Below are 144,179 nucleotides of genomic sequence, written 5' to 3' on the forward strand. Positions count from 1 at the left end.
CAGAGCCTCCCCCACTGCCTCGACGCACTGAGCTGCTTTGTAAAGCACTAGCAGCACTCCTCTCAGTTGGACAGGAGAAGATGATGGAATTCACCAGTGTGTCGTGGTACTCCCGCAATTTACGCTCCCGGGTCAATGCAGGGATGAGGTTTTGGACGTTGTCCCGGTAGCGAGGATCGAGGAGGGTGAACACCCAATAATCAGGCATGTTGAGAATGTGGTCGATGCGGCGGTCGTTTCTCAGGCACTGCAGCATGAAATCCACCATGTGCTGCAGAGTGCCAACTGGCCCAGAAACGCTGTCCCCTGCTTGAGACATGATCTCTGCCCGCTCGTCATCACCCCACCCTCGCTGTACACACTGACCACTGGACTATTGTGTCGCTCCCTCCTCTGGACGGAGCTCTTCCTCCTCCATTGACTCCTCCTCATCCTCCTCACAAATTGGCCCCTGCGTACCCCTTTGTGAGGAACCACGTGGCGCTGACTCTCCAGAAGCTGGTGGAAAAGGTGACTCCTCATCCTCCACCTCTTCCACCACATCATCCCTTAACCCTTGCAAAGTTTGCTGAAGCAGGCAGATAAGGGGGACAGTCATGCTGACTAGTGCATCATCTGCACTTGCCATCCGCGTGGAATAATCAAAAGGACGCAAAACCAGGCAGACGTCCTTCATAGTGGCCCACTCTGTGGTTGTGAAGTCTGATCGGCGCTGACTGCGACTTCTTTGCGCCTGATGCAGCTGGTACTCCATAACTGCTTGCTGCTGCTCACACAACCGCTCCAACATATGTAACGTGGAATTCCACCGGGTAGGTAGGTCACATATGATGCGGTGTTCCGGATGGCGGAATCGGCGCTGCAGAGCAGCAATGCGGGATCTGGCCAAGCTGGAACGCCGAGTGTGAGGATGACTGGGAAGGTGGTGCTGTGGGTGGAATTACACTAGGTCTCTGGACAACAGTGGAGGAAGAGGCAACACGAGATGAAGAGGTGGTAGCTGCCGCTGTTGGTTGGCCTACGTCTTCACTGTGTTTCTGTAACTCCACCGCGTGCCTGTTCCGCACATGTTTCCACATATTTGTGGTATTGAGGTTGCTGACACTTTTACCTCTTTTTACTTTCTGATGGCACAGCTTGCATTTGACAAAACAAATGTCATCTGCTACTGTGTCAAAAAAGGACCAGGCACTGCAAGTCTTGGGAGCGCCCTTTTTGGCTTTGGAAAGAGACAGGCTCCTAACGGGTGCCAAAGTGGAGGCTACAGGCTCCGCAGTCTTCCCCCTCCCTCTCCCTCTTTGGCCCGTAAGGGGAAGCTCTTCCTCAGAGCTGCTCCCACCACCTTCCTGTTCCTCACGCCAAAAAAAAAGGGAGATTAATATTGGCCTTTGGGCTTGTGTGCCAGTCCTAAGCGTGCCATCTCTCTCTCTCTCTCTCAGATAGTGGGCCATAGAAAGCCTATTTATTATTTTTTTTTATTGGGTTTATAAATTTTCCCTGGAACAAAAAAAAAAAAGTGGGAGATAAATATTGGCCCCTGGGCTTGTGTGCCACTCCTGACTCCTGTGTGCGTCATCTCTCACTCAGTGGGCCATAGAAAGCCTTTTTTTGTTTTATGTGTTTTCTAAATTCTCCCTGAAAAAATCATTTTATTTTATTTGGTTTCTAAATTCTTCCTGAAAAAATCATTTTATTCTATTATTTTTTTTCCTAAAGTCTCCCTGAAAAAAAAAACAAAAACAAATCAGTGGGAGATTAATATTGCCCTTTCTGCTTGTGTGCCAGTCTTGACTCCTGGGTGTGCCATCTCTCTCTCTCTCTCCAATTGTGGGCCATAGAAAGCCTATTATTTTTTTAGCTTGATTTGGGTTCCAAAATCTACCTGAAAAAATCACTACATCAATCAGTGGGAGATAAATATTGGCCTCTGGGCTTGTGTGCCACTCCTGACTCCTGTGTGCGTCATCTCTCACTCAGTGGGCCATAGAAAGTCTTTTTTTGTTTTATTTGTTTTCTAAATTCTCCCTGAAAAAATCATTTTATTTTATTTGGTTTCTAAATTCTTCCTGAAAAAATCATTTTATTCTATTATTTTTTTTCCTAAAGTCTCCCTGAAAAAAAAACAAAAAACAAATCAGTGGGAGATTAATATTGCCCTTTCTGCTTGTGTGCCAGTCTTGACTCCTGGGTGTGCCATCTCTCTCTCTCTCTCCAATTGTGGGCCATAGAAAGCCTATTATTTTTTTAGCTTGATTTGGGTTCCAAAATCTACCTGAAAAAATCACTACATCAATCAGTGGGAGATAAATATTGGCCTCTGGGCTTGTGTGCCACTCCTGACTCCTGTGTGCGTCATCTCTCACTCAGTGGGCCATAGAAAGCCTTTTTTTGTTTTATTTGTTTTCTAAATTCTCCCTGAAAAAATCATTTTATTTTATTTGGTTTCTAAATTCTTCCTGAAAAAAATCATTTTATTCTATTATTTTTTTTTCCTAAAGTCTCCCTGAAAAAAAAACAAAAACAAATCAGTGGGAGATTAATATTGCCCTTTCTGCTTGTGTGCCAGTCTTGACTCCTGGGTGTGCCATCTCTCTCTCTCTCTCCAATTGTGGGCCATATAAAGCCTATTATTTTTTTAGCTTGATTTGGGTTCCAAAATCTACCTGAAAAAATCACTACATCAATCAGTGGGAGATAAATATTGGCCTCTGGGCTTGTGTGCCACTCCTGACTCCTGTGTGCATCATCTCTCACTCAGTGGGCCATAGAAAGCCTTTTTTTGTTTTATTTGTTTTCTAAATTCTCCCTGAAAAAATCATTTTATTTTATTTGGTTTCTAAATTCTTCCTGAAAAAATCATTTTATTCTATTAGTTTTTTTCCTAAAGTCTCCCTGAAAAAAAACAAAAAAAACAAATCAGTGGGAGATTAATATTGCCCTTTCTGCTTGTGTGCCAGTCTTGACTCCTGGGTGTGCCATCTCTCTCTCTCTCTCTCTCCAATTGTGGGCCATAGAAAGCCTATTATTTTTTTTAGCTTGATTTGGGTTCCAAAATCTACCTGAAAAAATCACTACATCAATCAGTGGGAGATAAATATTGGCCTCTGTGCTTGTGTGCCACTCCTGACTCCTGTGTGTGTCATCTCTCACTCAGTGGGCCATAGAAAGCCTTTTTTTGTTTTATTTGTTTTCTAAATTCTCCCTGAAAAAATCATTTTATTTTATTTGGTTTCTAAATTCTTCCTGAAAAAATCATTTTATTCTATTATTTTTTTTTCCTAAAGTCTCCCTGAAAAAAAACAAAAAAAAACAAATCAGTGGGAGATTAATATTGCCCTTTCTGCTTGTGTGCCAGTCTTGACTCCTGGGTGTGCCATCTCTCTCTCTCTCTCCAACTGTGGGCCATAGAAAGCCTATTATTTTTTTAGCTTGATTTGGGTTCCAAAATCTACCTGAAAAAATCACTACATCAATCAGTGGGAGATAAATATTGGCCTCTGGGCTTGTGTGCCACTCCTGACTCCTGTGTGCGTCATCTCTCACTCAGTGGGCCATAGAAAGCCTATTTTTGTTTTATTTGTTTTCTAAATTCTCCCTGAAAAAATCATTTTATTTTATTTGGTTTCTAAATTCTTCCTGAAAAAATCATTTTATTCTATTAGTTTTTTTCCTAAAGTCTCCCTGAAAAAAAAAAAAAATCAAATCAGTGGGAGATTAATATTGCCCTTTCTGCTTGTGTGCCAGTTTTGACTCCTGGGTGTGCCATCTCTCTCTCTCTCTCCAATTGTGGGCCATAGAAAGCCTATTATTTTTTTAGCTTGATTTGGGTTCCAAAATCTACCTGAAAAAATCACTACATCAATCAGTGGGAGATAAATATTGGCCTCTGGGCTTGTGTGCCACTCCTGACTCCTGTGTGCGTCATCTCTCACTCAGTGGGCCATAGAAAGCCTTTTTTTGTTTTATTTGTTTTCTAAATTCTCCCTGAAAAAATCATTTTATTTTATTTGGTTTCTAAATTCTTCCTGAAAAAATCATTTTATTCTATTAGTTTTTTTTCCTAAAGTCTCCCTGAAAAACAAGAAAAAAACAAATCAGTGGGAGATTAATATTGCCCTTTCTGCTTGTGTGCCAGTCTTGACTCCTGGGTGTGCCATCTCTCTCTCTCTCTCCAATTGTGGGCCATAGAAAGCCTATTATTTTTTTAGCTTGATTTGGGTTCCAAAATGTACCTGAAAAAATCACTACATCAATCAGTGGGAGATAAATATTGGCCTCTGGGCTTGTGTGCCACTCCTGACTCCTGTGTGCGTCATCTCTCACTCAGTGGGCCATAGAAAGCCTTTTTTTGTTTTATTTGTTTTCTAAATTCTCCCTGAAAAAATCATTTTATTTTATTTGGTTTCTAAATTCTTCCTGAAAAAATCATTTTATTCTATTTTTTTTTTTCCTAAAGTCTCCCTGAAAAAAACAAACAAAAACAAATCAGTGGGAGATTAATATGTACATTTGTGCTTCAGTGACAGTCCTGCGTGTGTGGCATCTCTCTCATTTGTTGCCACCAACAACAGAGTGTGTAACATTGTGCCTGATTTTCGTTGTGGTCTCACTCACCTGTAAAGGGGTAGCTAAATCATACTGAAGTTATAGCTCACCGTGTAATTTGTGTGACAGCAACAAATACCGTTAGTTTGTTTACGTTTTTAAAACAATGAGGAAGTCTGGTGGAAGAGGTCGTGGCCGGGGGCGTTCATTGTCAGCTGGTAATGAGGGTAGTGGTAGTGGTGGAGCATCAGCTGGTCGTGGGAAAAAAAATATTGCACCTAAGTCTGGAGCTGTGGAGCCAGGTTCGTCTTCTGGCTACACAAGGCCTCGAACGCTCCCTTTTCTGGGAGTAGGAAAACCGCTTATAAAGCCGGAGCAGCAAGAGCAAGTTTTGGCTTATCTTGCTGACTCAGCCTCTAGCTCTTTTGCCTCCTCTCGTGAAACTGGTAAATGTCAAAGCAGCGCGTCGTTAGTGGATGTTCACGGTCAGGGACAAGTCGCTTCCTTGTCCTCTTCAGCAAAAACAACAACAGAGAAGAATGCAGCAGGCGACACAACGGGTTACTCCATGGAGCTCTTTACACATACCGTCCCTGGCTTAGAAAGTGAAGCAGTTAACAGTCCATGCCCATTACAAGTTGAATCTGACATGGAGTGCACTGATGCACAGCCACAGCCAGACTACTATGCTGGTCCTTTGACTCAGACCACAACATTGCCCTCGCAGGGTAATGAACAAGAATCAGACCCTGATGAGACTATGTTGCCCCATCACGAACGCTATACCACCGACCGACACGGTGACACAGACGAAGTTGCACACGAGCTACAAGAAGAGGTAATAGATGACCCAGTTCTTGACCCCGATTGGCAGCCATTGGGGGAACAGGGTGCAGGCGGCAGCAGTTCTGAAGCGGAGGAGGAGGGGCCGCAGCATGCATCAACATCGCAACAGGTTCCATCTGCCGGGCCCGTATCTTGCCCAAAACGCATGGCAAAGCCAAAACCTGTTGGAGGACAGCGTGGCCATCCGGTTAAAGCTCAGTCTGCAATGCCTGAAAAGGTATCCGATGCTAGAAAGAGTGCAGTCTGGCATTTTTTTAAACAACATCCAATTGATCAGCGCAAAGTCATCTGTCAAAAATGTTCAACTACCTTAAGCAGAGGACAGAATCTGAAAAGTCTCAATACAAGTTGCATGCATAGACATTTAACCACCATGCATTTGCAAGCCTGGACTAACTACCAAACGTCCCTTAAGGTTGTAGCACCCTCGGCCAATGAAGCTAGTCAGCAACGCAACATCCCTTCCGGCAGTGTAGGGCCACCATTTTCCGCACCACCTGCAGTATCTGTGCAGGTTTCTTTGCCAGGCCAAAGCAGTCAGGGTCAGGGAATCACCAGTTTCATAGTAGGAAACACTGCATCTAGGACACCGGCGGCAACAATACCATCTCCCACCGTCTCTCAGTCTGCCATGTCCACCGGCACCCCCGCTAGTTCCACGATCTCCAGCTCTCCTGTCCAGCTCACCCTACATGAGACTATGGTTAGAAAAAGGAAGTACTTAGCCTCGCATCCGCGTACACAGGGTTTGAACGCCCACATAGCTAGACTAATCTCGTTAGAGATGATGCCCTACCGGTTAGTTGAAAGCGAAGCTTTCAAAGCCCTGATGGACTACGCTGTACCACGCTACGAGCTACCCAGTCGACACTTTTTTTCCAGAAAAGCCATCCCAGCCCTCCACCAGCATGTTAAAGAGCGCATCGTCCATGCACTCAGGCAATCTGTGAGCACAAAGGTGCACCTGACAACAGATGCATGGACCAGTAGGCATGGCCAGGGACGTTACGTGTCCATCACGGCACACTGGGTAAATGTGGTGGATGCAGGGTCCACAGGGGACAGCAAGTTTGGGACAGTTCTGCCTAGCCCACGGTCTAGGAAACAGTTGGCTGTAGCCGTTCGCACCCCCTCCTCCTCCTCTTCGTCCTCCTGCAGAATCGAGAGCTCGTCCACAGACCGCGCACAACCACTCCATCCGCAGCTGCCACTGTTGCACACCAGGTCTCCCATTATGGGGCAGCTACTGGCAAACGTCAGCAGGCTGTATTGGCTATGAAGTGTTTGGGCGACAACAGACACACCGCGGAAGTTCTGTCCGAGTTCTTGCAGAAAGAAACGCAGTCGTGGCTGGGCACTGTAGATCTTGAGGCAGGCAAGGTAGTGAGTGATAACGGAAGGAATTTCATGGCTGCCATCTCCCTTTCCCAACTGAAACACATTCCTTGCCTGGCTCACACCTTAAACCTGGTGGTGCAGTGCTTCCTGAAAAGTTATCCGGGGTTATCCGACCTGCTCCTCAAAGTGCGTGGACTTTGCTCACATATCCGCCGTTCGCCCATACACTCCAGCCGTATGCAGACCTATCAGCGTTCTTTGAACCTTCCCCAGCATCGGCTAATCATAGACGTTGCAACAAGGTGGAACTCAACACCGCACATGCTTCAGAGACTGTGCGAACAGAGGCGGGCTGTTATGTTTTTGTGGGAGGATACACATACACGGGCAGGCAGTAGGATGGCAGACATGGAGTTGTCAGGTGTGCAGTGGTCGAAGATTCAAGACATGTGTCAAGTTCTTCAGTGTTTTGAGGAATGCACACGGCTGGTTAGTGCAGACAACGCCATAATAAGCATGAGCATCCCCCTAATGCGTCTGCTGATGCAAAGTTTGACGCACATAAAGGATCAGGCGTCTGCAGCTGAGGAAGAGGAAAGCCTTGATGACAGTCAGCCATTGTCTGGCCAGGGCAGTGTACAGGACGATTTAGCGGGCGAAGAGGAGGAGGAGGACGAGGAGGATGATGGGGATGATTATATTTGTAATGAGGAAGCTTTTCCGGGGCCACTGGAAATTGGTGGCGCGGCAAGGCCGGGTTCTGGTTTTTGGAGGGACACAAGTGAAGTTGATTTGCCTGAAACTGCCCCTCAACCAAGCACAACCGGAGATTTGAGAACTGGAACTTTGGCCCACATGGCGGATTATGCCTTACGTATCCTCAAAAGGGACACACGCATAACTAAAATGATGAACGATGACGATTACTGGTTGGCCTGCCTCCTTGATCCTCGCTATAAAGGCAAATTGCAAAATATAATGCCACATGAGAACTTGGAACTAATATTAGCAACCAAACAATCAACTCTTGTTGACCGTTTGCTTCTGGCATTCCCTGCACACAGCGCCCGTGATCGTTCTCACACGAGCTGCAGGGGCCAGCAGACCAGAGGAGTTAGAGGGGCAGAAATCAGAAGTGGCGTTGGCCAGAGGGGTTTTCTGACCAGGTTGTGGAGTGATTTTGCTATGACCGCAGACAGGACAGGTACTGCAGCATCAATTCAAAGTGACAGGAGACAACATTTGTCCAGTATGGTTACAAACTATTTTTCATCCCTTATCGATGTTCTCCCTCAACCGTCATTCCCATTTGATTACTGGGCATCAAAATTAGACACCTGGCCAGAATTGGCAGAATATGCATTGCAGGAGCTTGCTTGCCCGGCAGCTAGTGTCCTATCAGAAAGAGTATTCAGTGCTGCAGGTTCAATACTAACAGAAAAAAGGACTCGTCTGGCTACCCAAAATGTAGATGATCTAACCTTCATTAAAATGAACCACAACTGGATTTCGAAATCTTTTGCCCCACCTTGCCCGGCTGACACCTAGCTTTCCTATGTAAAGGTCTTGCCTGTGGACTATTCTGAACGACTTTTCCAATCTCGTAATTTGCAGCACCTGATTGTCCAGCATCCGACATGTTAACACCTCCCTAAATGGCCAAAGTCCCCACACGGGGCCGTGGTATCGCCACTTGGCGCCAGCACCCGTGAGAGTACTGTTTGTCTGAAGAGGTGGGTGTGCCCGCTTTTGGTCGACGGCACTGCCACTAGGTCCCTCATAGTACAATAAAGTGTCTGGCGGTGGTGGTGCGCACCCAACGTCAGACACACCGTTGTAATATGAGGGGCCCTGGGCCTGTACCGCCGGCCACAAGACAGTCCCCCCCCCAGGTCAAACAGTGCTCTACGACTCGCAAAATTTTCTCTCACAGCTCCACCAATGTTTAGTCTATGCGCTGACATCCTTCAATGCCTGGCACTGTCAATACCATTGTATTGACATTTTTCTTATGTTAGGCCTTCGAAGCCTGTCTGCGGTCCCTCCTTCCACTAGGCCTCCACTGACCTGTCTACTGCTGCCCGTGTTCCCCTGGAACCAATTTTAAATTGCCTACAGCCAGCCCAATTTATTATGTTAGGGCTTCGAAGCCTGTCTGCGGTCCCTCCTTCCACTAGGCCTCCACTGACCTGTCTACTGCTGCCCGTGTTCCCCTGGAACCAATTTTAAATTGCCTACAGCCAGCCCAATTTATTATGTTAGGGCTACGAAGCCTGTCTGCGGTCCCTCCTTCCACTAGGCCTCCACTGACCTGTCTACTGCCGCCCGTGTTCCCCTGGAACCAATTTTAAACTGCCTACAGCCAGCCCAATTTATTATGTTAGGGCTTCGAAGCCTGTCTGCGGTCCCTCCTTCCACTAGGCCTCCACTGACCTGTCTACTGCTGCCCGTGTTCCCCTGGAACCAATTTTAAATTGCCTACAGCCAGCCCAATTTATTATGTTAGGGCTTCGAAGCCTGTCTGCGGTCCCTCCTTCCACTAGGCCTCCACTGACCTGTCTACTGCTGCCCGTGTTCCTCTGGAACCAATTTTAAATTGCCTACAGCCAGCCCAATTTATTATGTTAGGGCTTCGAAGCCTGTCTGCGGTCCCTCCTTCCACTAGGCCTCCACTGACCTGTCTACTGCTGCCCGTGTTCCCCAGGAACCAATTTTAAATTGCCTACAGCCAGCCCAATTTATTATGTTAGGGCTTCGAAGCCTGTCTGCGGTCCCTCCTTCCACTAGGCCTCCACTGACCTGTCTACTGCCGCCCGTGTTCCCCTGGAACCAATTTTAAATTGCCTACAGCCAGCCCAATTTATTATGTTAGGGCTTCGAAGCCTGTCTGCGGTCCCTCCTTCCACTAGGCCTCCACTGACCTGCCTACTGCTGCCCGTGTTCCCCTGGAACCAATTTTAAATTGCCTACAGCCAGCCCAATTTATTATGTTAGGGCTTCGAAGCCTGTCTGCGGTCCCTCCTTCCACTAGGCCTCCACTGACCTGTCTACTGCTGCCCGTGTTCCCCTGGAACCAATTTTAAATTGCCTACAGCCAGCCCAATTTATTATGTTAGGGCTTCGAAGCCTGTCTGCGGTCCCTCCTTCCACTAGGCCTCCACTGACCTGTCTACTGCTGCCCGTGTTCCCCTGGAACCAATTTTAAATTGCCTACAGCCAGCCCAATTTATTATGTTAGGGCTTCGAAGCCTGTCTGCGGTCCCTCCTTCCACTAGGCCTCCACTGACCTGTCTACTGCCGCCCGTGTTCCCCTGGAACCAATTTTAAATTGCCTACAGCCAGCCCAATTTATTATGTTAGGGCTTCGAAGCCTGTCTGCGGTCCCTCCTTCCACTAGGCCTCCACTGACCTGTCTACTGCTGCCCGTGTTCCCCTGGAACCAATTTTAAATTGCCTACAGCCAGCCCAATTTATTATGTTAGGGCTTCGAAGCCTGTCTGCGGTCCCTCCTTCCACTAGGCCTCCACTGACCTGTCTACTGCTGCCCGTGTTCCCCTGGAACCAATTTTAAATTGCCTACAGCCAGCCCAATTTATTATGTTAGGGCTTCGAAGCCTGTCTGCGGTCCCTCCTTCCACTAGGCCTCCACTGACCTGTCTACTGCTGCCCGTGTTCCCCTGGAACCAATTTTAAATTGCCTACAGCCAGCCCAATTTATTATGTTAGGGCTTCGAAGCCTGTCTGCGGTCCCTCCTTCCACTAGGCCTCCACTGACCTGTCTACTGCTGCCCGTGTTCCCCTGGAACCAATTTTAAATTGCCTACAGCCAGCCCAATTTATTATGTTAGGGCTTCGAAGCCTGTCTGCGGTCCCTCCTTCCACTAGGCCTCCACTGACCTGTCTACTGCTGCCCGTGTTCCCCTGGAACCAATTTTAAATTGCCTACAGCCAGCCCAATTTATTATGTTAGGGCTTCGAAGCCTGTCTGCGGTCCCTCCTTCCACTAGGCCTCCACTGACCTGTCTACTGCTGCCCGTGTTCCCCTGGAACCAATTTTAAATTGCCTACAGCCAGCCCAATTTATTATGTTAGGGCTTCGAAGCCTGTCTGCGGTCCCTCCTTCCACTAGGCCTCCACTGACCTGTCTACTGCTTCCCGTGTACCCCTTGAACCAACATCAGAAAATATAAAAATAAGTATTTTGCTTATAAAAAAGAAAATACTGGAGAGATATCAAATGCAGACATTTTAACATTAAAAACAAACACATACAACAAAAATCTGGTACAGTACTAAAAATGGCCACCAGCTACAATAACTTTCTCCTGCAAGTAGTTAACTGAAAGTTTTTTTCAATTTAAAACACAGATATGGCATCCACCGAGTGTTGTCCTGTCGCGTCTTCTTTATATTATTGCCAAGAAGATGCAAAACAATGAAAATAATAAAATCATTATTTACCAAAAAAATAGAGTAAGTCAAAACCACATTGCAAATAAACATTCATTACAAATAAAGAAGCAGGGCGCGTCCGAGGGTGAGTATATACCTAATAAGAATATAATCACCCTCGGACGCGCCCTGCTTCTTTCCGACAGCCTTCCTTCCTAAGAATCAGCCCTTCCGTGGTGTAGAGAGAGGGTTTGTTACACTCCAAGGTGTTCCCCAGGTTGCTTTTCCTGAGCTTCGATCTTCCGGCTCTCGTTTAGTAGTTGTTGGAAACTACGCTGCATTAGGCCTACAAATTGGGTATGGGGTGTAGAGAGATGGTGTGTTCCACTCCAAGGTGTTCCCCAGGTTTCCTCGCCAATGCTTCGATCTTCATGCTCTCGTTTAGTAGTTGTTGGAAACTACGCTGCATTAGGCCTACAAATTGGGTATGGGGTGTAGAGAGATGGTGTGTTCCACTCCAAGGTGTTCTCCAGGTTGCCTTTCCTGAGCTTTGATCTTCCGGCTCTCGTTTAGTAGTTCTTGGAAACTACACTGCATTAGGCCTACAAATTGGGTATGGGGTGTAGAGAGATGGTGTGTTCCACTCCAAGGTGTTCTCCAGGTTGCCTTTCCTGAGCTTCGATCTTCCAGCTCTCGTTTAGTAGTTGTTGGAAACTATGCTGCATTAGGCCTACAAATTGGGTATGGGGTGTAGAGAGATGGTGTGTTCCACTCCAAGGTGTTCCCCAGGTTTCCTCGCCAATGCTTCGATCTTCATGCTCTCGTTTAGTAGTTGTTGGAAACTACGCTGCATTAGGCCTACAAATTGGGTATGGGGTGTAGAGAGATGGTGTGTTCCACTCCAAGGTGTTCTCCAGGTTGCCTTTCCTGAGCTTCGATCTTCCGGCTCTCGTTTAGTAGTTCTTGGAAACTACACTGCATTAGGCCTACAAATTGGGTATGGGGTGTAGAGAGATGGTGTGTTCCACTCCAAGGTGTTCTCCAGGTTGCCTTTCCTGAGCTTCGATCTTCCGGCTCTCGCTTAGTAGTTGTTGGAAACTACGCTGCATTAGGCCTACAAATTGGGTATGGGGTGTAGAGAGATGGTGTGTTCCACTCCAAGGTGTTCTCCAGGTTGCCTTTCCTGAGCTTCGATCTTCCGGCTCTCGTTTAGTAGTTCTTGGAAACTACACTGCATTAGGCCTACAAATTGGGTATGGGGTGTAGAGAGATGGTGTGTTCCACTCCAAGGTGTTCTCCAGGTTGCCTTTCCTGAGCTTCGATCTTCCGGCTCTCGTTTAGTAGTTGTTGGAAACTACGCTGCATTAGGCCTACAAATTGGGTATGGGGTGTAGAGAGATGGTGTGTTCCACTCCAAGGTGTTTCCCAGGTTTCCTCGCCAATGCTTCGATCTTCATGCAATCGTTTAGTAGTTGTGGGAAACTACGCTACATTAGGCCTACAAATTGGGTATGGGGTGTAGAGAGATGGTGTGTTCCACTCCAAGGTGTTCTCCAGGTTGCCTTTCCTGAGCTTCGATCTTCCGGCTCTCGTTTAGTAGTTCTTGGAAACTACACTGCATTAGGCCTACAAATTGGGTATGGGGTGTAGAGAGATGGTGTGTTCCACTCCAAGGTGTTCTCCAGGTTGCCTTTCCTGAGCTTCGATCTTCCGGCTCTCGTTTAGTAGTTGTTGGAAACTACGCTGCATTAGGCCTACAAATTGGGTATGGGGTGTAGAGAGATGGTGTGTTCCACTCCAAGGTGTTCTCCAGGTTGCCTTTCCTGAGCTTCGATCTTCCGGCTCTCGTTTAGTAGTTCTTGGAAACTACACTGCATTAGGCCTACAAATTGGGTATGGGGTGTAGAGAGATGGTGTGTTCCACTCCAAGGTGTTCTCCAGGTTGCCTTTCCTGAGCTTCGATCTTCCGGCTCTCGTTTAGTAGTTGTTGGAAACTACGCTGCATTAGGCCTACAAATTGGGTATGGGGTGTAGAGAGATGGTGTGTTCCACTCCACGGTGTTCTCCAGGTTGCCTTTCCTGAGCTTCGATCTTCCGGCTCTCGTTTAGTAGTTGTTGGAAACTACGCTGCATTAGGCCTACAAATTGGGTATGGGGAGTAGAGAGATGGTGTGTTCCACTCCAAGGTGTTCTCCAGGTTGCCTTTCCTGAGCTTCGATCTTCCGGCTCTCGTTTAGTAGTTGTTGGAAACTACACTGCATTAGGCCTACAAATTGGGTATGGGGTGTAGAGAGATGGTGTGTTCCACTCCAAGGTGTTCTCCAGGTTGCCTTTCCTGAGCTTCGATCTTCCGGCTCTCGTTTAGTAGTTTTCGGAAACTACACTGCATTAGGCCTACAAATTGGGTATGGGGTGTAGAGAGATGGTGTGTTCCAAGGCAAACAGGATCATGGGGTGCATTAAAAGAGGTCTGGATACACATGATGAGAGCATTATACTGCCTCTGTACAAATCCCTAGTTAGACCGCACATGGAGTACTGTGTCCAGTTTTGGGCACCGGTGCTCAGGAAGGATATAATGGAACTAGAGAGAGTACAAAGGAGGGCAACAAAATTAATAAAGGGGATGGGAGAACTACAATACCCAGATAGATTAGCGAAATTAGGATTATTTAGTCTAGAAAAAAGACGACTGAGGGGACGATCTAATAACCATGTATAAGTATATAAGGGGACAATACAAATATCTCGCTGAGGATCTGTTTATACCAAGGAAGGTGACGGGCACAAGGGGGCATTCTTTGCGTCTGGAGGAGAGAAGGTTTTTCCACCAACATAGAAGAGGATTCTTTACTGTTAGGGCAGTGAGAATCTGGAATTGCTTGCCTGAGGAGGTGGTGATGGCGAACTCAGTCGAGGGGTTCAAGAGAGGCCTGGATGTCTTCCTGGAGCAGAACAATATTGTATCATACAATTATTAGGTTCTGTAGAAGGACGTAGATCTGGGTATTTATTATGATGGAATATAGGCTGAACTGGATGGACAAATGTCTTTTTTCGGCCTTACTAACTATGTTACTATGTTACTATGTTACTCCAAGGTGTTCTCCAGGTTGCCTTTCCTGAACTTCTATCTTCAGGCTCTCATTAAATTGTGGTTAAACGGAACAACTGCATTTGGCGTACTAGTTGGTTTGGGGCCTACTATCGGTGTCTGCCACTCCTTGCTGTTCTCCTGGTTTCCTGTCCTGAAATTCCGTTTTCAGGCGCTCGTTAAGTAGTTGTTAATGTTAGACTGCATTTGGCCTACTAGTTGGGTTGGGGCCTACTATCGGTGTCTGCCACTCCTTGCTGTTCTCCTCCACTGAACAAAGCTGTGCCGCCTGTTTACTACGGTTGCCAATTTTGAACTGCATTTCGACTACTTACTGATTTGGGCCTACTCTCTGTGTCAGCCTCTCATTCCAGTTGTCCTCCACTGCAATGCCCCCTGGTTATTCCTGTGTTACCAATTTTGAACTGCATTTAGCCAACTTTATTCTTTGGGCCTATATCTGTGTTTCCTCCTCATCCTGCCCATTGCCCAGCCAGTGATAGATGAGTCTGCTGGTACATTGACCCATAACGCAACATTCCCCGTGCACGCTGCACAACAACATTGTGACCCTGCTGAAAGTCAGGTTGCTCTTCCCGCATACCATACCACCTTACACGGGGACAAAGAGGAAGGTGCAGATGAAAGTGCAGGTTCCTTCATCAGGTGAGGGGAGGAATACTAGTTGGCGACGTCACTGGCACAGGGCCTCTCATAGTACGCAAAAGTGTTGCTGCCGGTGGGAGGCGCCCCCGCCGTGCAAACACACCGCTGTACTTTGAGGGGCCCTGTGCCAGTGCCAATGCCAATGAGTGGGCCCCCCCTGCTTGCTCAGGTTCACAGCACTTGCAAAGTTGAAATACTTACCTCTCCCTGCTCCACTGCCGTGACGTGGTCCAGATTTCCTGGGCCCACTAATTACTTGAACCAGCCCTACCCACCACAACTTTAGCCAAATGACCCCCAATTTCAAATGCCTTCCAATTATTATAAGGCAAATTACGCTTGACAAGCTTCATTAAGAAGAATGGATGGTTTTGACATTAAAATGGGCACTCTAGGTGTTTTCCTGGCCCCCACTCACTGCCGACTATGCTGCCCCATTGACTTGCATTGGGTTTCGTGTTTCGGTCGATCCCGACTTTACGTCATAATCGGCCGATTTCACTCGACCCGACTTTTGAGATAGTCGGGTTTCGCGAAACCCGGCTCGACTCTAAAAAGGTCAAGGTCGCTCAACTCTAATAACGACAATTTGTTTCTTATTTTTTTTTTATTCCTGCAGAACATGACCCCTTATCATTAGATTGCAGTGGCTCTTTAAGTCGTCATTGTGTGGAATGCACAATGTTTTTGCACAGAACATTATCTTTCTTCTTAGATCACGTGAGATGTAATCTTAGATGTCCAAGTGTCTGGCCTCATATTTGTCTCCCAGAAAGTGGTACACCTGACATTCCCCAGCAGACGATGCAGGTCAGACTCGTGAGAGACATTATTCTGTGCTGTATTTGTTCAAAACTTTAAATTATAGTAGACTAAACCACATCAGACATCCTTCGATTCTTTTCATTCCAGGTTACTATTGTAGTTGTGCATTCCTTTCATCTCAGCTATTTTTTTTTCAAAGCTGCTTAAACAGGTGAAGTTACTGAATAGGGCAAAAAAATCCCTTGCAACTAATTTCCTTGTAAAAAAAAAAAAAAGAAAAATTGTCTCCAAACATCTTGTTGTCCACAGTAAAAAATATATAAAAAGATGAATAACTAAACATAAAGGTCTCACAGAAAATGGGACATTTTCATGTTTGTGTATAGTTAACCTTTCATGTGTAATATGTGCTATTATGCAATTATAATACCACAATTTATTTTTTTAAAGGGGGGAAGTAATTTTTTTTTGTAAATACATTTTTATCCATCCGGATGACATAATGATTAAGGTTAATGAAGGTCGTGGCCTGGAGCACTTTATTTTGAATTTTTTTCTTACTGAAAGCCCCTTTACCTGTTACAGTGTAATAAGGATTAGCAATACTAACAGTGAGTAGACCACAAAGTACTTACGGTATATGTTGTTTATATACTTAATTCTTGTTCCAAAACCAAACAAATATTTTTTTTTTGTGCAAATTTCTGACATTTTTTAACCAGTAAAATCTTTAAAAAACGTATGCTTTTGCTATCACTGTAATTGTGCTAACCCGCAGAATCTTATTTTTAGGTCATTTTTACAGCACAATGAACACATTTTCCCACAACAACAAATGAGTATACTCTCCACCTCTTTTACCCTTTTTGCCCACTGGCAAAAGATGGCAAATGATTGCTCATGTAATAAACTCTATGCAAAGTTAGGCCTCACTCACACATCAGTGATTGTCGTACATATTCTCAGTGTTTCTCAGTACAGCAGAGCAACACATTATGTATAATGAGAAGAAAAAGTTTTAACAAAAATTTCCTCTTCCCTACATCCCTTTTTCTTGCCCCTTCCTCAGTATCTGTAAGCCAAAACCAGGAAAATGTAGAAGTGGTGTACATGTTTCTATTCACTGGCGTAACTTGCATTTGATGGGCCCTGGCACAAGATTTGAATTGCCCCCCCACCCGCCACCCCCCTGACGTCACTGATGTGAACGCAAAGGGAGCTGTCTCCTGTGATCCTCTACTTGTTGGCTATAACAAATCAATTAGTGAGTCGGAACAATGAAGCGGACTGCGTCTGATGTTGAGGACCAACATTGGTTGCTATTATGACGACACAAAAGAGGTTGGTTTATAGGCATTTACTTCAACCGATTGGGTTATGCCTGGACAGATATGCTCTAATTGGAGTATGGGAACTGTTTTCTTCATTGGATATATGAGAAAAGTGATGGCGGATGGTGCTTCAACCTATGCTAGCGAAGCAGAAGCTTTAAAAGATTTTGCACTCCATTTTACTCTTCAATATAGCCCCAGCACCCTGAGGAAGCCTGTATAGGCGAAACATGTTGGGAAGGGTATGTGTTCATTTTAGTTAGCTGTATTGAAGTGATATCTGTGCACTTTATGAAGGTTAGTCATCCTAATGATGCTGTAATAATCCATGAGCTGCAGCCATGGTATAGGTAGGACAGTGTACGCCTTGTAGTTTTAATGATTACATTTAAAAAAATGAATAGGACTCTAAAAACATATGAATCCAGTTTAAGAAGAGAAATACAGGCTCACTACTCTAATTTTAAAACTATACTACTTTTTAAGTGAATATAATAAAGTCAAGTTTTAACACATCCCTTTAATTGGGTCTATTTACCATTTGGGTAATCCGTTAATAGGAATTTTCATCCCAAAAGGGGTGTGTGCACCCATTACATGATTCATCCATATGGCCCTTATCCTGAGATATAGCCTTCTTCATTGAATATGGCCCTCATCCTGGTATATGTCCCCATCCTGGACCTCATCCTGGTATATGACTCCAATACTGGTGTATGGCCTCACTCTCACTATATGGCCCCCCGCCTGGGATATGACTCCTCACTTAGTATATGGCCCCGTTATTGTTCAATACTCAGAAAAAAACAATAAATACTTCTACTCACCTTTTCAGTACTTCTATGCGGAGCAGCATCCACTTCTGCCACCGACAGCTGACTTCGGCATGCAATGGGAGTGCATGACATCATTGCTATGCACCCCTGGTCACGTGCATGCCGACGGTAACTGCTGGCCTGTGATTGGCCAGCAGCGTGTATTGCGGTGCACGGACCTGATGGGTCTGTACGTTGCAAAACACTTCAGCTGAACCTGCATCCGAGGACACATATCCAGCTGAAGTAGAGGATGGAGTCAACAGACCTCTCACCCACCGGGCAAAGTCGCAGTGGCAGCCGCAGTTGTTACACCCCTGTTTCTATTATACTATTCCTCTGACTGCTCCACTCATGGTTTTGAATTACAAATACTGAGGTAAAAATCTTACCAAATACTCAACATGTGCACGTGGTTTTATAGAAATACGTTGGTTGCAAGTGCATGGTGTGAAATCAGGATTGATTCAGCATCTTACCCAGCAGGTGTTGGCTGTATTATACAGCAGGTACCTGCCACACTGATCACTTTTGTTTAAAGGGACACTGTCACCTGAATTTGGAGGGAACAATCTTCAGCCATAGAGGCGGGGTTTTTGATTCACCCTTTCCTTACCCGCTGGCTGCATGCTGGCTGCAATATTAGATTGAAGTTCATTCTCTGTCCTCCATAGTACACGCCTGCGCAAGGCAAGATTGCCTTGTGCAGGCATGTACTACGGAGGACAGAGAATGAATTTCAATCCAATATTGCAGCCAGCATGCAGCCAGCGGGTAAGGAAAGGGTGAATTAAAAACCCCAAAACCCCGCCTCCATGGCTGAAGATTGTTCCCTCCAAATTCAGGTGACAGTGTCCCTTTAACCACCAACTCCTTCTCGACATGGTAATTTTCTGTTTTTGCCCATTCATTTTTTCCTTACCCTCTTCTAAGAGCCATAACTTTTTCATTTCTCCACTCACATAGCTCTATAAGGGTTTTTTTGTTGCAATACGAGTTGTACTTTTGAATTACACCATTCATTTAATCATGAGATGTACTGGAAAGCAAAGAACAAAATTCTAAGCACGGCAAATTACAAAAAAGAAGCACAATTCTGAAATTGCTTGTTTTTTAATTTTACATTATAAAGTAAAACATGACCTGATAACATGGTTGCCCAGATCAGTAAATTACTGCGATACCTAACATGCATAGTTTTGTTTCTTTATTGAAGTCACCACTCCAGTATTCGTTGTAATCTTACGTTGGTGTGGTGTTTCTAACCTAAGGTCCCTGACCATACTCTCATACTTACCTGCCACCACCTTCTCTTCTATCATCGCCGCTCCCGTTGTTCTCCAGCAATTTGTGACCTGCAGGATCACTTCAGAGTTTCATGGAGCATGCCGAAGGTCACAACTCAATACAAGTCTATGAGAGCCTCATTCTAGCCCTCATAGACTTCCATAGAGAGCCTGTGACCGTTGCTTCTTAGGCCGGCGTCACACTCAGCGTATAAAAATACGGTCCGTAATTTACGGCCGTAGTACGCAGAAAAGTGCCCAAATTAGTGGTCCGTATCTCCTCCGTAGGCAGGGTGTGTCAGCGTATTTTGCGCATGGCATCCTCCGTATGTAATCCGTATGGCATCCGTACTGCGAGATTTTCTCGCAGGCTTGCAAGACCGACATACGGACATACAATGGATCCATGTTCTCAAAAAATCATAAAAACATATATACTGTCTATATATATATATAAATATATCATTGAGACACATATATATATATATATATATATATAATTGCCTAGAATACTACTTCCTGCAATTTGTGCCAACTTCCGTGGCTTTGTCCGGAGCTAATGTCCGGAGCTAATGTCCGGAGCTAATGTCCGGAGCTAATGTCCGGAGATTAATTGCCTAGAATACTACTTCCTGCAATTTGTGCCAACTTCCGTGGCTTTGTCCGGAGCTAATGTCCGGAGCTAATGTCCGGAGCTAATGTGCGGAGCTAATGTCCGGAGCTAATGTCCGGAGCTAAGTGATGTCAACAGTGTCCAGTGTCTGATTGGTTGCCGCCTGCTGCGAGCGACCAATCAGAAATGTGCCGTACTGTGACACACTCCGCCCGCCATTTTGGTGTGATTTTTGAATTTTTACCTCACAGCAAGTTTCTACTGTGTGGAGGCGGGCCCATAAAGTATATATGGATTCTAGACTCCCGATTCTTTAGAATCGGGCTGCCATTTAGTATATTAATATATACTTCAGTGCAATATAGCAGAAAGCCGGTAATTCAATTGCCGGCTTTTGCTATCTCCTTCCTAAACCCGACATGATATGAGACATAGTTTACATACAGTAAACCATCTCATATCCCCATTTTTTTGCATATTCCACACTACTAATGTTAGTAGTGTGTATGTTCAAAATTTGGGCGCTCTAGCTATTAAATTTAAGGGTTAAATGGTGGAAAAAATTGGCGTGGGCTCCCGCGCAATTTTCTCCGCCAGAGTAGTAAGCCAGTGACTGAGGGCAGATATTAATAGCCTGGAGAGGGTCCACGGTTTTTGCCCCCCCCCCCTGGCTAAAAACATCTGCCCCCAGCCACCCCAGAAAAGGCACATCTGGAAGATGCGCCTATTCTGGCACTTGGCCACTCTCTTCCCATTCCCGTGTAGCGGTGGGATATGGGGTAATGAAGGGTTAATGTCACCTTGCTATTGTAAGGTGACATTAAGCCAGATTAATAATGGAGAAGCGTCAATTCTGACACCTATCCATTATTAATCCAATAGCATCAAATGGTTAAAAAACACACACACATTATTAAAAATTATTTTAATGAAATGAACACACAGTTTGTTTGAATATTTTATTGTTCTCTCAATCCACCTGAAGACCCTCGCTCTGTAACAAAGGAAAAATAATAAACCAATAATATAAATACCTTCCGATGATCTGTAACGTCCCACGATGTAAATCCATCTGAAGGGGTTAAAATATTTTACAGGCAGGAGCTCTGCTAATGCAGCTGTGCTCGTGGCTGTAAAACCCTGGGGAATGAATGTAATGTAGGTCAATGACCTGTAGTTACCTTCATTCGCGAATGTTAAATTAAAGGGTTAATTCACAGAAAAACTGGCGTAGGCTCCCGCACAATTTTCTCCGCCAGAGTGGGAAAGCCAGTGACTCAGGGCAGATATTAGTAGCCTAGAGAGGGCCCATGGTTATTGGCCCCCCTGGCTAAAAACATCTGCCCCAGCCACCCCAGAAAAGGCGCATCTGTAAGATGCTCCTATTCTGGCACCTAGCCTCTCTTCCCATTGCACTGTAGCATTGGCATATGGGGTAATAAGGGGTTAATATCACCTTGCTACTGTAAGGTGACATTAAGATTGTTTAATAATGGAGAGGTGTCAATCCGACACCTATCCATTATTGATCCAATAGTCTGCAAGGGTTAAAAATACACACAGACATTAAGAATAAAGTATTTTAATGAAATAATGAAACACACAGGTTTAAACATCTTTATTGTACGCTCAATCCAAGCGAAGCCCTCGTTCTTCTGTTAAAAAAAAATCTAAATAAAAAAGCAACAATATCCCATACCTGTCCACCATACAATCAAGTCCCACGCAGTAATCCATATCCGGGGGCATTTACATTTTACAACCGGAAGCACTGCTAATGCGGCTGCTTCCGTCTGTAAACGACTTGGAAATGATTGAAGTGCAGGGAGCAGAGCTTTGGTGACTAGCGGTGCTGTCACCAAAGCTGCGACCCCTGGCTGCATGAAATCATATGAACTCTTCAGCGTGGGAAAATCAACTAGCAGATATGGAATACTGCGTGAGACTTGACTGTACGGCGGACAGTATGGGATATTGTTGCTTTTTTATTTTGCATTTTGTTTACAGAAGAACAAAGGCTTTGCTTGGAGTGAGCGTACAATAAAGATGTTTAAACCTGTGTGTTTCATTATTTCATTAAAAGACTTTATTCTTATTGTGTGTGTGTATTTTTATCCCTTTCAGACTATTGGATTAATAATGGATAGGTGTCGGATTGACACCTCTCCATTATTAACCAATCTTAATGTCACCTTACAGTAGCAAGGTGACATTAACCCCTTATTACCCCATATGCCAATGCTACAGGGAAATGGGAAGACAGAGGATAAGTGCCGGAATAGGAGCATCTTACAGATGCGCCTTTTCTGGGGTGACTGGGGGCAGATGTTTTTAGTCGGGGGCCAATAAGCATGGTCCCTCTCTAGGCTATTAATATCTGCCCTCAGTCACTGGCAATGATTTTACAGAACCCGACAATTGAATTATCGGCTATTCAGCTATCTAGCTCTGTATGAAATATATATATATATATATATATGTATATATATATATATATATGTCTCACTGACATTTCTATATATATATATATATATATATATACTAGATTGTGGCCCGATTCTAACGCATCGGGTATTCTAGAATATGCATGTCCCCGTAGTATATGGACAATGATGATTCCAGAATTCGCGGCAGACTGTGCCCGTCGCTGATTGGAAATTTGTTTAAACCATACACAAAATGATGAAATGAAGAAAAAAAACCCTAGACATCAAAATTGCCTTTTTTTAAGATCCCTACATTACCTAAAAAAAATCCACCAAAAAGGTATCAAAGCATTGTGTACAAAATGCCATTGATTAAAATGTAAACTCATTACACAAAAGTTAAGTGCTTAGGCCACGTGCCCACAATGAGTATTTGGTCAGTATTTTACCTCAGTATTTTTAAGCCAAAATCAGGAGAGGCACAATCAAGGAAAAAGTATAACAATAATGGATTTCTTTTCCCCATTTCTCCAGAAAATGATTTTTTATTTCCCATTTATAGCACATGGATGGTGTCATTGAAAACAACATAACGTCCTCCAAAAAATAAGCCTTCATAAGACTATGCTGACAAAAAAATAAAAAAAAGTTATGGGTTTTGGAATAAAGGAAAAGAAAAAGCAAATATGAAACATTTTCTTTTATGAAGAGATAAATTAAAAAAAACACCCTTACCATCAAACAAAAATATATAAATATATTTTAATTCCCATATATAAGAAAAAACAGCTGCACTCTGAAATGCAAAACAATGAATCTAGAAAATTGGAGCTGTATTGCTGACGTAGAAAATATGTGAACGCTATGATATGTCCATATGAAATACAGAAAAATAGAACTGCAATATTGTTGCAGAAAAAAACTGTTGCAAAAAATTAAGGTACTTAGCGCATAAATTGGCCATTTAGTGAGAGCTCAACGGCCAAAGACAAGGCGTACCTTATTGTTGGGGACCTAACCTTATATGACACATCTCCTAGGCTATAATTTATAGGGCAGGAAAAATCCAGCTAATTAAAACATCTGCAGGCTGATGGGTGTAGGAGTGCTCAGGTCAGAAGGAATTTACTGCAAATAGAAAAAACTGACCGGCACATCCAAACTAGTGTGTACAGGTGCAAGCTAGACTACCAAGTCAATAAAGCTGAGAAAAAATAGCTGAACTCTGAAATGCAAAACATTGAATCTCGAAAATTGGTGCTGCACTACTTCCATAGAAATTAGGTGAACGCTATGATATGTACATATGAAATGTAGAAAAATGGAACTGCAATATTGCTACAGAAAAAAACAGCATGCAAACGGCAGTGCTCACAGACACTTTTTGTCATGGGTTTACCACGAGAGAGAGGAGCCAGAAGACCACAGCATCTGATTTCTCCTACTGCTCCACTGATCAGAAGCACTTTACCTTAGAGGCACCAATGACACGGCAAGGAAGGACCTACCGACAATCTGCAAAGACTTTGAAGAGTTGGGGAAGAAAGTAAAGGAACTGGATGCACAGGTAGTTTTTTCTTCTATCCTTCCAGTAGACGGGCATGGCACCAGGAGATGGAACAGGATCCTTGATGCAAACAACTGGCTAAGACGATGGTGCAGACAACAAGGATTCGGATTCCTGGACCACGGTGTGAATTACTTGTACGATGGACTCCTCGCCAGAGACGGACTACACCTCAACAAACCTGGGAAACACACATTCGCCAGAAGACTCGCTACACTCATCAGGAGGGCGTTAAACTAGAAGAAGAGGGGACGGGAAGAAAAACATTAGACTTGAACAAAGAAGATCCAGGAAAACATACTCAGAAGGGAGGTAAGAACATTTCTAAAACAATCCACAGCGAGGAGATTGGAACAAAACAAAATCCTCTAAACTGCATGCTTGCAAACGCCAGAAGCCTGACAAACAAGATGGAAGAACTAGAAGCAGAAATATCTACAGGTAACTTTGACATAGTGGGAATAACCGAGACATGGTTAGATGAAAGCTATGACTGGGCAGTTAACTTACAGGGTTACAGTCTGTTTAGAAAGGATCGTAAAAATCGGAGAGGAGGAGGGGTTTGTCTCTATGTAAAGTCTTGTCTAAAGTCCAGTTTAAGGGAGGATATTAGCGAAGGAAATGAGGATGTCGAGTCCATATGGGTCGAAATTCATGGAGGGAAAAATGGTAACAAAATTCTCATTGGGGTCTGTTACAAACCCCCAAATATAACAGAAACCATGGAAAGTCTACTTCTAAAGCAGATAGATGAAGCTGCAACCCATAATGAGGTCCTGGTTATGGGGGACTTTAACTACCCGGATATTAACTGGGAAACAGAAACCTGTGAAACCCATAAAGGCAACAGGTTTCTGCTAATAACCAAGAAAAATTATCTTTCACAATTGGTGCAGAATCCAACCAGAGGAGCAGCACTTTTAGACCTAATACTATCTAATAGACCTGACAGAATAACAAATCTGCAGGTGGTCGGGCATCTAGGAAATAGCGACCACAATATTGTACAGTTTCACCTGTCTTTCACTAGGGGGACTTGTCAGGGAGTCACAAAAACACTGAACTTTAGGAAGGCAAAGTTTGACCAGCTTAGAGATGCCCTTAATCTGGTAGACTGGGACAATATCCTCAGAACTAATAATACAGATAATAAATGGGAAATGTTTAAGAACATCCTAAATAGGCAGTGTAAGCGGTTTATACCTTGTGGGAATAAAAGGACTAGAAATAGGAAAAACCCAATGTGGCTAAACAAAGAAGTAAGACAGGCAATTAACAGTAAAAAGAAAGCATTTGCACTACTAAAGCAGGATGGCACCATTGAAGCTCTAAAAAACTATAGGGAGAAAAATACTTTATCTAAAAAACTAATTAAAGCTGCCAAAAAGGAAACAGAGAAGCACATTGCTAAGGAGAGTAAAACTAATCCCAAACTGTTCTTCAACTATATCAATAGTAAAAGAATAAAAACTGAAAATGTAGGCCCCTTAAAAAATAGTGAGGAAAGAATGGTTGTAGATGACGAGGAAAAAGCTAACATATTAAACACCTTCTTCTCCACGGTATTCACGGTGGAAAATGAAATGCTAGGTGAAATCCCAAGAAACAATGAAAACCCTATATTAAGGGTCACCAATCTAACCCAAGAAGAGGTGCGAAACCGGCTAAATAAGAGTAAAATAGATAAATCTCCGGGTCCGGATGGCATACACCCACGAGTACTAAGAGAACTAAGTAATGTAATAGATAAACCATTATTTCTTATTTTTAGGGACTCTATAGCGACAGGGTCTGTTCCGCAGGATTGGCGCATAGCAAATGTGGTGCCAATATTCAAAAAGGGCTCTAAAAGTGAACCTGGAAATTATAGGCCAGTAAGTCTAACCTCTATTGTTGGTAAAATATTTGAAGGGTTTCTGAGGGATGTTATTCTGGATTATCTCAATGAGAATAACTGTTTAACTCCATATCAGCATGGGTTTATGAGAAATCGCTCCTGTCAAACCAATCTAATCAGTTTTTATGAAGAGGTAAGCTATAGGCTGGACCACGGTGAGTCATTGGACGTGGTATATCTCGATTTTTCCAAAGCGTTTGATACCGTGCCGCACAAGAGGTTGGTACACAAAATGAGAATGCTTGGTCTGGGGGAAATTGTGTGTAAATGGGTTAGTAACTGGCTTAGTGATAGAAAGCAGAGGGTGGTTATAAATGGTATAGTCTCTAACTGGGTCGCTGTGACCAGTGGGGTACCGCAGGGGTCAGTATTGGGACCTGTTCTCTTCAACATATTCATTAATGATCTGGTAGAAGGTTTACACAGTAAAATATCGATATTTGCAGATGATACAAAACTATGTAAAGCAGTTAATACAAGAGAAGATAGTATTCTGCTACAGATGGATCTGGATAAGTTGGAAACTTGGGCTGAAAGGTGGCAGATGAGGTTTAACAATGATAAATGTAAGGTTATACACATGGGAAGAAGGAATCAATGTCACCATTACACACTGAATGGGAAACCACTGGGTAAATCTGACAGGGAGAAGGACTTGGGGATCCTAGTTAATGATAAACTTACCTGGAGCAGCCAGTGCCAGGCAGCAGCTGCCAAGGCAAACAGGATCATGGGGTGCATTAAAAGAGGTCTGGATACACATGATGAGAGCATTATACTGCCTCTGTACAAATCCCTAGTTAGACCGCACATGGAGCACTGTGTCCAGTTTTGGGCACCGGTGCTCAGGAAGGATATAATGGAACTAGAGAGAGTACAAAGGAGGGCAACAAAATTAATAAAGGGGATGGGAGAACTACAATACCCAGATAGATTAGCGAAATTAGGATTATTTAGTCTAGAAAAAAGACGACTGAGGGGCGATCTAATAACCATGTATAAGTATATAAGGGAACAATACAAATATCTCGCTGAGGATCTGTTTATACCAAGGAAGGTGACGGGCACAAGGGGGCATTCTTTGCGTCTGGAGGAGAGAAGGTTTTTCCACCAACATAGAAGAGGATTCTTTACTGTTAGGGCAGTGAGAATCTGGAATTGCTTGCCTGAGGAGGTGGTGATGGCGAACTCAGTCGAGGGGTTCAAGAGAGGCCTGGATGTCTTCCTGGAGCAGAACAATATTGTATCATACAATTAGGTTCTGTAGAAGGACGTAGATCTGGGGATTTATTATGATGGAATATAGGCTGAACTGGATGGACAAATGTCTTTTTTCGGCCTTACTAACTATGTTACTATGTTACTATGTTACCTTCATATTAAACAGTGTAAATTTCTTTTAGCGGTGCAGGGGTTAATCTGCTCAGTTTAGAGCTCCTGCAAGTTTTCCTGAATTAAGGCTCTCAGCTGTACATTGTTAGCCACTCCCATCTACTATATAATCTGGGCCCTGGCTAGCACTCATTGTCAGAGTTAGCTTATGCTGCATGACTGGAGGCTGTTGGTGTCTGCTGTTGGAGAAGGTGTTTGGTGGATTTATCTGTGACTGTTGCTAGGTTTTGAGTGTGTGATAATTCCCTTTCTTGTCCTACTTTGGTTAAACCCCATCCTCCACTCCCGGTGTTTTATCTCTGTTGTTTATATGTGTACATTGGGATGATTGGTATTTTCCTTTATCCCTGTTCGTATTACCTTGTTAGTCTTGTTGGTGTATAACAGTACACAATACTCCTTTTCTTCCATGGGTGGGGGAAGGGTACAGACTGAGGGCGGATTCAGGAGCTAAAACAAGGTACGTGGCCACGGTGTCTTCACCATCTGAAGTAATCAAAGGAACAGGGTGAGCTAGGGCACCCCTAGCGTTAGGGACTGGGACGAAGTCTCTTATCCTGGGTCAACTGAGAACAGAGTCTTAACAGTTCCTACTTTGACTTGACCTTTTCCCTATCTGCTTAACTACCAGAAGTGGTCTCTTTCCCTGACACTAAGCCCTTCCCATTATGGGCTACTCCCGAACATTAACACTGTCTTATTTTAATGTCATAGCTAATTACAATCAACTATCTACAGTACCTATCTTATTGCCTATGCACTAAACTATGTCTTACCCTATGCGTACCTACATTGTCGTATTATATACAACACAATTCACATGACAAAACACATACAGAGATGCAATACATAATATACATTACAGCGTATTTTTCTGCAATGTATATTAGTTTTCATAAATCTCATCTCTTATGCTGCTATTATAATACATACAGTGGGGCAAAAAAGTATTTAGTCAGTCAGCAATAGTGCAAGTTCCACCACTTAAAAAGATGAGAGGCGTCTGTAATTTACATCATAGGTAGACCTCAACTATGGGAGACAAACTGAGGAAAAAAAATCCAGAAAATCACATTGTCTGTTTTTTTATCATTTTTTTTGCATATTATGGTGGAAAATAAGTATTTGGTCAGAAACAAACAATCAAGATTTCTGGCTCTCACAGACCTGTAACTTCTTCTTTAAGAGTCTCCTCTTTCCTCCACTCATTACCTGTAGTAATGGTACCTGTTTAAACTTGTTATCAGTATAAAAAGACACCTGTGCACACCCTCAAACAGTCTGACTACAAAATCCACTATGGTGAAGACCAAAGAGCTGTCAAAGGACACCAGAAACCAAAATTGTAGCCCTGCACCAGGCTAGGAAGACTGAATCTGCAATAGCCAACCAGCTTGGAGTGAAGAAATCGACAGTGGGAGCAATAATTAGAAAATGGAAGACATACAAGACCACTGATAATCTCCCTCGATCTTGGGCTCCACGCAAAATCCCACCCCGTGGGGTCAGAATGATCACAAGAACGGTGAGCAAAAATCCCAGAACCACGCGGGGGACCTAGTGAATGAACTGCAGAGAGCTGGGACCAATGTAACAAGGCCTACCATAAGTAACACACTACGCCACCATGGACTCAGATCCTGCAGTGCCAGACGTGTCCCACTGCTTAAGCCAGTACATGTCCGGGCCCGTCTGAAGTTTGCTAGAGAGCATTTGGATGATCCAGAGGAGTTTTGGGAGAATGTCCTATGGTCTGATGAAACCAAACTGGAACTGTTTGGTAGAAACACAACTTGTCGTGTTTGGAGGAAAAAGAATACTGAGTTGCATCCATCAAACACCATACCTACTGTAATGCATGGTGGTGGAAACATCATGCTTTGGGGCTGTTTCTCTGCAAAGGGGCCAGGACGACTGATCCGGGTACATGAAAGAATTAATGGGGCCATGTATCGTGAGATTTTGAGTGCAAACCTCCTTCCATCAGTAAGGGCATTGAAGATGAAACGTGGCTGGGTCTTTCAACATGACAATGATCCAAAGCACACCGCCAGGGCAACGAAGGAGTGGCTTCGTAAGAAGCATTTCAAGGTCCTGGAGTGGCCTAGCCAGTCTCCAGATCTCAACCCTATAGAAAACCTTTGGAGGGAGTTGAAAGTCCGTGTTGCCAAGCGAAAAGCCAAAAACATCACTGCTCTAGAGGAGATCTGCATGGAGGAATGGGCCAACATACCAACAACAGTGTGTGGCAACCTTGTGAAGACTTACAGAAAACGTTTGACCTCTGTCATTGCCAACAAAGGATATATTACAAAGTATTGAGATGAAATTTTGTTTCTGACCAAATACTTATTTTCCTCCATAATATGCAAATAAAATGTTAAAAATACAGACAATGTGATTTTCTGGATTTTTTTTTCTCAGTTTGTCTCCCATAGTTGAGGTCTACCTATGATGTAAATTACAGACGCCTCTCATCTTTTTAAGTGGTGGAACTTGCACTATTGCTGACTGACTAAATACTTTTTTGCCCCACTGTAGCATATTCCATCCTGTATGAACACATGCTAACTCTGTAAAGCCTCAAATAAGTAGATGTCTGAATATCAACATAATATACTATAGATAGGCCATAATGTGAGCATTATAATATTGCAAAATGAACATGTGTATCGTATATAGCAGTAAAAACTGGTAGCACTCCAAAATGATGAAAAGGGCATTCTCTTTATCTATCTATATGTTTCCATGGAATGCTTCAGCACAGCATCTTGGGGCTTTCATAGGCTTTCCGAAGAACAAGGTGCTTGGCCAAAATCTTGCTCCTGTAAATAAAACAAATTTGCGTTTTATCATTTTCGAGTACAGCCAAATTTTACTACTTTGCTTTGTGGATACCAAGTCTTATCTTAAGAAGCATATACCAATGCTTGAACATTTGGTGCTGCTAATATTTCTGGCTTTTTTTGTTATGTAGTTTTGGTCTGGGTCACAAACTACTTTGTTTTTTGTTAAGAGAATACTCATGCTCGTGATCATTTAACAATGAAGAAAATTATTGATGGATTTTCTATGTACATGGCATGTTTACATTTTCATCAAAGAATAATGAACTCACAGTCTGTGTACCCATAGCTCGGGACTAAATCATGATTTTTGAATCACAAAGTGACTGTTGGTAGAGCTTGTGAGACAGTTTCTAGTGCTGTATGTATGACCACACCTGATTATATGAAAGCACATGTGATGACACAGCATTTTATCATAATTAACCAGACATCTATTTTCAATAAGCCAGGAGGAATAGACTGTTATCTATTTGTTGATATTTGAATGTATGTGTTTCTTTCTGGTTGGCACACATTGTTGTTGACTTGCAAAACAAAAGCATAAAAACTATGCAAATTGATTAAAAATTCAAACAATTTGAGTCAACCTCATCACATCTTTTTCTTGACCCCTGGATGTTGGCTTGAAGGTTAACAGTTGTGAACTATAAAAAGAGGATATGCACCTCTGTAACAAAATAGATACATCCAGAAATTCAAGTGATCCACAAAACCACAGCCAGGAACACTGTACAGGAAAGTTGCCACATCATGGCTCCATCACAAGAGATTTGACATTCTACAGGATATCAGTTTAGGAGACCATGGCCCCAGCTGAAAGAATATAGATCTGCTCCACTGACCATCACTGAACCATCGATACGTTTGGGGTAATCAGGATTTGGAATCACAGGTTTCCAGAGCCCTATGGATGTTTGGAGAAGACAGAATGTGACCCTCCAGTCACCTGAACTTATACCTCAATAGATTGTCAGTTTCGTAAGCTTGTCATTACCACCTCTCTGTGTGGGCCACAGGTGGGACAGTCAGCCCTGGAAGCTCTGAAGTCAGAGCTGCTCTTATCATAATGAGTCAACGGAGGGGAAGACTATAATTTTGCACCATCTTGGATATTTTGCCTGGACTGTTCTATGTGTTTTTTGCCTGTTTTGTCGTTCAATAAAGTATTGCCACACTGTTTTAGCCTCACCCTATGTTGTCTGAGAAGTATTACACCCACAGTAAAAGGAGAGCAGGAGTTCAGTGGGACGTGCCCTGGTCCATGCGGTTTAGGCTTGCGGCCTAGGGCATCTGCTGACTCCCCTTGTATCCACACCACATATTATTGGACATCATGTATTGCAATAAGTCCAAATGACCATTTGCTATTTGCAGCTACTCACAAAGATGGCCACACACTGGACCTCATCTTCACCCATCTCGGCTCCCTATCTAACCTTTCTAACTCACCTCTCCCTCTTTCTGACCACGACCTACTTACATTATCTTCCCTTTCCTTTCCAGGTACACAATCCCCACTCCACAAACTTGCACACCCCCTCAAAAATCTTAAACACCTCGATCCACATTCACTCTCTGAAATCCTTCCCCCTCTTACCGACATAAGTTCCTTTCACAATGCAGACACTGTTGCCACTTTATATAACACTACAATAGCTATAGCTCTCAATTCGGTCACTCCTCTCACACATACCAAAGCTCGCAAAATCAACATGCAACCCTGGCACACCAGCGTGACCAAAAAGTGAGGCTTCCAGGGTTGTTGAGCGGAGATGGAAATGATCCCACTCCAATGAGCACTTCATTGCATTTAAACAGTCCCACACTACTTTCAAGGCCACACTCATTGCAGCAAAACAAATGTACTTCTCATCTCTCATATCCTCCCTGTCTCACAACCCTAAACAGCTATTTAACACTTTCAATTCTCTCCTCCATCCCCCAGCACCTCCTCCTTTTTCACTCATCTCAGCTGAAGACTTTGCCTCATTCTTCAAGCAGAAGATTGATAACATCAGAGAAAGCTCTGGCCTTCAGCTCCCACAGCCCCTTCTTCTAACTACTCAGCCACCCTCCTACATAACCAAATTTTCCATCATTACAGAGGATCAACTTTCTGCTCTACTCAAGATCACATCTCACTAGCTGTGCACTTGACCTGATCCCATCCAACCTCATCCCAAATCTCACAACAGTCTTCATCCCAACCCTAATCCATCTTTTCAACCTATCACTAACAACTGGTGTTTTCCCCTCAAGCTTTAAACATGCCTCAATCACACCCATCCTCAAAAAACCCTCTCTTGACTCATTCTCTGCATCTATCTATCTATCGCTCCATAACACTTCTCCTCTATTCCTCAAAACTACTGGAAAGGATAACAGCAAATATGACAGCAGAAATATGCCAGAAAAATAACCCACTGCTATAGATGCTTCATTATTATTATTATTATTGTTATTATTACTATGCTTCGTTGTTGCTATCAATTTGACAATCGATCTGCTTCATTCTCAGGTATGTCCGCTGGCTGCATGGCTGCACCCCCAATCCCATTACCTTCACCCAACTTTCCTGATCTTCCTCACCCTGCTATTCCTGGTATGTCTGCTGGCTACACCCCCAATCCCATCACCATCACAAAAACACCATAAGAGGAAAGACCTCCACTATTCTAAACAAAAAAATACCAGTATACAGGCAAAGATGCTTACCTGTTCAAGGCCTCCAACAATTGCACTAACCAGGGTGCAGCGGACCCAAGTTAAGATGGCAAATACACAGGTGCAATAATACCGATAATGCAGCCACCATACAATGAGGAATTGGCCGCTTGGTGCACCTGTGCAAACAAATAGTCTGTATGTGGCGTGTTCACTAGAGTTGAGCGACCTTGACCTTTTTAGAGTCGAGCCGGGTTTCGCGAAACCCGACTATCTCAAAAGTCGGGTCGAGTGAAATCGGCCGATTATGACGTAAAGTCGGGATCGACCGAAACACGAAACCCAATGCAAGTCAATGGGGCAGCATAGTCGGCAGTGAGTGGGGGCCAGGAAAACACCTAGAGTGCCCATTTTAATGTCAAAACCATCCATTCTTCTTAATGAAGCTTGTCAAGCGTAATTTACCTTATAATAATTGGAAGGCATTTGAAATTGGGGGTCATTTGGCTAAAGTTGTGTGGGGTAGGGCTGGTTCAAGTAATTAGTGGGCCCAGGAAATCTGGACCACGTCACGGCAGTGGAGCAGGGAGAGGTAAGTATTTCAACTTTGCAAGTGCTGTGATCCTGAGCAAGCAGGGGGGGCCCACTTGTTGGCATTGGCACTGGCACAGGGCCCGTCAAAGTACAGCGGTGTGTTTGCACGGCGGGGGCGCCTCCCACCGGCAGCAACACTTTTGCGTACTATGAGAGGCCCTGTGCCAGTGACGTCGCCAACTAGTATTCCTCCCCCCACCTGATGAAGGAACCTGCACTTTCATCTGCACCTTCCTCTTTGTCCCCGTGTAAGGTGGTATGGTATGCGGGAAGAGCAACCTGACTTTCAGCAGGGTCACAATGTTGTTGTGTAGCATGCACGGGGAATGTTGCGTTATGGGTCAATGTACCAGCAGACTCATCTATCACTGGCTGGGCAATGGGCACGATGAAGTGGAAACACAGATATAGGCCCAAAGAATAAAGTGGGCTAAATGCAGTTCAAAATTGGTAACACAGGAATAACCAGGGGGCATTGCAGTGGAGGACAACTGGAATGAGAGGCTGACACAGAGAGTAGGGCCAAATCAGTAAGTAGTCGAAATGCAGTTCAAAATTGGCAACCGTAGTAAACAGGCGGCACAGCTTTGTTCAGTGGAGGAGAACAGCAAGGAGTGGCAGACACCGATAGTAGGCCCCAACCCAACTAGTTGGCCAAATGCAGTCTAACATTAACAACTACTTAACGAGAGCCTGAAAATGGAATTTCAGGACAGGAAACCAGGAGAACAGCAAGGAGTGGCAGACACCGATAGTAGGCCCCAAACCAACTAGTACGCCAAATGCAGTTGTTCCATTTAACCACAATTTAATGAGAGCCTGAAGATCGAAGCTCAGGAAAGGCAACCTGGGGAACACCTTGGAGTGTAACACACCATCTCTCTCCACCCCATACCCATTTTGTAGGCCTAATGCAGTGTACTTTTCTACAACTACTAAACGAGAGTCGGAAGACCGAAGCAATGGCAAGGAAACCTGGGGAACACCTTGGAGTGTAACACACCATCTCTCTCCACCCCATACCCAATTTGTAGGCCTAATGCAGTGTAGTTTCCAAGAACTACTAAACGAGAGCCGGAAGATCGAAGCTCAGGAAAGGCAACCTGGGGAACACCTTGGAGTGTAACACACCCTCTCTCTACACCCCATACCCAATTTGAAGGCCTAATGCAGTGTAGTTTCCAAGAACTACTAAACGAGAGCCGGAAGATCGAAGCTCAGGAAAGGCAACCTGGGGAACACCTTGGAGTGGAACACACCATCTCTCTCCACCCCATACCCAATTTGTAGGCCTAATGCAGTGTAGTTTCCAAGAACTACTAAACGAGAGCCGGAAGATCGAAGCTCAGGAAAGGCAACCTGGGGAACACCTTGGAGTGTAACACACCTTCTCTCTACACCCCATACCCAATTTGAAGGCCTAATGCAGCGTAGTTTCCAAGAACTACTAAACGAGAGCCGGAAGATCGAAGCTCAGGAAAGGCAACCTGGGGAACACCTTGGAGTGTAACACAACGTCTCTCTACACCACGGAAGGGCTGATTGTTAGGAAGGAAGGCTGTTGGAAATAAGCATTGCGCGTCCGAGGGTGATTATATTCTTATTAGGTATATACTCACCCTCGGACGCGCCCTGCTTCTTTATTTGGAATGAATGTTTATTTGCAATGTGGTGTTGACTTTCTCTATTATTTTGGTAATTAATGATTTTATTATTTTCATTGTTTTGCATCTTCTCGGCAATAATATAAAGAAGACGCGACAGGACAACACTCGGTGGATGCCATATCTGTGTTTTCAATTTAAAAAACCTTTCAGTTAACTACTTGCAGGAGAAAGTAATTGTAGCTGGTGGCCATTTTTAGTACTGTACCAGATTTTAGTTGTGTGTTTGTTTTTAATGTTAAAATGTCTGCATTTGATATCTCACCAGTATTTTCTTTTTTATAAGCAAAATACTTTTTTTTTTATTTTATGATGTTGGTTCAAGGGGTACACGGGCAGCAGTAGACAGGTCAGTGGAGGCCTAGTGGAAGGAGGGACCGCAGACAGGCTTCGAAGCCCTAACATAATAAATTGGGCTGCCTGTAGGCAATTTAAAATTGGTTCCAGGGGAACACGGGCAGCAGTAGACAGGTCAGTGGAGGCCTAGAGGAAGGAGGGACCGCAGATGCGCCAATGTTTCCCCCATACCAAATTTGTAGGCCTAATGCAGTGTAGTTTCCAACAACTACTAAACGAGAGCCGGAATATCGAAGCTCAGGAAAGGCAACCTGGGGAACACCTTGGAGTGTAACACACCATCTCTCTACACCCCATACCCAATTTGAAGGCCTAATGCAGTGTAGTTTCCAAGAACTACTAAACGAGAGCCGGAAGATCGAAGCTCAGGAAAGGCAACCTGGGGAACACCTTGGAGTGTAACACACCCTCTCTCTACACCCCATACCCAATTTGAAGGCCTAATGCAGCGTAGTTTCCAACAACTACTAAACGAGAGCCGGAAGATCGAAGCTCAGGAAAGGCAACCTGGGGAACACCTTGGAGTGTAACACACCCTCTCTCTACACCCCATACCCAATTTGAAGGCCTAATGCAGTGTAGTTTCCAAGAACTACTAAACGAGAGCATGAAGATCGAAGCTCAGGAAAGGCAACCTGGGGAACACCTTGGAGTGGAACACACCATCTCTCTACACCCCATACCCAATTTGAAGGCCTAATGCAGCGTACTTTCCAACAACTACTAAACGAGAGCCGGAAGATCGAAGCTCAGGAAAGGCAACCTGGGGAACACCTTGGAGTGTAACACAACGTCTCTCTACACCACGGAAGGGCTGATTGTTAGGAAGGAAGGCTGTTGGAAATAAGCATTGCGCGTCCGAGGGTGATTATATTCTTATTAGGTATATACTCACCCTCGGACGCGCCCTGCTTCTTTATTTGGAATGAATGTTTATTTGCAATGTGGTGTTGACTTTCTCTATTATTTTGGTAATTAATGATTTTATTATTTTCATTGTTTTGCATCTTCTCGGCAATAATATAAAGAAGACGCGACAGGACAACACTCGGTGGATGCCATATCTGTGTTTTCAATTTAAAAAACCTTTCAGTTAACTACTTGCAGGAGAAAGAAATTGTAGCTGGTGGCCATTTTTAGTACTGTACCAGATTTTAGTTGTGTGTTTGTTTTTAATGTTAAAATGTCTGCATTTGATATCTCTCCAGTATTTTCTTTTTTATAAGCAAAATACTTATTTTTATATTTTCTGATGTTGGTTCCAGGGGTACACGGGCAGCAGTGGTGTGGTCAGTGGAGGCCTAGTGGAAGGAGTGACCGCAGACAGGCATCGAAGGCCTAAAATAATAACACATGGCTGTAGGCAATTTTAAATTGGTTCCAGGGGTACACGGGCAGCAGTGGTGTGGTCAGTGGAAGCCTAGTGGAAGGAGTGACCACAGACAGGCATCGAAGGCCTAACATAACAAAAATGTCAATACAATGGTATTGTCAGTGGCAGGCATTGAAGGATGTCAGCGCATAGACTAAACATTGGTGGAGCTGTGAGATAATTTTGCAAGTGGTAGAGCACTGTTTGAGCTGGGGTGGGGGGAAACTGTCTTGTGGCCGGCGGTACAGGCCCAGGGCCCCTCATATTACAACGGTGTGTCTGACGTTGGGTGCGCACCACCACCGCCAGAGACACTTTATTGTACTAGGAGGGACCCAGTGGCATTGCCGTCGACCAAAAGCGGGCTCACCCACCTCTTCAGACAAACTGCACTCTCACGGGTGCTGTCGCCAAGTGTCGATACCACGGCCCCGTGTGGGGAGTTTGGCCATTTAGTGAGGTGTAAACATGTCGTATGCTGGACAATCAGGTGCTGAAAATTACGAGATTGGAAAAGGCATTCAGAATAGTCCACAGGCAAGACCTTTTCATAGGAAAGCTAGGTGTCAGCCGGGCAAGGTGGGGCAAAAGATTTTGAAATCCAGTTGTGGTTCATTTTAATGAAGGTTAGATCATCTACATTTTGGGTAGCCAGACGAGTCCTTTTTTCTGTTAGTATTGAACCTGCAGCACTGAATACTCTTTCTGATAGGACACTAGCTGCCGGGCAAGCAAGCTCCTGCAATGCATATTCTGCCAATTCTGGCCAGGTGTCTAATTTTGATGCCCAGTAATCAAATGGGAATGACGGTTGAGGGAGAACATCGATAAGGGATGAAAAATAGTTTGTAACCATACTGGACAAATGTTGTCTCCTGTCACTTTGAATTGATGCTGCAGTACCTGTCCTGTCTGCGGTCATAGCAAAATCACTCCACAACCTGGTCAGAAAACCCCTCTGGCCAACGCCACTTCTGATTTCTGCCCCTCTAACTCCTCTGGTCTGCTGGCCCCTGCAGCTCGTGTGAGAACGATCACGGGCGCTGTGTGCAGGGAATGCCAGAAGCAAACGGTCAACAAGAGTTGATTGTTTGGTTGCTAATATTAGTTCCAAGTTCTCATGTGGCATTATATTTTGCAATTTGCCTTTATAGCGAGGATCAAGGAGGCAGGCCAACCAGTAATCGTCATCATTCATCATTTTAGTTATGCGTGTGTCCCTTTTGAGGATACGTAAGGCATAATCCGCCATGTGGGCCAAAGTTCCAGTTCTCAAATCTGCGGTTGTGCTTGGTTGAGGGGCAGTTTCAGGCAAATCAACGTCACTTGTGTCCCTCAAAAAACCAGAACCCGGCCTTGCCGCGCCACCAATTTCCAGTGGCCCCGGAAAAGCTTCCTCATTAAAAATATAATCATCCCCATCATCCTCCTCGTCCTCCTCCTCCTCTTCGCCCGCTACCTCGTCCTGTCCTGGCCAGACAATGGCTGACTGTCATCAAGGCTTTCCTCTTCCTCAGCTGCAGACGCCTGATCCTTTATGTGCGTCAAACTTTGCATCAGCAGACGCATTAGGGGGATGCTCATGCTTATTATGGCGTTGTCTGCACTAACCAGCCGTGTGCATTCCTCAAAACACTGAAGGACTTGACACATGTCTTGAATCTTCGACCACTGCACACCTGACAACTCCATGTCTGCCATCCTACTGCCTGCCCGTGTATGTGTATCCTCCCACAAAAACATAACAGCCCGCCTCTGTTCACACAGTCTCTGAAGCATGTGCAGTGTTGAGTTCCACCTTGTTGCAACGTCTATGATTAGGCGATGCTGGGGAAGGTTCAAAGAACGCTGATAGGTCTGCATACGGCTGGAGTGTACGGGCGAACGGCGGATATGTGAGCAAAGTCCACGCACTTTGAGGAGCAGGTCGGATAACCCCGGATAACTTTTCAGGAAGCACTGCACCACCAGGTTTAAGGTGTGAGCCAGGCAAGGAATGTGTTTCAGTTGGGAACGGGAGATGGCAGCCATGAAATTCCTTCCGTTATCACTCACTACCTTGCCTGCCTCAAGATCTACAGTGCCCAGCCACGACTGCGTTTCTTTCTGCAAGAACTCGGACAGAACTTCCGCGGTGTGTCTGTTGTCGCCCAAACACTTCATAGCCAATACAGCCTGCTGACGTTTGCCAGTAGCTGCCCCATAATGGGAGACCTGGTGTGCAACAGTGGCAGCTGCGGATGGAGTGGTTGTGCGACTGCGGTCTGTGGACGAGCTCTCGCTTCTGCAGGAGGACGAAGAGGAGGAGGAGGGGGTGCGAACGGCTACAGCCAATTGTTTCCTAGACCGTGGGCTAGGCAGAACTGTCCCAAACTTGCTGTCCCCTGTGGACCCTGCATCCACCACATTTACCCAGTGTGCCGTGATGGACACGTAACGTCCCTGGCCATGCCTACTGGTCCATGCATCTGTTGTCAGGTGCACCTTTGTGCTCACAGATTGCCTGAGTGCATGGACGATGCGCTCTTTAACATGCTGGTGGAGGGCTGGGATGGCTTTTCTGGAAAAAAAGTGTCGACTGGGTAGCTCGTAGCGTGGTACAGCGTAGTCCATCAGGGCTTTGAAAGCTTCGCTTTCAACTAACCGGTAGGGCATCATCTCTAACGAGATTAGTCTAGCTATGTGTGCGTTCAAACCCTGTGTACGCGGATGTGAGGCTAAGTACTTCCTTTTTCTAACCATAGTCTCATGTAGGGTGAGCTGGACTGGAGAGCTGGAGATCGTGGAACTAGCGGGGGTGCCGGTGGACATGGCAGACTGAGAGACGGTGGGAGATGGTATTGTTGCCACCGGTGCCCTAGATGCAGTGTTTCCTACTACGAAACTGGTGATTCCCTGACCCTGACGGCTTTGGCCTGGCAAAGAAACCTGCACAGATACTGCAGGTGGTGCGGAAAATGGTGGCCCTACACTGCCGGAAGGGATGTTGCGTTGCTGACTAGCTTCATTGGCCGAGGGTGCTACAACCTTAAGGGACGTTTGGTAGTTAGTCCAGGCTTGCAAATGCATGGTGGTTAAATGTCTATGCATGCAACTTGTATTGAGACTTTTCAGATTCTGTCCTCTGCTTAAGGTAGTTGAACATTTTTGACAGATGACTTTGCGCTGATCAATTGGATGTTGTTTAAAAAAATGCCAGACTGCACTCTTTCTAGCATCGGATACCTTTTCAGGCATTGCAGACTGAGCTTTAACCGGATGGCCACGCTGTCCTCCAACAGGTTTTAGCTTTGCCACGCGTTTTGGGCAAGATACGGGCCCGGCAGATGGAACCTGTTGCGATGTTGATGCCTGCTGCGGCCCCTCCTCCTCCGCTTCAGAACTGCTGCCGCCTGCACCCTGTTCCCCCAATGGCTGCCAATCGGGGTCAAGAACTGGGTCATCTATTACCTCTTCTTGTAGCTCGTGTGCAACTTCGTCTGTGTCACCGTGTCGGTCGGTGGTATAGCGTTCGTGATGGGGCAACATAGTCTCATCAGGGTCTGATTCTTGATCAGCACCCTGCGAGGGCAATGTTGTGGTCTGAGTCAAAGGACCAGGATAGTAGTCTGGCTGTGGCTGTGCATCAGTGCACTCCATGTCAGATTCAACTTGTAATGGGCATGGACTGTTAACTGCTTCACTTTCTAAGCTGCATTCTTCTCTGTTGTTGTTTTTGCTGAAGAGGACAAGGAAGCGACTTGTCCCTGACCGTGAACATCCACTAACGACGCGCTGCTTTGACATTTACCAGTTTCACGAGAGGAGGCAAAAGAGCTAGAGGCTGAGTCAGCAAGATAAGCCAAAACTTGCTCTTGCTGCTCCGGCTTTAAAAGCGGTTTTCCTACTCCCAGAAAAGGGAGCGTTCGAGGCCTTGTGTAGCCAGACGACGAACCTGGCTCCACAGCTCCAGACTTAGGTGCAATATTTTTTTTCCCACGACCAGCTGATGCTCCACCACTACCACTACCCTCATTACCAGCTGACAATGAACGCCCCCGGCCACGACCTCTTCCACCAGACTTCCTCATTGTTTTAAAAACGTTACCAAACGAACGGTATTTGTTGCTGTCACACAACTTACACGGTGAGCTATAACTTCAGTATGATTTAGCTACCCCTTTACAGGTGGGTGAGACCACAACGAAAATCAGCCACAATGTTACACACTCTGTTGTTGTTGGCAACAAATGAGATGGCACACACGCAGGACTGTCACTGAAGCGCAAATGTAAATATTAATCTCCCACTGATTTGTGTTTGTTTTTTTTAAAAGGGAGACTTCAGAAAAAAAAAAATTAAAAAAAAATTATTTTTTACAGAAGAATTTATAAAACAAATAAAATGAAATGATTGTTTCAGGGAGAATTTAGGAAAAAAAAAAAAAAAAAAGGCTTTGTAGGGCCCACTGAGTGAGAGAGGACGCACACAGGAGTCAGGAGTGGCACACAAGCCCAGAGGCCAATATTAATCTCCCACTGATTGATTTAGTGATTTTTTTTGGTAGATTTTGGAACCCAAATCAAGCAAAAAAATTAATAGGCTTTCTATGGCCCACAATTGGGGAGAGAGAGAGAGATGGCACACCCAGGAGTCAAGACTGGCACACAAGCAGAAGGGGCAATATGAATCTCCCACAGATTTTTTTTTTTTTTTTTCAGGGAGACTTGAGAGAAAAAAAAATACAAAAAAGATGATTTTTTTCAGGAATAATTTAGAAACCAAAGAAAATAAAATGATTGTTTCAGGGAGAATTTAGAAAACAAATAAAACAAAAAATAGGCTTTCTAGGGCCCACTGAGTGACAGATGACGCACACAGGAGTCAGGAGTGGCACACAAGCCCAGAGGCCAATATTAATCTCCCACTGATTGATTTAGTGATTTTTTTTGGTAGATTTTGGAACCCAAATCAAGCAAAAAAATTAATAGGCTTTCTATGGCCCACAATTGGGGAGAGAGAGAGAGATGGCACACCCAGGAGTCAAGACTGGCACACAAGCAGAAGGGGCAATATGAATCTCCCACAGATTTTTTTTTTTTTCAGGGAGACTTGAGAGAAAAAAAAATACAAAAAAAATGATTTTTTTCAGGAATAATTTAGAAACCAAAGAAAATAAAATGATTGTTTCAGGGAGAATTTAGAAAACAAATAAAACAAAAAATAGGCTTTCTAGGGCCCACTGAGTGACAGATGACGCACACAGGAGTCAGGAGTGGCACACAAGCCCAGAGGCCAATATTAATCTCCCACTGATTGATTTAGTGATTTTTTTTGGTAGATTTTGGAACCCAAATCAAGCAAAAAAATTAATAGGCTTTCTATGGCCCACAATTGGGGAGAGAGAGAGAGATGGCACACCCAGGAGTCAAGACTGGCACACAAGCAGAAGGGGCAATATGAATCTCCCACAGATTTTTTTTTTTTTTTTTCAGGGAGACTTGAGAGAAAAAAAAATACAAAAAAAATGATTTTTTTCAGGAATAATTTAGAAACCAAAGAAAATAAAATGATTGTTTCAGGGAGAATTTAGAAAACAAATAAAACAAAAAATAGGCTTTCTAGGGCCCACTGAGTGACAGATGACGCACACAGGAGTCAGGAGTGACACACAAGCCCAGAGGCCAATATTAATCTCCCACTGATTGATTTAGTGAATTTTTTTGGTAGATTTTGGAACCCAAATCAAGCAAAAAAATTAATAGGCTTTCTATGGCCCACAATTGGGGAGAGAGAGAGAGATGGCACACCCAGGAGTCAAGACTGGCACACAAGCAGAAGGGGCAATATGAATCTCCCACAGATTTTTTTTTTTTTTTTTTTTTCAGGGAGACTTGAGAGAAAAAAAAATACAAAAAAAATGATTTTTTTCAGGAATAATTTAGAAACCAAAGAAAATAAGATGATTGTTTCAGGGAGAATTTAGAAAACAAATAAAACAAAAAATAGGCTTTCTAGGGCCCACTGAGTGACAGATGACGCACACAGGAGTCAGGAGTGGCACACAAGCCCAGAGGCCAATATTAATCTCCCACTGATTGATTTAGTGAATTTTTTTGGTAGATTTTGGAACCCAAATCAAGCAAAAAAATTAATAGGCTTTCTATGGCCCACAATTGGGGAGAGAGAGAGAGATGGCACACCCAGGAGTCAAGACTGGCACACAAGCAGAAGGGGCAATATGAATCTCCCACAGATTTTTTTTTTTTTTTCAGGGAGACTTGAGAGAAACAAAAATACAAAAAAAATGATTTTTTTCAGGAATAATTTAGAAACCAAAGAAAATAAAATGATTGTTTCAGGGAGAATTTAGAAAACAAATAAAACAAAAAATAGGCTTTCTAGGGCCCACTGAGTGACAGATGACGCACACAGGAGTCAGGAGTGGCACACAAGCCCAGAGGCCAATATTAATCTCCCACTGATTGATTTAGTGATTTTTTTTGGTAGATTTTGGAACCCAAATCAAGCAAAAAAATTAATAGGCTTTCTATGGCCCACAATTGGGGAGAGAGAGAGAGATGGCACACCCAGGAGTCAAGACTGGCACACAAGCAGAAGGGGCAATATGAATCTCCCACAGATTTTTTTTTTTTTTTTTCAGGGAGACTTGAGAGAAAAAAAAATACAAAAAAAATGATTTTTTTCAGGAATAATTTAGAAACCAAAGAAAATAAAATGATTGTTTCAGGGAGAATTTAGAAAACAAATAAAACAAAAAATAGGCTTTCTAGGGCCCACTGAGTGACAGATGACGCACACAGGAGTCAGGAGTGGCACACAAGCCCAGAGGCCAATATTAATCTCCCACTGATTGATTTAGTGATTTTTTTTGGTAGATTTTGGAACCCAAATCAAGCAAAAAAATTAATAGGCTTTCTATGGCCCACAATTGGGGAGAGAGAGAGAGATGGCACACCCAGGAGTCAAGACTGGCACACAAGCAGAAGGGGCAATATGAATCTCCCACAGATTTTTTTTTTTTTTTTTTTCAGGGAGACTTGAGAGAAAAAAAAAATACAAAAAAAATGATTTTTTTCAGGAATAATTTAGAAACCAAAGAAAATAAAATGATTGTTTCAGGGAGAATTTAGAAAACAAATAAAACAAAAAATAGGCTTTCTAGGGCCCACTGAGTGACAGATGACGCACACAGGAGTCAGGAGTGGCACACAAGCCCAGAGGCCAATATTAATCTCCCACTGATTGATTTAGTGATTTTTTTTGGTAGATTTTGGAACCCAAATCAAGCAAAAAAATTAATAGGCTTTCTATGGCCCACTATTTGTGAGAGAGATGGCACGCTCAGGACTGGCAGACAAGCCCAGAGGCCAATATTAATCTCCCATTTTTTTTTTTTTCCAGGGAAAATTTATAAACCCAATAAAAAAAAATAATAATAAATAGGCTTTCTATGGCCCACTATCTGAGAGAGAGAGATGGCACGCTTAGGACTGGCACACAAGCCCAAAGCCCAATATTAATCTCCCACTGATTGATTGATTGATTTTTTCAGGTAGAATTATGAACCCAAATCAACCAAAAAAATAAATAGGCTTTCTATGGCCCACTATTTGTGAGAGAGATGGCACGCTCAGGACTGGCACACAAGCCCAGAGGCCAATATTAATCTCCCACTTTTTTTTGTTTTCCAGGGAAAATTTATAAACCCAATAAAATAATAAAAAATAGGCTTTCTATGGCCCACTATCTGAGAGAGAGAGAGATGGCACGCTTAGGACTGGCACACAAGCCCAAAGGCCAATATTAATCTCCCACTGATTGATTTATTGATTTTTTCAGGTAGAATTTAGAACCCAAATCAAGCAAAAAAATTAATAGGCTTTCTATGGCCCACTGAGTGAGAGATGGCACACACAGGAGTAAGGAGTGGCACACAAGCGCTGAGGCCAATATTTTTCTCCCACTGATTGATGTTGTGATTTTTTCTGGTAGATTTTGGAACCCAAATCAAGCAAAAAAATAAATAGGCTTTCTATGGCCCACTGAGTGAGAGATGACACAGACAGAGATGGCACTCTAGCAGAAATGTCAATCTTAATCTCCCACAAAAAAAAAAAAAAAAACCTGTCCTTCAATTACTATTTCCCTGCAGTAATCTCAGCCAGGTATGGCAGGCAGCAATAAGGAGTGGACTGATGCACAAATTAAATAAAAAGTGTGGACAAACAAACAAGATAGCTGTGCAGAAAGGAAGGAACAAGAGGATTTGTGCTTTGAAAAAAGCAGTTGGTTTGCACAGCGGCGTACACACAGCAATGCAGCTATCAGGGAGCCTTCTAGGGCAGCCCAATGAGCTACAGCGCTGAGGAAAAAAAAAAAAAAAGGAGCTTCCACTGTCCCTGCACACCGAAGGTGGTGTTGGGCAGTGGAAATCGCTACAGCACAAGCGGTTTTGTGGTTAATGGACCCTGCCTAACGCTATCCCTGCTTCTGACGAAGCGGCAGCAACCTCTCCCTAAGCTCAGATCAGCAGCAGTAACATGGCGGTCGGCGGGAACTCCCCTTTATAGCCCCTGTGACGCCGCAGACAGCAAGCCAATCACTGCAATGCCCTTCTCTAAGATGGTGGGGACCAGGACCTATGTCATCACGCTGCCCACACTCTGCGTTTACCTTCATTGGCTGAGAAATGGCGCTTTTCGCGTCATTGAAACGCGACTTTGGCGCGAAAGTCGCGTACCGCATGGCCGACCACGCACAGGGGTCGGATCGGGTTTCATGAAACTCGACTTCGCCAAAAGTCGGCGACTTTTGAAAATGTTCGACCCATTTCGCTCAACCCTAGTGTTCACACAGGAATGCAAAGTATATGGCTCAAAGCCTATTAATGACGCCATATAGCGGGCTTACCATAATGCATCCTGTGCGAACAGAGGCCACAGTGTACAGAGAACCAAGCGGCCAATTCCTCATTGTAGGGTGGCTGCATTATCGGTATTATTGCACCTGTGTATTTGCCATCTTAACTTGGGTCCGCTGCACCCTGGTTAGTGCAATTGTTGGAGGCCTTGAACAGGTAAGCATCTCTGCCTGTATACTGGTGTTTTTTTGTTTAGAATAGTGGAGGTCTTTCCTCTTATGGTGTTTTTTTTAGATTAGGACTGCCAATATGTAAGGACCCTTGACGTAGTTTGGCAGCTTAAATATTGTGGCCATAATATCGACCAATACCTTGCATACATTGTTATGTTTTTGGTGCACTGTATATTTTTTCCAGGGTGCGGCTGGGCCCTAGATGGCTCTGTACACTGTGGCCTCTGTTCGCACAGGATGCATTATGGTAAGCCCGCTATATGGCGTCATTAATAGGCTTTGAGCCATATACTTTGCATTCCTGTGTGAACACGCCACATACAGACTATTTGTTTGCACAGGTGCACCAAGCCGCCAATTCTTCATTGTAGGATGGCTGCATTATCGGTATTATTGCACCTGTGTATTTGCCATCTTAACTTGGGTCCGCTGCACCCTGGTTAGTGCAATTGTTGGAGGCCTTGAACAGGTAAGCATCTTTGCCTGTATACTGGTGTTTTTTTCCCATCACCATCACCCAAGTTTCCTGATCTTCCTCACCCAGCTATTCCTGGTATGTCCACTGGCTACACCCCCAATCCCATCACCATCACCCAACTTTCCTGATCTTCCTCACCCTACTATTCCTGGTATGTATGCTGGCTGCACCCCAATCCCATCGCCATCACCCAACTTTCCTGATCTTCCTAACCCCGCTATTCCCGGTTGGACTGCTGGCTGCTACTACTTTTTTTTTCCTTCCCCTGCATGTTTTCTCATTTTAATTCCTTGATGCCAATACACAGTTGGCTTTATCTTTCCATTTGGATCTATTTCCCCTTGCATTTTCCCTTCTGACTTCTAATTAATCCCCTCCTGTGTCTGTGACCAGTCTCCCTGCTACCCCTCCCTCCTGATCACACCTGGCATATTTCATGTGAACTACTTAGCTTGTTATAAATTCAGAGACACAGGTCTGTCTGGACCGTGGTCTGTCTCTACAAGGATGTCTCTAAAAGGATAACAGCAAATATGACAGCAGAAATATGCCAGAAATAAGGATGTCTCTAAAAGGATAACAGCAAATATGACAGCAGAAATATGCCAGAAATAAGGATGTCTCTAAAAGGATAACAGCAAATATGACAGCAGAAATATGCCAGAAATGAGCCAGAAGTGAACAGAAGGTAAGACTAACCACTGTTAAATGTACTAAATTTCTTTCCCTTTCCACCACACTTACTCATCATGCTGACATACGCTCTAACAGTTTTGGCTCCATTAATCCTCAGCCTCCTTCGCTATCCCCAAACCTCAGCACCCTCTAACCAAGTTATAATCTCTCCTGTCCTCTTGCCTCCCCACCTGAACTCTTCTGCTGACCTGCTCCTCAACCTCAGATCTCTCCTAATAAAACACAAAACAAGCCACCCACACTCCTTCTCCCACCTGCTCTGTCTCTCTCTGCTTCTCCTCACTGCTGGAGACATATCTCCCAATCCTGGACCCCCACAGCTCATACCTCCCATTACTACCCCCTCCTACTGCTCCCAACCCAATATAAACACCCGAAATCTTGCCCACCTCAAATTCGTGCCCATGACGCCCACCCTCCTGCTCCTTGTCTCTGGATCACTGTGCAATGCCCACTCCATCTGCAATAAACTCCATGTGATTCACGACCTCTTTACCTCTCATAATCTTTCCTTTCTGGGCATTACCGAAACATGGCTGACATCCTCTGACACAGCCTCCCCGCTGCACTATGTTACGGTGGCCTCCGCTTCACCCACACTCCTCGGCCTGGCAATAAACACGGTGGAGGAGTGGGCCTTCTCCTTTCTTACAACTGTACCTTTAACCCAATCCCACCTCTACCCTTCTTTATCCTCCCTTCTTTTGAAGTCCACACTGTCAACATCTACTTCCCCTACAAACTCCAAATGGCCGTCATATACCGACCTCCAAGCCCGACCACTGCCTTAATTGACCAATTCTCCCCCTGGCTCCTTCACTTTCTCTCCATCCCCACCATCATCATGGGTGATTTCAATATCCCCATTGACACCCACCAGTCAGCTGCCTCCAAATTCCTGTCCCTTACTTCATCCTTTGGACTTACTTAGTGGTCCTCTTCAGCCACCCACACAGACGGACACATATTAGACCTTGTCTTCACCCGTTTATGCTCCCTATCTAACTTCACCACCTCCCCTCTCCCTCTATTCGACCACCATCTGCTCACTTTCTCATCCCTGTCCTCCTCACCTGTCACCCATGTCCATCAACATACGCACTCATGCAGGAACCTCGCACACCTAGACACCCATACACTCTCTGACTCTACCCTATCACTAGCATCCATATCCTCACTCCACGACACAGACACTGCCACTTCTTTCTACAATGCCACTCTTGCATCAGCTATTGATATGGTCGCCCCTGTCATGCATAGCAGAGTGCAATGAACCAATAGACAACCCTGACACAATAACATCACTAAAAAGCTTCGGCAAGTATCCAGAATTACAGAAGAGCGTTGAAAGAAAACACATTCGCAAGATGATTTCACTGCTCTCAAACAAGCAATACTTGCATTCAAATCAGCTCTCACCTCTGCTAAACAGGCCTACTTCACAACCCTCGTATCTTCCTTACCCCACAACCCCAAACAGTTGTTCAACACTTTTAACTCCCTCCTCCACCCACCACTGCCCCCTCCGAGTTCCCTTATCATTGCTGAGGACTTTGCCACGCAATTCAAAAATAAGGTCGACCAAACAAGACAAGTCTTTGCTGTCAAACCACCACAACCCCTTTGTATACCATACCAATGCCCAAAACCCATAACTTCCCTCTCCAAAATCACTGAAGGGGAGCTTGCTCATCTTCTCTCCAAATCACACCTCACCACTTTTGCACCTGACCCCATCCCATCCCACCTCCTCCCCAACCTCACCACCACACTAATCCCATCCCTAACCCATCTCTTCAACCTATCACTAACTTCTGGTACCTTCCCCACTGCTTTCAAACATGCCACAATCACACCTATCCTCAAAAAGCCATCCCTTGACGCAAGGACTATGTCCAGCTATCGCTCCATATCTTTTCTCCCATTTCCATCCAAACTCCTTGAGCAGCACATCCATGCTGAGCTTTCCTCTCACTTTGCATCTAACTCTCTCTGCGACAATCTACAATCTGGCTTCCATCCCCACCAATCCACTGAGACTGCCCTGACCAAAAATACTAACGACTCACTTACAGCCAAAGCTAACAGACAATTCTCTATACTCCTCCTTCTAGACCTGTCCTATGTCTTCGACACAGTTGACTACTGCCTCCTACTACAGATCCTCTTCCTTTGGGGTCAAAGACCTTGCCCTATCTTGGATCTCCTCATACCTTACCAACCGCACATTTAGCGTCTCCTACTCCCATACTACCTTTTCATCTCGCCCCCTCTCTGTTGGTGTCCCTCAAGGTTCTGTCCTTGGGCCCTTACTCTTCTCAATCTATACACTTGGCCTGGGACATCTCATAAGGTTCTATGGCTTCCAATACCATCTATATGCTGATGACACTCAGATCTACCTCTCTGGCCCAGATGTTGCCTCTCTGCTCTCCAGAATCCCAGAGTGTCTATCAGCCATATCCTCCTTCTTCTCCTCTCATTTCCTCAAGCTCAATGTGGACAAATCTGAACTAATTATCTTTCCTCCATCTTGCATATCTTCCCTACCTGATCTATCTATCAAAATAAATGAAATCACACGTTCCCCTGTCCCCAAAATCTGCTGCCTTGGAGTAACCCTGGATTCTGCCTTGTCTTTCAAGCCGCACATCCAAGCTCTCACCACCTCCTGTCGCCTCCAGCTCAAAAATATTTCCTGAATCCGTCTTTTCCTCAACCTTCACTCTACCAAAATGCTTGTGCATGCCCTAATCATCTCCCGCCTCGACTAGTGCAACATCCTCCTCTGTGGCCTACCTTCTAACACTCTCGCACCCCTCCAGTCCATCCTTAACTCTGCTGCCCGACTAATTAATCTCTCTCCTCACTACACTCCTGCTTCTCCTCTTTGCTAATCCCTTCACTTGCTCCCAAATTCCCAGCGTATCCAGTTTAAACTAGTAACACTGACCTACAAAGCAATCCATAACCTTTCTCCTCCGTATATTTCCAAACTAATCTCTCAATATCTTCCCTCACGTAATCTCCGGTCCTCCCAAGACCTCCCTCTCTCCTCCACGCTTATTCGCTCCTCACCCAATCGCCTCCAAGACTTCTCTCGAATATCCCCCATCCTCTGGAATTCTGTGCCCCAACACGTCCAGTTATCTACCACATTTGGATCCTTCAAAAGAAACCTGAAAACCCATCTCTTCAAAGAAGCTTACAGCCTGTAATGACCACACAGCCACCTCAACACCATCGGAGCTACTGCAACCCCCGACCTAGTGTCTCCTTCCCCATAATCCTGTAGAATGTAAGCCTGCAAGGGTAGGGTCCTCTTCCCTCTGTATCAGTCTGTCATAGTTAGTTTTGTTTACTGTCAGTGATATTTGTATTTTGATGTAACCCCTTCTCGTGTACAGCACCATGGAATTAATGGTGCTATATAAATAAATAATAATAATAATAACACATCCATTCTGAACTGTCCTCCCACTTCCCCTTCTGCTCCCTCTTTGACCACTTACAATCTGGCTTCCGACTGCATCACTCCAATGAAACTGCCCTGACTAAAGTCATCAATGACCTACTAACCGCCAAAGCCTAGTGACACTATTCTGTCCTCTTCTTCCTGTATCTGTCATCTGCTTTTCACACAGTGAACCATTCCCTATTACTACAGACCCACTCAGCTCTTTGCATCACAGACTAGGCCCTATGTTGGTTCTCGTCATATCTAACAGATCGGACAGTCAGCATCTCCCACTCACACACCACCTCCTCAGCTTGCCCCCTATCTGTCGGTGTCCCCCAAGGTTCAGTCCTAGGACCCCTGCTCTTCTCCATTTACACCTTCGGCCTGGGAAAGCTCATAGAGTCTCATGGCTTGCAGTATCACCTCTCAGCTAATGACACACAGATCTACAGTACCTCTCTGGACCCGATATCACCTCCCTACTAACCAGAATCCCACAATGTCTGTCAGCTATTTCATCCTTCTTCTCTGCTAGACTTTTAAAACTTAATATGGACAAAATAGAATTCATCATCTTTGCCCCATCTCACTCGATCCCGTCAACAGACCTATCTATTAAAGTAAATAGCTGCTCACTCTCCTCAGTTTCACAAACCTTGGTGTAATCCTTCACTCTGATCTCTTTCAAACCACACATCCAAGCCCTTTTTACTTCCTGCCAACTTCAACTCAAAAAATAATTCCCGGATCCATACATTCCTCAAGAAAGAATCTGCAAAAACCCTAGTCCATGCCCTCATCATCTTCCGCCTTGACTACTGCAACCTTCTGTTTTGTGGCCTCCCACCTAACACTTTTGTACACTATACCCTGGCCTCTCCCCTTTTATCTATCCTTTCACTGGCTCTCCATTACCCAGAACCCTAACCATGGCATACAAAGCCATCAACAACCTGTCTCCTCCATACATCTGTGACCTAGTCTCCCGGTACTTACCTGTCCATAACTTCTGACCCTCACAAGATCTCCTTCTCTATTCCCCTTTTATCTCCTCTTCCTACAATCGCATATAAGATTTCTCCCACGCATCCCCCCTACTCTGGAACTCTCTACGCCCGCATATCAGGCTCTACCTACGATGGAAACATTCATAAGGACCCTGATCATTTCCTCGGACTTCTCATAATCATGTCCTGAACAACTATGTGCCAAAACAGATATCAGTGGTTGTCTCCTTGTTTGGCATAACTCATGGATCTTGTACTAAGCTGATTTTTGCTGGAAAGTCTAGAAAATGGCCAAAATGATAGTCATGTATTTCAGAGAATGAGCCTTTATAGGCTGTTTAGGCCTCCATTATTGCAATTCTTTGAATAATCAAATACGTCATGTTGGACTCATTTATAGATAACAGTTCTACCATCTCCAATTTACCACTTGATTGAAGGAGATGATGAGCCTCATTCATTTTTAGTATATTTTAAGCTGAGCAACAAAGGTTTAAGAGATGGGCAACATAGACTGTTTTACTGTAAATAAGTTCTTATGAAAATAGTCTCATCAGAGGCAGACATATCATGAGTGCAACCTCTGCAGGTGCTCAGGAGCCTAGGAGTTAAGGAAGCCAATTTCCTTCTTCTTGCTCAGGGGCCATCTTTTGTTTGTGTCCACCAGTGAACCTGATAATTGTCATCCTGTACAAACCACACAAGGGGGAAAAGGGGTTCATTTTTGTTGTCCACTGTGTATAATATCAGAAAAAGTACAATCATTTTTGGTAATCATTTTTGAATATTTTTTGACATTTTGCAAAGTTCTCTAACTGTCCATGTGAGTTTCATATGCTTTACTGTGACCATCTGGTAATGTAGAATATCTGATAAATCTGCACTGATCAGAACCCATTGATGATGAATTATAGAAATATCACTATATAAATAGATATTACATTTTTGTCGGCTAATTTCAACATTCCAATAAATTTGGCCAACTTAGATGGTTTCTAGATAAGCCTGTTAGCAGATGACATTTTTTTCTAGTACAATCATGATGTGAGGCAGTGCAGATGTTGCCTATCAGCAGCTAGATATTTGGATTTAAGATTATTAGTAAGATAAATATTTACATTGTTATTGACATTGGTATGTTAAGGGAATTCGGGTGGCCTAACTGTGAAGACAAAAAGGTCTACAAAGTGTTACAGACCCATTAGAAATGTAGTCTTGTGTGACCTTGGGCAAGTTCATTTATCTCAGAGCGTCTTAAACTGTAGGGTCAATAGGATACAAATCCATAAAGCATGTGAGAAGTTCTCTGTGGCCTTGAATTTAAAGCCAGAAACATTTGGGATGAATTGATTTTTTTTATCAACCTCAAGGCGACGTGTATGTAATACCCTATCCAGCATATGAGTAGGTTAGGTGAACCTCAAGACAGCTGTTGTGGACCAAAGGTTTGACAAAAGTGATTACTTCAGAAGTCATAATATATAAATAAAGATGAGAAAAACAATCTACAGAACATATACAGTGAACAGATCCTACAGAAAATCTTACTGTATTTCATATGGTAACCTAAAAAGGGAACCGGACAACCCTTCCTCAAAAAGAAACAGACATGGCTGCCGAAACAAGCATTGATCAGCTGATACCCCCTGAGGAAGCTTTGGATAGAAGCACATGTTCCCTACATGGGGAATATTATCACATGTCAACTCTTCAAAAAAAAGTAATACAGTACACTGTTTTATAGAGTCCGCCAGAGTAGAAACTACTCTTTACAGTCACAGAGGTTTCCCGGAATCACGATTTTAACCTTATAGTCCAGCGCTTAGTTAAAATAATACAAAAAAAATCTCACCCTCCCCAGGTCCAGTGCTGCCTCTCCTCTGCTTCTCTGGTAATTGTTTACAGGCTGCAGCGGTGACATCACGACAAACTTATATATCAGTGCTGCTGTGTGTCATTAGGTTCAGTGACTCTGCCGCCAACTACACGAGCCACTGAGGACAGTGATAGGATGCAGTGATATTGTGTGCTGTAATGTTAAACTTCCCACTGCAGCCTGTAAACAATTATGAAAGCAGAGGTGGAGAGGCAGAGCTGGACCCAAGAAGGGTGAGTAACAGCTCTTATATTATTTTAACCACTAGCTGGCCGATGACGTGAAAAACACTATTCTCAGAAAATCTCTTCAACTACCTCTTCTAGTAATAGGAGGAGATCGTGAGAATTGGGCCCGTCAATAAGATTCATATGTCCTGTTGAGATATATAGGCAGGCCATATCTGATTGGTACAACCATTTAAAGAAGCACTCACATCAAAGTTTTTACCCGTTTAAGATATTGCAGTCATCATATTACACAGCACTGTGTACTTACAATTGCTCATTTTGTCTTTCTACCCAGTAAACGTTTTTTCCCTGAACTCAGTCCATGGATAAAATTTAACATGTGCACGGCATTAAGGAGCGTGATCTGATGCTTTGTCAGATTGCACTCAGACCGAAAATATGGTTGTCTGCATGAGCCCTTAAACACATAAATAGAATTACTCCCATCAAAGTTTTTATCCTCTTAATACATTGCAGTCATCATATTATACAGCACTGTGTACTTACAATTGCTCATTTTGCCTTTCTTCGCAGCCAATTCTTCTCTTTTCTCCTGTAGAAACAGGAAGTCTCTTTTCCCTGCAAAAATCATTTCCCTCTTGCAACAACACCCATAGCCCAAAAGTTCCTTTTGCCCCAAAACCAAATGGAATTGTGGTTGGTGGGCTTTGATTTCGCAGTGGGGTTCACCAACTGTATGTTACATATTTGTTATCTCCAGTAGTTAATCCTCTATCATTAGTGATAACTAAAAATATGTCTATGCCATTTCAGTTTTATCTGCAATGTGTTTGTATTTCTCTCTATTTTTTTTAGGATTTTATAATAATAAAACATCAAGGGCATCAATTAACTCCAGAACAGTTTATGCAATGTCAGATTTAACATAATTGCCTATTTTTCAGGCAAGCTTTTCCAGGAGGTGACCGTGTAACAGCCCAGGAAGCCGGCTGTTACAGTGGTATCGCTTTCCTTTCGGGGAGGGTGATGCCATGACTGGAAGCGAGGAGTATCCCTTTAACAGGTGGTAGATACATGCAACATGTTCTGATTCCAGGCCAGAAGGGGGAGCTCTGAACCCAGTTTCAGGGGAGCTTCCCCAGATATATATTCTAGCTTAGAGGAGGAGTTAGTTAGATTATGTCAGACAGTGAGTTGGAGGAGAGAGAGGGGAGCAGGAGAGCTGGGGCCGTGCAGCCACGTGGTGCTGCAGCTCCATGCCAGAGAGGAGAAGTGGACAGTGTTGTATCTGTAGAACGTGCCAAAGGGGAGAAGCACAGGAGAATTAAGGAGCTGGAAGGGAGCCGTGACTGAGGTCCTTCCATGCTGAAGTGCAAGAACTAGGCACAGGGAGCCCGAGGCTGTGTAGAACTGTATGTCCCATAGCAGAAACAGGAGGGCAGAAGATTCTAGGTTGTGTGTCCGCACCAACATCCGAAGACACAGCAACACAGAGCCCGGAGTCAGAATTAGAGACACCTGTAAAAAGGCTTGTGCTGCCTGCCATGCGGGTACTGTCTTAGGACAGGGAAAGAGAGGACCTTGTGTGGAGCCATAGGCAGCATGGGATTCATCTTACAGTGCAAGAAGGAAGGCTTTTATCCTCACCTGAAAGGGGGATCCATAATCGCTTCCAGGCCGACCGGACCTTAACATCACCCTGGACTGTGGCTGCTGCATATCAGTAAAAAAGGTAAAGAGACTGTAACCTTGTGTCATCTAGTTCTTTCTGGCATTATATAATCTTTCCCTATGACACCGGGAGCCCTGGGGACCAGCTTACCCTGTGGGAAGCCATACCATCCCTGCTGCCATAAAATCACCCCAGTGGACCCCTTTTAGCAGCGTAGGTCATCCCTGACTGAATACCACAGGTGGCGTCACAAACAAACTTTATTTCAAATAACCCCTTTCAAGACCTTCCCTTTTACTTGGACGCCCATGGCCATGGACCGGGTCGCTGCCTCCGTGACCACCCCTTTAACGATGACTGGACCCAATACCGAGTACCCCTAGGCCCTAGCGGGGTGCTTCAACCACATATGCCAGGGATGTCAAACTCAAGTACACACAGGACCAAAATTAAAAACTTGGACAAAGATGCAGCCAACCTTGATATTTATTAAAAAAAATGTCTACTATTGAGAGTTCTTTCTTATCATCAAATATAATGATGAACCTTTTCATATGGAAACAAAATTAAGGGGATTGTCCCATGAACAAAGTTCATTTTAATTAATAGATCTTAAGACTCAGATTAATGATGAGTTGTGATCTAAATCTGTGCGTGCACTACCTCCGATGACCATTTTGCTGAAACCTGTTGTGGGCAATCAATGAACAGAGGAGGGTCCCTGCTCCTGTTTCACTGTCAACATTTTTTTGAAGCCCAGGGCCCACAGCTTCGCACCGCTGGGACACCGCATCCTCCCAGCTCAAAGCCCACAGTATTGCCCCACTCCTGCAGCCTTTAGCTTCATGCAGCAGCGACCCTGCCTTATGTGACCCTGCTCCAAAAGCCCCTGTCCTCTCCCGGTAAGCTACATTCGGATTATAAGACGTACTCCAATTTTCCTCATAAAATTTTTAGAAAAAAAAATGCACAGTCCAAAATATACTGTATACACATTTTATATGTCTTATTTATCCATAGGGGAATGTGTTTGATTTAAGGGGATATAATTTTGTATTATTTTTATTGTATTGTTTTCTTTTCTTTTAGTGGGGCGCATACACACAACTGTATTATAGCTTATATACAATATCCTAACTGTATGGCTCCATTACACTGCATCCACACAGGCCTATGGGCCAAACCTGGTCTTGGTTTGAATCTTAATAATGTGCCACAAGGAGACACCATGTAGAACCACATGAAGTGCCTACTAGAGATGAGCAGATTGATCTGCAGATGATCAATGTTAAGTTGAATTTCCTGAAATTTATAGTTTTATGCGAATTCAAACAGTTTTAAGATTCAATTTGCAAAAAAATAAACTTTCCTGGCACCATGTTCCACACTGCTGAAACGTCAGAGAGTGTGGTAATGTAATTTTGCATTGCCACGTCGCTTCCCCATCATGCCCTGCAGCTATGACATCTAGCGGATTATCATCCTTCTGCAGTGTTATTATTATTATTATACATTTTTATAGCGCCATTTATTCCATGGCGCTTTACATGTGAATACGGGGCAAATATAGACAAATACATTAAACATGAGCAGATAACAAGGCACACGAGTACATAAGGAGGGAGGACCCTGCCCGCGAGGGCTCACAGTCTGCAGGGGGCAGTGGTGGTCAATACCTCGGCCATCCCAGATCAGCAGGTCCCAGGAAAGCACAGTTCGTACGGCAGAGGCGCAAGTCTCTCTCTCCTCTTGAATGTTATTTCTTATGGTCAGTGGGTTTCTCACTTATAATAATAATCTTTATTTTTATATAGCGTTAATGAGTCGCCCGCCAGGGCCGTGGGGTACCAAGTACCTGGTCCGGTGTTCAAAGGGAGATGTCACGGTGGCGACCCAGTCCGTGGCCCTGGGCGCCCATGTAAAAAGGAAGTTGAATAAAGTTTATGTTCGTGATGCCACCTGTGGTATTCGGTCAGTGGGGACCGACACTGCTTTAAGGGGTCCTCTGGGGTGATGTTATGGCAGCTAGATGGTATAACTTCCCACAGGTGAAGTATATCCCCAGGGCTCTCGGTGTGTAGATGGAAGATGGTGAACGGTGCAGTAAAGAACGAGGACACAGGTTTGCAGTCTCTTTACCAGGTTTACTGAAGACTTCAGGCAGCCACAGTCCAGGGTACCAGATCACAGGGCAGGCAGGGTCCGGCCAGCTTGGAAACAAATCCAGAGTCCCCTTTACCAAGTGGAGTTAAAAGCCTTCCTCTAGCACGGTGGTGTTGTAGTCCCTTTCTGCCTATGGCCTCAGATAAGATCCTCACAGTTCTTCTCTCTGTCCCCATATAGGATAGGACAATACCTGTATGACAGGTAACTCGAGCCTATTAAAACAGGGACTCTATCACGCCCCTGGCTCTATGTGTTACTGTGTCTTCAGGTGTGTGTGGCGGACAGGCAACTTGCAATTCAGCTGTCCTGCCGGTTTCTGATGTAAGTCCTAGAGTCCCCTACAACCTCGGTGTGCTGGCTACCGGTTATCTGCACTTTGCCAGGGAGACAGTCTGTTCGCTGCTGTCCTCCCCCTGGTGTCCTCGCCTGTGCCTCGCTCTCCTGCACGCTCACTGATCGATGTCCTTTCCTTCTGTATGTCTCTTTCTCCAGGGGCTGTAGTACTTCCGACTATACGGCCCCTTCAGACCTTCTGACACTCTATGTCGGTCTGCTGTCTTCTGTCTCTCTGACAATCTGACCTCTCTTTCCCTCCAAACCACAATATATATAGGGGAGTCACCTAGGAATAGGATCAAAAGCTTCCAAACATAACAGCACTCTCCCCGTGAGGAAAGTAAGGCTACTGTGACAACCAGGACCCTGGGGCAACACACTAACATATTCCACAGCGCTTTACAATTTTGCACACATTATCATCGCTGTCCTCGCTGAGGCTCACAATCTAAATTCCCTATCAGTATGTCTTTGGAATGTGGGAGGAAAACAGAGTACTCGGAGGAAACCCACACAAACACGGGGAGAACATACAAACTCCTTGCAGATGTTGTCCAAGGTGGGATTAGAACCCCGGACTCCAGCGCTGCAAGGCTTACCGGGAGAGGACAGGAGCTTTTGGGGCAGGGTCACATAGGGCAGGGTCGCTGCTGCATGAAGCTGGCGGCTGCAGGAGTGGGGCAATACTGTGGGCTTTGAGCATTGTTTTAGTGCAGGAGGGACTGGTGCACTTCACAAAATAGATGGCATCATGAGAAAAGCTACTGAGCCACTGTGCTGCCCTACCCTCTTAAGTAGAGTGTGACCTGTTATGGCCAGCATGGTTCTCTTTCCCCTCTCTCCTACGTTAATTTTGTGAGCAATTTCAAACTTTCCAGTATTAAGATTTGTGCAGATATATTTGCTGCAAGTCAAATTTTGGGGAAAGTTCATCAAATATGGGAATTTCCCATTTCAAAAGATCTGTTCATCTCTAATGCCTATAACTCCAAATTATGGAACCGTAGGGATTCCTTACTTTGTCTAAAGCTTAATTTACACTGAAAGATTAACATTAACGAGTGTTCTATGACTGCTTGTTTCATGATAATTTTGTGGCATAAACAGGCTGCCAATCACACAATGAATAAGCAAAACGCTCGTTCATTGGTAAAAAAAATCTTTTGCGCAGCGCAAAAAAATCATAATTTTTGGTTTTGCGTAGTTCTGTGTAAACAAGAATTGCAATTCAGAGAATAACGGCATCATTTATTTTGGTCTCCTGTGTAAAAAGTCTAATAATAATAATAATAATGACTGCCAATCAGTAACTGTTTCCTGATCGGTGGTCGTTTAGTGTCGCAGATCTCTCCTTGACAGGTGCACAGGCTCAGCGTAGATATACAGTATCTACTTGGCATATGTAAGGCCTTATCATATGTAAAGGTAACCTGTCATGTGAAAAAATGATGTCAACATGCAGATATGGGGGAAATGACAGCAGACTCAGCATTAGAACCAATTGTCAGTCAGTGCAGGAGGCATGGTTACGGCCGCCGCTTTCTACACACAGACTAGTGACCGCACCAGCGCCAATGTCACCCCCGTGACTGAAAACTAAACAATTCTACGAAGAATTAACTTAATTTCATTCCAGCAGCAGGGCTCAAAGTGCAGGCACTGGGCAGGTTCAGAAAGCTATTATTAACTTCCACATTTCGGCCCAAGCTTTAACTTCCTGGCTGATGTCTTGAGATGTTGCTTCAGTATTGCCACATAATCTTCTTTTCTCATGATGCCATCTATTTTGTGAAGTGCACCAGTCCCTCCTGCACTAAAGCAACCCCACAACATGATGCTGCCACCACTGTGTTTCACAGTTGGAATGGTGTTCTTAGGCTTCCAAGCTTCTCCCTTTTTCCTCCAAACATAACGATGGTCATTAAGCCCAAAAAGTAAAATTTTAGTTTCATCAGACAACAGATCTTGTCACCCAAAATTAAGGTCTTTGTTCCTGTGTGCATTTGCAAACATTAATTTGTTTTTTTTTATGTTTCTTTTGGAGTAATGACTTCTTCCTGGCAGAGTGGCCTTTCAGCCCATGTTGATACAGTACTCGTTTTGCTGTGGATATTGACACAATCTTACCAGTTTCACTGTGGATATTGACACAATCTTACCAGCTTCCGGCATCTTCACAAGGTCTATTGCATTTGTCCTTCGGTTGATATGCACATGTCCGACTAAAGCACATTCATCTCTGGGACACAGAACCCATCTTCTTCATGAGCAGTATGATGGCTGGACATTCCCATCTTATTTGTACTTGCATGCAATTGTATCTTGAAATTGTCCCCAAGGATGAGCCAGACTTGTGCAAATCCACAATTATCATCCTAATAACTTGGCTGATTTCTTTAGACTTTCCCATGATGCTACATAAAGAAGCAGTGTGTTCCAGGTGTGCACTAAAATACATCCACAGGTGTGTCTCTAATAAGCTCAGATGTTGGCAAAAAACTATGAGAAGCTTCCAAACACATGACAACGTCATATGGGCAATGCAAAATTGTTTAAAGGCATAGTAATCTTAGTGTATGTAAACTCTTCACTTTGCAGTAAGTAATAAAAATGATTTAAAACAATCTCTCTCTCTCTCTCTCTTTCTCTCATTATTCTGGCATTTGGCAAACATTAATAATTATGATAATCCTAATTGACCTGAAATGGGAAAGGTTTATTCTGATTTATTGTCATATTTTAAGAAAAGCATGCAAATGTGTCTTTTTATATAGTTTATGTAAATTGTCTCTTCAGAGAGGAAAAGGACTAGAACTCTAATGCCACCTATTGGAAGTAGCAATCTTAAAAGTCAGTGTCAACCATTTAACGAGCCTTGTTACATGACTCAGGATAAAAGCCAAAACCAGAATCTCAATTTGCAGACACTGTGTTTCGGGGTACTGCCCCTCGTCAGTGCAAAGTGTGATGTATAGTCAGATATATAGTGTGTGTAAACTTCTGGTTTCAACTACTCACAGTGCGAGATCTGGTTTGGCTGTGTGAGAGGCGTCTGACCGGGATCTAAAAAGTATTGTTTCTTCTTGTGGAGAGTGACATATTAAGCATGCTTAGATGAGGAGACTTAAAGTCGTAATGCTACTCTGGGAAATATACAAATTGTCTCTTCAGATATTTGCAGACACTGTGTTTCGGAATACTGCCCCTCGTCAGTGCAAAGTGTGATATATAGTCAGATATATAGTGTATGTAAACTTCTGGTTTCAACTACATATATTTTTTCATTTTTTGACTAGCAATTGCTTATTTACTGTGACTTTTTTACAACAGAGTATTTTTTGACCTCTCTGTGCGCTTTTGTGTTTACATATATTTGTTTAGTATAGAACCCCGAGAACAAGGAGCAAAACACGGAATTAGATATAAACAATTATTTTTATTGATACAAAACATTAAAAATTAATTATCAGTAATGAGTCAGGGTAAGGACATTTCCAATAAATACGTGAAGGGGAAACCACCTCCCCACGACACCCCTCACTGGCCGTGAATGGTAGCCCAAACAAGCAGGGTGGAGTGTAGACCCTACAGAAATATTCAGTAAACAAGCCCATGTGAACATGAATGCACTATATGCCATAAAACATCCATCCCTAGCATAGAGGTAACAGAATGCATCCTGTAAATAATCAGGGCAAGTTAGCAAAGAAAGCGAGTGGGCTTACCACAGGAGGGATGAGGAGGGAAGGGCGCAGCCAGAGAGCGACCCCTTACCCTGACTCATTACTGATAATTAATTTTTAATGTTTTGTATCAATAAAAATAATTGTTTATATCTAATTCCGTGTTTTGCTCCTTGTTCTCCGGGTTCTATATGATATCTGTGGAGCGGATTTAATTTGTCTGGGGGCTCACTACTTTTTTGTGTGTTTCACAGTTCATCCCAGTATAATTATGGACTTCCGTGCGCGTGATCGTACCTGGCGTGCACAACTCAATGATGTTTTTCATGACAATGTTGAAGGGGATAATGGTGGTCCCAATAGAGAATTACAGGAGGTTATTTTTCGTTTCAAGGATTTATTACGTAAAAGAACAGGCATCTGGTGGAATCACGAGTTCCTAGATAAATACATTCAAAAAGACCTTATTCCTAGGGGCCTCCGTGTCCATACCTTCCCTTTGTTCCCAGTTGCCAATGAGGATTTTAAGGCAAATGGGAGGAGCTTTCTAATACCTGTTCAAAGGGCTTCATGGTTCTCCTTAAACAGACGAACCATGAGTCATTGGTTTCTATTGAGTCTGAAATCGATGGCTTACAAACTATTCCACAAAGAGATATGACAGGGGATGCCCTGAAGAAATTGAACGATGAAATTGATGCTGAGCTCCAGAAATGGGCCAGTGATATTCAATCGACTAAAGCTAAAAAGTTTCAGCGAGATGTCCAGAATAAGCAACTCTCCAGAGTATATAGGTGGCAGAATCCATCTGGACGATCTCGTGTCAAATCAAGGAACAACAATTATTCGAGGTCTAGATCTACCTCTACACGCTCCAATAGGTCCACCTATGATGAGGATACTACCAATATGCCCCAAATCGGTACTTCATCAACCCCTGGGCCTAGTAACAAGCGAATGGCAACAAGACAGTACATCAAAAACAAAACATCGGGAGGAGGGATTGCCCAGGCGGGTGCACAGGGGGCATACAGGTACTAAATCTGTCAACATATGTGTTTACGGAGGACCAGTTGGATGTCCTTACTAGGGGCCTGACTTTCTCTCCCACTAATGCTTTCAATTATTTTGCAGCACTGAAAGACCTTCACCTGTTTGTTCGCAAGCTTGTCCTCAAGAAGCTCCATACTAGAAAAGAGTTTGTTGAAGAGATGAGTGACATTGACAGGGAAACACTCTGGGATTTGGAGGATTTGCTTGAGGAACAATGTACACCTGATTCAAGTAAGTTCCCCCCTTCTGCCCGGTCTAGATCTACCAGATTCCCCCCCTTGTCTCTGTCCCCGGCAATTGAAATCTTTACAAAATTGGTGGGTGTCTGGTGATGATTTCAAAAAGCTTTCATCCCGGCGGACTTATGACAATCTCACTCACAGACAGCGGTTGGCTGTTAATCAGTTACAATCCTTGAGAGATGTCGTCTTTAAAGGTACCTTCACACATAACGATATTGTTAACGATATCGTTGCTTTTTGTGACGTAGCAACGATATCGTTAATAAAATCGTTCTGTGTGACAGCGACCAACGATCAGGCCCCTGCTGGGAGATCGTTGGTCGCTGAAGAAAGTCCAGAACTTTATTTCGTCGCTGGATCTCCCGTGGACATCGCTGGATCGGCGTGTGTGACACCGATCCAGCGATGTCTTCACTGGTAACCAGGGTAAATATCGGGTAACTAAGCGCAGGGCCGCGCTTAGTAACCTGATGTTTACCCTGGTTACCATCCTAAAAGTAAAAAAAACAAACAGTACATACTTACCTAACGCTGTCTGTCCTCCAGCGCTGTGCTCTGCACTCCTCCTGTACTGGCTGTGAGCGTCGGTCAGCCGGTAAGCAGAGCGGTGACGTCACCGCTCTGCTTTCCGGCCGCTGTGCTCACACAGACAGTACAGGAGGAGTGCAGAGCACAGCGCTGGAGGACAGACAGCGTTAGGTAAGTATGTACTGTTTGTTTTTTTTACTTTTAGGATGGTAACCAGGGTAAACATCGGGTTACTAAGCGCGGCCCTGCACTTAGTTACCCGATGTTTACCCTGGTTACCGGCATCGTTGGTCGCTGGAGAGCGGTCTGTGTGACAGCTCTCCAGCGACCAAACAGCGACGCTGCAGCGATCCGGATCGTTGTCGGTATCGCTGCAGCGTCGCTTAATGTGAAGGGGCCTTAAGCCAGCAGACAAGGAGGGGAATGTGGTGGTCTGGCCGTGCGTGAAGTACGAGCGGGAGGCTTTTCGCCAGCTCAAGGATACTAGTACTTACCTCAGGCTATCCTCCAATCCCACATCCTCTTTTCTACGGGACTTACAGAATATCCTCATTAGGGTTCTTGAGGCCAATACTATTATGAAGCAGATATTTGATGGATTGATCGTCTGGTCCCCTAGGGTCCCGACTTTTTACTTGTTACCCAAGGTCCACAACGATGCCCTTGACCCACCGGGTCGTCCCATTGTGTCTGGGATTGACGGAATTTGTCACCCTATTTGTCAATTTATTGATTACTACCTAAAACCGCTAGTGGAAACTCTACCTTCATATGTAAGAGACACTACGGACATCCTGTCGAGGGTCGATGGCATCCTTGTGGACCCTGGCACCATTTTTGTGACAGCTGACGTTGAGGGCCTATATACCTGCATTGACCATAGTCAGGTCTTGGATGCCGTTCGCCGCTTCCTGGGGACCTCCGACCTGGACGGCCCTTTACGTGAGCTTATCCTCGAGCTGGTGGACTACATACTCACCCACAAATTCTTTGTCTTCAAGGACATCTTTTATCTTCAGAAGCGTGGCTCAGCCATGGGCGCGGCGTGTGCACCTTCGTACGCCAATCTCTTCCTTGGTGCGTGGGAGAGGGAGATCTTTGGCGATGGAGACCCACCGTCCACTGCCCATGTGCTGTGCTGGTATCGCTATATCGACGACATTTTGTTTTTGTGAGGGGGAGGTCTGTCCACCAGCTCGAGGATTTTATGAGGAGTCTCAATGATAATTCATGCAATATATGTTAGGGTTGGCGGAACGCACTGAATATATTTATTAAGTGAGATTGGTGCGTTCGCAACCCGGGATCCACCGTGCAGGAAAGAACCTGCTGCTAAGTAAATGGTGGCACTATATGGCGGTATGAACCAGCTCTGTTAGCTTCACAGATCAGCCGAGAAGGCAAAGCTCTGTGCCCTGTTAGACTTTCATAGAGGCACAGGCTAACCACCCAATGAGAGCAGTCAGTGGTCATGCATGCACACAAAACTCCTCGCCGGAGATGCCAGCATTCTAGGGGCTTATTTCAGCCGGGTCCCTGAACACACATAAACACAAACTCCTCGCCGGAGGTGCCAGCATTCTAGGGGCTTATTTCAGCCGGGTCCCTGAACACATGCAAACACATGACCATACTGGCGCAAAGCACATAACATATGAAGATACTAACGCACGGCCGTGCGGCCATGCGAGCCTTAAATAGTTGCAGCATGTTCAGGACCTTTCAAAGAAGGACCAATGGAGTTGCTGCAGTACCTGAGCATGTGACCCTAGATCTCCACTGAGAGATCTTGCCCCGGGCATGCTCAGTGTGTGCAAAGCAGAACTTAGTCCTAGCACCTTCAGGACCTTCCAAGAAGGACCAATGGAAGTCGCTGCAGTACCTGAGCATGTGACCCTAGATCTCCACTGAGAGATCCTGCCCTTTGCATGCTCAGTGTGGCAAAGTAGGACTTAGTCCCAAAAAAAGCCTGCTCAGAACAGTGCAGGGTACAATAGTAGATCCTGGAGAGGCAGTAGCAACCCTTTGCACAGTACCAGTCTCAGCGAGACACTGGGAGCGACGTCTCCGCTGAGCATGCTCCACTGCAGCCGATGCAGAATGGGAGACCGCAGCAGACACGGATCGAGATTCCCCCTGTGCAGCAGAGGAAACTCGACTCCTAACAATATACGTCTCATGTCTACTTTTAATACAACTACAGTTGATTTCCTGGACATCCGTCTGGAGGTCGATTCTGACCAGCGTATCCAGACGGATGTCTTCAAGAAACCCACTTCTGTCAATTCTTTATTGCACGCTACCTCTGCGCATTATCCAGCCACAGTCTGGGCCGTCCCGGTCGGACAATTTCTCAGGATGCTGCGAATTTGCTCCTCCGAGGCTAGATTTGAACATCAGGCTGATGACCTAATGCAAAGGTTCATGGCTCGTGGCTACAGCCGGGGGTCTATAAAAACTGGCTATGACCGCGCCAGAGAAACCCCTCGGAGCAATCTATTATACTCTAACAAAAGACGTCGTGCTGTGGGTGGTAGTGCACCTATTAGATTTATTTCCACCTACAATCACGAGTGGGAAAATATACGCTCCATCCTCACAAAACATTGGTCTGTCCTCCAAACCGAACCCGCCCTGGCTGCCTCCCTGGGCAATCTCCCTCTCATGACCCCAAAAAGGTGTAAAAATCTTAGTGACATTCTGGTTAGGAGCCACTATGTTCCTGCCCCCACGAATGTCTTTGGTTCTGGTGGCCCTCGCTCTAGCTCTATTCCGTGTGGGCACTGTCTTGCCTGCGCCAATGTCCTCCTCTGCTCGAATCTTGTCTCGAGCGATGGCTCCAGAGAATTCCAGATAAGACAGCGTATAACCTGCGGTACCACTAACGTAATATATTATGCTACCTGTCCGTGCCCAAAGGTATACGTTGGTCTTACCACTCGCAAACTTCGTGTTCGCGTACGGGAGTATGTGCGGGACATTGGCGCGGCCAAGACAGTTCCCACCACAAATGACCTCAAGACGATTCCTCGTCATTTCAGGTCACATCACAACTGTGATGCCAGACTACTTTCAGTCAGGGGGATTGATGTACTCCACCTGGGCATTAGGGGCGGCGACAACAAAAAATGTTTGGCACAGATCGAAACTGAGTGGATCGTCTTATTAGACACTCTGACCCCCAAAGGCCTGAATGAATCCTTGAGTTTCGCCTCTTATTTATAATGTAATTCATTATTTGATTTATTATTTTCCTCCTGCTTCTCTATTCCTGGGTTCCCCATAATGTCAGTCAGATTTGTTGTTATTATCATTTTGTTTTTAATTGTTTTTGTCTTCTGTTTTTTCATTATCAGTATAACATGGACCCTATTCTGACTCCTTCAACCCTCTATGGACTCAGGCAACTAACACTCCTGCCATCCACAAACAAGCAAATCATATGCTGGAATAAGAACAGGCTGGCCATTAAAGGAGCGGACTTTATATATACTGATATAGCAGCTCTTTGTGATTCTTTCCACCATGTAAATGGCACTGTATGTATGCTCACTCTGTATGTCACCAATGAGGCTGTAATATTTTATAGACATACTTTTTGTGTCTGCTCGCTAGTAATACATCTTGGCAGCTTGTTCTCTTACATGGCCGTGCGCATCGCGCTGTATATGGCCGGCTCGGGCATGTGGGCGGGCGTCTCTTCACCTGGTGTGCCTGTTCCGGGATTCTTTTCCGGCGCCTGCGCACTTTGGCTGATGCCCTGTCTCCATGCCAGGACCCTGCCGTTGCAGAGCGCATGCGCCGCTTGCGCCACTACTATTGGCCGGTTATATCCATGTGACCGGGGTCGGGGGGTGTTGTGAATTCTGTGGTCAAGCTCCCTCCTGTGGTCATGAGTGGTACTTCGGCTGGTTCTGTCTATGAGCTTCCGCTGGTGGATGTGAGTGGGGCTGCGGCTTCTGAGTTTCCTTCCTCAGGTGACGAGGTTAAGTCGTTAGGTGCTGCTCTATTTAACTCCACCTAGTTCTTTGTTCCTGGCCTCCAGTCAATGTTCCAGTATTGGTCTGGCTCTCTCCTGGATCGTTCTTGTGGCCTGTCTGCCCTGCATAAGCTAAGTTCTGCTTGTGTTACTTTTGTTTGCTATATTTTCTGTCCAGCTTGCTATATTGGTTTTTATTGCTTGCTGGAAGCTCTGAGACGCAGAGGGAGCACCTCCGTACCGTTAGTCGGTGCGGAGGGTCTTTTTGCCCCTTCTGCGTGGTTGTTTGTAGGTTTTTGTGCTGACAGCAAAGCTATCTTTCCTATCCTCGGTCTATTCAGTAAGTCGGGCCTCACTTTACTAAAATCTAGTTCATCTCTGTGTTTGTATTTTCATCTTAACTCACAGTCATTATATGTGGGGGGGCTGCCTTTTCCTTTGGGGAATTTCTCTGAGGCAAGGTAGGCTTATTTTTCTATTTTCAGGGCTAGTTAGTTTCTCAGGCTGTGCCGAGTTGCATAGGGAGCGTTAGGCGCAATCCACGGCTACCTCTAGTGTGGTATGATAGGATTAGGGATTGCGGTCAGCAGAGTTCCCACGTCTCAGAGCTCGTCCTATGTTAGTAACTATCAGGTCACTTTGTGTGCTCTTAACCACTAGGTCCATTGTGGTTCTGAATCACCTGTTCATAACAGTACTGGAGGCCCAAAGTACTAATGCTTCTCAATAGAGGGAAAAGAGAAGTTCTGAGACCATTTTTTTTTCTTTGCACTGTGTTTTGTCTTTCTTTTCCCCTTTACATCAGGGTGGTTCAGAACACAGGTGTAGACATGGACATTCAAGGTCTGTCCTCTTTGATGGATAATCTCGCTATAAGTGTTCAGAACATTCAAGATTTAGTGGTTCAGAATCCTATGTTAGAAGAACCTAAAATTCCTATTCCTGAGTTGTTTTCTGGAGATAGAGCTAAGTTTCTGAATTTCAAAAATAATTGTAAACTATTTCTGGCCTTGAAACCCCGCTCCTCTGGTGACCCAGTTTAACAAGTAAAGATCATTATTTCTTTATTACGTGGTGACCCTCAAGACTGGGCATTTTCCCTTGCGCCAGGAGATCCTGCATTATGTAATATTGATGCGTTTTTTCTGGCGCTCGGGTTGCTTTATGATGAACCTAATTCAGTGGATCAGGCAGAGAAAATCTTGCTGGCTCTGTGTCAGGGTCAGGATGAGGTAGAGATATATTGTCAGAAATTTAGGAAGTGGTCTGTGCTCATTCAATGGAATGAATGTGCTCTGGCAGCAATTTTCAGAAAGGGTCTCTTTGAAGCCCTTAAGGATGTCATGGTGGGATTTCCTATGCCTGCTGGTCTGAATGAGTCTATGTCTTTGGCCATTCAGATCGATCGACGCTTACGTGAGCGTAAAACTGTGCACCATTTGGCGGTATTATCTGAGCATAAACCTGAGCCTATGCAATGCAATAGGACTTTGACCAGAGCTGAACGGCAAGAACACAGATGACGGAATGGGCTGTGTTTTTACTGTGGTGATTCCACTCATGCTATCTCCGATTGTCCTAAGCGCACTAAGCGGTTCGCTAGGTCTGCCACCATTGGTACGGTACAGTCGAAATTTCTTTTGTCCGTTACTTTGATCTGCTCTTTGTCATCCTATTCTGTCATGGCATTTGTGGATTCAGGCACTGCCCTGAATTTGATGGACTTGGAGTATGCTAGGCGCTGTGGGTTTTTCTTGGAGCCCTTGCAGTATCCTATTCCATTGAGAGGAATTGATGCTACGCCTTTGGCCAAGAATAAGCCTCAGTACTGGACCCAGCTGACCATGTGCATGGCTCCTGCGCATCAGGAGGATATTCGCTTTTTGGTGTTGCATAATCTGCATGATGTGGTCGTGTTGGGGTTGCCATGGCTACAAGTCCATAACCCAGTATTGGATTGGAAATCAATGTCTGTGTCCAGCTGGGGTTGTCAGGGGGTACATGGTGATGTTCCATTTCTGTCTATTTCATCATCCACCCCTTCTGAGGTCCCAGAGTTCTTGTCGGATTACCGGGATGTATTTGATGAGCCCAAGTCCAGTGCCCTACCTCCGCATAGGGATTGTGATTGTGCTATCGATTTGATTCCTGGTAGTAAGTTTCCTAAAGGTCGACTGTTTAATTTGTCTGTGCCTGAGCACGCCGCTATGCGGAGTTACATAAAGGAATCCTTGGAGAAGGGTCATATTCGCCCGTCGTCGTCGCCATTGGGAGCAGGGTTCTTTTTTGTGGCCAAGAAGGATGGTTCGCTGAGACCTTGTATTGATTACCGCCTTCTAAATAAAATCACGGTCAAATTTCAGTACCCCTTGCCGCTGCTGTCTGATTTGTTTGCTCGGATTAAGGGGGCTAGTTGGTTCACCAAGATAGATCTTCGTGGTGTGTATAATCTTGTGCGCATTAAACAGGGCGATGAATGGAAAACAGCATTTAATACGCCCGAGGGCCATTTTGAGTACCTGGTTATGCCATTCGGGCTTTCTAATGCTCCATCAGTGTTTCAGTCCTTTATGCATGACATCTTCCGAGAGTACCTGGATAAATTCCTGATTGTATACTTGGATGATATTTTGGTCTTCTTGGATGATTGGGAGTCTCACGGGAAGCAGGTCAGAATGGTGTTCCAGGTCCTGTGTGCGAATTCTTTGTTTGTGAAGGGGTCAAAGTGTCTCTTTGGTGTTCAGAAGGTTTCATTTTTGGGTTTCATTTTTTCCCCTTCTACTATCGAGATGGACCCTGTTAAAGTTCAGGCCATTTATGATTGGACTCAGCCGACATCTCTGAAGAGTCTGCAAAAGTTCCTGGGCTTTGCTAATTTTTATCGTTGCTTCATCAATAATTTTTCTAGTATTGCTAAACCATTGACTGATTTAACCAAGAAGGGTGCTGATGTGGTCAATTGGTCTTCTGCTGCTGTGGAAGCTTTTCAAGAGTTGAAGCATCGTTTTTCTTCTGCCCCTGTGTTGTGTCAACCAGATGTTTCGCTCCCGTTCCAGGTCGAGGTTGATGCTTCTGAGATTGGAGCAGGGGCTGTTTTGTCGCAAAGAAGTTCTGATGGCTCGGTGATGAAACGATGCGCCTTCTTTTCCAGGAAGTTTTCGCCTGCTGAGCGTAATTATGATGTTGGCAATCGAGAGTTGCTGGCCATGAAGTGGGCATTCGAGGAGTGGCATCATTGGCTTGAAGGAGCTAAGCATCGCGTGGTGGTCTTGACTGATCACAAGAACTTGACTTATCTCGAGTCTGCCAAACGGTTGAATCCTAGACAGGCTCGTTGGTTGCTGTTTTTCTCCCATTTTGACTTTGTCGTTTCGTACCTTCCGGGCTCTAAAAATGTGAAGGCGGATGCCCTGTCCAGGAGTTTTGTGCCCGACTCTCCGGGTTTGTCTGAGCCGGCGGGTATTCTCAAAGAGGGGGTAATTTTGTCTGCCATCTCCCCTGATTTGCGGCGGGTGCTGCAAAAATTTCAGGCTAATAGACCTGACCGTTGCCCAGCGGAGAAACTGTTTGTCCCTGATAAATGGACGAGTAGAGTTATCTCTGAGGTTCATTGTTCGGTGTTGGCTGGTCATCCTGGAATTTTTGGTACCAGAGATTTGGTGGCTAGATCCTTTTGGTGGCCGTCTCTGTCGCGGGATGTGCGTTCATTTGTGCAGTCCTGTGGGATTTTTGCTCGGGCTAAGCCCTGCTGTTCTCGTGCCAGTAGGTTGCTTTTGCCCTTGCCAGTCCCGAAGAGGCCCTGGACACATATCTCTATGGATTTTATTTCGGATCTCCCCGTCTCTCAAAAAATGTCGGTCATTTGGGTTGTTTGTGATCGCTTCTCGAAGATGGTCCATTTGGTACCCTTGTCTAAATTGCCTTCCTCCTCTGATTTGGGGCCATTGTTCCTCCAGCATGTGGTTCGTTTACATGGCATTCCGGAGAACATCGTTTCTGACAGAGGTTCCCAGTTTGTTTCGAGGTTTTGGCGAGCCTTTTGTGCTAGGATGGGCATTGATTTGTCTTTTTCCTCGGCTTTCCATCCTCAGACAAATGGCCAGACTGAACGAACCAATCAGACCTTGGAAACATATCTGAGATGTTTTGTTTCTGCCGATCAGGATGATTGGGTGTCCTTTTTGCCTTTGGCTGAGTTCGCCCTTAATAATCGGGCCAGCTCGGCTACTTTGGTTTCGCCGTTTTTCTGCAATTCTGGTTTCCATCCTCGTTTCTCTTCAGGGCAGGTTGAGTCTTCTGACTGTCCTGGTGTGGATACTGTGGTGGATAGGTTGCAGCAGATTTGGACTCATGTGGTGGACAATTTTACATTGTCTCAGGAGAAGGCTCAACGTTTCGCTAACCGCAGGCGCTGTGTGGGTCCCTGACTTCGTGTTGGGGATTTGGTTTTGTTGTCATCTCGTTATATTCCTATGAAGGTTTCCTCTCCTAAAATTAAGCCTCGTTTCATTGGTCCGTATAGGATTTCTGAGGTTCTTAATCCTGTGTCTTTTCGTTTGACCCTTCCAGCTTCTTTTTCCATCCATAACGTATTCCATAGGTCATTGTTGCGGAGATACGTGGCACCTGTGGTTCCATCCGTTGATCCTCCTGCCCCGGATTTGGTTGAGGGGGAGTTGGAGTATATAGTGGAGAAGATTTTGGATTCTCGTATTTCGAGATGGAAACTTCAGTACCTGGTTAAGTGGAAGGGTTATGGTCAGGAAGATAATTCCTGGGTCTTTGCCTCTGATGTTCATGCTGCCGATCTCGTTCGTGCCTTTCATTTGGCTCATCCTGGTCGGCCTGGGGGATCTGGTGAGGGTTCGGTGACCCCTCCTCAAGGGGGGGGTACTGTTGTGAATTCTGTGGTCAAGCTCCCTCCTGTGGTCATGAGTGGTACTTCGGCTGGTTCTGTCTATGAGCTTCCGCTGGTGGATGTGAGTGGGGCTGCGGCTTCTGAGTTTCCTTCCTCAGGTGACGAGGTTAAGTCGTTAGGTGCTGCTCTATTTAACTCCACCTAGTTCTTTGTTCCTGGCCTCCAGTCAATGTTCCAGTATTGGTCTGGCTCTCTCCTGGATCGTTCTTGTGGCCTGTCTGCCCTGCATAAGCTAAGTTCTGCTTGTGTTACTTTTGTTTGCTATATTTTCTGTCCAGCTTGCTATATTGGTTTTTATTGCTTGCTGGAAGCTCTGAGACACAGAGGGAGCACCTCCGTAACGTTAGTCGGTGCGGAGGGTCTTTTTGCCCCCTCTGCGTGGTTGTTTGTAGGTTTTTGTGCTGACCGCAAAGCTATCTTTCCTATCCTCGGTCTATTCAGTAAGTCGGGCCTCACTTTGCTAAAATCTAGTTCATCTCTGTGTTTGTATTTTCATCTTAACTCACAGTCATTATATGTGGGGGGCTGCCTTTTCCTTTGGGGAATTTCTCTGAGGCAAGGTAGGCTTATTTTTCTATTTTCAGGGCTAGTTAGTTTCTCAGGCTGTGCCGAGTTGCATAGGGAGCGTTAGGCGCAATCCACGGCTACCTCTAGTGTGGTATGATAGGATTAGGGATTGCGGTCAGCAGAGTTCCCACGTCTCAGAGCTCGTCCTATGTTAGTAACTATCAGGTCACTTTGTGTGCTCTTAACCACTAGGTCCATTGTGGTTCTGAATCACCTGTTCATAACAGGGGGGTTATTTTAAGGTCCTACTCGTCTTCACTCCTCATCCCCTTGAGAAAGCGGCATGCAGCGCCGCAAAACGCGCAAAATGGGGGTCGCTCTCCTCTCTGGCTGTGCCCTTCCCTCCTCATCCCTCCTGTGGTAAGCCCACTCGCTTTCTTTGCTAATTTGCCCTGATTATTTATAGGATGCATTCTGTTACCCCTATGCTAGGGATGGATGTTTTATGGCATATAGTGCATTCATGTTCACATGGGCTTGTTTACTGAATATTTCTGTAGGGTCTACACTCCACCCTGCTTGTTTGAGCTACCATTCACGGCCAGTGAGGGGTGTCATGGGGAGGTGGTTTCCTTTTCACGTATTTATTGGAAATGTCCTTACCCTGACTCATTACTGATAATTAATTTTTAATGTTTTGTATCAATAAAAATAATTGTTTATATCTTTTTCCGTGTTTTGCTCCTTGTTCTCTGGGTTCTATACGATATCTGTGGAGCGGATTTAATTTGTCTGGGGGCTCACTACTTTTTTGTGTTTTTTCCCAGATTGTCGTCATGTTTTTGGGATTTTGTATATTACTTATTATTATTATTATATATTTGTTTAGATACATTTAATCACTCATTTTGACATTGTTTCTTTGGTATATCTATACGGAGTAAAAGACCGAAACTCATTAATTGGGTTTCCCCAATCTCATTCTAATTTTTTATGCATGAATATGACTATAGAAAAATAAAATTAAAGCGCTATATTTTATAATATGCTGTTTCATATATGCAAATCAAAAGAAAAGACATCCAAAGAAATTCCTATATTTTTTATAGAAATTAAAAGTTTAGCTAAGAAACTATTTTATATCTGCAACATCTCTATATAGTGCTTATTAGGCAAATACAAGTTAAAAAAGTGGGATATTACTCAAGTTACTGCCTTGGGCAAGAAAAGGTCTGAGCCCACCCTGTGATAGAAGAAAAGAGAAGTCTAGAAAATGCAAGGGGGCAGTGAGGAAGACGGGAAGAGGAAGCCAATTATCAAGGAGGTGATGCTGCTGAAAACGTTACAGCTGTAGGCGGACAATCATTAACTCTACTGCTAACCAGACCTGTGTACTTCACTAATCAGCGGTGAAGCTCCAGAATAACCCCTAATACCTCTGCTATTAATTACCTTCTGGTTTCGCCCAAGGGGAAAGGGGACAGCAAAGCTACACATTGTAACACTTCCGCAGTTTTAAATAGAAGATCAGAAGAAATAAGTTGTTTTACTCAGCATCCCATAAAAATAATGAGAACCACCAGCACTTGTGACTGAGATCTCCCTGACCTGTGAAGAAGAGGAACACTGCATCAAGACCTTCCCAGCTTAGGTCTGGTATTAATTGGCTAATAAAAAAGGGCCTGGTATCCATGTTACTTGGATTCAGGGAATTAGATTTGGAAAAAAAAGTCTGGGACAAGAGTAAGGGAAACCAAAGTATGTAATATAACTTCTCTGTGGCAGTAATCATAACGGCAAAGTCAACTACACTATTCAATATATTTAGAATTGAGAGTCCTCAGTGGTTGATAGCTTTTAATGGCTAACTGAAAAGATGGTAACAAATTGCAAGCTTTCGAGACTACATATGTCTCTTCTATCTACTGGCTAACACGGTACCAAGATATATTTCTTTACTATTCAATATAACATTCATTTACTGGCCAAACGTATGGTAAAAGGACACTCTTGTGGCATATGTTTGATGGATACTAGAGATTAATTGATCGATCAGTGGAGAATTGAGTTAGTGTTGAATTTCCTGAAATTCACGGTTTCAAGCTGAAACATTAGAGAGTAGGCTAACGTTATTTTGTGTTGTTGCGCTGCCTCGCCATAGCCCTGCAGCTATGACATCTTACGGATTATCATACCTTGCACAGTGGTGGTCAGTACCTGTGTCATCACAGATCAGCGGAGCACAGTTTGTACGACAGAGTCACTTTCCATCTCCAGAGTCACTGGGTAAGTCTCTCCTGTAGAGTATAAACTCTTAAGGTCCGCAAGGTCCCCTCTCTCTCCCATAGAGTGAATCCTCTTATGGTCAGCGGGGTCCTCTCTCTCCTGTAGAGTGAATTCTCTTATGGTCAGCAGGGTCTTCTCTCTTCTGTAGAGTGTAAGCTCTTATTGTCAGCGGGGTCCTCTCTCTCTCTCTCTAATATAGTGTAACCTCTTATGGTCTGCAAGGTCCCCTCTCTCTCCTGTAGAGTGAATTCTCTTAAGGTCAGCAGGGTCCTCTCTCTCCTGTAGAGTGTAAGCTCTTATTGTCAGCGGGATCCTCTCTCGCCCATATAGTGTAATCTCTTATGGTCAGCGGGGTCCTCTCCTGTAGAGTGTAAGCAGGGTCCTCTCTATCTCCTGTAGAGTGTAAGCTTTTATGGTCAGCGGGGTCCTCTCTCTCTCCTGTAGAGTGTAAGCTCTTATTGTCAGTGGGGTCCTCTCTCTACTGTAGAGTTAATTTTCTTATGGTAAGTGGGGTCCTCTCTCTCTCCTGTAGAGTTAGTTCTCTTATGGTCAGCAGGGTTCTCTCTTTCCCGTAGTGTAAGCTCTTATTGTCAGCGGGGTCCTCTCTCTCTTGTTGAGAGTAAGCTCTTATTGTCAGCGGGATCCTCTCTCTCTCTCGCCCATATAGTGTAATCTCTTATAAGGCTATGTGCACACGTTCAGTTTTTTTTGCTTTTTTTGCGTTTTTTCGCACTTAAAACGCTATAAAAACTCATTAAAAACGCATACATTATGCATTCTATCATTCAGAATACATTCTGCATGTTTTGTGCACATGGATGCGTTTTTTTCCGTGAAAAAAACGCATTGCGGTGAAAAAATGAGCATGTTCATTATTTTTGTGGATTTTCTGCGTTTTTCCCGCAATTCTATGCATTTGGGAAGAAAGGCACAAAAAACGCACCAAAAATGCCTCAAAAACGCGGTAAAATCGCAGTAAAAACGCATGCGGATTTCTGGCAGAAATGTCCGTTTTTTGTCAGGAAAATTTCTGCAAGAAATCTTGACGTGTGCACATACCCTTATGGTCAGCAGGGTCCTCTCTCTCCTGTAGAGTGTAAGCAGGGTCCTCTCTATCTCCTGTAGAGTGTAAGCAGGGTCCTCTCTATCTCCTGTAGAGTGTAAGCAGGGTCCTCTCTATCTCCTGTAGAGTGTAAGCTCTTATTGTCAGCGAGGTCCTTTCTCTCTCCTGTAGCGTGTAAGCTCCTATGTTAAGCAAGGTTCTTTCTCTCCTATCCTCCAGGTGTGTATTTTATGAGCAATTACAAGCTTTTCAGTATTGAGATTTATGCAAATTTATTTGCTATAAATCAAATTTTGTGGGAAAATTCAGCCAAGTCGGCTAATTCGAATTTCAAAAGATCCATTCATCTCTAATGGATACCTTAGGAGTAGTGTTGAGCGATACCTTCCGATATCGGAAAGTATCGGTATCGGTTTGGATCGGCCGATATTCAAAAAATATCGGATATCGCCGATACCGATACCCGATCCCAATGCAAGTCAATGGGACCAAAATATCGGAATTAAAATAAACCCTTTCTTTCCTTGTAGGTTCATTCTACCTGAAGGAAAACAACTAAGAATAATGTAGGATGTATGGGGGAGGTGGCGGAGACATTAAAGGCAATGAGGATTAGTCCAATCAAATAGAATAGCATGTTTTTTTTTTTTTTTTAAAGAAGTTCGGATTGAAAAAGATATTGAGTATGTAAATTTTTTTTATTTTGTCAGATATTGATGTTTCACTATTCCACGCCCTTCCCCTTCTTTTTTTTCTTTTTTTTTTTTTTCTTTTCCCACACTTTCATCTTCATCATCATCAGCATCCTTGACATCAACTTCTTCACCTTATTCATCTTCTTCTTCATCTTCTACCTATTTTTTTTTTTATTACATTCTTCATATTCATTTTCTTCAACTATTATTATTCTTCCTATTCTACATATTCTTTTTATTCCACTGTTATTATTCTTCCTATTCTACTTCTTCATCATATTCTCATTTGTGACAGGCATTCCCGTAGTTGTTATCTATAAAAGTTGGAAGATTACACCTTCCGTTCTGCCAGTCACAAAAGTTACATTTGTCCGCGTTCAGTTTGGCCTGCAGCATCAGGCTTTATCCAGGGGCACCACGAGGAGGAACGGACTCACCCCCATACACTGCTTAGTCTTCTTCTGCATATAATTTAGATAATATCTTTTGCTCTGATATTAAGTCTTATGCTTAATGTTCTTCTGCTCTTTGTTCTGCAGCCTCTTGTTCTTCTGCTTCTCGGTCTTCCATGTTGTCGTCTCCAGGGTCTTCGTCTCCAGTGTCGTCATCTCCGCCGTCGTCGTCTCAGCCGTCGTCGTCTCCGCCGTCGTCGTCGTCGTCGTCATCGGGGTGGTCTTCCGGGTCGTCGTCATCGGGGTGGTCTTCCGGATTGTCGACGTTAGGGTCTTCAACTTGGAAATGTAGCAGAAGGTACAAGAAGGCTGAGAAAATGCCAAGAACCAGCTGATGGAACTGGAACTCGGATGGCTACCCGAAGGTTCAAGAGCCTATGGAACTACCGAGGACCAGCTGACGTTACTGGAACCCGGTTACTAAGCAGGAGGTACCCGTGCTAAAAAGCACTACCAAGGACCGCCTGACGTTGGCGGAACTCGGATACCCAGAAGGAGGCACCTAAGCCAAAGGCTCTGCCCGGAACCAGATGACGTTACTGGAACCAGGATGGGGAGCAGAAGGTACAAGAGCAAAAGACACTGCCGAGAACCAGCTGACGGTACTGGAACCCGGATGGGTAGCCGAATGTCCAAGAGCCAATGGAACTACCAAGGACCAGCTGACGTTACTGGAACCCGGTTACTAAGCAGGAGGTACCCGTGCCTGAAAGCACTACCAAGGACCACCTGACATTGGTGGAACTTGGATACCCAGAAGGAGGCACCTAAGCCAAAGGCTCTGCCCGGAACCAGCTGACGGTACTGGAACCAGGATGGGGAGCAGAAGGTACAAGAGCAAAAGACACTGCCGAGAACCAGCTGACGGTGCTGGAACCAGGTGGTGGACCCGAAGGCCCACAGGAGAGGAGAGAACAGCTAGGCCGCGAGGCAGCCGCAGTTACCGAACCCCAACAGTCCTACAGGGGGAGCTGGGCCTACTGGCACTACAGAACCAGCCTTGACTACCAGTTCACGCAGCCCACATAGGAAGCTCCTAAACTGGAGGCACCCTGGAGTTGGCTAACTCGACCGCCCCACGACGGGGCAAGCATAGGCGTCTCAGTGAAGTTGACACAACCCGGAAACAGCTGACGGTGCTGAAACCAGGCTTGGCACGAGGGAGTACCTGTGACAAGAACACTGCCGAGAACCAGCTGGCGGTGCTGGAACCCGGATGCGTTGCCCCAGTGTGCAAGAGCCAATGGCACGACCGAGGACCAGCTGACGGTGCTGGAACCCGGTTACTAAGCTGTAGGTGCCCGCGCTTAAAAGCACTACCAAGGACCGCCTGGCGTTGGCGGAACTCGGATACCCAGGAGGAGGCACCTAAGCCAAAGGCTCGGCCCGGAACCAGCTGACGGTGCTGGAACCAGGTGGTGGACCCGAAGGCCCACAGGAGAGGAGAGAACAGCTAGGCCGCGAGGCAGCCGCAGTTACCGAACCCCAACAGTCCTACAGGGGGAGCTGGGCCTACTGGCACTACAGAACCAGCCTTGACTACCAGTTCACGCAGCCCACATAGGAAGCTCCTAAACTGGAGGCACCCTGGAGTTGGCTAACTCGACCGCCCCACGACGGGGCAAGCATAGGCGTCTCAGTGAAGTTGACACAACCCGGAAACAGCTGACGGTGCTGAAACCAGGCTTGGCACGAGGGAGTACCTGTGACAAGAACACTGCCGAGAACCAGCTGGCGGTGCTGGAACCCGGATGCGTTGCCCCAGTGTGCAAGAGCCAATGGCACGACCGAGGACCAGCTGACGGTGCTGGAACCCGGTTACTAAGCTGTAGGTGCCCGCGCTTAAAAGCACTACCAAGGACCGCCTGGCGTTGGCGGAACTCGGATACCCAGGAGGAGGCACCTAAGCCAAAGGCTCGGCCCGGAACCAGCTGACGGTGCTGGAACCAGGTGGTGGACCCGAAGGCCCACAGGAGAGGAGAGAACAGCTAGGCCGCGAGGCAGCCGCAGTTACCGAACCCCAACAGTCCTACAGGGGGAGCTGGGCCTACTGGCACTACAGAACCAGCCTTGACTACCAGTTCACGCAGCCCACATAGGAAGCTCCTAAACTGGAGGCACCCTGGAGTTGGCTAACTCGACCGCCCCACGACGGGGCAAGCATAGGCGTCTCAGTGAAGTTGACACAACCCGGAAACAGCTGACGGTGCTGAAACCAGGCTTGGCACGAGGGAGTACCTGTGACAAGAACACTGCCGAGAACCAGCTGGCGGTGCTGGAACCCGGATGCGTTGCCCCAGTGTGCAAGAGCCAATGGCACGACCGAGGACCAGCTGACGGTGCTGGAACCCGGTTACTAAGCTGTAGGTGCCCGCGCTTAAAAGCACTACCAAGGACCGCCTGGCGTTGGCGGAACTCGGATACCCAGGAGGAGGCACCTAAGCCAAAGGCTCGGCCCGGAACCAGCTGACGGTGCTGGAACCAGGTGGTGGACCCGAAGGCCCACAGGAGAGGAGAGAACAGCTAGGCCGCGAGGCAGCCGCAGTTACCGAACCCCAACAGTCCTACAGGGGGAGCTGGGCCTACTGGCACTACAGAACCAGCCTTGACTACCAGTTCACGCAGCCCACATAGGAAGCTCCTAAACTGGAGGCACCCTGGAGTTGGCTAACTCGACCGCCCCACGACGGGGCAAGCATAGGCGTCTCAGTGAAGTTGACACAACCCGGAAACAGCTGACGGTGCTGAAACCAGGCTTGGCACGAGGGAGTACCTGTGACAAGAACACTGCCGAGAACCAGCTGGCGGTGCTGGAACCCGGATGCGTTGCCCCAGTGTGCAAGAGCCAATGGCACGACCGAGGACCAGCTGACGGTGCTGGAACCCGGTTACTAAGCTGTAGGTGCCCGCGCTTAAAAGCACTACCAAGGACCGCCTGGCGTTGGCGGAACTCGGATACCCAGGAGGAGGCACCTAAGCCAAAGGCTCGGCCCGGAACCAGCTGACGGTGCTGGAACCAGGTGGTGGACCCCAAGGCCCACAGGAGAGGAGAGAACAGCTAGGCCGCGAGGCAGCCGCAGTTACCGAACCCCAACAGTCCTACAGGGGGAGCTGGGCCTACTGGCACTACAGAACCAGCCTTGACTACCAGTTCACGCAGCCCACATAGGAAGCTCCTAAACTGGAGGCACCCTGGAGTTGGCTAACTCGACCGCCCCACGACGGGGCAAGCATAGGCGTCTCAGTGAAGTTGACACAACCCGGAAACAGCTGACGGTGCTGAAACCAGGCTTGGCACGAGGGAGTACCTGTGACAAGAACACTGCCGAGAACCAGCTGGCGGTGCTGGAACCCGGATGCGTTGCCCCAGTGTGCAAGAGCCAATGGCACGACCGAGGACCAGCTGACGGTGCTGGAACCCGGTTACTAAGCTGTAGGTGCCCGCGCTTAAAAGCACTACCAAGGACCGCCTGGCGTTGGCGGAACTCGGATACCCAGGAGGAGGCACCTAAGCCAAAGGCTCGGCCCGGAACCAGCTGACGGTGCTGGAACCAGGTGGTGGACCCCAAGGCCCACAGGAGAGGAGAGAACAGCTAGGCCGCGAGGCAGCCGCAGTTACCGAACCCCAACAGTCCTACAGGGGGAGCTGGGCCTACTGGCACTACAGAACCAGCCTTGACTACCAGTTCACGCAGCCCACATAGGAAGCTCCTAAACTGGAGGCACCCTGGAGTTGGCTAACTCGACCGCCCCACGACGGGGCAAGCATAGGCGTCTCAGTGAAGTTGACACAACCCGGAAACAGCTGACGGTGCTGAAACCAGGCTTGGCACGAGGGAGTACCTGTGACAAGAACACTGCCGAGAACCAGCTGGCGGTGCTGGAACCCGGATGCGTTGCCTTGCCTATTAAAGATTGTCTTCCTAGAGCCCCAACTAGCGGTGTTGGAGCAAAGGGTAAGCAGGGGGAGATGAGTGTAGGCCGAAGCCTGCACTGGAGGCAGCTTTGTGTCTGCGTTGCGTTTGCAGGACACGATGCCGGCTACACAGCGGGGGAACAGCTGGCGGTGCTGAACCACACTAACACATTGGCTGGTGTTTTTCTCTGTGCAGCTAGCATGTCCGGGCAGAAACTGGCGTTGTTTGAGCCCAGGGTCAGCAGGAGGAGGAGAGGAGCAAAGTGTAGGCCGAAGCCTGCACTGGTGGCAGCTTTTGTTCTGTTGTGCCAGCGTGGCTTGTGCTGGACACGTTGCCGACTACACAGCAGGGGAACAGCTGGCGGTGCTGAACCCCACTAACACATTGGCTGGTGTTTTTCTCTGTGCAGCTAGCATTTCCGGGCAAAAACTAGCGGTGTTTGAGCCCAGGGTCAGCAGGAGGAGTAGAGGAGCAGAGTGTAGGCCGAAGCCTAGTTGAACCAATTTCAAAGGTTACCTTTAACCCCCCCCTCAGGTGTTGCAAGGTACAAGAGCCACACCTTGAACAGCATTAATGATGCACAAGTCAAAGGTTGCTCTATTTAATTTTGCTCCTTGCACACGCTGAATTAAACACGTACACTATTTAGCCCATTATACTGTCAAACAGTTGTGGAGGCGTGACTTGTCTTTTTAACGAGACGCAGCACAGGTGTCAAAATTTGCACCTAGGTACTGGGCGCAGATTCCTGAGCGTTGTTATTTGCTGTACAGGAGTCTGCGCTCTTGTGTTATCCCTTGGCAATACCCTGTTAGTGCAGGCCGTCTCATGACCTCATTTCATGTTGGCCGGTGCGGTTAACGATGGCCATAAATCCCAGACCCACAGTGGCTTTTCCTAAAGTCACACTGCGGTGCTGGGATTCGTGGCCTTGTGCAGTAAATATGTTCGCCGCTCACACATGTCCTTACACCTGCTTCAGACTGGGCGGCCTCAGCTGATCCCTTATCGCATGCCGCGGCCATGAGGCCGCACAGTCAGAAGAAGGCGGAAGGAGGGGAGTGAAAACAGGGGAACATATGCACTGCTCGTGCCCATCAATCACACCCTCGCAGTCAAAATATATGAGACAACGGGGGGCGTTGTGTCGGGCAGGGGGGACGCACAGGCACAGCCAGCCAACCAATGATGTCAGGAGACGGGCAGCGCTAACAATGGGGGTGCTGCGTGTCATTACAAAGGAAAGTCACACCTCAGGGACATTGTAATGGTCTCTAATGAGACACATTTTTTACGTGTTGAGTTCCACGTGGGCAAGGAGAAAAAGTCAGCCACCTCGTACAAATGCAGCAGTACTGCTGTACAAGGTGGCTGATATACATAGAAACACCTGTGGGTGGGGGGCAGGCTCCCTTCAATTTCAGTTCATGTGCCTGCGTGGCGTTTGCAGGTCACGTTGCAAGCTGCACAGCAGGGGAACAGCTGGCGGTGCTGAACCCCACTAACACATTGGCTGGTGTTTTTCTCTGTGCAGCTAGCATGTCCGGGCAGAAACTGGCGTTGTTTGAGCCCAGGGTCAGCAGGAGGAGGAGAGGAGCAAAGTGTAGGCCGAAGCCTGCACTGGTGGCAGCTTTTGTTCTGTTGTGCCAGCGTGGCTTGTGCTGGACACGTTGCCGACTACACAGCAGGGGAACAGCTGGCGGTGCTGAACCCCACTAACACATTGGCTGGTGTTTTTCTCTGTGCAGCTAGCATTTCCGGGCAAAAACTAGCGGTGTTTGAGCCCAGGGTCAGCAGGAGGAGTAGAGGAGCAGAGTGTTGGCCAAAGCCTAGTTGAACCAATTTCAAAGGTTACCTTTAACCCCCCCCTCAGGTGTTGCAAGGTACAAGAGCCACACCTTGAACAGCATTAATGATGCACAAGTCAAAGGTTGCTCTATTTAATTTTGCTCCTTGCACACGCTGAATTAAACACGTACACTATTTAGCCCATTATACTGTCAAACAGTAGTGGAGGCGTGACTACTAGTCTTTTTAAGGAGACGCAGCACAGGTGTACAAATTTACACCTAGGTGCTGTGCGCAGATTCCTTACCGTTGTTATTTGCAGTACAGGAAACTGCGCTCTTGTGTTATCCCTTGGCAATACCCTGTTAGTGCAGGCCGTCTCATGACCTCATTTCATGTTGGCCGGTGCGGTTAACGATGGCCATAAATCCCAGACCCACAGTGGCTTTTCCTAAAGTCACACTGCGGTGCTGGGATTCGTGGCCTTGTGCAGTAAATATGTTCGCCGCTCACACATGTCCTTACACCTGCTTCAGACTGGGCGGCCTCAGCTGATCCCTTATCGCATGCCGCGGCCATGAGGCCGCACAGTCAGAAGAAGGCGGAAGGAGGGGAGTGAAAACAGGGGAACATATGCACTGCTCGTGCCCATCAATCACACCCTCGCAGTCAAAATATATGAGACAACGGGGGGCGTTGTGTCGGGCAGGGGGGACGCACAGGCACAGCCAGCCAACCAATGATGTCAGGAGACGGGCAGCGCTAACAATGGGGGTGCTGCGTGTCATTACAAAGGAAAGTCACACCTCAGGGACATTGTAATGGTCTCTAATGAGACACATTTTTTACGTGTTGAGTTCCACGTGGGCAAGGAGAAAAAGTCAGCCACCTCGTACAAATGCAGCAGTACTGCTGTACAAGGTGGCTGATATACATAGAAACACCTGTGGGTGGGGGGCAGGCTCCCTTCAATTTCAGTTCATGTGCCTGCGTGGTGTTTGCAGGTCACGTTGCAAGCTGCACAGCAGGGGAACAGCTGGCGGTGCTGAACCCCACTAACACATTGGCTGGTGTTTTTCTCTGTGCAGCTAGCATGTCCGGGCAGAAACTGGCGTTGTTTGAGCCCAGGGTCAGCAGGAGGAGGAGAGGAGCAAAGTGTAGGCCGAAGCCTGCACTGGTGGCAGCTTTTGGTCGGTTGTGCCAGCGTGGCTTGTGCTGGACACGATGCCGGCTACACAGCGGGGGAACAGCAGGCGGTGCTGAACCCCACTAACACATTGGCTGGTGTTTTTCTCTGTGCAGCTAGCATGTCCGGGCAGAAACTGGCGTTGTTTGAGCCCAGGGTCAGCAGGAGGAGGAGAGGAGCAAAGTGTAGGCCGAAGCCTGCACTGGTGGCAGCTTTTGTTCTGTTGTGCCAGCGTGGCTTGTGCTGGACACGTTGCCGACTACACAGCAGGGGAACAGCTGGCGGTGCTGAACCCCACTAACACATTGGCTGGTGTTTTTCTCTGTGCAGCTAGCATTTCCGGGCAAAAACTAGCGGTGTTTGAGCCCAGGGTCAGCAGGAGGAGTAGAGGAGCAGAGTGTAGGCCGAAGCCTAGTTGAACCAATTTCAAAGGTTACCTTTAACCCCCCCCTCAGGTGTTGCAAGGTACAAGAGCCACACCTTGAACAGCATTAATGATGCACAAGTCAAAGGTTGCTCTATTTAATTTTGCTCCTTGCACACGCTGAATTAAACACGTACACTATTTAGCCCATTATACTGTCAAACAGTAGTGGAGGCGTGACTTGTCTTTTTAACGAGACGCAGCACAGGTGTCAAAATTTGCACCTAGGTACTGGGCGCAGATTCCTGAGCGTTGTTATTTGCTGTACAGGAGTCTGCGCTATTGTGATCCCTTGGCCATGCGCTGTGAGCGCTTCCTGTCTTCTGACCTCATTTCATGTCGGCCGTTGCGGTTAGCGATGGACATGAATCCCAGACCCACAGTGTGTTTTTAAAAAATCACACTGCGGTGCTGGGATTCGTGCCCTGGTGCACTAAATATGTTTGCCGCTCACACATGTCCTTACACCTGCTTCAGACTGGGCGGCCTCATCTGATCCCTTATCGCCTGCCGCGGCCATGAGGACACCCAGTCTGAAGAAGGCGGAAGGAGATGAGTGAACACAGGCAAACATATGCACTGCACATGCCCATCAATCACACCCTCGCTGTCCAAAAAAATAAGACACCGAGGGCCGTTGTTTCGAGCAGGGGAGATGCACAGCCGCAGCCAGCTAACCAATGATGTCAAAAGACGGGCAGCGCTAACAAGGGTGGTGCTGCGTGTCATTACAAAGGAAAGTCACACCTCAGGGACATTGTAATGGTCTCTAATGAGACACATTTTGTACGTGTTGAGTTCCACGTGGGCAAGGAGAAAAAGTCAGCCACCTCGTACAAATGCAGCAGTACTGCTGTACAAGGTGGCTGATATACATAGAAACACCTGTGGGTGGGGGGCAGGCTCCCTTCAATTTCAGTTCATGTGCCTGCGTGGCGTTTGCAGGTCACGTTGCAAGCTACACAGCAGGGGAACAGCTGGCGTTGCTGAACCCCACTGACACATTGACTGGTGTTTTTCTCTGTGCAGATTGCATGTCCGGGCAAAAACTAGCGGTGTTAGAGCCCAGGGTCAGCAGGAGGAGGAGGAGAGGAGCAAAGTGTAGGCCGAAGCCTGCACTGGTGGCAGCTTTTGGTCGGTTGTGCCAGCGTGGCTTGTGCTGGACACGATGCCGGCTACACAGCGGGGGAACAGCAGGCGGTGCTGAACCCCACTAACACATTGGCTGGTGTTTTTCTCTGTGCAGCTAGCATGTCCGGGCAGAAACTGGCGTTGTTTGAGCCCAGGGTCAGCAGGAGGAGGAGAGGAGCAAAGTGTAGGCCGAAGCCTGCACTGGTGGCAGCTTTTGGTCGGTTGTGCCAGCGTGGCTTGTGCTGGACACGTTGCCGACTACACAGCAGGGGAACAGCTGGCGGTGCTGAACCCCACTAACACATTGGCTGGTGTTTTTCTCTGTGCAGCTAGCATTTCCGGGCAAAAACTAGCGGTGTTTGAGCCCAGGGTCAGCAGGAGGAGTAGAGGAGCAGAGTGTAGGCCGAAGCCTAGTTGAACCAATTTCAAAGGTTACCTTTAACCCCCCCCTCAGGTGTTGCAAGGTACAAGAGCCACACCTTGTGCAGCATTAATGCTGCACAAGTAAAAGGTTGCTCTATTTGTTTTGCTCCTTGCACACGCTGACTAAAACACGTACACTATTTAGCCCATTATACTGTCAAACAGTTGTGGAGGCGTGACTTGTCTTTTTAACGAGACGCAGCACAGGTGTCAAAATTTGCACCTAGGTACTGGGCGCAGATTCCTGAGCGTTGTTATTTGCTGTACAGGAGTCTGCGCTATTGTGATCCCTTGGCCATGCGCTGTGAGCGCTTCCTGTCTTCTGACCTCATTTCATGTCGGCCGTTGCGGTTAGCGATGGACATGAATCCCAGACCCACAGTGTGTTTTTAAAAAATCACACTGCGGTGCTGGGATTCGTGCCCTGGTGCACTAAATATGTTTGCCGCTCACACATGTCCTTACACCTGCTTCAGACTGGGCGGCCTCATCTGATCCCTTATCGCCTGCCGCGGCCATGAGGACACCCAGTCTGAAGAAGGCGGAAGGAGATGAGTGAACACAGGCAAACATATGCACTGCACATGCCCATCAATCACACCCTCGCTGTCCAAAAAAATAAGACACCGAGGGCCGTTGTTTCGAGCAGGGGAGATGCACAGGCGCAGCCAGCTAACCAATGATGTCAAAAGACGGGCAGCGCTAACAAGGGTGGTGCTGCGTGTCATTACAAAGGAAAGTCACACCTCAGGGACATTGTAATGGTCTCTAATGAGACACATTTTGTACGTGTTGAGTTCCACGTGGGCAAGGAGAAAAAGTCAGCCACCTCGTACAAATGCAGCAGTACTGCTGTACAAGGTGGCTGATATACATAGAAACACCTGTGGGTGGGGGGCAGGCTCCCTTCAATTTCAGTTCATGTGCCTGCGTGGCGTTTGCAGGTCACGTTGCAAGCTACACAGCAGGGGAACAGCTGGCGTTGCTGAACCCCACTGACACATTGACTGGTGTTTTTCTCTGTGCAGATTGCATGTCCGGGCAAAAACTAGCGGTGTTAGAGCCCAGGGTCAGCAGGAGGAGGAGGAGAGGAGCAAAGTGTAGGCCGAAGCCTGCACTGGTGGCAGCTTTTGGTCGGTTGTGCCAGCGTGGCTTGTGCTGGACACGATGCCGGCTACACAGCGGGGGAACAGCAGGCGGTGCTGAACCCCACTAACACATTGGCTGGTGTTTTTCTCTGTGCAGCTAGCATGTCCGGGCAGAAACTGGCGTTGTTTGAGCCCAGGGTCAGCAGGAGGAGGAGAGGAGCAAAGTGTAGGCCGAAGCCTGCACTGGTGGCAGCTTTTGGTCGGTTGTGCCAGCGTGGCTTGTGCTGGACACGTTGCCGACTACACAGCAGGGGAACAGCTGGCGGTGCTGAACCCCACTAACACATTGGCTGGTGTTTTTCTCTGTGCAGCTAGCATTTCCGGGCAAAAACTAGCGGTGTTTGAGCCCAGGGTCAGCAGGAGGAGTAGAGGAGCAGAGTGTAGGCCGAAGCCTAGTTGAACCAATTTCAAAGGTTACCTTTAACCCCCCCCTCAGGTGTTGCAAGGTACAAGAGCCACACCTTGTGCAGCATTAATGCTGCACAAGTAAAAGGTTGCTCTATTTGTTTTGCTCCTTGCACACGCTGACTAAAACACGTACACTATTTAGCCCATTATACTGTCAAACAGTTGTGGAGGCGTGACTTGTCTTTTTAACGAGACGCAGCACAGGTGTCAAAATTTGCACCTAGGTACTGGGCGCAGATTCCTGAGCGTTGTTATTTGCTGTACAGGAGTCTGCGCTATTGTGATCCCTTGGCCATGCGCTGTGAGCGCTTCCTGTCTTCTGACCTCATTTCATGTCGGCCGTTGCGGTTAGCGATGGACATGAATCCCAGACCCACAGTGTGTTTTCAAAAAATCACACTGCGTGGCTGGGATTCGTGGCCTTGTGCAGTAAATAGGTTTGCCGCTTACACATGTCCTTACACCTGCTCCAGACTGGGCGGCCTCAGCTGATCCCTTATCGCCTACCACGGCCAGGAGGCCGCACAGTCTGAAGAAGGCGGAAGGAGATGAGTTAAGACAGGCGAACATATGCACTGCTCGTGCCCATAAACCACACCCTCGCTGACAAAATAAATATGACAACGAGGGGCGTTGTTTCTAGCAGGGCGGATGCACAGGCGCAGCCAGCTAACCATGATGACAAAAGACGGGAAACGCTACCAAGGGGGGTGCTGCGTATCATTACAAAGGAAAGTCACACCTCAGGGACAGTGGAATGGTCTCAATGAGACACATTTTGTACGTGTTGAGTTCCACGTGGGCAAGGAGAAAAAGTCAGCCACCTTGTACAAATGCAGCAGTACTGCTGTACTAGGTGGCTGTTATACATAGAAACACCTGGGGGGGTGGGGCCAGGTTCCCTTTTAATTTCAGTTCCTGTGCCTGCATGGCGTTTGCAGGTCACGTTGCCGGCTACACAGCAGGGGAACAGCTGGCGTTGCTGAACCCCACTAACACATTGGCTGGTGTTTTTCTCTGTGCAGCTAGCACTTCCGGGCAAAAACTAGCGGTGTTTGAGCCCAGGGTCAGCAGGAGGAGGAGAGGAGCAGAGTGTAGGCCGAAGCCTGCACTGGTGGCAGCTTTTGTTCTGTTGTGCCAGCGTGGCTTGTGCTGGACACGTTGCCGACTACACAGCAGGGGAACAGCTGGCGGTGCTGAACCCCACTGACACATCACCTAGTGTTTTTTTCTGTGTAGACAACACTTCCAGGTGGCAACTGACAGTGTTGAAACCCAGGGAATCAAAGAGGAGCAGAGTGTAGGCCGAAGCCTGCAGTGGAGCAAGTTGAAAGGGAACCTTTAACCCCCCCCCCCAGGCATTTGTTGCTGAAAGAGCCATCTTGTACAGCAGTAATACTGCACATGGAAAATGGTGGCTCCGAAAATTATGCTCCTTGCAAACGCTGAAGTACACACTCATATAATGTGTCCCCTCACACCGTCAAACCATCCCGGAAGTGGGACTTTCCTTTGTAATGTGACACAGCACAGCCGTCATTCCAACCCCCTTGGTGCCGGGCACCACCTCCTCAACGTTGTTTGGTTCTGTCACGGAGCCCGCACTGTAATGTTATCCCTTGGCCATGCACAGTTAGCGGTGCCCGTCTTCTGACATCATGTAGGTGTCAGGCTGGCAGTGCCTGTGCGTCCAAGCTGCCCGAGATCCAACCTTGCAGTGTCATCTAATGTAGTCCCACTGCGGGCCAGGGATCCATGGGCATGCGCAGTGCATATCATCGCCTCTCACTCACCTCCTTCCTGCTTCTTCAGACTGTGCGGCGTCACGGCCGTGGCATGCTATTAGGGATCAGCTGACGCCGCCTAGTCTGAAGAAGCGTGAAGAAGGGGAGTGAGAGGCTAGTATATGCACTGCGCATGGCCATGGATACCAGGCCCACTGTGGGATCACATTAGACGACACTGCGAGGTGTGATTTCGGGCAGCGTGGACGCACAGGCGCAGCCAGGACGACAACAAATGATGTCAGAGGACGGGCAGCGCAAACTGTGCATGGCCAAGGGATAACATAACAGCGCAGGGTCCATGACGGAATCAAACAACGCTAAGGAGGCAGCGCACGGTGCCAAGGGGGTAGCAATGACGGCTGTGCTGCGTCACATTACAAAGGAAAGTCCCACCTCCAGGACGGTTGGACGGTGTGAGGGGACACATTACATGAGTGTGTAGTTCAGCGTTTGCAAGGAGCATAATTTCAAGAGCGACCTTTCCCTTGTGCAGTATTAGTGCTGCACATGGTGGCTCTTTCAGTAACAAACGCCTAGGGGGGGGGGGGGGACAGGTCCCCTTACATTTTAGTTGTGCCAGCGTGGCGGTCGCATGACACGTTGCCGGATACACAGCTGGGGATCAGCTGACGTTACTGAACCCCAATAACAGAGGAGCGACTGTTGACTGTGCACACAGCACTTCCAGGCACCAACTGGCGGTGTTAGAGCCCAGGGACAGCAGGAGGAGCAGATTGGAGGTATTGCCGCACACACAGCTGGGGATCAGCTGACGTTACTGAACCCCAATAACAGAGGAGCGACTGTTGACTGTGCACACAGCACTTCCAGGCACCAACTGGCGGTGTTAGAGCCCAGGGACAGCAGGAGGAGCAGATTGGAGGTATTGCCGCACACACAGCTGGGGATCAGCTGACGTTACTGAACCCCAATAACAGAGGAGCGACTGTTGACTGTGCACACAGCACTTCCAGGCACCAACTGGCGGTGTTAGAGCCCAGGGACAGCAGGAGGAGCAGAGGAACAGAGTGTAGGCCGAAGCCTGATTGGAGCAAGTTGAAAGGAAACCTTTAACCCCCCCCCCAAGACGTTTGTAGCTGAAAGAGCCATGTTGTGCAGCACTAAGGATGCAAAAGGAAAAGGTTGCTCTTTTAATTATGCTCCTTGCAAACACCGAAGTAAACACTAAAAATGTGTCCCTTTATACCGTTAAACCGTTCCGGAGGTGCGAATTTCCTTCGTAATGGGACACAGCACAGCTGTCATTCCTATCCCCTTGATGCCGTGCGCTGCCTCCTCAGCGTTGTTTTAAGCTGCCACGGAGCCTGCGCTGTTCTGTTAGCCCTTGGCCATGCCCAATTAGCGCTGCCTGTCTTCTGACATAATTTGGTGTCAGGCTGTCAGTGCCTGTGCGTCCACGCTGCTCCAGATCCCACCTCGCAGTCTCATCTAACGTAATCCCACTGCGGGCCTTGGAACCATGGGCATGCACAGTGCATAACCTCGACTCTCACTCCCCTCCTTCCCTCTTCTTCAGACTGTGCGGTGTCACGGCCGTGGCATGCTAGGGATCAGCTGACGGCGCACAGTCTAAAGAAGGCGGAGGGAAATGAGCGAGAGCCCGAGGGGAAGATATGCACTGCGCATGCCCATGGATCCCAGGCCCGCAGTGTGACTCAATCAGAAGACACTGCGAGGCGGGATCTCGGGCACCGCGGCCGCACAGGCGCAGCCAGCCTGACACCAAATTATGTCAGAAGACAGGCAGCGCAAATAGGGCATGCCCAAGGGATAACAGAACAGCGCAGGCTCCGTGACAGCTTAAAACAACGCTGAGGAGGCAGCGCATGGCACCAAGGGGGTAGGAATGACGGCTGTGCTGCGTCACATTACGAAGGAAAGTCCCAGCTCCGGGACGGTATAACGGTATCAGTGAACACATTTTATAAGTGTTAAGTTCTGCGTGTGCAAAGAGCTAAAAAAAAAGAGCTACCTTTTCCTTGTGCAGCATTACTGCTGCACAAGATGACTCTTTCAGTAACAAACGACGGGGGGGGGGGGGGGACAGGTTCCCTTACATTTAGGTTGTTGTGCCAGCGTGGCGGTCGCAGGACACATTGCCGGCTACACAGCTGGGGATCAGCTGACGTTACTGAAACCCAATAACACTGGGTCGTATGTTTTTACTGTGCAGCCTGCACTTCTGAGCCGCAACTGGCGGTGTTGGAGCCCAGGAATAGCAGTTCAGGTGGTAGAAAGATGAACACAGCAGGAGACCTGGATGACACCCAATTACTTAATCAGGCAGAGGAGTGGCAAATTCCTGCGAGATCCAGGCCTGGTTCATTTTCAGGAAAGTAAGCCGGTCAACGTTATCGGAGGATAGTCGCATGCGACGGTCTGTTAGTACACCACCTGCGGCACTAAAGACACGTTCCGATAAGACACTAGCCGCAGGGCAAGCCAGCACCTCCAATGCATACTGGCTTAGCTCTGGCCATGTATCCAGCTTAGAGACCCAAAACTTGAACGGGGAAGAGCCGTCTGGGAGTACAGTAAGAGGGCAAGCCATGTAGTCTGTCACCATCTGACGGAACCGTTGCCTCCTGCTGACTGGAGCCGCCGGTGATGGTGTAGACATTTGGGGCGGGCACACAAAAGTGTGCCAGAGTTGTGCCATACTGGGCTTGCCTTGGGCAGAGGCACTGCTTCTGCTCCCTCTTTGGGCAGAGCCTCCCCCACTGCCTCGACGCACTGAGCTGCTTTGTAAAGCACTAGCAGCACTCCTCTCAGTTGGACAGGAGAAGATGATGGAATTCACCAGTGTGTCGTGGTACTCCCGCAATTTACGCTCCCGGGTCAACGCAGGGATGAGGTTTTGGACGTTGTCCCGGTAGCGAGGATCGAGGAGGGTGAACACCCAATAATCAGGCATGTTGAGAATGTGGTCGATGCGGCGGTCGTTTCTCAGGCACTGCAGCATGAAATCCACCATGTGCTGCAGAGTGCCAACCGGCCCAGAAACGCTGTCCCCTGCTTCAGACATGATCTCTGCCCGCTCGTCATCACCCCACCCTCGCTGTACACACTGACCACTGGACAATTGTGTCGCTCCCTCCTCTGGACGGAGCTCTTCCTCCTCCATTGACTCCTCCTCATCCTCCTCACAAATTGGCCCCTGCGTACCCCTTTGTGAGGAACCACGTGGCGCTGACTCTCCAGAAGCTGATGGAAAAGGTGACTCCTCATCCTCCACCTCTTCCACCACATCATCCCTTAACCCTTGCAAAGTTTGCTGAAGCAGGCAGATAAGGGGGACAGTCATGCTGACTAGTGCATCATCTGCACTTGCCATCCGCGTGGAATAATCAAAAGGACGCAAAACCTGGCAGACGTCCTTCATAGTGGCCCACTCTGTGGTTGTGAAGTCTGATCGGCGCTGACTGCGACTTCTTTGCGCCTGATGCAGCTGGTACTCCATAACTGCTTGCTGCTGCTCACACAACCGCTCCAACATATGTAACGTGGAATTCCACCGGGTAGGTAGGTCACATATGATGCGGTGTTCCGGAAGGCGGAATCGGCGCTGCAGAGCAGCAATGCGGGATCTGGCCAAGCTGGAACGCCGCAAGTGAGCACACTCTAGGCGGACCTTGTGCAGCAGGGCATCAAGATCCGGATAGTCCCTCAGAAAACTCTGCACAACCAAATTGAGCACATGTGCCAGACATGGGATGTGAGTGAGGTTGCCAAGGGCCAAAGCTGCCACCAGATTTCGGCCATTGTCACACACTACCATGCCTGGCTGGAGATTCGCTGGCAGTAACCACACATCGCTCTCCTGCTTTATGGCATTCCAGAGCTCCTGCGCTGTGTGGCTTCGATGCCCCAATGAAACTAGTTTCAAGACGGCCTGCTGACGTTTGGCCACGGCTGTGCTCATGTCGGTCATAGGTAAACGTTCACGGGTCCATGTGGGGGTGGACTGTGACGGATCCTGCAGAGAGGAATCAGAGGAACTGGTGTAAGAGGAGGAGTCGATGCGTACAGACTGGATTCCTGCAATCCTTGGAGTGGGCAGGACACGTCCTGCGCCACTCGCACGATCTGTACCTGGCTCAACAACATTAACCCAATGGGCAGTGAGGGAAACATATCGCCCCTGTCCATGCTGACTGGTCCACGCATCGGTGGTGAGGTGGACCTTGCTACTGACGGCGTTCAGTAGCGCATGTTTTATGTTTGCCTCAACATGCCTGTGCAGGGCAGGGACAGCCTGCCTGCTGAAGTAAAAGCGGCTGGGCACCTTGTACTGTGGGACTGCCAATGCCATCAAGTCACGGAAGCTGTCAGTCTCCACCAGCCTGAACGAGAGCATTTCCAGGGACAACAGTTTGGCAATGCCTGCATTCAGAGCCTGTGCTCGGGGGTGGTTGGCCGAGAATGCCCGCCTTTTCTCCCATGCCTGTACTACCGATGGCTGTAGAGTAGACTGGGAGTGTGAGGATGACTGGGAAGGTGGTGCTGTGGGTGGAATTACACAAGGTCTCTGGGAGGAAGCCAAACCAGCTGTGCGTGAGCTGGAGGAAGAGGCAACACGAGCTGAAGAGGTGGTAGCTGCCGCTGTTGGTTGGCCTACATCTTCAGTGTGTTTCTGTAACTCCACCGCGTGCCTGGTCCGCACATGTTTCCACATATTTGTGGTATTGAGGTTGCTGACATTTTTCCCTCTTTTTACTTTATGATGACACAGCTTGCATTTGACAAAACAAATGTCATCTGCAACTGTGTCAAAAAAGGACCAGGCACTGCAAGTCTTGGGAGCGCCCTTTTTGGCTTTGGAAAGAGACAGGCTCCTAACGGGTGCCAAAGTGGAGGCTCCAGGCTCCGCAGTCTTCCCCCTCCCTCTCCCTCTTTGGCCCGTAAGAGGAAGCTCTTCCTCTGAGCTGCTCCCACCACCTTCCTGTTCCTCACGCCACGATGGGTCAAGGACCTCATCATCTCCACTACCCTCTGCCACCAACTGCTCCTCCTGGGTAGTCTCAGCAGCACAGTACGCACGAGAAAGCGGCACCTGAGTTTCATCATCAGATGCGTACTGCGCTGTGGTCACCGGAGGCACTGGCCCACCTGCCTCTTCAGAGTCAGAGAGAAAAAGGTGTTGGGCATCACTGCACACTGCCTCTTCTTCCATTTCTCCAATGCTGCTTGGCTGGCCCCCTGTTTCCAAGCCAAGAGATTCAGAGAACAGAAGTAGAGACGGCTCCTGTCCTGGGCTCTCTGACTGCCTGGCCAATTTGGCAGGTGGTGAAGAGACAGATGGCTGCTCTCCAGTGCTCTGTGCCTGAGAGGATGTGGCACTAACTGAAGTCGATGCCGAGGCGTTAGCTGCCATCCACCCGACAACGGCTTCAATTTGGTCTTCACGCAGCAGCGGTGCACGGCGCTCTCCGACAAAGCTGCGCATGAAGGACTGTTCCCTGCTGAAATTGAGTGACGACGAGTCACCGGCGCCCGCAGCAGGCACAGAATCACCACGTCCTCTCCCTGCTCCTCTCCCTGCTCCGCGCCCACGCCCACGTGCCTTACTCCCTGCCCTCTTCATCTTGGTTGACAGATAAAGATAAGCAGAAAAGTACTAAGGCCTTAGTGTGCTTATTCCTGTAATGCTCCTCCTAACAGGTGTAAGAAACACTAATGTTGTAAATTGTGGACTAAACTTTATTATTTTGCAAATGTGGCCTACACAAGTGTAAGTTGTGTTTGGTGAACTTAACCTTTTTTTTGGTGCAGATCGGGCTACAGAGCTAGTTTAAATCACACGGAGACCGTGCAGACAGCCGTAAACGGCGCTGCAAGGCCAAGAAACCCTCCTCTCGGTTATCCTATATAGTGTTTTTCCACTATTTAGCTGGATACTAGTGGAAAGACACTAATAGGAATTTTTTTTTTCAAATTTTAAACTGGCTGCACTATTTGAAAAAAAGGAAATTGTTTTTCAAGGTATGAGGCAGTAACGCACCCTGAGCTGAATCCAACCGGCTATGGCTGCACACAGACTACAGGGCGAGCTGCGCTCACACAGAGACCGTGCAGACAGCCGTAAACGGCGCTGCAAGGCCAAAAAACCCTCCTCTAGGTTATCCTATATAGTGTTTTTCCACTATTTAGCTGGATACGAGTGGAAAGACACTAATAGGAATTTTTTTTTTCAAATTTTAAACAGGCTGCACTATTTGAAAAAAAGGAAAATTTTTCTCAAGGTATGAGCCAGTAACGAACCCTGAGCTGAATCCAACTGGCTATGGCTGCACACAGACTACAGGGCGAGCTGGGCTCACACGGAGACCGTGCAGACAGCCGTAAACGGCGCTGCAAGGCCAAAAAACCCTCCTCTCGGTTATCCTATATAGTGTTTTTCCACTATTTAGCTGGATACGAGTGGAAAGACACTAATAGGAATTTTTTTTTTCAGATTTTAAACAGGCTGCACTATTTGAAAAAAAGGAAAATTTTTCTCAAGGTATGAGCCAGTAACGAACCCTGAGCTGAATCCAACCGGCTATGGCTGCACACAGACTACAGGGCGAGCTGGGCTCACACGGAGACCGTGCAGACAGCCGTAAACGGCGCTGCAAGGCCAAAAAACCCTCCTCTAGGTTATCCTATATAGTGTTTTTCCACTATTTAGCTGGATACGAGTGGAAAGACACTAATAGGAATTTTTTTTTTCAAATTTTAAACAGGCTGCACTATTTGAAAAAAAGGAAAATTTTTCTCAAGGTATGAGCCAGTAACGAACCCTGAGCTGAATCCAACCGGCTATGGCTGCACACAGACTACAGGGCGAGCTGGGCTCACACGGAGACCGTGCAGACAGCCGTAAACGGCGCTGCAAGGCCCAAAAACCCCCCTCTAGGTTATCCTATGTAGTGTTTTTCCACAATAGAGCTGGAGACTGGTGGAAAAACACTAATAGGAAATTTGAGAAAAAATGTGCAGCAGGCTGCACTAAGAGCAAAAAAGAACAACTGTGTGAGGCAGTGTGAACCCCCCCTGAGCTGAATACAACCGGGTATATGGCTGCACACAGACTACAGAGTGAGCTGCACACACACACACACACAGAGACCTTGCAGAACGCTGTTAAAACAGCGCTGCAAGGCAAGAGCAAGGTGAACAGTGAAGAACACACAGCGTTTTGCTAAATTAGCCTTTGGAAAGGAAAATAAAGCAATTAGCTAGCTCGACTGGCCCTCAGTTAGAACACAGCGTCCTGTCCCTAACTGAAATCACAGCAGAGTGAGCGCAAAATGGCGGCAGCGCTTTTTTATAGTGCAGAGTGACATCATTTCAGCAGCCAATCCCAGCCTTGCCAGTACTTACATGCCCACCATGCTAAACAGGATGTGCCCACACTTTCATTCATTCCTCATTGGCTGCTGCGTTCAATTTGAATTCTGGGAACTTCCGATTCCGGTATCCGATACGCGGGAAGTATCGGAATTCAGTATCGGAATTCCGATACCGCAAATATCGGCCGATACCCGATACTTGCGGTATCGGAATGCTCAACACTACTTAGGAGAAAAAAGTTAGCATAACAAGTTTATTGACCTTAGGGACATGCACACAATGGCCATGTTCATAGATCCTGTATTGAAGTGAATGGAGGACTTTTAAATCCTTAAATTTTTTGCAAAATGGACCAAAAAGGAAACCTGTATGTGAAGCATATATATGTTTTTATGAACACTTCTGATTTATTTTGCAGGTTGCAATAATTTATGTACTGATCTCTACCATTCTGTCTTTCCCCTTCCCTACTGCCGCCACATTCCTATTCTAGAAACTCAAAGTGATCCACTATCTCTGTAGAATTATGGAAGTAAGTGTTCAATTTCCCTACAGCGCCATCACAGGGGTAATGAAGCATTACAATGTGCTTATTCAAATCAATGGGTTGTGGGTGTAACACAGGACAAGATCTCCTGAGCAAGAAACAGTTAATTTTTACTCTGACCGAAAGTTGAGGAACCTGAGATTTTGAAAACAGGACACCCCTCCATATCAAATACATAAAATTGGGTTTTCTGATCTAGTTAACCCCTTTAAGGTGAATATAGATCCTGGTCGTTTATGAGGATTTCATATTCATTTCCATGAGTATAATCCTTTCTACCTATTAAGAGGAAATCCTCCCAACCAGTCAAGGAGCATTATTGATTTCCTAGTGTTGTCTCAAGAGAATGTTTTACACTATGCGCCACTTCTTTTTGTAGTTGTTGTAATCAGGGCAAATTTACCGATCTTGTTTCTGATGTCGACATTTTTTATTTGTACCAATGCTTTTCATCATTTTTGCCATTCACACTAACTGAGAAACTCAAACAGATCCTAGAACACAGTAATATCATCTTTTATTCCATGTCAGAAGATGGTATAATATAATTTGCATGCAATTTATGGAAACATTTATTTTCTTATATTGCCTACAAGTTTAGGGCTAAATAACATTTAGTCTCCGATTCATCAAAGCTATTACACCAGAGAACTGGCGTAAAAAGCTTTGAAAAGTCGCATCATGTTTGCAAAACATTTCGACTTTTGGCATTTTCACACCATTTTTACTCTGCTCCGGTAAAGTGGAAGTAGCTGGAATGAGATGGGGCACGAAGACCAAATTTATGAATGGTGGTGTTCCCGATATCGCAAATCATACTGGAGAAAGACTTGTGGCAAGACACACTCAGAGGAGAATGAATGAATCAGGCCTTTGCACTACACCCAGCCCCTCATCAAATCCAGAATGAAAAATGATGGCTTTAATGAATTAGAGTTTGAGCCTCAGGTTTTGCGACCATTCTTCTGGCCATCACACAAATCCAACCTTGCTGGGCTTTTTACAGTGGTAGCAAGGTCACACACAACCTTTTTCTCCCATATGGAAACATTGAAGTCATGTGGCAGCAATGCAACAATTCAACGTTGACTTGAAAATCGCCAAATGTGATCAACATATACCAGCCTACGAAAAAGGGTTTCCACTACAATATTTTATTTCCCAAATAGGCCCTTAGTGATAGTAAAATTAAATTAAAAAAAGGTTTTTACCTACCGGACCCCCTTAGTTCCTCAACGCCTTTGCCCATGCCCACCACCAGTCTCCTTGCTTACAATTTTACTGAATGTCATCTCATGACCACTGCAGCCAATCAGCGCCCCCTGATTTGCAGCAGTTTTGACATTCTTCTTGAGCAGGAAGAAACAGTCAGTCTCTTTGAACAACAGGGGTGCAGCCATTTAGTGGCAGCTGATTGGCTGAAGTAGATGCGTAATCCTGCACCAAAAAAGGAACCTAAGAGATTGGCGGCGTGGAGAAATGGCTAGTGTCTGATAGGTAAGTATATGTTTTTCACTCAATAAAATATTGTAACTAACAAACCATTTAATGACAGCGTTGCAAAGTTAGACACTTGTAATAAAATAATTAGCAATATAACAGTTTGCTAATATATCAGAAAAAAATTAAATATTTCCCAATAACATAGAATTTCAGAATTGTAAATGACTTTAAAATTTTAGGAAAAGACACCAAGCAGAATCAATGTACAGACTAAAACATAGCATATTATTGAACTAGACCTTCTTTATGGCCTGACCAGTGAGGCTTATAGAGATACAAGAGACCGGGTTTGATAGGAAACTATTCTTTGAAGAGTGAAATTCAAATCCCATTTTATTATGTTGTCAATGACTGCTGAGATTCTCTTCTGCTTGTTAACATGATAGCAGACAGATGGGAAGAAACAGAATGTAGTGGTCTGTGAAAGTCAAATCAAAGGCGGAAGTTTGAAGGGGGTTCTCAGGTTACACAGGTGAGTCTTATATCCCAGGCAGTGACCCAGCCAGTGGTTAGAAGGATGACGGTTCCATTTGGTTGATCCAACACTTGGGCATCCCAATGCAAGTAACAAAAGGCTAGACGTATATAATAGGCTTTTAGTGCTAGAAACCAGAAAAGAGCATTGCCTGTGGATTAGGCTTCTAGTTTTATGTCCACATTGGTTTAATCAAATCACACGTTTATTATTATTATTTTATATTCATTTTTTCTAATTGTTCTTTTTGTATATTATGTTGACTTTTTTACTTATACGTTGTTACATTTATTTTAGTTTAAGTTATTCCACCTTATTAACACCCTGGGGAGCCAGGAAAATCCAATATTGGGAACAGTTTAGCATGATCCTCTTACTGGGACTGTGATTTTAAAAAATAACAACTTTACCCTGAAAAGTCTTAAGGCACCTTCACACTGAACGATATCGCTAGCGATCCGTGACGTTGCAGCGTCCTGGCTAGCGATATCGTTGAATTTGACAGGCAGCAGCGATCAGGATCCTGCTGTGCCATCGTTGGTCGGAGCAGAAAGTCCAGAACTTTATTTCGTCGCTGGACTCCCGCAGACATCGCTGAATCGGTGTGTGTGACGCTGATTAACCAGGGTAAACATCGGGTTACTAAGCGCAAGACCGCGCTTAGTAATCCGATGTTTACCCTGGTTACCAGCGTAAACGTAAAAAAAAAAACACTACATACTTACATTCCGGTGTCTGTCCCCCGGCGCTGTGCTTCTCTGCACTGACTGTGAGCGCGGTGACGTCACCGCTCTGCTTTCCAGCCGGCGCTTACACAGTGCAGAGAAGCACAGCGCCGGGGGACAGACACCGGAATGTAAGTATGTAGTGTTTTTTTTTTTTTACGTTTACGCTGGTAACCAGGGTAAACATCGGGTTACTAAGCGCGGCCCTGCGCTTAGTAACCCAATGTTTACCCTGGTTACCAGGGGACTTCGCATAGTTGGTCGCTGGAGAGCTGTCTGTGTGACAGCTCTCCAGCGACCACACAGCGACGCTGCAGCGATCGGGATCGTTGTCTAGATCACTGCAGCGTCACTAAATGTGACGGTACCTTTACATTGTTAGCAACGAATAGAAAATCATCAGCAGGCCCCAGCATTGAGCTGGGGGCCTGCCGATGATTTTCTATTCGTTGCTAACAATGTAAGACTTTTCAGGGTAACGTTGTTATTTTTTAAAATCAAACTATATTTACATTTTTATAATTAGCATGATAGTTAGCTCCATATAGCTAAGCATCTTTAAAGGGATTCTCCAGCATTAGGCTACATGATCGATACTGGGCTTAACGCCAATCCTAAACAAATTCATTGTCATGTATATTGAGTACTATTAGATTTTATGCTCATTTTAGTCCCATTTTACATGCTTTAAGTCTTGCAATAATTGGCAGTATATTTGTTATGCAGCGAGAGCTCCAAGGTGACATGGTGTTACCCTCAAATGCAATGGGCCCCACAATCTGCCCACATATGCTAGGTGCTGAAAATAGGCCCGGGTGCAAATTTTATCTTTTGGCACCTTAATAATCTACATCAATGCTATATTGGACACAAGTGTCCAGCACAGGCTCTAATAAGACCATGGCATTGAAATCTTTGGAAACTTAAGGTGGTCTTAAATGGCCCAGATATACTGCCTCATCATGACCATATAACAACCACTGATAGGCAACATACAAGTCATTTAATAGTCCGTGTAATAATAATAATAATAATAATTTTATTTATATAGCGCCAACATATTCCGCAGCAATTTACAAATTATAGAGGAGATTTGTACAGACAATAGACATTACAGCTAGAGTTGAGCGACCTTGACCTTTTTAGAGTCGAGCCGGGTTTCGCGAAACCCGACTATCTCAAAAGTCGGGTCGAGTGAAATCGGCCGATTATGGCGAAAAGTCGGGATCGACCGAAACACGAAACCCAATGCAAGTCAATGGGGCAGCATAGTCGGCAGTGAGTGGGGGCCAGGAAAACACCTAGAGTGCCCATTTTAATGTCAAAACCATCCATTCTTCTTAATGAAGCTTGTCAAGCGTAATTTACCTTATAATAATTGGAAGGCATTTGAAATTGGGGGTCATTTGGCTAAAGTTGTGGTGGGTAGGGCTGGTTCAAGTAATTAGTGGGCCCAGGAAATCTGGACCACGTCACGGCAGTGGAGCAGGGAGAGGTAAGTATTTCAACTTTGCAAGTGCTGTGATCCTGAGCAAGCAGGGGGGGCCCACTTGTTGGCATTGGCACTGGCACAGGGCCCCTCAAAGTACAGCGGTGTGTTTGCACGGCGGGGGCGCCTCCCACCGGCAGCAACACTTTTGCGTACTATGAGAGGCCCTGTGCCAGTGACGTCGCCAACTAGTATTCCTCCTGCGGGAAGAGCAACCTGACTTTCAGCAGGGTCACAATGTTGTTGTGTAGCATGCACGGGGAATGTTGCGTTATGGGTCAATGTACCAGCAGACTCATCTATCACTGGCTGGGCAATGGGCACGATGAAGTGGAAACACAGATATAGGCCCAAAGAATAAAGTGGGCTAAATGCAGTTCAAAATTGGTAACACAGGAATAACCAGGGGGCATTGCAGTGGAGGACAACTGGAATGAGAGGCTGACACAGAGAGTAGGGCCAAATCAGTAAGTAGTCGAAATGCAGTTCAAAATTGGCAACCGTAGTAAACAGGCGGCACAGCTTTGTTCAGTGGAGGAGAACAGCAAGGAGTGGCAGACACCGATAGTAGGCCCCGACCCAACTAGTAGGCCAAATGCAGTCTAACATTAACAACTACTTAACGAGAGCCTGAAAATGGAATTTCAGGACAGGAAACCAGGAGAACAGCAAGGAGTGGCAGACACCGATAGTAGGCCCCAAACCAACTAGTACGCCAAATGCAGTTGTTCCATTTAACCACAATTTAATGAGAGCCTGAAGATAGAAGCTCAGGAAAGGCAACCTAGGGAACACCTTGGAGTGTAACACACCATCTCTCTCCACCCCATACCCATTTTGTAGGCCTAATGCAGTGTACTTTTCTACAACTACTAAACGAGAGTCGGAAGACCGAAGCAATGGCAAGGAAACCTTGGGAACACCTTGGAGTGTAACACACCATCTCTCTCCACCCCATACCCAATTTGTAGGCCTAATGCAGTGTAGTTTCCAAGAACTACTAAACGAGAGCCGGAAGATCGAAGCTCAGGAAAGGCAACCTGGGGAACACCTTGGAGTGTAACACACCCTCTCTCTACACCCCATACCCAATTTGAAGGCCTAATGCAGTGTAGTTTCCAAGAACTACTAAATGAGAGCCGGAAGATCGAAGCTCAGGAAAGGCAACCTGGGGAACACCTTGGAGTGTAACACACCCTCTCTCTACACCCCATACCCAATTTGAAGGCCTAATGCAGCGTAGTTTCCAACAACTACTAAACGAGAGCCGGAAGATCGAAGCTCAGGAAAGGCAACCTGGGGAACACCTTGGAGTGTAACAAACCCTCTCTCTACACCCCATACCCAATTTGAAGGCCTAATGCAGTGTAGTTTCCAAGAACTACTAAATGAGAGCCGGAAGATCGAAGCTGAGGAAAGGCAACCTGGGGAACACCTTGGAGTGTAACACACCCTCTCTCTACACCCCATACCCAATTTGAAGGCCTAATGCAGTGTAGTTTCCAAGAACTACTAAACGAGAGCCGGAAGATCGAAGCTCAGGAAAGGCAACCTGGGGAACACCTTGGAGTGGAACACACCATCTCTCTACACCCCATACCCAATTTGAAGGCCTAATGCAGCGTAGTTTCCAACAACTACTAAACGAGAGCCGGAAGATCGAAGCTCAGGAAAGGCAACCTGGGGAACACCTTGGAGTGTAACACAACGTCTCTCTACACCACGGAAGGGCTGATTCTTAGGAAGGAAGGCTGTTGGAAATAAGCATTGCGCGTCCAAGGGTGATTATATTCTTATTAGGTATATACTCACCCTCGGACGCGCCCTGCTTCTTTATTTGGAATGAATGTTTATTTGCAATGTGGTGTTGACTTTCTCTATTATTTTGGTAATTAATGATTTTATTATTTTCATTGTTTTGCATCTTCTCGGCAATAATATAAAGAAGACGCGACAGGACAACACTCGGTGGATGCCATATCTGTGTTTTCAATTTAAAAAACCTTTCAGTTAAATACTTGCAGGATAAAGTAATTGTAGCTGGTGGCCATTTTTAGTACTGTACCAGATTTTAGTTGTGTGTTTGTTTTTAATGTTAAAATGTCTGCATTTGATATCTCACCAGTATTTTCTTTTTTTTTTTTTTTTGAAATTCTTTATTTAAGTTTTCAATTAACAGTAATAAAACAGTTAACATTTGCTCTCATGTCAAGAAATACGGGTATTTGTCATATTATAATATGTCTAAGGATATTCAAGGCAGATGGATTAAACGTATACATTCCCTAGAAAGTGAAGACAGTTGAGCTTACAGAACTTAGAACAAAATTTCAGGACTGCAAAGAACTAGCCCTAGAAACAGTACGAGTTATGATAAAAAATTTGTAAGGCTAGAGGGTGAGACGGAAGGACTAATTTACCGTGGATATAATTGAATTCAGATGAGGTGAAGGAGGAGTGGACGGCAAAGAAAATGGCTGGAACATGCAAAAAATAGAGTCAGGACGGTCATCGCGTCTTGCTAAAGAAAAGATAAGTAGGAAGGGCCAAACAGAACTCTTGGTAGGGGACTAGTAGATGAATTCCTCAAGGGGGATCCTCCGCCCCAAGTCCAAGAGTAGGGGACAAAAACACCTCCCACGGAAGCCAAGAATCCTTGAATTTCTCGTGAGAGCGTGCCTCCCAGCTAGATAATTCCTCCAAACGATATAAGTCTTGGACTTTGAGGATCCATTCTTCCAGCGTTGGGGGAGATGTTTTTCTCCAGTGTATTGAGATTAAGTGTTTTGCGGCCGCTAATAAAATGGGTAGTAAGTCGTGTTTCTTTGGGTTAAAAGAGGAAGAAGGAAGAGAGAGCAACACCTCCTGGGGAGTTAGATCCCGATCCATCAGGCCCATATCTTGTAAAGATATATTTACATCTGCCCAAAATTGTTTCAATTCCGGACAGAGCCAGAAAATATGCGCTAAGGACCCCACACATCGAGAACATCTCCAACACTGCGGGGAATCCACCAATCCCAAATGAAACAGTCTTTCTGGGGTATGATACCACCTGGAAAGGATCTTAAATGCATTTTCCTGCAATAGGATGCATCTAGAGAACCCATGGGAATTGGCTAGTACCCGCTGAGTTTCATGAGGGGAAAGCGTCAGACCCAACTCCATCTCCCAGGAAGAAAGATATAAGGGTTTAAATTGAGTTGAACTTTTAAGGAGGTTCACGTATAGTTTAGAAACCAGTTTAGTGATTGGAGTTTTCAACCTCACTAGCAAGTCAAGCCAGAGCCAATCCGTAGATTGGTTTATCTTAGTTCTAAACGCGGTCATTATACGGTGTATATGATATTTCTGGAGAAAATTAGTAGGTTGTTTTATGGCACTGATCGGCCAATAGTATTTTCTTTTTTATAAGCAAAATACTTTTTTTTTTATTTTATGATGTTGGTTCAAGGGGTACACGGGCAGCAGTAGACAGGTCAGTGTAGGCCTAGTGGAAGGAGGGACCGCAGACAGGCTTCAAAGCCCTAACATAATAAATTGGGCTGCCTGTAGGCAGTTTAAAATTGGTTCCAGGGGAACACGGGCAGCAGTAGACAGGTCAGTGGAGGCCTAGTGGAAGGAGGGACCGCAGACAGGCTTCGAAGGCCTAACATAATAAAATGGGCTGGCTGTAGGCAATTTAAAATTGGTTCCAGGGGAACGGTATTTGTTGCTGTCACACAACTTACACGGTGAGCTATAACTTCAGTATGATTTAGCTACCCCTTTACAGGTGGGTGAGACCACAACGAAAATCAGCCACAATGTTACACACTCTGTTGTTGTTGTTGGCAACAAATGAGATGGCACACACGCAGGACTGTCACTGAAGCGCAAATGTAAATATTTATCTCCCACTGATTTGTGTTTGTTTTTTTTAAAAGGGAAAGGGAAAATTTTTTTTTACAGAAGAATTTATAAAACAAATAAAATGAAATGATTGTTTCAGGGAGAATTTAGGAAAAAAAAAAAAAAAGGCTTTGTAGGGCCCACTGAGTGAGAGAGGACGCACACAGGAGTCAGGAGTGGCACACAAGCCCAGAGGCCAATATTAATCTCCCACCGATTGATTTAGTTATTTTTTTTGGTAGATTTTGGAACCCAAATCAAGCAAAAAAATTAATAGGCTTTCTATGGCCCACAATTGGGGAGAGAGAGAGAGATGGCACACCCAGGAGTCAAGACTGGCACACAAGCAGAAGGGGCAATATGAATCTCCCACAGATTTTTTTTTTTTTTTTTTTTCAGGGAGACTTGAGAGAAAAAAAAATACAAAAAAAATGATTTTTTTCAGGAATAATTTAGAAACCAAAGAAAATAAAATGATTGTTTCAGGGAGAATTTAGAAAACAAATAAAACAAAAAATAGGCTTTCTAGGGCCCACTGAGTGACAGATGACGCACACAGGAGTCAGGAGTGGCACACAAGCCCAGAGGCCAATATTAATCTCCCACTGATTGATTTAGTTATTTTTTTTGGTAGATTTTGGAACCCAAATCAAGCAAAAAAATTTATAGGCTTTCTATGGCCCACAATTGGGGAGAGAGAGAGAGATGGCACACCCAGGAGTCAAGACTGGCACACAAGCAGAAGGGGCAATATGAATCTCCCACAGATTTTTTTTTTTTTTTTTTTTCAGGGAGACTTTAGAGAAAAAAAAATACAAAAAAAATGATTTTTTTCAGGAATAATTTAGAAACCAAAGAAAATAAAATGATTTTTTCAGGGAGAATTTAGAAAACAAATAAAACAAAAAATAGGCTTTCTAGGGCCCACTGAGTGACAGATGACGCACACAGGAGTCAGGAGTGGCAGACAAGCCCAGAGGCCAATATTAATCTCCCACTGATTGATTTAGTGATTATTTTTGGTAGATTTTGGAACCCAAATCAAGCAAAAAAATTTATAGGCTTTCTATGGCCCACAATTGGGGAGAGAGAGAGAGATGGCACACCCAGGAGTCAAGACTGGCACACAAGCAGAAGGGGCAATATGAATCTCCCACAGATTTTTTTTTTTTTTTTTTTTTCAGGGAGACTTTAGAGAAAAAAAAATACAAAAAAAATGATTTTTTTCAGGAATAATTTAGAAACCAAAGAAAATAAAATGATTTTTTCAGGGAGAATTTAGAAAACAAATAAAACAAAAAATAGGCTTTCTAGGGCCCACTGAGTGACAGATGACGCACACAGGAGTCAAGAGTAGCAGACAAGCCCAGAGGCCAATATTAATCTCCCACTGATTGATTTAGTGATTATTTTTGGTAGATTTTGGAACCCAAATCAAGCAAAAAAATTTATAGGCTTTCTATGGCCCACAATTGGGGAGAGAGAGAGAGATGGCACACCCAGGAGTCAAGACTGGCACACAAGCAGAAGGGGCAATATGAATCTCCCACAGATTTTTTTTTTTTTTTTTTTTTCAGGGAGACTTTAGAGAAAAAAAAATACAAAAAAAATGATTTTTTTCAGGAATAATTTAGAAACCAAAGAAAATAAAATGATTTTTTCAGGGAGAATTTAGAAAACAAATAAAACAAAAAATAGGCTTTCTAGGGCCCACTGAGTGACAGATGACGCTCACAGGAGTCAGGAGTGGCACACAAGCCCAGAGGCCAATATTAATCTCCCACTGATTGATTTAGTGATTTTTTTTGGTAGATTTTGGAACCCAAATCAAGCAAAAAAATTAATAGGCTTTCTATGGCCCACTATTTGTGAGAGAGATGGCACGCTCAGGACTGGCACACAAGCCCAGAGGCCAATATTAATCTCCCATTTTTTTTTTTCCAGGGAAAATTTATAAACCCAATAAAAAAAATAATAATAAATAGGCTTTCTATGGCCCACTATCTGAGAGAGAGAGATGGCACGCTTAGGACTGGCACACAAGCCCAAAGGCCAATATTAATCTCCCACTGATTGATTGATTGATTTTTTCAGGTAGAATTATGAACCCAAATCAACCAAAAAAATAAATAGGCTTTCTATGGCCCACTATTTGTGAGAGAGATGGCACGCTCAGGACTGGCACACAAGCCCAGAGGCCAATATTAATCTCCCACTTTTTTTTTTTTTCCAGGGAAAATTTATAAACCCAATAAAATAATAAAAAAATAGGCTTTCTATGGCCCACTATCTGAGAGAGAGAGAGATGGCACGCTTAGGACTGTCACACAAGCCCAAAGGCCAATATTAATCTCCCACTGATTGATTTATTGATTTTTTCAGGTAGAATTTAGAACCCAAATCAAGCAAAAAAATTAATAGGCTTTCTATGGCCCACTGAGTGAGAGATGGCACACACAGGAGTAAGGAGTGGCACACAAGCCCTGAGGCCAATATTTTTCTCCCACTGATTGATGTTGTGATTTTTTCTGGTAGATTTTGGAACCCAAATCAAGCAAAAAAATAAATAGGCTTTCTATGGCCCACTGAGTGAGAGATGACACAGACAGAGATGTCGCTCTAGCAGAAATGTCAATCTTAATCTCCCACAAAAAAAAAAAAGGAACTGTCCTTCAATTACTATCTCCCTGCAGTAATCTCAGCCAGGTATGGCAGGCAGCAATAAGGAGTGGACTGATGCACAAATTAAATAAAAAGTGTGGACAAACAAACAAGATAGCTGTGCAGAAAGGAAGGAACAAGAGGATTTGTGCTTTGAAAAAAGCAGTTGGTTTGCACAGCGGCGTACACACAGCAATGCAGCTATCAGGGAGCCTTCTAGGGCAGCCCAATGAGCTACAGCGCTGAGGAAAAAAAAAAAAAGGAGCTTCCACTGTCCCTGCACACCGAAGGTGGTGTTGGGCAGTGGAAATCGCTACAGCACAAGCGGTTTTGTGGTTAATGGACCCTGCCTAACGCTATCCCTGCTTCTGACGAAGCGGCAGCAACCTCTCCCTAAGCTCAGATCAGCAGCAGTAACATGGCGGTCGGCGGGAACTCCCCTTTATAGCCCCTGTGACGCCGCAGACAGCAAGCCAATCACTGCAATGCCCTTCTCTAAGATGGTGGGGACCAGGACCTATGTCATCACGCTGCCCACACTCTGCGTTTACCTTCATTGGCTGAGAAATGGCGCTTTTCGCGTCATTGAAACGCGACTTTGGCACGAAAGTCGCGTACCGCATGGCCGACCACGCACAGGGGTCGGATCGGGTTTCATGAAACTCGACTTCGCCAAAAGTCGGCGACTTTTGAAAATGTTCGACCCGTTTCGCTCAACCCTAATTACAGCACAACAGAAATCACAGTTCAAAACAGATACCAAGGGGGGAGAGGGGCCTGACTGCACTACAGACCAGTCGCACTAACCTGGAGCTCCTGAACTGAACTGATTTTTCCCGGCTTTTGCTACCATCGAGGTGCCGGTCTTTGACCCCTGTGTGGAGGGCCCACTGCACTTCATGTTTGAGAGACTTCTCCGCACTGTGAGAGCCCGTTCCGTCTCCCAAGACCTGAGATCTGGCCGAGAGGGGAAGACAGTGGTGTGTGGAAGGGCCATCTTGAACCCGACCCTGCTGCAAGAGGAGACTGCTTCACGGAGGTTCCACTGCTAGATGCCACTTCCACCCCCCTGCCCCGGCTCACTACTCACACGTACCTGGCTCGTGTTGCTCCGAACCTGGACCGGAGACTTGCGGAGACTCACCGCTGCCGTGACCTTCGCTCTCTCCCAGCTCCCACCTTCTGCCTCTGAGTGTGGAGGCGCCGGTGGGGAGGTGAACTTGCGGACGGGCGTGGTGTGGGGTTCGGCTGACATTCCGGCTGCTGCGTGCTGCGGATCTCCTGTCTTGGTGGTGGACCCCGGCACGGATGCTTCTGTGGGACATGGCGGCGCCGGAGTTTTTTCCCGTGTATTCCGGCGCCATCTTTGATTCTCTCCTGCGGCTGGGGGACTCCGCACTTGAGGTCTGTGAGGTGTAGCGGCTTGGCTCTCCGCTGAAATCTTTGGCCCGACTTTTACCTCCCGCTCCCTCCTGCTGCCCCATACCCAGTGATAACAGTGCATACTACCAGGGACTTAAAAACTTTATAAGTGGTGCGCTGCAACAACTGACATAAAGTTAATCAAACTAACTTAAATAACACGGGGGGCGTTGCCTGGATCTCGGGGAAGACGTGGCGTGCTGTAGCTCCTGCTCCCAGTCCACGAAAATCTCCTTTCCACCGCAGGAGAAAGCTCCCTAAAGGGTGTAGAGGACACCTCATTACCGCCTGGGGTGTACTGCTTGCTGGTCCCCAGTGGAGAGTGACTGGCTGAGGGCACGTGGAATCGCCTGCTGCCGGGAGTGAGACATTGTGTGGTGGGGAGAGATTGATGCCTGCCTGCACACCTATTTGGATAAAGAGGACCCTCGGAGCGATCCCTGGCATAGCTGGGGTATATATAATATCACCCAGACGCGCTGACTGCTTGTTTTCCCTCACTGGGTGCGTTCTGATTCTCCCAGACTCTCACCATGACAGAATGTTTAATGCACCATAACACCTGTATCACCATTTAGGAACTCCGCTTTCATTATTTAGTAATCTAATCTTCTACCCAGCCATTTGGTGGTAACCCCCACCATTAATATGCTCACTTAGCTCTTCTCTTTTTCTATGCACGAGTGGTGATCCTATCAGCACACGCCATAATTATAAATGATGGTTAAAACAAATAAAGAGCATGTTAAAAGCTTGGATACAGCCCTTTACCAGGGCAAACAGAGCGAGATGGAAACATGTTTGAAACATAAATATGCATCAACCCAGGCTACCCCCAAAAACTCTCACTCAAATACAGGCACGGATGAGCGTGTCGACGACTCAGACTCGAGTGACAAAGCCTCAGGCAGTGATCTTGCCCAATCTGACTCGGGCAAACTCTTTAGATCTTTCCTGAAAAAATCTTTAGCCCAAGCCATGAAACCACTGATCGCTGAAATATCTGGCATGAGAGCAGATTTACTACAAATTGGCAACAGGGTGGAGTCCCTGGAGACGTCCCAGACCTCTCTGATTGCCCACTCTAACCACATGAAGGACCACTTAGACTTCCATATAGCACAACTAAATACTTCGCTTCTTGCTCTGGAGGACCAGAAGAACTAGAGCCGCAGGAAAAATATTTGAATCAAGGGTCTACCTGAGAGTGTCTCCACAGAAATATTAGAAAAGGCAACAAAAGAGATCTTTGCCCTACTACTCCCACAGGAGAGATGCAACCAGATTGTTATAGAAAGAGTGCACAGATCCCTCAGACCCAAACCAAAATCTGCCGATCCCCCAAGGGATCGCCATTCTATCTGCTTCCAGAGACACCAAATCTATCTCTTATGAGGGGGCTCCTGTTCAAATATACCAGGATATAGCTCCGTCAACTCTAGCAAAGCGAAGGATCCTTAAACCACTTCTAGATGTTCTGCGTTCCAATGAAAAACTCTATAAATGGCTGTTTCCATTTGGATTGACGGTATATGGAGGTGGAAAACAGGTTACTGTTAGGAGTCCAGAAGATCTGCCCAGAGTGTGGGATACCTTTAATATAGCTGAAATGGACATTCCCTCATGGTTGCCCTTGGACATGGACCCTCACTCGCTCTCTTCCCTTCATGTCTTTACCATGGGACAGGGCGACTGGTCGCCAGTGAAAAGACACCTGTCTCCTAAACAAGGGAGAAGCGGAATGAAGAAGAAACCTCCCCCCTGAGTTGGTCCAGCAATTCTTGGATAGATCACATAATTCGTGGCCTTATGAGTTCCTACTCACCTTAAACATACTTTGGATCTGCTCTATACAATATGTTAACTGTTTGCTTAATATTGCTTAATAATATTTTTTCTTCACAATTCACAGACTGTCACTCATGCATCTGTTACGATTTTGCCTATCTGCTATGGGAGGAAGTTTTGACCCCCTATCTCTGCAGCAGATGGGTATTTCCTTTGTATATATAAGTTGTATTGCCTTTCTAGTTACTGTTAATACTATTGTTCTCAATGGTTTGTTGGTATGGAAAACATACAAAAGTCCTTCTACCTTGTTTCTTTTACAGCATGAGCAGTAATAATACACTAGCCACTATAGTAGTGGCCTCATATAATGTTAAGGGCATACGATTACCATGCAAGAGAAGTCAAATCATGAATCTTTTGCACTCCAAAAAATCCCATATTGCCTTTCTACAAGAGACGCATTTTAAGAGGGCCAGGGTCCCGGACATGTCCAGATCTCGCTACCCAACTTGGTTCCACAGCACAGGGGGTTCGGCCTCCAGAAGAGTGAGTATAGCCATAAAAAAAATGTACCTTTTGTGTCAAATGATAGTCTATCGGATCCAGAGGGTAGATATATCATGCTAAAAGGCCTCTTAGCAAACACTAAAGTCACCTTATGTAATCTTTATGCACCGAATAGGGACCAGGTTGGCTGGCTATGTAAAACACTAAACGTTATAATTATTTTCTGAGGGTCTTTTAATAGTGGGAGGGGATTTCAACGTATCTCTTAACCCATTTTTAGATACATCATCTGGCAAGTCTGCTATCTCCCAAAAAACTTTGAAAAAATTACTTCTCTCCTTACAAGCCCTAAATCTACTAGATCCCTGGAGAACTCTTTTTCCCTCCTGTAGAGACTATACCTTTTTCTCTCGCACACATAATAGTTACCATAGGATCGATTATTTGTTAACACAATCATCAAATCTCCCATTGGTAAAATCTGCAAAGATTGACATTATTTCCCTCTCGGACCACGCCCCCATTTTCCTTGAGTTAACCATCTCGACTTTACCGCTACCCGCTAGGTCTTGGACTTTAAATGAGACTTTGCTCAATTCTAGTTTTCAAATTACAAAATTGTCAGACACTCTTGACCTTTATTTTCAAGAAAATATACAATCAGGCCCACCTATACCTATGGTGTGGGAGTCACATAAAGCAGTTATGAGAGGTGAACTCATTGCTTTAGGTTCATACTTAAAGAAGAAGAGGTTAAAACAGACATTGTCTATCTTACATCAAATCAATTTTCTTGAAAAGATACACAAAAGGTCTCAGGCGAGTAGGACCCAAGAGGAATTGCTAACTCTTAGGAATGACTTAAAAAATCTACTGAATGTCCAATCGGCCAAGATCTACATGAGGAGTAAACAGAGGTTCTACCTCCATGGCAACAGAAGCAGCAAACTTATGTCTTCTTTGCTCAAGAAACGCAAAGATAAGACGTTTATCACACAACTTAAAACCGAGAACGGTTCTTTATTGCTAGAGACTGCCGAAATTGCCAGGGAGTTCAGATCCTTTTACGAAAATCTTTACAACTTAAGTTCGCCGGATATTGTGCAGGACCCTGTGTCAGCTGTCGAGAAAATCAATGCGTTCCTGACCCCTTTAAAACTTCCCAAAATAACTAAAGAGGGACATCCCCTGTTGACATCCCCCGTTACCTCCAAAGAGATTTTGGACACCCTTTGTACAATCCCTAAAGGTAAGGCCCCAGGCCCAGACGGTCTCCCTATTATTTACTACAAAAAACTTATAAAACCTTTATTGCCCCAACTGGTCACTCTATTTAACGCCTATCTTCAAGGTCAACCTATACCTAAACAATCTTTAGAAGCCTTTATCACTGTTCTCCCGAAGGAGGGTAAGGACCTTAATCTATGCTCTATTTATAGACCAATATCATTACTCAATGCAAACATTAAACTGTGGGCTAAAATTTTAGCGGGAAGGCTCAGCAACATTCTACCCAGACTGATCCACTCAGACCAGGCGAGTTTTGTCAAGGGAAGGGAGGGTAAAGACAATTCGACTAAAATCATATAGTTTACGATGTTCGCTAGAAGCCGCAATGTTCCCTTGGTTCTCCTGTCAACAGATGCTGAGAAAGCGTTTGACAGGGTGAGCTGGAGGTATATGGAACAAGTTATGATCAAATTTGGCTTTCCAGTGCAATATATTTCAGCAATTCTCTCCCTCTATTCTCAACCTACAGCTAAAGTTCAGATTAACAGCACCCTATTTGATAGTTTTAATATTAATAATGGGACTAGACAGAGCTGTCCGTTATCCCCGTCACTATTCATACTAGTAATAGAGACGCTGATACAGAGTATTAGGCAAGAAGAAGAGATAGAGGGATTGAAAGTTGGTTCCGTGGTACTAAAAACATTAGCTTTTGCAGATGACCTACTCTTCCTCATCTCTAACCCATTCCAGGCCTTTCCAATTATCTTCAAGATATTTCATCAATTCGGCCTTCTCCCAAATTTTAAAATTAATACAGGGAAATCCGAAGCCTTAAATATCACTCTATCGAGATCCCAAATAAATGCCCTCTGCACCCAGAACCCTTTTTCATGGGTCCCGTCCTCCATAAAATATTTAGGGATATTAATAACTGGAAATCCTACAGACCTCTTCCAGGCTAATTACCCTCCATTATTAAAGAGGGTTGAGGCTTTGATGAAGTCCTATATTTTGCCCACACTATCTTGGATGGGACGTATTAATGTGTTTAAGGCACACATTATGCCAATAATACTGTATACTATGAATATTGTTCCTATTTAAGGGGACCTCACCCCTAATGTCACTGTTTAAATTGTCTTAACTTATACTGAATTTATTGTCTATACATGTCCCCGCTTAATTGTAAAGTGCTGCGGAATATGTTGGCGCTATATAAATAAAATTTATTATTATTATTATAATTATTATTATTATTATTTCTAAATTCATTTGGAAGTCGAAACTGGCCAGACTACCCTTTAAATTATTATCTTACTCTATCTCCTTGGGGGGGCTGGGAGTCCCTGACCAATACCTCTACTACAGAGCTATACACCTTAGCAGATGGCTGAAGGTGATATCTTGTTGTGAAGAGGGAGATAGAGACAACATCGACATGGCTCTGCTGGGCCCTTGCAGCGTCCCTTTCCTATGGTCCGGAGCCAAGCCACTGGCTGCTTTTGGACTTGATGAGGTGACCCTAACAACTTTGAGAACTAAAAGCTACTCAATAAGCAGCTTCCACCAGACACCTTTCCTTCTACGTTGACACCAATCTGTTCTATACCATTCTTAATTGATCCAACTTTTCGCGACCCAAATAAATTATGGACAAATCTACCCAAAGAAACCTTGAATGGTCTTTATAACAATAACATTCTCCAGAATGGGATATGGCCTCCAAACACACCTGTCCAGCCAAAAAAATTCTTTCAAATACAACACTTCAAACGAACAATCTCACAGTTTGTTAAGAAGTACCCGACAGGTCAAATTGGTCTTAGTTGGATGTTTTGGCCAAATTTCCGCTCCCACGACTTAACATTGTATCCCGTATATATTCCCATCTTTCCGCCCTTCTTTTACAAATTAAACCCTCATTTATATATTCATGGGAATTGGAACTTAAGATCTCCTTCTCAGAGGTTCAAATTTCTAGGATGTTGTCTAGTGCTAGAGGTTTTTCCAGGTGTATACTCCTGCAGGAGAACGCATATAAAATCCTGACTAGATGGCATTTGACCCCAGCAAAACTCTTTCAGAGAGGTATCGCAGACAACGATACCTTCTGGAGATGCCAAAAATTGTTAGGACATCACACACATATTCTGGGATTGCCCCAAAATAAGAAACTTCTGGGAGAATATTGGTTCCATCCTCAAAAGATTGAGCTTAATTAAATCAAATCTATGGGCGGCAGACGCTCTCCTTTCTTGCCCATCCTCTAACTACTTACCAAAAAAACATGGCCTTCTCCCTCTTCTGATAGGTGCCGCTAAACATTTGATTGTACTACATTGGAGTGACGCCTCTCCCCCCACTATATCAGAATAGTATACTAAAGTAGACCAAATCTCACGCCTCAAAGAATTATCGAGTTGGGAGGTTTCTAACCATGATTCATATACTGTATGTCCACATGGGCTCCATGGAAATAATTTCGAGAAGACAGCTTTTCTTGATTGCCCTTAATATCTTGTTTCTCTAGAAGGTTATTCACACAACCAAATATACCTAATCTTGACAGTATTTACCCATGCCAATAGTTATTTTATGTTCTTATGTATTTACATGTTTTCTGCCCCTTTTCTCCCCCTCATCCTTTTTCCACCCCCTCCTTATCTTCCTTCCCTGTTCCTGCTACCCACCCTTAAACTCCTACCTTTCTCAACTTTTGATTTAATGTTGATTCACGTCTCACAATGCTGTTATCATATGTACAACAGACAGGATAATAATTTGCTTTATTGTTGTAATGTTTATTGTTCCTTTCATAAATAAAGAATTAAAAAAAAAACAGATACCAAGAGGAGTGAGGGTACTGCTCGCAAGCTTACAAACTATGAGGAAAAAGGAGAGACACGAGAGGTGGATGGTAACAATTGCTTTTGTTGTTTGGACCAGCCATAGTGTAAGGATCGGGTGTTCATGAAACACTACATGAACCAGTTACTAGCCTAGATATGTAACAGTACAGACACAGAGAGATATTAACTGCATAAAGTGTATGAAAACATGGGGTATATGGGGTATCTAGATAGAGGTAGCACCTCTGGTGGAGTGCTTGCCGTGTCCTTTTTGGACAGCTCTTCCATCTTTGGTCCTCATCTGATGCTCAACTCTCACCTGTACCTCCATGTAGCTGCTAGCATGCGGAGCGGGTACACTCCGGAACACCGCCTCCGCAGGCGGGCCAAACCAGGTGAGGGTAGCTGTTGGGTTTCTTTGAGACCTACAGTGATTTTCAATGGTTTGTCTACCCTTGCATGTGAAGACTGGATATGGCAGACTGTGTGGAAGAAATCAAGATTCAACGGACAGACAAGCAATTTCTAGCACAGTGTTGTGGAGCACTGAGAGGGCGCAGCGAGGCACATATAGGACACTGCTGGCCATCCACTGCACCCTGACCTATCTCCAGTTGTCTCACCTAGTTCTTGCCACTGGGGCTTGATAGGTACGGGCGAGAGAGTGAGGTTGACGACTGCGCAACTCCTCCTCACTTTAATCCAAGTCAAGCGCAAGTCATGACTTCAACCATTGCGTATCAAAAGTCCTGTGGTGATGGGAGAGTGGCAAAGCAGCAGGTGTGGAATCACTGGAAGCTGTAGTCACGAACCTGCATGCAGGCAGCCCAAGCCATATGGTCGCTCTCTACTGGACTGAAGCAGCAGTGGAGTTCGGCAGCCTCCTGGGTGTCTGAGCAGTCCTGTTCAGGATCACTCTGCTCACCTCAATCAAGGAAGGGGCTAGAAAAGATTCCTCAATTATAGTCTGCTTCATTTCACCTGGCCAGCCTACCGCAGCTGGCGGGTTTCCCATACAGCGGTCGACACACAATAAAGAAAAAGAAAATGATGGTACTCAACCTTGGCACATGGAATGTGAGAACTCTGCTGGATAATACCAAGGCAGACAGACCAGAGAGAAGAACGGCATTGGTTGCTCGGGAGCTAGCTCGTTACAAGGTTGATATAGCAGCTCTCAGCGAAACACGCCTGGCAGACAAGGGTCAATTGACAGAGCATAGTGGTGGATATACATTCTTCTGGAGTGGTCGAGGCAGCACTGAAAAACGAGAAGCAGGCATGGGATTTGCTATCAAAACTCATCTTGCACGTAAACTTACCAGGCTTCCGGAGGGCATCAACGACCGTCTGATGACATTTCAGCTCCCACTTACAAACAAGAAACATGCAACTGTGATCAGTGCCTGTGCTCCCACGATGACTAATCCGGATGACATTAAAGATAAGTTCTACGATGAACTTGACACACTTATTTCAGCAATCCCACAGGCAGACAAGCTCACTATACTTGGAGACTTTAATGCCAGAGTGGGAACAGACCATCAAAACTGGGAAGGGGTCATTGGGAGACACGGCACTGGCAAGTGTAACAGTAATGGCCTGCTGCTCCTCAAGATGTGTGCCACACATGACCTTGTCATCACCAACACTTTATTCCGCTTACCCACACGCAAGAAGACATCATGGATGCACCCACGCTCAAGGCATTGGCATCTCATTGATTACATCATTGCCAGGAAAAGGGATGAGATGGACTTTAGAGTGACGAAGGCCATGTGTGGTGCAGACTGCTGGACTGACCATCACCTCATTGTTTCTAAGTGCAGGCTCCGCATCCTGCCTGCGAGGAGACCCCAAGGGCAGAAAACGACAAAGAGGCTGAATATCTATAAGCTGCAAAATAAAAGAATTGCAAGGGAATTTGCCAATGACCTCGATGGCAGACTGTTAAATATACTACATGCAGAGGAGATTGGCGTTGAGGAACAGTGGACAATTCTGAGAGATGCTGTTTATAATACTGCTCTGGAGCATCTCGGATCAGCAACCAGAAATAACCAAGACTGGGCAGCACGGTGGCGCAGTGGTTAGCACTGCAGCCTTGCAGCGCTGGAGTCCTGGGTTTGAACCCCACCAAGGACAACATCTGCAAAGAGTTTGTATGTTCTCTCCGTGTTTGCGTGGGTTTCCTCCGGGCACTCCGGTTTCCTCCCACATTCCAAAGACATACTGATAGGGAATTTAGATTGTGAGCCCCATCGGGGACAGTGATGTTAATGTGTGCAAACTGTAAAGCACTGCGGAATATGTTAGCGCTATATAAAGATTATTATTATTATTATTATTAAGACTGGTTCGATGAAAACGACGAGGAAATAAAGACACTCCTAGAAGAGAAACATCAGCGGTATAAGGTGTACCAAAATGACCCCACATCGTTAGCTAAGAAAGGTGCCTTTATCAACATAAAAAGAAAGGTACAAATCAAGCTACGCGAGATGCAGGATATCTGGTTTAGCAAGAAGGCCGACGAAATTCAGGGCTATGCAGACACTCATGACCAGGATCCTTGATGCAAACAACTGGCTAAGACGATGGTGCAGACAACAAGGATTTGGATTCCTGGACCACGGTGTGAATTACTGGTATGATGGACTCCTCGCCAGAGACGGACTACACCTCAACAAACCTGGGAAACACACATTCGCCAGAAGACTCGCTACACTCATCAGGAGGGCGTTAAACTAGAAGAAGATGGGACGGGAAGAAAAACATTAGACTCGAACAAAGACGACCCAGGAAAACATACTCAGAAGGGAGGTAAGAACATTTCTAAAACAATCCACAGTGAGGAGATTGGAACAAAACAAAATCCTCTAAACTGCATGCTCGCAAACGCCAGAAGCCTGACAAACAAGATGGAAGAACTAGAAGCAGAAATATCTACAGGTAACTTTGACATAGTGGGAATAACCGAGACATGGTTAGATGAAAGCTATGACTGGGCAGTTAACTTACAGGGTTACAGTCTGTTTAGAAAGGATCGTAAAAATCGGAGAGGAGGAGGGGTTTGTCTCTATGTAAAGTCTTGTCTAAAGTCCACTTTAAGGGAGGATATTAGCGAAGGGAATGAGGATGTCGAGTCCATATGGGTTGAAATTCATGGAGGGAAAAATGGTAACAAAATTCTCATTGGGGTCTGTTACAAACCCCCAAATATAACAGAAAGCATGGAAAGTCTACTTCTAAAGCAGATAGATGAAGCTGCAACCCATAATGAGGTCCTGGTTATGGGGGACTTTAACTACCCGGATATTAACTGGGAAACAGAAACCTGTGAAACCCATAAAGGCAACAGGTTTCTGCTAATAACCAAGAAAAATTATCTTTCACAATTGGTGCAGAATCCAACCAGAGGAGCAGCACTTTTAGACCTAATACTATCTAATAGACCTGACAGAATAACAAATCTGCAGGTGGTTGGGCATTTAGGAAATAGCGACCACAATATTGTGCAGTTTCACCTGTCTTTCACTAGGGGGACTTGTCAGGGAGTCACAAAAACATTGAACTTTAGGAAGGCAAAGTTTGAACAGCTTAGAGATGCCCTTAATCTGGTAGACTGGGACAATATCCTCAGAAATGAGAATACAGATAATAAATGGGAAATGTTTAAGAACATCCTAAATAGGCAGTGTAAGCGGTTTATACCTTGTGGGAATAAAAGGACTAGAAATAGGAAAAACCCAATGTGGCTAAACAAAGAAGTAAGACAGGCAATTAACAGTAAAAAGAAAGCATTTGCACTACTAAAGCAGGATGGCACCACTGAAGCTCTAAAAAACTATAGGGAGAAAAATACTTTATCTAAAAAACTAATTAAAGCTGCCAAAAAGGAAACAGAGAAGCACATTGCTAAGGAGAGTAAAACTAATCCCAAACTGTTCTTCAACTATATCAATAGTAAAAGAATAAAAACTGAAAATGTAGGCCCCTTAAAAAATAGTGAGGAAAGAATGGTTGTAGATGACGAGGAAAAAGCTAACATATTAAACACCTTCTTCTCCACGGTATTCACGGTGGAAAATGAAATGCTAGGTGAAATCCCAAGAAACAATGAAAACCCTATATTAAGGGTCACCAATCTAACCCAAGAAGAGGTGCGAAACCGGCTAAATAAGATTAAAATAGATAAATCTCCGGGTCCGGATGGCATACACCCACGAGTACTAAGAGAACTAAGTAATGTAATAGATAAACCATTATTTCTTATTTTTAGTGACTCTATAGCGACAGGGTCTGTTCCGCAGGACTGGCGCATAGCAAATGTGGTGCCAATATTCAAAAAGGGCTCTAAAAGTGAACCTGGAAATTATAGGCCAGTAAGTCTAACCTCTATTGTTGGTAAAATATTTGAAGGGTTTCTGAGGGATGTTATTCTGGATTATCTTAATGAGAATAACTGTTTAACTCCATATCAGCATGGGTTTATGAGAAATCGCTCCTGTCAAACCAATCTAATCAGTTTTTATGAAGAGGTAAGCTATAGACTGGACCACGGTGAGTCATTGGACGTGGTATATCTCGATTTTTCCAAAGCGTTTGATACCGTGCCGCACAAGAGGTTGGTACACAAAATGAGAATGCTTGGTCTGGGGGAAAATGTGTGTAAATGGGTTAGTAACTGGCTTAGTGATAGAAAGCAGAGGGTGGTTATAAATGGTATAGTCTCTAACTGGGTCGCTGTGACCAGTGGGGTACCGCAGGGGTCAGTATTGGGACCTGTTCTCTTCAACATATTCATTAATGATCTGGTAGAAGGTTTACACAGTAAAATATCGATATTTGCAGATGATACAAAACTATGTAAAGCAGTTAATACAAGAGAAGATAGTATTCTGCTACAGATGGATCTGGATAAGTTGGAAACTTGGGCTGAAAGGTGGCAGATGAGGTTTAACAATGATAAATGTAAGGTTATACACATGGGAAGAGGGAATCAATATCACCATTACACACTGAACGGGAAACCACTGGGTAAATCTGACAGGGAGAAGGACTTGGGGATCCTAGTTAATAATAAACTTACCTGGAGCAGCCAGTGCCAGGCAGCAGCTGCCAAGGCAAACAGGATCATGGGGTGCATTAAAAGAGGTCTGGATACACATGATGAGAGCATTATACTGCCTCTGTACAAATCCCTAGTTAGACCGCACATGGAGTACTGTGTCCAGTTTTGGGCACCGGTGCTCAGGAAGGATATAATGGAACTAGAGAGAGTACAAAGGAGGGCAACAAAATTAATAAAGGGGATGGGAGAACTACAATACCCAGATAGATTAGCGAAATTAGGATTATTTAGTCTAGAAAAAAGACGACTGAGGGGCGATCTAATAACCATGTATAAGTATATAAGGGGACAATACAAATATCTCGCTGAGGATCTGTTTATACCAAGGAAGGTGACGGGCACAAGGGGGCATTCTTTGCGTCTGGAGGAGAGAAGGTTTTTCCACCAACATAGAAGAGGATTCTTTACTGTTAGGGCAGTGAGAATCTGGAATTGCTTGCCTGAGGAGGTGGTGATGGCGAACTCAGTCGAGGGGTTCAAGAGAGGCCTGGATGTCTTCCTGGAGCAGAACAATACTGTATCATACAATTATTAGGTTCTGTAGAAGGACGTAGATCTGGGTATTTATTATGATGGAATATAGGCTGAACTGGATGGACAAATGTCTTTTTTCGGCCTTACTAACTATGTTACTATGTTACTATGTATGCTTCTACGATGCGCTCAAAGCTGTATATAGACCCCAGTCATCAAGCTCTTCATCTCTGCTTAACGCAGATGGAACTAAGCTGCTGACAGAAAGGAAACAAATTCTGGAACGGTGGGCTGAGCTCTTTAATAATATTCTTAATCGCCCTGCCAATATCAATGATGAGGCTATTGCTCGCCTGCCCCAGGTAGAAATCAACAAGGAGCTTGATGTTCTTCCAAGTGGAGATGAAGTCAGGAAAGCAGTAAAACAACTTTCTTGTGGAAAAGCACCCGGAAATGATGCTATACCTGCTGAGGTATATAAAGCTGGCGGCCCTGTTCTGATGCAAATGGTGACCAAACTATTCCAATATATGTGGACAAAGGAACAGGTTCCACAACAGATGAAAGATGCCAGCATAATCCACATATACAAGAGGAAAGGTAATCGCCAATCTTGTGACAACTATCGAGGCATCTCCCTTCTGTCCACTGCAGGCAAGATATTGGCTCGTGTCTTGCTCAACCGCCTTTTACATCACCTTGAGCAAGGACTATTACCCGAAAGCCAGTGTGGTTTCCGTGCTAAACGTGGAACAGTAGATATGGTCTTTTCAGCACGTCAACTTCAGGAAAAGTGCCAGGAGCAACACCGTGACCTTTATGTAACTTTTGTTGATTTGACCAAGGCTTTTGACACAGTCAGTAGGGACGACCTGTGGAAGATCATGGCAAAATTTGGCTGCCCGAGAAAGTTCATCTCAGTCATCCGGCAGTTCCATGATGGCATGATGGTGAAGGTTCTGAACGATGGAGACGTATCTGAGGCTTTCCCAGTAACAAACGGCGTAAAGCAAGGCTGTGTGCTTGCTCCAACCCTGTTCAGTATGCTGTTCTCTGCAATGTTAAGTGATGCCTTTAACAACTGTGAAGATGGAATCCAGGTTAGGTACAGGACTGATGGCAAGCTATTCAACCCAAAACGCCTGAAGGCAGTTACGAAAGTGCATGAGACTGTTATCCGTGAATTACTATTTGCTGATGACTGTGCACTTAACGCTAGCATGGAACAGCAGATGCAGCATTAAATGGACTGTTTTTCGCAAGCCTGCGACAGTTTTGGTCTCGAGAGCAACATTAGAAAAACCGAAGTCATGTATCAACCGGTTCCAGGAAAACTGTACAAGGAGCCACGTATCACGGTGAAGGAGCAAAACCTCAAAGCAGTCGATAACTTCACCTACTTAGGCAGCACACTTTCCCATGAAGTAACCATAGACGCTGAGGTTAATAACAGAATCGCCAAAGCCAGTGCCGCCTTCAGAAGACTGTGTAAGAACGTCTGGGAACGAAGGGGACTCAGCCTTACCACCAAGCTGAAGGTCTACTACGCGGTGGTCCTCACCACACTTCTCTATGCTAGCAAGACCTGAACAGTGTACAGCCGGCATGCTAAACAGCTTAATCATTTCCACATGAGTTGCCTCCGCAGACTCCTCCACATCAGGTGGCAAGACAAGGTCCCGGACACAGCAATTCTGGAACAAACTGGGCTCTGCAGCGTTTACACTCTCCTGCTGAAAGTCCAAGCCAGGTGGGCTGGACATGTGGTCCGAATGCCTGACAGCCGACTATCGAAACAACTGCTGTACGGAGAGCTGTGCCAAGGAAAAGCGAGCAGTTGGGGGGCAGAAGAAGCGCTATAAAGACTGCCTTAAGGTGTCTCTCAAAAACCTGGAAGTCAACACCAATGAATGGGAAGAGCTTGCCCTGGATCGTCCAGGTTGGCGGGGCAGGATCACCTCAGGAGCACGTGCAGCTGAAGATAGGAAAATCTGTGACGCAAAAAGAAAGCGTGCTGTACGCAAGGCACAAGTAGAACCTGGTGTACTGACCACATCTGCTTTCGTATGTCAAGTATGTGGGCGAACCTTCAGGGCCCGGATTGGACTCATCAGCCACCTTCGGACCCATAACTATTAATTCTCTTCTAACCCTGAAGTCATAGTCATCTTTGAAAACGAAGGACGAACATCATGAGAACATGATACGAGGAACCTGATTATGGGTTAAGTTTTTTTTTCTTTTTTGAATGGGCCACACAGGGATAGTTAGGTTAATGCATTGAGGCGGTAGGCCAGTCTGAACAAATGCGTTTTTAGGGCACGCTTAAAACTGTGGGGATTGGGGATTAATCGTATTAACCTGGGTAGTGCATTCCAAAGAATTGGCGAAGCACGTGAGACAGGAGTGGGAGGTTCTGATTATTGAGGATGCTAACCTATGGTCATTAGCAGAATGGAGAGCACAGGTAGGGTGGTAGACTGAGACCAGAGAGGAGATGTAGGGTTGTGCTGAGCCATGGAGTGCTTTGTGGATGAGGGTAATAGTTTTGTACTGGATTCTGGAGTGGATGGGTAACCAGTGTAATGACTGGCACAGGATAGAGGCATCAGTGTAACGGTTGGTGAGGAATATAATCCTGGCAGCAGCATTCAGGACAGATTGGAGCAGGGAGAGTTTGGTAAGAGGGAGGCCGATTAATAGAGAGTTAGTCCAGATGAGAATGAATGAGTGAAACAGTAAGAGTTTTTGCATAGTCGAAAATAAGAAAAGGGAGAATTCTAGAAATGTTTTTGAGATGCAGATAAGAAGAGCAAGCCAGTGATCGGATGTGGGAGATGAAGGAAAGCTCGGAATCAAGTATGACCCCAAGGCAGCGGGCATGTTGCTTGGGAGTAATGGTGGAACCACACACGGAGATGGCAATGTCAGGCAAATGTAGGTTAGTAGAGGGAGAGAATACGAGGAGTTCAGTTTTTGACAGGTTCAGCTTCAGATAGAGGGAGGACATGATATTAGAGACAGCCGTTAGACAATCACTGGTGTTTTCTAAAAAGGCAGGCGTGATAACAGGAGAAGAGGTGTATAATTGGGTGTCATCAGCATAGAGATGGTACTGGAAACCAAATACACTGATTGTCCAATAGGGGCAGTACAGTATACAAAGAGAAGAGAAGGGGGCCTAGGACTGAACCTTGAGGAACCCCAACAGTAAAACAGTAAGGGGAAGGTGAGAGGAGGACGAGCCAGCAAAAGATATAGTGAAGGAGCCGTCAAAGAGATAGGAGAACCAGGAGAGAATAGTGTCCTTGAGGTTGATGGAGTGTAGCAAGGAGGAGCTGATGATCCACAGTATCGAATGCTGCGGAGAGATCGAAGAGAATTAGCATGGAGTAGTGACCATTAGATTTAGCTGTTAGTAGATCATTAGAGACTTTAGTGAGGGCAGTTTCAGTAGAGTATAAAGAGCAGAAACCAGATTGAAGAGGATCGAGAAGAGAGTTATCTGAGAGATAGTGGATAAGAAGGAAATGGACCAGGCTTTTGAGGAGTTTAGCGATGAAGTGAAGATTGGAGACAGGTCTATAATTAGCGGCACAGATTTGATCGAGGGATGTTTTTTAAGTAATGGATGTATAATTGCATGCTTAAATGAGGAGGGAAAGATACCAGAAGAGAGAGAAAGGTTGAATATTTTTGTTATGTGAGAGGTGACAGCCGGGGAAAGGGACTGGAGGAGATGTGATGGAATGGGGTCACTGGTGCAGGTGGTAAGGCGAGAAGTTGCAAGGAGCATGATTACTTCTTTTTCTGTAACTGGTTCAAAGTCAAAGAGTGAACTAGATGCAGTGGGGGAGGGAGGACGGTGCATGGTATGAAGGAAATGGGAGATAATTTCCTGTCGGATGTGGTAAATTTTTTGTTTGAAGTAATTGGCCAGATCATCAGCGTGGAGATCCGTGGTTGGGGCCTGCACTCCTGGGTTGAGTAGGGAATGGAAAGTGTCAAAGAGACGTTTAGGGTTATTGGACAGTGAGGTGATGAGGGTGTTAAAAAAAGTTTGTTTGGAGAGGTGAAGGGCAGATTTGTATGTTTTAAGCATGAACTTATAATGGATGAAATCTTTGGGTAGATTAAATTTTCTCCACAGACATTCGGCGCACCTGGAGCACCGCTGCAGGAAACGTGTTTGCAGCGTGTGCCATGGTTGTCGTCATCTGTACCAAGTTGTTCTATGTATAGGAGGTGCAATTTCATCCAGGGCACTTTGCAGGGTTTCATTGTAATGCTTGACTGCAGAATCAGGACATGAGATGGAGGAGATAGGGGCCAATGAGGACTGCAAGTTCTTCATACGTTTCTGGGCGTTAATGGCCTGTATGTTTCTATAATTGTGGAAAGTGGGGGTGACCTGAGCGGGATGGCAGTTCTTGATAGAGAATGAAAGAAGGTTGTGGTCAGAGATCGGTAGAGGGGAGTTTGTCAAATCGTCCACTGAGCAAATCCGGGAGAAGACCAAGTCGAGGGAGTTTCTGTCTTCATGCATTGAAGAGTTAGTATGCTGCGAGAGGCCAAAAGAGGAGGTTAGAGATAAAAAGTGAGAAGCAGATGGGGAACGGGGAAAACAATGGGGATGTTTAAATCACCCATGATGAGGGTGGGGATGTCCCAGGAGAGAAAGTGTGGAAGCCAGGTGGCAAAGTGATCCAGGAACTGATGAGAGGGACCGGGAGGACGATACACCACCGCCACTCGCATGGAGAAATGCATGTAGAGTCTGACAGCATGGACTTCAAAGGAAGGGAAGACAAGTGAGGGTACTTAAGGGATAACCTGGAAAGTACATTTGGGTGATAGGAGCAGACCAACGCCTCCACCTGCTCTGTTGTCCGATCTTGGGGTATGAGAAAAATGTAGTCCACCTTATGAAAGAGCAGCAGCAGCGGTGGTGTCTGACTGCTGGATCCAGGTCAGTCCCGCCTGAGAAGCTGTTGCACCAGGACCCTCTGATGAATTGGGATGCCTGGCTCCTCCCACCAGCATGGTTAGCTAGGATGATCTAAGCAACATGTGAGTGTTTATCTTCTTTAATCCCTGTTTTTTTTTGTAATTGATTTGTACATACTTTGTCTCATATTGTAAAATCTTTTTATACCTTCTGTAAACACTGCTACCTTTTGGAGTAAACTGTAAAATTACTAGTCGTCTCTCTATGCTCTATAACAAATGTTTCACATGCCTGAAGTTAATTATGCTACTAATTTGGGATGGCTCAAACCCCTCTGTTGAGGAATTTGAGCTGTTGGCAGAGAAGTGTGTTCTGGGCTAAGTGGGTAAAGCTGGCAGCGACGGAACGGGGTTTTATAAGCTATTGTCTGACTGCGGCCTGAGCATTTATAATTCCCTCACTGCAGCGTGCCTGCTAGCCAGTCCACAGTGAAGCGGCCCATCCGGGGACTAATTATCCTAGGTATAGTTCCCTGACTGACCTGAGGGTAAGGGGGGCGCCGGAGAGCTGCAAGTTCCAAAGCGGAACTGGGATATACATAAATCCCCGCAGTTCATGACATATTGTAGCAGCAGTGGGATAACAAAAATAAGCCCATGCGGTAAATTGATAGGTCAATAGCCTGGTTTGTGTTTTCATCACATTGTAGCAGTGGTGGGATAACTAAGATAAGCCCCCTGCACATGTGATAGTCGTGTGTCAGCCAAAGGTCACCCCCCTTTTCGTGACATATTGGTAAGACAGATTGACTGCACTTTACGACACTCAGAATGATTGTACTTGTGAATTTTCTTTTCAGACAGTACAAACAGATCCAACACATCAGCATCTGGATGATTTTGTCTCATCAAAGTAAGCAGTCACCCACTCGAGGATTCTGCTTTATTCTTATATCTTATAAAAACATCTGTTTGTACTCCAGGAGTCAAAACAAGTCTACATTGATGCTGTAACACCATGTTCTGCGCTCACAGAAAATCATGTTATCGGCAGCACATTTCCTATTTACAAAGGACAATGAGCTGCCGAGAGCAATGATTTTTAAGCTTGCCTAAAACATAATCTTAACCAATGAACAAGCATTCTACTCATTTGTCAGGTGTTTGAAGGCCTGTTTAGATAAGCCAATATCAGGAAGAGGACATCATGGTCGGAAGAATAGAAGGGACAAGGAAGACTAGATACCCGATAGCTTGTTACTATCAAAATAATGATGGAGAAGACCCTGGTGGACCTGTCTAGGCTTGCACAATGTCAATCTTCCTGCAGACCGTTCATCAATCATATTGCCATGGTTCGAGATTAAACTGAAGGCCGCAGAAAAAAAATATATATTTGTGTAGCCAATTTGGTGGTTTTCCAACAGGAAACTGATGGCTAAAATAATTTCAAGAGTTTCTAGAATTCAGTTGTTGCACTGGACTAGTCATAAATCCAAATTAAAAAAAGTTGCATACAGCATTTCTCATTTTGGTTATGGATGCATTCACATTCTCATCAAGCAGAAAACAAGTGACTGCTCACAACTGATACAGTCAACCCAGCCAAAGATCACACATACAATAAATTGCCAGTAATAGTTTGGGGGACTTGTTACAGAGTTTGCAAAACCTCTTGCCTTGTATGATATCTCCTTAAATATAATATTTTTGCATTTGAGACTACAAAAAGATCTAACAGCTCATTGTCTGGTTGATTTGGTCTCATCAAAGTAAGCAGCAACACAGCCTCTAAGATTCAGATTTGCTCTTAGATCTTGCGAAAACATCTGTTTGTGCTCCAGGATACTCTGACACTTCATTGTTAAATAATGTATAGGCTAATATATTGGCCAATATTTTCAGTAAAGTACCCTTATATGCTTCTATGATGGGCATCAGCCAGAGATGAATTACATCCAGGTACGGTTTCTTAAAGGGAAGCTATCTTCATAAAATAAGCAAAGGGAAGAAGAAAACGATCCACTAGTCTAGATGTAAAATTTACAAATACTTTATTCAATCTCAAAATAGAGAATAAAATAAACATAGGTAAGGGAAAGAACATGGGTGTGCAACATAGGCAAAACAAGTGCAAAAGGGCACAGCGGATGGTGGGTAGCGATGTGTCACCTATAAAGGATTACAAGTCAATATGAATGGTATATCCCTGGCACAATGAAACAAATCATATGTATATATGCAGCCCCAATAGTGTTTATATTCTGCCGACCACCGGAAGTGTGTCCAGCCGTGGCACAGAAGTGACACATGCCGTTGCCGGGGCAGCCATGACGCTGACCGGCATCCGCATCATGGAGCCGATGATGCAGCAGCCATGTGAGGTATCACGTGACCCAGTGTTACCGCTACTTTCAGATGCAGAGAGCCGGTAGGGGTAGCGGCACATGGGCATGGATTTGTGCATGACCGCAGCAAGGAGGAGAATAGGTCATAGGTGGTAAAGGGGGTGGGCCACAGCAATTACCCCTAGGGTAACCATACCTCAAGTAATAATAAAGAATCATAATGTATAAAAACATCACAAATAGTGTAACATTACAAGTATATAAGAAGTATTTCCATTTACTCTAATATAAAGAATATTATAAACATCAAATACTACCATGTATATATATTTAAGAGAAAGTTATTAGTAGATGGCATCAATGGTAAGGGATTACAGTCATAACAGAAGTTGGATACCAGGTATCAACACATTATTACACAATGGAAACTATTACATACAGTATATAATCTTGATAACGGGCATAGAAAGAGTCCATATAGAGCTGTTTGTTGTATTAGGCACCACCATGAAAACACAAGATAAGGTGATGGTAGAAGTTTCAAGAACCTAAAAGTGATAATAATAACACACAATTAAAAACAATTAAAATTAATTAAGAACATTTTGCATATGTAGGACGGCAATCAAGTCAACGCAACAGACCAGTAATCACAGAAATGGGGCAAAACTCAGACTCTCATTGAGGCCCCGAGGTTGGACAGTCTGTAGCGTCCAAATCCATTTAGATTCAAGATGGGCCAAATGTTGGATTATCCCACCACCACGAATGTTAGTGGCTTATATATCTATACCTCTAACTCAAAGTAAGTCACTATTACATTCGTGGTAAAGTTTAAAATTACATGGTACTGTCTTTAGGGTGGAGGCCTCCATGTGGGTGATGGCAGCCTGTATATCCAATACATGCTTCCTCACACGAACTTTAAGTTGGTGTGAGGTGAGGCCCACATAAATAAATGTACAGGGATATGTTGCATAATAGATGACATTTGCGGATGTACATGCAGCGCCCCAGAGTCATGGTTCGTTGCAGTAATGTTGTTCTTCCATCAGGGGAATGATGTTACGTCTGAAGGCAATGAAGGAGATCTCCTGTCCAGGTATCACAACCACACAACACACTTCACACTCCAGTCACCAGGGGGAGTAAAGGGTCTATTTACTAGGCCACTCCTCACAGTTAGGTAAAACTGGTAGTTGGAGGGAAAGTTAGAGAGTTCCTGGCTGGGGACCGAGACAGAAAGATCTCCAGGTCGAGCTGGCTGGAGTGATCTCCAGTCAGATCCAGACTGCGGTCTGAGGAGGACGAGGGTCCACGGAGCTGCGCCTGCCCCATGTGCGGAAGCATCCTAAGAAAGAGATATAGAAGAGAAGTGTATTGCAGTGAATGAGAAACGAAGGCATAGCAACAAGTGGAGACCATAGAGGAGAGTGGCCGAGAGAAGCTGCATCGTTCTGGTGCGCGATCCGGTAGCCGGAATACCGAGGGAGTAAGTGCTCTACGCCTTGCTTCAGAGACCGGCAGGGCAGGTGATTCCAAGTTGCCTGTCCGCCCTTTATACACAGGAGGCAAGGTGGCAACCTTAAAGAGACCGGGGCGTGCTAGAGTCCCTAACCAAAGTCTGAAGTCACCGGTCATACGTGTTTTGTTCTATCCGACCACGGGGAACAGTGAGAGGAGTAACAACAGTGAGGACCTTACTGGAGCTTATGCAAGTAGGGACCTATTGTATTACTGTGCGCATAGGAAGGCTATTGAATTCCACCTGGATAAGGGGACTCTGGATTTGCCTTCAGACCGGCTGGACTCTGCCTACCCTGTGGTCCCTACTCTGGACTGTGGATGCTGAATCCTTCAGTAAAGGTAAAGAGACTGCAACCTTGTGTCCTCGTTATTCACTGTGCCTTACATCATCCACCATCCACCATCCACACTCTGGGAAGCCCTGGGGACATACTTCACCTGTGGGAAGGTATACCATCTAGCTGCCATAACATCACCCCAGCGGACCCCTAAGCAGCGTTGGTCACCCTGACCAAATACCACAGGTGGCATCATGAACATTATCCCTTTAAAGACCTTTCCCCCACCATTCATCAACGGACCTCCCGAGGGCCACGGACCGGGTCAGCCACCGTGACATCCCCATTGACTACAGAAGGGCCCAGCACCGAGTACCCCACAGCCCTTGGGGGCGCTCCATACACGTTACAATTTTTTAATCCTGTACGTCTTGGACCCATTAGAGTTTGTGAAGGAGTTACAGGTGTCAATATTGGAACAAGCTACGCATCGCCCACATGGAGCACATCCACGCCTAACGGCAACACCATCAAGAAATGTAGTGTTAGTTTCTCCCACGTAGTAACTACGGACCAAATGGTCTCTAAGATTTCTAGAGCACCTCACAGTGATGGCAGGTCTATCAGGCAATATTTTTGAAAGAACGGGATCTATTTTTAAAATGGACCAAGATTTATCTAGAGCCACACGCATCAGTTCAAATTGTGAATGGTAATTAGTAATGAATCTTATTTGTCCTTTCATGTCTCCGCTCTTTTTGTTTTTATAGAACAAATCATTTTGATTGGAGTGTCTAGCTCTATTATAGGCTTTTTTAATCAGCTGATTACTATAGCCACGCTCCCTGAATCTAAGTTTTAATTCCATCGCTTGCCTTTCAAAGTCCTGGTCTATGGAGCATACCCTCCGAAGGCGGAGGAACTGACCAATGGGGACCGATCTAATGAAATGTTTAGAGTGGGCCATGGAAGCGTGTAAGAACATGTTGGTAGACGTAGGTTTCCTGAACAACTCTGTTTGAATCATGTCTGCTGATCTCTCCTAAATGTGACATCTAGAAACTCGACTCTTTCAATATGACATGTATGAGTGAGATGAATATTGAGGTCACTGCTGTTCAACTTGGTCATAAATTCACGAAGGGAGGAGGAATTGCCCTGCCAGATCAATCTTGGTGTAGAGATTCGGACAGCAATCCGAGAGTGGACCCTCTGGGTCGTGACTCCAGAGCCCCCGGGCTCGAGCGGACCAGATGGAATCACCCCCTATACAGGGAGTGTTAGGAGCAGGACCTCGGGGGAATGGAGACACAACAGCTAGAGCCAAAGGGACGACCCAAGATAAGATGGAGACTACAGAGCTATTAGAGTGGCGGGGAATAATAGAAAACAGGACTTAACTGATAATGACAGCAACACAGACGATGTAGGACAAGGCAGGACCACAGGACTTGGCAGGAGACGGCAGGAACACGGAACTTGGAAGGACACAGCAGGAACACGGACCTTGGCAGGAGACAGCAGGAACACGGAACTTGGTAGGAAACAGCAGGAACACGGTACTAGGCAGGACACAGCAGGTACACGGAACTTGGCGGGACACAGCAGGAAGACGGAACTTGGCAGGACACAGCAGGAAGACGGAACTTGGCAGGACACAGCAGGTACACGGAACTTGGTGGGACACAGCAGGAAGACGGAACTTGGTAGGACACAGCAGGTACACGGAACTTGGCGGGACACAGCAGGAAGACGGAACTTGGCAGGACACAGCAGGTACACGGAACTTGGTGGGACACAGCAGGAAGACGGAACTGGGTAGGACACAGCACTGAAACAAAGCGAAGACTAAGCAGGGAAACGAGACTGGAATAAGGGAGCCTAGGACATAGGGACACTGACGGCAGACAGTGCACCTACAAAGCAAAGGCGTCTTACCTAGGGAGACGCCGGGAAGAAATACCCGATGGGCGCCGCCATGTTGGGGCGGAGCCACCGGGTCGCGACCTCCCAGAAGGCTCTGCGATGGAGGAGACGCGACCGCGCATGCGCAGAGAGACTGGACGCCGTGAGCCAGTGAAGGAGGAAGCAGAGCGGCGCTGGACAGGATCGCGAGTGCGCCGAGGGATGGGAGAAGCCGGGTAAGTATGCGCAGCGGTCGTAACAGTACCCCCCTCCTTAGTCCCCCTCTTTTTAAGGCTAGAAAGGAATCTTTTCATGATAAGGGGAGCATTGATGTTCTCTCAGGGCTCCCAGGACCTCTCCTCAGGGCCAAATCCCTCCCAATCAATCAAAAAAAAGGTTTTACCCCTAACAACCTTTTTGGCAAGAATGTCTTTAACATTAAAGATTTTATCAGAAGTACAGAGCTGAGGAGAGGGAGAGGTAGCGGAGTGAAAACGATTAAAGACTGCAGGCTTGAGAAGAGACACATGGAAGGCATTGGGAATGCGCAGAGAGGCAGGCAGCTTCAACTTATAAGAAACATCATTAATGCGACTCAAGATAGGAAAAGGACCAATATAGCGGGGACCCAGTTTGCAAGAGGGAATTTTGAGCTTGATATAGCGGGAGGAAAGCCAAACTTTATCACCCGGAGAATATGGCGGAGCATCCAAACGCCTCTTGTCAGCAAACTTTTTCATATTAAGGCTAGCTCTCTCAAGAGCCACTTTGGTCTCATTCCAAATCGTAGAGAATTCCCGGGACAAGCAATCCGCTGCCGGTACCCCCGAGGAAAGAGAAACAGGAAGAGGAATGTTCGGATGTTGACCATAGACCACAAAAAAGGGAGTTTTGGAGGAAGACTCGCTGGGAAGATTGTTATATGAGAATTCGGCCCAGGGGAGAAGAGAGACCCAGTCATCTTGGTGTGCATTGGAGAAATGTCGCAGATATGTAGTCAGGACTTGATTAACTCGCTCCACTTGTCCGTTGGACTGAGGGTGATAGGCGGAAGAGAAGTCCAAGTTAACCTTTAATAGACTGCAGAGAGCTCTCCAAAAACGTGAGGTAAATTGTACTCCACGGTCTGAGACGATATGATGTGGAAAACCATGAAGACGGAAGACTTGGTGTAAACAGATCTTAGCCAACTCAGGAGCGGAAGGCAGACCAGGCAATGCGATGAAGTGAGCCATCTTAGAGAACCGATCTACAACAACCAAGATGACAGAGCAATTCGAGGAACAAGGTAGATCAGTGATGAAGTCCATAGCTATATGACTCCAAGGAACGGAAGGCACAGGCAGAGGATGCAGGAGACCGGAAGGAAGCTGCCTAGGGACTTTATTTTTTGCACAAGAAGGACAAGAAGCAATGAATTTGGTGACGTCTTGTCGGAGAGATGGCCACCAGTAATGCCGAGAGATAAGAGAAAGTGTCTTCTTGACTCCTACATGTCCTGCAATTTTGGAGGAGTGACCCCAACGTAAAACTCTCTCCTTGTCTTGATTAGCCACAAGAGTCTTGCCAGGAGGAGTTGAAATCACTCTTAAAGGAGCAAGAGTGACGATCTTCGCAGGATCAATGATGTGAGCAGGAGAATCCTCAATGTCCTGAGGCTGAAAGGATCTCGAAAGAGCATCTGCTTTGACATTCTTATTTCCGGGTCGGAAATGAAGTTCAAATTCAAATCGTCCAAAGAATAAAGACCATCTGGCTTGTCGTGGATTTAGTCTTTGGGCAGACTGAATATAGGCCAGATTCTTGTGGTCTGTGTAAATGGTGAATGGATGAAGAGACCCCTCAAGGAGATAACACCATTCCTCCAAGGCAAGCTTGATAGCCAAAAGTTCTTTATCGCCTATAGAGTAGTTACGCTCAGGAGCGGAAAAGGTTTTAGAAAAAAAACACAGGTCACCAAACGTCCGGACGAGGATCTTTGCAAAAGTACAGCTCCAATAGAGGATGCGTCGACCTCAAGGACAAACGGTCTATTAGCATCAGGACGATGAAGCACAGGGGCCATAGCGAAACTTTGTTTAAGAGACAGAAAGGACTCTTCAGCCTCAGGGGTCCAAAGACTGGAGTTGACTCCCTTGCGAACTAGGGCAGAGATAGGCTTGGTCATGGAAGAAAAATGAGGAATAAATGGTCTATAGTAGTTGGCAAAGCCAAGAAAACGTTGGATTGCTTTTTTTCCAAGAGGACGAGGCCAATTCAGGACAGCAGAAACCTTCTCTGGATCCATCTCTAAGCCAGATCTTGAGACAATCTATCCAAGGAAGGGAAGAGAAGATTGTTCAAAGACGCACTTCTCAATCTTAGCGAACAGATGATTCTCTCTTAGCCTTTGCAGAACACAACGGACATCTCGCCTGTGAGTGGAGAGATCCGGAGAAAAGATGAGAATGTCGTCAAGGTAAACTACGACTGAGGAGTAGAGAAGATCCCGAAATACATCGTTCACAAATTCCTGAAAAACCGTGGGGGCGTTGCAGAGACCAAACGGCATAACCAAGTATTCGTAGTGACCGTCACGAGTATTGAAGGCAGTCTTCCACTCATCGCCTGCACGAATACGAACCAGATTGTATGCGCCACGTAGATCTAACTTGGTAAAAATTTGCGCCCCCCCGAAGACGGTCGAAGAGTTCCGGAATGAGTGGCAGAGGATATTTGTTCTTCACCGTGATGTTGTTTAGGCCTCGATAATCAATGCAGGGACGGAGAGAACCGTCTATCTTCTTCACGAAAAAAAACCCTGCTCCGGCCGGAGAAGAAGACTTGCGAATGAATCCTTTAGCAAGATTTTCTTGGATGTACTCAGACATAGCATGAGTCTCAGCAGGAGAGAGAGGATAAATTCTGCCCCTGGGCGGGTTAGTTCCAGGCACGAGATCTATGGGACAATCATAGAGACGGTGAGGCGGAAGACCCTCAGCCTCCTTCTTGTTGAAGACATCAGAAAAAGCGCTGTAGACACAGGGTAAGGCGGGAAAAGAAGAGGAAGGAGAAGAATTAGAGGAAGATCCCACAGGACGCACCGGCAGCAGACAACGTTCCCGACAAAGCTCACCCCAGGGCAAGATATTACCATTGCGCCAATCTAAAATGGGCTCGTGGTTCCGTAACCAAGGAAGACCTAAGAGCATAGGATGAGACAGACCCGCTAAAACATAAAATGCAATTCTCTCCTTGTGCAGAGCCCCAACCTGAAGTGTTACTTGAGTAATGGTCTCCTGTAAAGGTTTACCATCCACAGATGCAAGAATCACAGGAGCCTCTAAAGTTTTGACTGGAACGGAGAATTTCAAAACCTCTTCCAACCTGATAAAATTCCCTGCAGCGCCCGAATCCACATAAGCATCCAGAAAAATGCCCTTGCCCGCAATATGCAAAAGAACGGACAAAGTAAGGGATTGAGAGGGATCACACACACCTAGGGAGGCCTCTCTAACCTGACCTAGGCGGAGGAGTTTTCCGGACGTTCAGGGCAAGAGCGCAATAAATGAGCAGCACTCCCGCAGTAAAAACATAACCCTTGAGTGCGCCTCTCTTTACGACGTTGTTCAGACATCTTAAGACGGTCCACTTGCATAGGTTCCGGTGCGGACGCCTGAGAGGAAGTTCTAGGCTGTGGGCTGAGTGGCTTACGAGTGGCAGGAGAAGGACGAAGAGATCTCCGCTCGCGGGTGCATTCTTGGAACCGAAGGTCAATACGGGTAGCTAAGGAAATTAATTCCTCCAAAACTGTAGGGGTGTCCCGACCAGCTAACTCATCTTTTATGCGCCCAGAGAGACCCCGCCAGAAAGCACCCACCAATGCCTCATTGTTCCAGCCCAAGTCAGAGGAAAGGGTGCGGAACTGAATAGCGTACTGGCCTACGGAAAGCGATCCCTGATGGAGAGAAAATAGAGCTTCAGTAGTAGAGACCAGACGTCCAGGTTCGTCAAAGGCAAGACGGAAAGTCTCCAAAAATTCAGACAACCGGGAGACTAGGGGATCGTCTCGCTCCCAGAGTGGATTAACCCATGCCAAGGCGTCACCCTCCAGATGGGAAATGAGAAAAGCAACCTTGGACCGATCCGTTGGGTAATGCTGGGGCAGAAGCTCAAAGTGAAGACAGCATTGGTTTAAAAATCCCCGGCAGGATTTAGGATCCCCATTGTACCAAGGCGGTTTAGCCAAGCGGGGTGGAGGGTGGGAAGCAGGAGCAGATGTAGAAGCGGCTGTCTGGATAGAAAGCAGCCGATCGTCTATTGAAGACATATAACTAAGTATATGGGCCTGGGTGTCACGCTGCTGAGCTAACTCTTGCTGTAAGCCAACGAGTAGAGCTGCGTTGCCAGGATCAGAGGGCAGGAGCGAAGCCAAGCGAGAATCCATGGCAGGACACAGCAGGAAGACGGAACTTGGCAGGACACAGCAGGTACACGGAACTTGGCGGGACACAGCAGGAAGACGGAACTTGGTAGGACACAGCAGGTACACGGAACTTGGCGGGACACAGCAGGAAGACGGAACTTGGTAGGACACAGCAGGTACACGGAACTTGGCGGGACACAGCAGGAAGACGGAACTTGGCAGTACACAGCAGGTACACGGAACTTGGCGGGACACAGCAGGAAGACGGAACTGGGTAGGACACAGCACTGAAACAAAGCGAAGACTAAGCAGGGAAACGAGACTGGAATAAGGGAGCCTAGGACATAGGGACACTGACGGCAGACAGTGCACCTACAAAGCAAAGGCGTCTTACCTAGGGAGACGCCGGGAAGAAATACCCGATGGGCGCCGCCATGTTGGGGCGGAGCCACCGGGTCGCGACCTCCCAGAAGGCTCTGCGATGGAGGAGACGCGACCGCGCATGCGCAGAGAGACCGGACGCCGTGAGCCAGTGAAGGAGGAAGCAGAGCGGCGCTGGACAGGATCGCGAGTGCGCCGAGGGATGGGAGAAGCCGGGTAAGTATGCGCAGCGGTCGTAACACTTGGTAGTGTCATTACTGTGATTGGCTGGCCTTGTGACATAATCAGGGGTTATAAAAGAATATGCACCGCCGAGCTCAGCACACTGGCACCATTGCACAGCTCTGCAGCAGTTTGTATTGGAGGGAGAGAGTGCATGTCTAGGCCTGTGTGAGTAGAGTATAACGAATCAGAGTCCTATAGTGTTGATATTGGTTTTGAAGCTGAACCATCATACTAAGAGCCTTTCTAAGGGCTAATTCTTTGTTTTGCTGTTTGTATCACATACATTCTACATTTAGACTGTAACACTATTGCCAGCTCCCAAGAATGGTTTCCCGTCCCCCTCCATGCAGGGACTCTGGCACACTCTCTGCCCAGGCCCCATAGCGTCCCTTTCTACTAGCATTTCTAGTGCACACTGCACTTGCTGGCGACGTGCCTAGTGTTCACGCGAGTGCACTTCCTCCTTCTTAGAGGGGCAGCAGGCTCATATAGTGAAATGCTCTCAGCCTGCTGCTGAGAGCCATTTAGAATAATTAGTTCACCTGCAAGATGGCTTCCAGCCAATTTCTTAGAATCATCCTATATAAAAGACTCCCTCTCTCTTAGGAAGTTGCCGTAGCAAGAGCATTAATTCGTATGTAGTCTTCCCTGCTAGTGACCTCTGGTCCTGGTTGGCCAGTCCCTGATCCTAAATCCCTGGTCCCAGTGTGGCCAGGTCCTGAACCAGAATCCCTGATCCTGGTGTGGCCAGGGCCCTAAACCCAAATTCCTGGTCCTGGTGCAGCCAGGTCCTGAACCTAAATCCCTGGGCCAGGTGTGGCAAATCCTGTTCCCAAACTCACATGGTCCCTGTGTAGCCCTTGCCCTGAACATTGTCCCCTGCTCTTGGTTTGGCCAGTCCTGTTCCCGAAGTCCACTGGTCCGGATGCAGCTAGTATCAAACATTGTCCCTATCTGAATCTCCATGTCAGTACCATTCTGCAGTGAACTCAAACTTAACCTTTTAGTATGAACGGAGCCCTATTCAGTGTCAGCTTATCTGAACCCTGGGGTCAGCAGCTGCAGTACCAGGTTCTGCTTAGGAGTGGTACCTGGTGGCTACCAGCGCACAAGCCTGGCCTCACCACTAGAGGCTCCAGAGAACAACAGGTAGTTGCTAAGCCACTTGTGAAGAAAAAGGAAATCCAGCTTCATCCAGTAAAATCAAAGAAAAACTTAATTTGTGTTCCATATTTAAAACAAAATGCTGCTAGGACATATTGGACTAGTTCAAAAAAGGGTGGGGGTGACTACTGAATGCGTTTCAAACACAGCATGGATTTTCTTTTTCTTCACAAGTGATTACTTCGACGTCAGGCAGAGACGAGTTTCCGTGCGTCTCCTCAAGTCCTCTGACATCTAATCAAGGGTGAGCTGAAAAAAGCTTTTTGTTTTTTAGTTACTTAGCCACACCCTTTCCTTGACAGGCTCGGCCCTGTGGCACAGTGGGTCCACTGATCCACATGTGCAACCGCTTGGCGTAACAGTTTGCTTTGTCCATGGGTTCCACTGATCCCCAGTCTTCTCTGTGCTCAGAGCTGAGTCAGCAGCTGCGCAACCAGAGAGAGAACCAGGAAAAAATTTTGGTTGATGTGATGACACTAGATGCCTTATTAGAAGTCCTGGCATCTAGACAGTCTGAAACTTATGCTTCCTTAATGGAACCAGTTCTGTCTGATCCTGCTCGGTACTATTAGGATCCGAAGCAGTGCCGTGGGTTCCTGGAGCAGTGCATGCGATACTTTGACGTTTTCAGCCAGTAGTTTTCTTCAGATCAGGCAAAGGTGGGATTCTTAATGTCTTTTCTATCGATTCCTAATGTCTTATCTATCAGAAGATGCCCTGGCATGGCTCATTCTCCTATGAGAAAAAGGTGTTTCTATCTCCTCAGACCTGCAGGCCTTTCTGGTGGCCTTCCTTATGGTTTTCAATGAGCCGAATCCAGATCCTCCTGAAAAAACTTCCCTTCCCAGCTTCCAGGAACAGATGAGATGGTGATACATGTGAGGAAACCATCACGTCTGGTCCTGTCCTTTCAAAGACCATCTATGTGTCAGCCTGTTGATGCAGCTATCTGTGCAGAATCCATGAAGGTCGACTATGTTTGGCAAGCTAAGCAGAAGCCAAAACTCAGATAGTGAGATAGGATTGTGTTCTCGCTCCAGTTGTGTGAAACATCCTGACTGTCTTTGTCCAAAGAAGCTTGAACGCCAAAACCTTGAGCCAGTGGGAGAGACTGCCCTTGCTGGGAGTATTACCTCACTACAGATGACTGTGACTATATCCGTGGCAAATGGAATCTTCGGTTTGTGCTGCAAGCCAAGAAAAGTCGGTGTCTGATTCCAGTCTGATAGTTCAAGAATCCAGGAGGATGTTTTCAGGTGAAAGGAGAGCCCTACTCATAAGCAGTGAAGTCATGTCTGAACAGCTTAAGTTCCATATAGGAGCGCTATAAACAGAGAAGATTGCCTTCCATGTGCTGTCTGGCATTACCCTCAGTTGTCCAAAGCTAAGAACTCAGGTGCCCGTTCTGGTCTAGAGATCCTGCATGGTGCTTCATTGGGGACAGCGGAGTCACAAGAGGTATCTGGTCTCCATATGTCCAGGTAAGCCAACAATGTCGCCATTTTTTCCACCAGGTCTGTTAGCTGCCGAGTTGCTGTGTGCTGGTGTCTCAGAAGAAAAGGAAGCGGAGGAAATGTCCCAACATAGTTCCAATGATTGTTACAATGATCTGGCCCCAGGAACCTCCCTGCCTCATGGACGTGTCATCTTGGAGACTTGGCTGAAGATGGACAACGAGCAGGTATCTTCAGTCTCTGGTAGGTCTGTTGAAGAGATCCTCAAGGTGGTGGCATCTTCCAAGTGTCTGCAATCCACGAACCAGGCGGAGGAACTGGTAGCTAATCTCAATGTACAGAGAAAGACTTTCCAATGCCAAGTTCCTGGTACTACGCCCGCTTCTTCCTATGCTGAGGAAGGCTTGATGGAGAGAAGTTTCCTAGTTGTGAAGATGATGAGAGATGTAATTTTTTCTTATAGTGGACAGAAGAAGTCGTGGTCCAGATGAGAAGTCATGGGAGTCTGTGAAGAGATGTCAGCCTCCAACTTCTCTACAGAGAGTCCTTGTGGGCTTGAAAAAGAGGAGGCATTAAAGGGGGTACTGTAACACTATTGGCAGCTACTCTGCATGGTTTCCCATCCCTCCTCATGCAGGGACACTGACATACTCTCTGCTCTGGCCCCGCAGCATGATTCTTTGGCATTTCTTGTGCTCTCTGTTCTTCCTGGCAGCGTGACTAGTGTTTACGCAAGTGTGCTTCCCCCCTCTTAAAGGGGCAGCACACATATAGTGAAATGCCCCCAGTGAAATGTCCCATAAGGGAGTTGCAAAGCAACAGCATTCATTATTATGTAGTCTTCCCTGCTAGTGAGTTGTTAGGTCCTCTGGTCCTGGTGCGGCCAGGGCCCTGAACCTGAATCCCTGTTCCCAGTGAGGCCTAGGTCCTGAACCTGAATCCCTGGTACTATTGTGGCAAGTACTCTGAACCCGAATATCTGATCCCAGTATGGCCATGTTCTGAACCTGAATCCCTGGCTCTGATGTGGCCAATGCCCTGAACCCAAATATCGGGTCCCAGTGTGGCCAGGTCTTGAACCTAAATCCCTCGTCCTGGTGTAGTCAGTCCCCTGAATCTGAATCCCTGGTCCCAGTGTGGCCAGTTTTGTTACTGAACTCACCTCATCCCGCTCCAGCTGGCATCTCGACCATGGAGACACACAGCAAAGGCAGGGGTACACTGTCAAATGTCTGGGCCAAATTCATGTTACCATCCCATCGTCCAAGGCCTGATGACCAGGTATTTTTGACATGGAGAGAAAAGGTTTTAAAAATGGTCAACCAGTACCTAGCCGACAAAACCAGCATACTAACTAATTCTTCTGTGACTTTCAGCTATTGGGACTCAAAGCTGGACACCTGGCATGAGCTGTCCTTCTTTGCCTTGGAGGTGTTGTGCTGCCATGTTGCTAGCATCTTGTCTGAGCAGATTTTTAGTGCCACCAGGGTAGGGGGTCAAAACAGACAGCTTGTCAACAAAGAATGCTGATGGCTCACTATGATAAAAATGAACACAGCCTGGATTAACCCCCACTTTTCCACATCACCAAATGACAGTAGCACATAAAGTACGTTTAATGTTCAATATTTGAATTAGGCTCTCCAGTTGTTGCTTTCAAGGGTGTATGGATGACCCTCTTTATAATGTTTTCTTGGCTTTTCACTTTGTGCAAAGCATTTTGAAGTGTAGAAATACTTCAACTACACTAAATTGTTAATGTTTTTTATGAGGTACTACACTTGGTGCCTTCAAGGTTGTATGGATGACTCTCCTTTATCATTTTTTCCTGGCTGTGAACTTTGTGCAAAACCTTTATGAATGTAGGAGTACAGCAACTACAGTTTAAAAATATTTGAATGAGACATGCCATTTGTTGTCTTTCAGGGGTCTATGGATGAACCTCCTAATAGTGTTTTCCTAGGTTTGCACTTTCTGCAAAGCCTTTATGAGTGTAGAAGTACATCAACTACACTTTCAAAATATTTATGTTAACCCCTTCATGACCCAGCCTATTTTGACCTTAAAGACCTTGCCATTTTTTGCAATTCTGACCAGTGTCCCTTTATGAGGTAATAACTCGGGAACACTTCAACGGATCCTAGCGATTCTGAGAATGTTTTCTCGAGACATATTGGGCTTCATGTTAGTGGTAAATTTAGGTCGATAATTTTTGCGTTTATGTGTGAAAAAATTGGAAATTTGGGGAAATATTTGAAAATTTCGCAATTTTCAAATTTTGAATTTTTATTCTGATAAACCAGAGAGATATGTGACACAAAATAGTTAATAAATAACATTTCCCACATGTCTACTTTACATCAGCACAATTTTGGAAACAATTTTTTTTTTTGCTAGGAAGTTATAAGGGTTAAAAGTTGATCAGCGATTTCTCATTTTTACAACAAAATTTACAAAACCATTTTTTTAGGGACCACCTCACATTTGAAGTCAGTTTGAGGGGTCTATATGGCTGAAAATACCCAAAAGTGACACCATTCTAAAAACTGCAACCCTCAAGGTGCACAAAACCACATTCAAGAAGTTTATTAACCCTTCAGGTGTTTCACAGCAGCAGAAGCAACATAGAAGGAAAAAATGAACATTTCACTTTTTAGTCACAAAAATGATCTTTTAGCAACAATTTTTTTATTTTCCCAAGGGTAAAAGGAGAAACTGGACCACAAAACTTGTTGTCCAATTTGTCCTGAGTACGCTGATACCCCATATAAATGGGGGGGAACCACTGTTTGGGCGCATGGCAGGGCTCGGAAGGGAAGGAGCGCCATTTGACTTTTTGAATGACAAAATTAGCTCCAATCTTTAGTGGACACCATGTCGCATCTGGAGAGCCTCTGTGTGCCTAAACATTGGAGCACCCCCACAAGTGACCCCATTTTGGAAACTAGACGCCCCAAGGAACTTATCTAGATGCATAGTGAGCATTTTGTACCCCCAGGTGCTTCACAAATTGATCCGTAAAAATGAAAAAGTACTTTTTTTCACAAAAATTTTCTTTTAGCCTCAATTCTTTTCATTTTCACATGGGCAACAGGATAAAGTGGATTCTAAAATGTGTTGAGCAATTTCTCCTGAGTACACTGATACCTCATATGTGGGGGTAAACCACTGTTTGGGCGCACAGCAGAGCTCAGAAGGGAAGGAGCGCCATTTGACTTTTTGACATACATAGTGTACATCAGGTTGGTGTGTGTGTGTTTTAGTGTACGTCAGGTTGGTGTGTGTGGTGTATACTGCACCACACACCAACCTGATGTACACCACACCACACACCAACCTGACATACACTACAACACACACACCAACCTGACGTAGGGTCAGGTTGGCGAGTGTGGAATAGTGTACATCAGGTTGGTGTGTAGTGTACGTCAGGTTGGTGTGTGTGTGTGGTGTATACTACACCACACACACCAACCTGACGTACACTACACCACGCACTAACCTGACATACATTACAACACACACACCAACCTGACGTAGGGTTAGGTTGGCGAGTGTGGAGTAGTGTACATCAGGTTGGTGTGTAGTGTACGTCGTGTACATCAGGATGTGGTGTAGGGTACGTCAGGTTGGTGTGTGTGTGGTGTATACTACACCACACACACCAACCTGACGTACACCACACCACACACCAACCGGACATACACTACAACACACACATACACCAACTTGACGTAGGGTCAGGTTGGCGAGTGTGGAGTAGTGTACATCAGGTTGGTGGGTAGTGTACATGTGGTGTAGTGTATGTCTGGTTGGTGTGTGTGTGGTGTATACTACACCACACACACACCAACCTGACGTACACCACACCACACACCAAACTGACATACATTACAACACACACACCAACCTGACGTAGGGTCAGGTTGGCGAGTGTGGAGTAGTGCACATCAGGTTGGTGGGTAGTGTACATGTGGTGTAGTGTACGTCTGGTTGGTGTGTGTGTGGTGTATATTACACCACACACACCAACCTGACGTACACCACACCACACACCAACCTGACGTACACCACACCACACACCAACCTGACATACACTACACCACACATACCAACCTGACGTAGGGTCAGGTTGGTGTGTGTGGTGTAGTGTATGTCAGGTTGGTGTGTGGTGTAGTGTACGTCAGGTTGGTGTGTGTGGTGTATTGTGTATATCAGCCTGGTGTGGGTGAGTGCTGTAGTCGAATATCAGGATGTGGCTAGTCCACGGACGTGTGATGAATTCTGAAGCATTCATCCAAACACAGTCTAGGTTTGTCGGGACACGTTTCACATTGGAAACGAGTTTCCCTTCTTATCCTCCTTTTATAACATACCCGACACCTTTTTCTTTTTTGCCCCTCACCGGGAAAATGTTGC

This window comes from Ranitomeya imitator, chromosome 1 (assembly GCF_032444005.1).
Source record: "Ranitomeya imitator isolate aRanImi1 chromosome 1, aRanImi1.pri, whole genome shotgun sequence".
Lineage (NCBI taxonomy): Eukaryota > Metazoa > Chordata > Amphibia > Anura > Dendrobatidae > Ranitomeya > Ranitomeya imitator.